We start from the raw sequence: 130826 nt of genomic DNA, 5'->3' as shown, positions 1-130826 counted from the left end.
GAGGGGAGCTGGCAGGGGGAGACAGAGAGGTACTCACACCGTGTACTTGAACGTGGACATGAAATGGGGAAGCCCCAAAAGGCAGCTGCTGGGTGGAGGTAATGTGACTGCCCAGTCCACACTGTGCCCCTATTTTACGGGACACAGGGTAGACCCCCAGCCCCACTCCAGCAGGAGGAGTGGAGATGGCAGTGGTTAGGCAGGTCAGAGCGGGAGTCTCATGGGCTAAAGATCTGAGAGTGCAGAGAAGCCGGGATGCTGCCTTTGGGATTGATGCCAACCCAGTCATGCACATGTTACCACCACCACCATCATCATCATCACCATCATCATCATCATCATCATCATCTAACTTCAATTTGTGAAGCATGAGAATGCTCTCCTTTTAAATCTTGTTAACACAGTTCATTTGTGTTTTGTAAGTCACTATTGATGTGATTTATAAATAAAAGTAATGAAAAGGAAAAGTTCCAAAACATACAAAATTGACAATAACACAAGAATTCTGTGTACCTATTAACTAATTTTAATAATGATTCAGTTTATGATCGACCTTGACTTTGGTCCCCACTGCCATACATACAGAGTAGATTATGAATTAAAAGAAATTTACCATGGCTTACCATTTATTTAGTTGTTTTTGTTTTCTCCTTAGTTTAATGCAGTGAAAAGGAAGAGGGAGGTGAGAAGAGTGACAGTTTATAGTCAGTTTATCTTTACTGTATCTAATCTTTGCCCTTGTGTGCAGGAGAGGGAATGACAGACAGGAAAACGTTAAAGCGTGACCGTGAAATGGTGACCCAGACTCCTCTGTCTGGGGACAAGGGCTCTAAAACCCTGGAGGCAGGGTCCGTGACCCAGGGCTTAGTAACGAGAACAGGCAACAGGTAAGAACATTAACAAAAACAACAACAACAACTCAGAGGAGCTTTGGTGAAATCAAGCCCAGAGACTGACAGTGAAATACGAGGTAACGGGTGGGCCTGTCTGCTCTGAGGCTTTCTGGAAGCTTCCTCCTGGCCCGGCTGGCCCACTGTCTTCTGTTTGAGCAGCGTGCCCGGTCTTCCCAGCAACAGGCTGATACTCTTACTTCCAGAGGTGCTCCTTCCGCATGGTGCCCCAGGTCCTCAGCCCCCCAGGCACGTCTTCAGGGGCGCCATAGAATCCGTTGGGGGCAGACTCGGCACCAGCACCTGATGGATGTGCTCCCTGCGGACGGGAGTGGGTTCTGAGTTGTGGCTGTTCCTCAGAAGGACACACTCTCCACTGGTGGGAAGGAAAGTACTGCTTTTGTGGTTGCTGCCGAGGATTTTGGAGCTGGCCGTTGGCCCCTGGGAGATGAAGGTGAACTGCATCCTGACCTTCTATGGAGTCCTTGCCCACCTGTCTGCGCCCCTCTGTCACCTACACCCTCAGGGGCTGCCCGCACTACAGGTCTGGTCAGGGCCAAGGTGGCCACAGACACAGAAGGGCAGGGCTGGGCAGGCCAGCTGCAGCGAATTAGGGTTTGTGAGTGATTGAGAAAACAAATGTGACCCAACATTTTCTTAAGCTTTACTGAAATAAGATTTTTATTGAGGAATAATTCATATTTTTATTGCTGGGTTGTCAACATAATGATTCAATATTCGCAAACATTGAGAAATGATCATTACAATAAGTGTAGTTGATATTCTTTACCATACATGGTTGCAATTTTTTTCTTCTTGTGACGGTAATATTAAGATCTGCTCTCTTGATGCTGTGACTTTCAAATATGCTTTTATTAACTGCTGTCACCATGCGGGGAATTGTAGCCCCGTGACTCATGTACCGAATCCCTGCCAGTCCGACCCTGGGCCCTTCCTCACCCGTCTCCCCTCCCCCACGCCCGCCTCCGGCAGCCTCCAACCTCTTCTCTGCAACTGCGACAGTTCAACTCATTTCTCAGTCTGGTTTCCGCTTTGTTTCCTCGGGTTTCACCCATAAGTGAGGTCGTTTGCTCTTTGTCTTCCTCTCCGATTCACGTTTTGTAGCATCATGTCCTCAAGGCCCATCCATGTTGTTTCAATGACAAGATTCCATTCCTTTTCATGGGCGAACATCATTCAGTGTACAGTATTTATATAGCATTATATATTGCTCATAAATAACATTTTCCTTATCCGTTCATCCACTTAAGGGTACTTTGGTGGTTTTCATATCTTAGTTACTGTAATAATGCTGCCATGAGCATGGGGGTTGCAGATATGTTTTCAAAATAGTGTTTTTATTTTCTGTAGCTAATACCCAGAGTTCGAAGAGCTGGATCATAAGGTCTTTCTTTTCTTTTTTCTTTTTTCTGTTTAGACCATGGATGTGTGAATAGAGAGAGAGGCCTGGGGAGCCACAGAAACCAGCAGGACTCTCAGGGCTTTGGGCCATGGGGAGGAGTGTGCTCTGTGGCCAGCAGGGGGTGCTGTGGGACTGCCCTGCAGTCCCCACACAGGTACTCAGTAAGGACCCTTCGGGCAAAGGGGCTGGGCGGGGGTGGTGCACGGTTATGGGGAGACCCACCCTGTGCTCACTGATGGTTACTCAGCAGCTGTGTCTTCTATGTACTGTCAGAGTCCTCTGAACAGAGACGTTTGAGTTTCCTCAGCAGGTGCTTCATCTAAGGGCTCTTTCATCCTGTGAAATCAATCTTGATTCTCTTCACTCTGGGGTGTGAGCTGAGCTCCAGCAGCAGGGCTGGGGGAGGGGCTGGGCAGCCCCTGGATGGACACACATTTGCATGGACGGCCCCTCCCCTGACAGAGGGTGGGGAGAAAAGGAGGCCTGGGTAGCCCAGCCCCACTGTGGGCTCAGGGGCTGTGTGCACCATGGCCTGGACTCCTCTCCTCCTCGTGCTTCTCTCTCACTGCACAGGTAGGGACAGACCTTAGGGACCAGGGCTCAGTTCTCAAGTATATTCCCTTTGTGATCGATCTTCTGAGAAGCTTCCCTCGTTTCTGCCCCAGCACTGACAAGAGTGTGTGTTTCTGCAGGTTCCCTCTCCCAGGCTGTGCTGACTCAGCCGCCCTCCCTGTCTGCATCTCCTGGAGCCACAGCCAGACTCACCTGCACCCTCAGCAGTGACATCAGTGTTGGCAGCGATGGTATATTCTGGTACCAGCAGAAGTCAGGGAGCCCTCCCCGGTATCTGCTGTACTACCACACAGACTCAAGCAAGTACCAGGGCTCCGGTGTCCCCAGCCGCTTCTCTGGATCCAAGGACACCTCGGCCAATGCAGGGCTCCTGACCATCTCGGGGCTGCAGCCTGAGGATGAGGCCGACTATTACTGTATGAGATGGCACAGTGGTGCTCCTCACAGTGACACACACAGAGGGGGAAGTGGGACAAAAACCTCAGCCTAACAGAGTTTTGGTTCACAGCAAGTGAACATTTAAAAACACCCCTCTATTTGCAAACTTTACTTGAAAGTGTCTCCGGGTTTACAATGGGTCTAGTCTGTATGTTTTAGTCCATGTTTCTGAAGTCTCAGGAAATCAGAACCAACACAGAATAAACTATTCATGATGTCACTGAAATGTTACCTGTTTCCCAAGTATAATATAGACCAGAGAATTTGACACTGCTCTTTCTCTCTTGAAATAAGGAGAGAGCTCTCTTTTTCCCAGAGCCCGGGGACCTTCCCAGTGAGGCACTGTCCACCACAGCAGGGACTCTGCTGTCCTGGAGGGCAGAGCACTGACCTTGTTTTTCTTCCCAGGCTCCTGAGTGCAAGGCTGGCTGTAAAGCATTGCATAGCACTGACGAGGTGCTAGGAGGTGAGATCCTTGGCACAGACTCAGGCCCAGGGGGAATTCCATGCACAGAGCTGGCCTGGAGCCTTTTCTGAGTCCCCAAGCCTTCAGCTAAATCAGGCAAGAGGGTTATCAAAGAGGCCACTAGTGACTTGTGGCCCAGAGACATCTGTTTGGGTCACAATAGGGTGAGAATGCTCCGCTAGTGCTGAGGAAATGCTGAGCCTGCTCCAGGCACGTGGTTGAAGTGGGTGCAAGGATAAAATGCTCTCACAGCTGCCACCACTCAGGATCCTGGGGACCCCTGTGAGTGCAGTTTCCTCAGCCCACAGTCACTGACCACAGTCACTGTCCCCTAGTCCCCTCATAACCCACTGGAGTGTGTCAACAGTCTAGGGTGGGGGCTGGGCTGTGGGGCAGCAGGAGAGCCTGGTCCCCACTCTGTTCCTGTGTCACACCCCCTGCCCTGTGGAGCTCTTGTTGAGTCCAGATCTGATGTGACCTTCTCCTGAACATATGTTGGCCATCCCATTGACCTTTCCCATCGCAATGGTCCCAAAATCTCAAGTCAGATCACATACTCTACTTTGGGACCTGGGCCAAAGTTCCCTGATAGTCATCTCTGTTCACCAGCTCCTACTTGGTGCTCACGGGCTCTTAGACCACATGTGAGGACCAGCCTGATGAGGAGGCTGATTAGCATAGTCACAGGCCTTCATAACCCCCGGCCACAAAGAGCTCCCATGCCACATGGACGTGAAGCAAACATCTGTCCTCCCCTCTCTGGTGACCCATCACTGTCCTGTCCCTGACTGTGACCAACAGTGGTTCAGGTTTTGGCTTCTGTTATCACTTGTGCTATAAACCCTGACACCTCACGGTCTCAACCTTGTCTGTCTTTATGGGCTCAACATAAATGCCTGATTTTCTACGTGGTTGCCTAATGTAAACAGGATCACTGTGTACCCGGTTTCGGAGTTCCTGGTGGCATGACAACACAAACAGGGTTCCCACACCTGTGACCTGGCTTCCCTGAGGCCTGGGCTCCCAGACAGGGACCCAAAGACCTGTGAGTGTTAGGAAACACTGTGTCGTCTGTCATGGCCACACTGGAGAAACGATTCACTCCTTATTGCAAATTAGATTTGAACAGCTTCTCCTTTTCATATTTCAGAATACATCACCTTAATCAAAATCACTGGACTAATTGTTCTATAAATAATGTGCAGTTCATTTTGAATCTGCAGTAATCTCGATACTGGATGTAAAGTCACAAGCGAGTGACGACACGCCCTGTGTTTCTGCTGTGATGTCTGACAGAGTGAGAGATGAGTTGTCTTTACTTTTGTGTTTGCCGTGACAGCTCTTTAAGTTCTTTATCGTTGTAGTTTCCAAGCTCAAAAACACAAATCTGGCCTCAGGTAGACTTTTTGTTAATTTTAGTAAACAAGTTAACTGGGAAATAATAATGAACACACAGTTTGAAAGAAAACAGAGAAAGAAACATTCCACAACATACTTTGCGAGACCATGTTTTCCTGTTACTCTAAACAGACAAAAAATTCTCACCCATGATTCTAGCTACACAGGGGTGAGCTGAACTTGAACTTCATCACTCAGTAAAGAGACTGAATGAAATGTCACAAGGCAAAGCTAGTTGGCTCCCTTGCGCCCCCTGATGGTGAGTGTGGGAACCATGGAGAGCACAGTATAGAACCCCACCAGCATTAACAGCACTGAATAAAGGTTACTGGATGAGATGGGGGAGAGGAGTTAGCACTGCAGCTGCCCCTCCCCTCCTTGGTGTCACTAGGGCCAAAGAGTCTAGTGGGGACTGAGCACAGAAACTCGCCTCAGCCCTGTGCTTCTCTCCGTGAAGTCAGCAGAAACCAGCAGTGGATGTTTCTGTCACCCTGCTTGAAGGGAACCAGCAGGTGACAGCCACTGCCTCACCGTCCCCAGGAAGGTGTCAGAGCACAGAGCAGTGGAATCAGGGCTCCACCGCCGCTGGGGCCAGTGGGATCAGAACACCCACCCCCTGACCTTCTGTGCTGCAGCTTCGCAGGAGGGTGGCCTGAGGGAAGACAGAGGAATTGGGACTCAGGGGCTCCTCCTGTGACCTCCCAAAGTCCAGGATCCAGTAAAACCCCACCTGATTTTTCAAGAAGCAGGAGATAAAAACTTGATGAGAAAAGAGAGTGACCTGACACAAACACTGAGATGACTCCGATGAGGAAACACAGTGACAGACATCAGTCTGGCAATGACCCTGAAATCCATCTGAAGGTCAACAGTGAGCGTTCTTGGTACAAATGGAAAAAGGAAAACTAAGAATGTAAATAGAAGTCATGAAAACAAATCAAGTGGGAATTATAGAACTGAAAACAGAATATATAAAATTAAAAAAGAAAACTCTGTGCAAGAAATCAGGAATAGGTCAACTTTTTCCGTTCATTCATTTCATTCATTCACTCAGGAAGGGCCACCATCCTTCTGCAATTCTATCCACCATGACTGTTTCTGAAAGGACGTCACCAGGGGGCGCTGTGGATCTTCTCAGAGGTGCATGGCTGAAACCCACTCAGATGGTTCTAATGGAAAAGGCTCCGTGTCCACTTTTATGGCCTGAGTTAGACCTGACGGACAGCAGGTGCTTCCCCTCAACGGACAGACTGACAGCTCTCACAACCACCGCGTTCTGCTCACAGGAAAGCTAAAAAATCTTCTGAGGACTCAGAAGTTGATGGTGTTGCGTGATGATATTTGCATAATGTCCCACCAAACACACCCCTCCCCCAGGGAGCTGAGGAGGAAATAAAGGGACACCCAGAGAGCAGTCCCAGCCTGAGGCCAGGGACTTTGGAAAGTGTCCAGGATGGCATGGACTCCTGTCCTCCTGCTCCCCCTCCTCACCCTCTGCCCAGGTCCGTGGACGCTTTAGAGACAGGCCTTTGGAGGCGGTTCCCTCTGCCTTTATTCTTCATTCCTGACATGTGTCTGTTTTCCTTTCAGGGTCCAGGTCTCAGGCTGTGGTGACTCAGGAGCCCTCCCTGACTGTGTCCCCAGGAGGGACAGTTACTCTCACCTGTGCCTCCAGCACTGGAGCTGTCACCAGCAGTAACTATCCATACTGTATGCAGCAGAAGTCTGGCCAAGTACCCGTGATACTCATTTATAATACAAACAGTAAACACTCCTGGACCCCTGCCCGTTTCTCAGGCTCCCTCCTCGGGGGCAAAGCTGCCCTGACCCTGTCAGGGGCCCAGCCTGAGGACGAGGCCGAGTACTACTGTTTTCTGTGGTACGGCGGCCATCACCACAGTGACACATGCAGGGGGGAAGTGAGACAAAAGCCCAGGGCTCAGTGCACCCTCTCCTTCTGCCATCCCCTGTCTCCTGCTCATAGAGGCCGGTCTCGCAGGTGGGGACTCAGAAGGGTTGTTGTCTACAGCCCCAGGGGGTGCAATCGGATCGACATTTCTAAGCCATGACAGGATTTAACCCACTATTTTGTGAAGACAAAATTCTCTTTAAAATAGGAGCCAATGTCACCCACAATTTCACAGGGAATGGGTAGGACAGCAAAGGAAAGGTCATTCTCATGAGGACACACACACACAGACAGTCAGGTCTGAGAGTGGCTTGGACGGCTTTTAACAACCAAGACAACTTCACAATCTGGTGAAAAGAAGCAGAGGAGGCAGAGACGCTGGGAAATGGAGCTGGAGCCCCCGTCCCAGAGGAGGCTCCTTGTTCGTCTTCCTTCTCCAGCCTCTGTGGTGCTTGAGGGCAGGAATGCCCAAACTTTGTTCTGGGTCAAAGCAACTGCCTGCTCCAGACAACTGCAAAGCTGACGGGAGAGCAGACAGCCTGACTACAGGGCTCACAATTCAAGACGTTCCTTAGAACTGGACCGACAGTGTGCAGCTAAAGAATAACTTTGCTTATTTTCATTGCAGACATTTATTTGTTGGATCATTATTCCCAATAGAAATACTTCTCTTCTATCCCTGACATTAATTCCCCCCATATCTCATGAAAACCCCTGCCTTCACCGCATAATTGGACACAATGCAGCTTTCTGCATGAAACTATGCCCCAGGCTTGCAATTATTTCTTATCCCAAATACATGCTTGTAGCCTTTCACACTGGCTTTTAGTTTTCAGGTTAACATCAGTGACATTATACAGCTGTGATTTATGAAGACAAATCTTAGAGTGAAACATAGTAGAAACATAATAAAAACATAGCCGATATCTTGAGGACATAGGATTGGAGCATATGGGCAAATGGAACTGATTTCTGCTACCCCCTGCCAGGGAGAAAGCTGGACCAGGTGCCTAGCAAAGGGGCAGGGCATCCAGAATGGGAGGTGGAAGAAGAGGACAGTGAGCATCCTTACAGCCAGAGTCCAGCTCCAGCAGCTGAGCCTGTGGTTCTTCCCAAACAGGGTATCTTGGAATCCCACCTCCCTCAGGAAAACAGGCTAAATGGTATCCCAGAGGTCATCTTACTGGCACTTACAGCAGAAGTTAGAGGGTCCAAACAGAGCCAGCAACAACACCAGTGGATGCAGGGGTGCCCTGCCGTGAGTTCTTTCAGAACTGCTCCTGCCTTGCCCAGTGGCCAAGAATCATCCCCCAGTAGGTCTAAGCTGACACTGTTTCTGGATGTGCTAGTGTCTCCCAGAACGGCAGTGCTAGGAATTGGGAGGGGGCATCGGACCAGTATTTAACCCCAAAGGGTCCAGATGTCAGTTTCAGTTTAGCCCCCAGGGTCCACGTGTGCTCGTTCACAGGCTGCAGACGGGAGACGGGAGGGAGGAGACGGGACCCAGTGCTGACCGGCACCAAAACCTTGAATGAGATACCAAAGATTTTCCCTTAATTATTGTAGAGGGTGTGTATGAGAGATGTATCATCAGAGAGGGGCCTCACCACATGTGTACATGTGAAATATAACTGGTAATTATGCAAAGAACACAGTAAAGTGAGGACAAACTCTAGCAGCAGTCAGGGGAACCTGCGTGTCCCCAGAGAGTATAGATGGGAACTTGCCTGTTGCCACCGGGAGTGGGACAGGGAGGTGTGGGGACTGCAGACATACTGTGTGCAGAGCATTGAGAATGACAGCGTCATCGGAATTTGAGAGGCATGTGTGTCTCACAGTCAGGAATGAGGCACAGGTGGGGCCTCCATTATGGAGTGAGGGACTGTGCTGTGACTATACACAGTGCATCAGAATCACAGTATGGGGGAGTCCTGTCATAGACATGGGGTACACTCAGTGACCTGCTGAGCTGCAGGGACCACCTGGGCTCCAAGGCTTTCAGGGAACTTGGAGATGTGTGCCCTGCAAACACCAGGGGGCGCTGTGGGACTTTGCTGTGGTCCCTGCACAGCTGCTCAGGGAGGAGCTTCAGGTGCCCTGAGCCTGGCCCAGGATGTGCTGATGATTCCTTGAGGTCTGACATCTGCACACAGCAGAGTGTTCTCTTTGTCCTGAGAAATCTCAGGAGCAACGATTCCTGGATTCGTTGAGGAACTTCCAGGTTCCCAGAAACAGGAGGGAGCCCTGTCCCTTTAAGGTCCTGGCTGTCAGCGTCAGAACCTTTACCAGCACCAGTTCAATAAGAAAAATCTTAATTATTTAAAGGTTTTAAAAAACATCAGTTTGTTGCCATCTAGAGCCTATGAGGCAACCCTCAGTTCCATCAAGTATGAAAAACACAAGGACATTTCCAGAAAGCTCTGGTTTTTCTTCCAGGTCAACATTGGAGGCATTTTCACACAAGTTGATTATGACTCAGTGTGGAATGAGGCCATTACATTGAAAAGGAGAAACAATATACACAAAAAAGATTCTTGTAGTAAAGGTGTAGTTCTCAATCTTTAGAATGCACATAATTTTAAGATTAGACCAAAAAAGATTAAAGGGGAAAGCATCACAAATATAAAATATAGACAAAGGAGGAAAGAATAAAGTATCAGAATAGCACTGAAGAGGACGTGACGGGCCGGAGAGGAGAGCAGGAGGACACTTTCTCTCTCACGGTGTTGAGTACGGAGACCAAGAGGGACACAGCCGGCCAGTACCTGGGCAGTGGGGATGGGAATTGAACAGCAGTGTCTCCAAAGCACACCAAGAAGACAATAAGTGTAGATCCCATAGACTTTATGTCAGTGTGAACCAGCAGAGTGCAGTGAAGGTTTTGAGCCTCAAACTTGGATTAAGATGTTTCTATATGTGAAATGGCATCACACAAGCAGAAGAAGCAAGAGGACATGTCAAGAAAACCTGAAGTATCTGGCGACATAAGCATGGTGAATGCCTCATGCATGTAGTCGCCTGGAAGTGATCGGTTATCTAGAGACAATAATGTCTTAATCCCAATCCCATGGAGAAACCCACTCATGGGTAGTGACCCCTGTTCCTGGTAGTGACATCCCAAAGGTCCCAGGGCCAAATCTGGTTGCCCTCCAGAAGTGCGGGGTGTAGTCCAGGGGCTGGTGGGCCCTGGATCACAGACCAGCTGGGGGCACTGTGGGGCTGGTCCTGCTAAGACAAGGTTAGGAAAAGGCCAAGGTAAATGGATCAAACTGAGCCTGACTAAAGCAATTAATATCCAGCACTCATTGAAATATACATGGGACCAGTGTTAATTACTTATTCAGTGTATAACGTAATGAAGATACCAGGTTGTTGGGAACCACCCTGCCTGATTTCAGAAGCAGTAATCCCGAGTGGCTAAGGCTGATTAAGGGACCTTGGGACCATAAGCTTATGTCCTATGAGTCTTTGTCTCTTTGGGACCATTAAGGAGACAAAGCTCATCTCCCTGGCAGGGGCACCACCTCTGCCCCCTTTTTCTTCACCCTGCTTGGCCCCAGGCCGATGACTGGTTAGCCAATGACGGGTCAGATTACTCAAAGGAGGGAAGACCTAAGACAGGCATGGTCAGGAAGGGGCCCTCAGGGAAGGACTTGGGGGCCTGTAAAAAAGGGGGTGATGGACCCTCACCCCTTGGCTTTGACATAGCCTGAGTCCTCATTCTGTCTGCAAGAAGTCTCCTAGTCTCTTGGCTTACTTCCCCTGCCCCACTTAAGCTGGAAGCAATGCCCGAGGTGTGTGGGGCTCTGTGTTGGAAAGCCTGGGTTTTCTGGGGAGATCAGGCCTAAGAAGGAATGCATAAAATCCTATGAAACCTACTTTGCTAATACCCACAATTTAAATAAGGGTCCAAACATAGAAGGAGTTTCCCCAAACTTTTATGGCCCTTTAGCTATCTGACCCTGACTCAAATTAAGCCCTCATATTTCTTTGAATGTTATCTATTGTTGGATTATTATTGCCTGACAATGATTGATGAGCATTACGTAGAGGTCTTGTATTTTTGTGCAAATAAACCCAATAAAAGCCCATTGAGGAACTGGCTCCAGGTCCTTCTCCTTCAGAGATCGGCCACCTTTCCTCCCCAAGAAGATCATGTCTCTGCAGACTCAGGCAAACCTCCCCCACACCAGGTCATAGGTAAAGTTTGGCCAAAATTATATGCATAAAAAATACTAATGTCTGCTGAAAAAAGGAAAGACATTGAAAAACTATTTTTTGTGCCTTGGAGAAAGAGTGATTAATTTCTAACAGGGGAGGAATCACAGTAAAAAATAAAATTGTCCTGAAATAGGGCTCATGACACTGTGGGACAGTCACTGTTCTGGGCCTGACTCCGCTCCAGGGAAGACAACCTGAGTGAAAGCAGCAGCAAGGTGCTGACCACACAGATCAGCTGACGGACGTGTGAACTGACTGTCCCTGAGGAGTCTGATCAGGACATGAAAGTGTCCTGGGGTGACTGGGAGGCCCCATAAGGGGGCATCAGGACCACCCCTAAGGGTGCAGGTGGAGGAACAGGGCTGTGGGGAGGCAGGGTCTATCTGGGATGGGCCTCAGCAACATGTTACACAGTGGTGTGGCTAGGTCTGGGTACCAGGGGGTGCTCAGAGACTGTGCCTGAAGGTCTGGGGTCATCAGAGCTGGGACCTGTGACTTGGAACTGCCTGGTGCCCTCTGCTCAGGACACACAGCTGTGACCTTGCCACGCCCTGGGCCTCACACAGGCTCACCCCTAAACCACCCTGAAATCGCCAGGCACAGGTACCTGACAGAGGGCCGAGGGAGGGATCAGAAATTGGGGGGTCTTATTTGCATGAGTGGGCCCTCCCTCTCTCAGAGTATGAAGAGGGGAAGGGAGAGGTGTGGGGGAAGCTCTGCTTCAGCTGTGGGGCCACAGAAGGCAGGACTCAGGGATGGACTCCACCATGGCCTGGTCCCCTCTCCTGCTCACCCTCCTGGCTCACTGCACAGGTGACTGCATAAGGGGACAGGGGAGGAGACCTTGGGAGGACACCTGGGCATCTTCTTCCTGCTCCTGTCTGTGGACCCAGAATCACCATCTCTGTGTGTCTCCCTCCTCCAGGGTCCTGGGCCCAGGCTGTGCTGACTCAGCCGCCCTCAGTGTTGGGGAACCCAGGACAGACCGTCACCATCTCCTGCACTGGGAGCAGCACCAACATTGGGGGTGGTTATGGTGTGGGCTGGTCCCAACAGTTCCCAGGAAAAGCCCCTAAAACCGTCATCTATGATACTAGCAGTAGACCCTCGGGGATCCCCAACCATTTCTCTGGGTCCAGGTCTGGCAGCTCAGCCACCCTGACCATCAGTGGGCTCCAGGCTGAGGACGAGGCCGACTATTACTGCCATTCCTATGACAGCAGTAGCAGTGCTCCCACAGTGCTGCAGGGCCGTGGGGAAGTGAGACAAAAACCTGCTGTCCCCTGCAGTGCAGTTCCCCGGTGCAGTCCCCACTCCTCTGAGAAGACAGCTGCTTTCTCAGTTTGGTTGGCCTGAACTCAGGTCTGAGACCCTCCACAGGGGACTGTGACAGGAACATGTGTCACATCCTTTGAACGCTGCCTCTGAGGCCCGTCTGTGGCAGCAACACATTCTGTGGTTTTCTCAATTGAGGGGAAGGTCCTGTGTGTCACGGGGGGGGGGGGGGCTTTGCTGGGAACAGAGTCCATGATGACAGGTCAGCAAGAACCAGGGACACGGAACTCGGCTATGTTCCCTGTCCACATAGTGCACATCAGCAAGGCCCAGAGTGTGGGCTATCACCAACCTGTCCCATCTCGACCTCCACCATGCCCATCACTCAGGATAGATCCACCCTGAATGGCCCACAATCCATTCCCAGGATCAGCTCTGGTAGCTCAGGGTCCCTGACCCCCACTGGCCTGAGAGCTGAGGACAAGGGTGCCTCTCACAGCCACCCTGTGACAGTGTCCTCTGTGCTCACACAGAGCTGCAGGCTTGTGGGACTTGAGACCAGTAGAAGCTTGTTCTCATCTACAGGGATGGGACGTCCCAGCCTGTCCCACTCAGGACACTTCTGGCTTCTAGTTTTGGTGCTTCCACCAAAGGCAGTTTCTTCCAGGGCAGTCCCTGGGGAATGGATGTGTCAACACAGCACCTCACACAGCCCCTTCCTGGACAACGGGTCTCAGGCAAAACAGGAAGTCAGCTCCCCATCAGCTGGGGACACAGAGTGGCTCTGCTCTGAAGAGCAGGTGCTGGAATGGGGCCACCATCTTTGGTGACTTCAGACCCAAACTCTGACTGGGCGTCCTGCGTCTCTGTCAGTGACCACTGACTTCTTTCCTGGATGTTCCAGAGCTGCCACCTTGTCATTGGCCCTCACTGTGAACCCCTGTCCCTGTAGCTCCCAGAGAGAGGCCTCTGTCCCAGCTGCACTGGCCCCATACTACTACTACTACAGGTTAATACTACCCGTGTGATGTTGAGTGACAACGTAGGTGAAATCACACCCACCTCTAGCCCTGGGGGGACCTGGGTGCAGCCAGAGCCTCAGCTTTGAGGACACAGACCTGGCATGAGACTCCTCCTTCTCAGCAGTGAGGGGACCCTAAACCAGTTATATCTTCTCGAGATGTCTTAGTTTCCCAGTCTGTGATTGAGAGCTTTCCAGCATCTCCCTCCTATTGTGTCTTGAGGCGTATGTGGCGCTATAAAAACCTGAGGTGCTTGTCACCTTGAGGGAGGATGCTCAGGACTCAAGCACAGGCTTGGCAGTGGGAGGGACACATGGAGGCTGGCAGAGCACAGAACTCAGTGCAAATAGACCGGGTCTGCTCTGGATCAAGGGGCACTCACAGATCCTCCTGCCTGCATCCCAGCCACCTGAGAAGTTTGAAAAGACCTGAAATTCCAACATCATCCCTCGGGCGGGTAACCTTCCAGGGCTCCAGTGTGGACAGACTCAGGGCCAAGTGCCTCCTGTGGCCTGTGTGCTGGGAGCCCCGAGATGGCTCCCAGTGTTCCCCCCTCGTGTTCCCCCACCCTGTGTGATCCCCTCTGCTTTGAGGTTGGATGGACTTTCTGACTGTTTTCTAACCACAGAGTAGGACAAAGTGATAAGGGGCCATTCAGTGTGGTTATGAGAAGCCTGACTTGCACAGGTCCACTCTCTCCTGGGCTCATTCCCTGTCTCACTCTGTCTGTCTCTCTCTCCTTCTGCACGTCCACCTCTGCATTCTCTGTCTGTCTTTATCTCATTGCTGTGTTAGCATCAGTAACCAGATGCTGATCAAGGAAGGGAGCCAATGGCATCAGACATTGCTGAACCTAATGGGCTGTGGAGAGGAATCAGACACTGGGCCTGCTGTGTTAGCAAGCTACAGCTCCACTCCTTTCCCAGGTGACTTCTAAATCCACAGAGTGGGCAGGAAGGATTGCTGCTGGTCATTACCCGGGGAGGAATAAAACACCTGAAGAAATTCCTCTGGTGGGCACTTGCCCAGTAGAGGGCAAGATGGCGTAGGGTGGGGGTTGCTTCCACTTTGCAGCATGTGCAGTAGGAACTAAGACAGAGGAGTGTCCAGCCTGGGAAAAGGATTGGATTGGATGTGGGACACAGAACCCTGGGTTATCCAGGAAATGGATTGGTTAAGGGGAGGGTCTGAGCCAGCCCAGGAAAGCTTGGGAAGTTGATTGGTTAGTTTGGAAAGGTGCCTGGTCCTTCCCAAGCCCAAGATAATGTATTGTATTTGCCATGTATAATGCACATTTTTTTGCCCACATTTTTGAGGAAAAAATAAGGATGGTCATTATACACAGGTATGATGGTAACATACCATGGTATAATATTGGGTATAATAACACAGTTAGTAATGGCCACAGAAACATGGGTGTGCTTTTACATGGAAAATACGGTAATCCCTATTTTAAAAAGACTCCTTCCCTCTCTCTCTCTCTCTGACTCTCTCTCCCGGTAACATGTTCTCACTCCTTTTCATAGCAGCCATGTGGCTCCAGCAGCACTTGCTTTTTCAGTATTGGCTTCATAGCAACTGGCAGACGGACCCGAATTTGGTTTGAGAAGACTGAGAGGTGGAAATCATGGGGCACGGATTTTAAGAGACAATCATGCAGTTACCTTGACAACAATTGTGGTCATCGTTTAAACAAGTGAAAAGGGAGTGAACGTCACAAATGAGATATACATTATAAATTCAAATGGAAGGGAATTTACGGAAATAAAAATGACACTCGGTGACTAAAACCCCACTAGATAGACTGAAGAACAGACTAACAGTTACATTGAATTCAGGAATTGGGGAGGAAAAGAACCAACAAGTATTCACAAAGACAGAAGACCATGAGCCTGGTGATACCTGGACAATAAAGTGGGATGTTCAAAGTTTACAACATATTTGAAAGAAATACAACATTTGCTCTGTATAATTCACACTATAGGTATTATTTTCTGAGGCTGTCACTAGGGGGTGCTGTGGGTCCACTTGAGGTGAACAAGGCCTGCAGTCAATTCAGATTTAATGACTGTGAAGGCAACCAGCTCTGGGGCTTGAGGTATATTTTACAGCAGGTGCTTCCTCCCAGGGGACCAACTCACAGCCCACAGGCAGGCCAGCCGTTGACTCCCGACAGTAGAGCTGGCCCTGGGTGAGGACACACGAAATTGAGGGTGGGGAAATAAAGAGCTGAGATTTGCATCAAGCATGACCCAAACACAAACCCTCCCTCCAGGGAGCTGAGGGAAATAAAGGAGCCGCCAGAGTGTCCAGTGTCAGCTGTGGGGCCAGAGTGTCCTGGACACATTGGCACCATGACCGGGACTCCTCTCCTGCTCCTGCTCCTCCTCACCCTCTGCCCAGGTTCGTGGACATTTCAGAGAGCAGCTTTGGAAGGGACCTTCTGCCGTCCTTCCTTATTCCTCATGTGTCTGTTTTCATTTCAGGGTCCAGCGCTCAGGCTGTGGTGACCCAGGAGCCATCACTGTCCGTGTCTCCAGGAGGGACAGTGACGCTTACCTGTGGCCTTAGCTCTGGGTCAGTCTCCAATAGTCACTACCCTAAGTGGTTCCAGCAGACCCCAGGCCAGGCTCCCCGCATGCTCATCTACAACACAAACAACCGCCCCTCTGGGGTCCCTGAGCGTTTCTCTGGATCCATCTCTGGGAACAAAGCCGTCCTCACCATCACGGGGGCCCAGCCTGAGGACGAGGCTGACTATTACTGTGCTACAGAGCATGGCAGTGGGAGCAGCTTCCATCTCTCACAGTGACTCAGATGACGAGGAAGTGAGACAGAAACCCCTGGGCCCAGAGGTTATGCTCTGAGCGTCACGGGAGCTTCTGTGGGGGCCTCTGCAGTCAGAAACGTCCATGGAAGGGGGCGGAGCAGCACACAGTCATGAGTGAGAGCACAGGGCGTCCCGGGTCACTCTCGCTGAAGGGGTGACAAAGCCTGACAGTGTTGTCCCCACAGTGTTGGAGTAAATTTTAACAAAATTAATATTTTTAAGAAAAAAAATCACAGTTTTTCTGCACTGTTGTGTCTTCTTTTGTACTCACACAAAACCCTTCACTTTTGTCACATCTGGTCACCAAATGTATCGGGGGTATTTCTTCACAACAAGCAGTTCTCCCTGCACCAGCTGGATGTCCCACCACACAACTCAGCTCCCACACGACTGGCTGGAGATGGTGTCAGAGCCGCAGTGAAGGGCTCTGTCCCATGGGACTGACCGCTCCTCAGGTGACGGTCACAAGCAGGACGTCCCCTGGTTTCACTCATGGCCTTGGCTGTAACTCCCAGGTTCCCGGGTCCCTCCCGAGGTTTCAGTTAGTTTGCTGACTCCACCTGAGCCCTTCTCCTTCCTCAAGGAAATGGGGGGCAGGTCTGAAAAGTTCAGGCTTTGCATCCTGCCTCTGTCTATGAGTGAGCAGTCCTCCCCCAGGAGCCCACCCAGAGTCACAGCATTAGAACAAAAGGAAAACTTGTCACTCAGGAAATTTCAAGGGCAGGAGGCTGAGACCAATATATATTTTCTCTTATCTCATAATACTGTGTCTGCAAGTACCTGTGATGACCCAGACAGTGACTGCCACCCACAAATTAATGCCATACATGTGAATCCTGTGGTACTTCCTCCACATCCCCACGGCCCCAGGCCCTTCAGCCTGACCCTGGACTCTGGGCCCTTGGGTGCCCTCCATGACTCGGGACCTCATGACTTTCAGTGGGTTCTCCTGAGCCCACAGGCACTGACTGTCCCCCTGTCCTCTCGCACTTCCCTGGGCTCCCCAGCCATCCAGGCTGTGGGCTGGGCTGCAGAAAATCAGGAGCAGGAAGTCCCCAGTGTGTGTCTGTCTTTCTTCCCCCATGAAGCTGCTGATGAGCCCAGACCCCAGGTGAGCTTCTCCTGCACAGGAAGCAGCAGACACATGGGGGGTGACTATGGCAATGTTCCGAAGGCCTCCCAGGTGGAGCCCCCATATTTGTGTCTTGGACGTGCTGTGAGAACCTTCCTGGGTTTGAGTCTCATTCTCCGAATTCAGTGCTGTCACCAGAACCTCTTGACCACCTTTGGGTCGCAGCCATGGGAGAGGCTGGTGATGACCGGTTCAGAGCTGAACACCAGCCGATGCCACACAGCTCTCCTGCCCCACGGGGACAAGGGGTGAACCTGCCCTCCTGGCCTCTGCCTGGCTCATCGGTGCCTTGTCCTTCCCTGTGACCAACACCAGCTCAGGAGTTTGCTTCTGCTGTCACTTGTTCTATTAACACAGAAAGGTTTCATTCCCTCAAATCTGTTCATCTTTACGGTGTCAATGAAAATATCTGTTTCAAAATTCGGTTCTCCCAAATCAAGCAGAACTGCCCTGTTTCCAGAGAGAAACATTCCCGAAGTGCTGAGCGGGGGCAGGAGAGGCCTGCGTGCAGCAGGTGTGACCCCAGGGAACCCAGTGACCCTTCCTGCTGCCGGCGGAAATCGTGTCCTTTCACGGGACCCTGAGAAAAGCACTTCTCGGACTCACTCATGGGGGACTGTGGGGTGACAAGATTTATTCAGGTAGAAGTAGAAGGCTGCTGCTGTGTCACACGTCCGTCTGTCCCACCATGGAAAATGTTCGGCTGTGGCTTCAGCAAGGCTGGAACACAGGCCAGTGTCCAGCATTTCTGTTTCGTATGGAAGGTTCATCCTTTGGATCTATGGGGCCTGCTGTGGGCCCTGACTGGCTGCTGGACCCAAATGTCACCATGGAGAGAACTTGTGCATGAACCAGGCAAGAGAGAGAGAGAGAGAGAGAGAGAGAGAACTCTTTGTGCCCTGGCATTATGTTATCTGAGGCGTAGGAAGCACCTTGCCCTTTTAATAAGGAACCAGTCATCCTCCCAAACCTCTCTGTGCTTGCTCTGGGCCAACCTTCCAGCCAGTCTGGGCTCCTCTGAGTGAATTACAACACACATACGTTCATGAGAGTAGTTGTAATCCATTGCTTTTACGTGCAAGGGTTTCAGGGCATCTGTACATGCACATAAGCAGATGCACGGTCTGACGGAGCGCTCTCGAGTGGTGTGCTCTCACAGTCAGCCGGGGTGGGCCGCAGTCACGGAGGAGGGCAGACAGGCAGGAGGGCCCTGTGGATGATGCTGAGTAGAGACAGGTGGTTTTGTGAACTATTCTTTATAAGTTTTGTAAGTTCAAAATTCTCACTTTACATATATAAAATTATATAACTATATATATATATTTAAATTCTCTCTTTTTATGCATGATGGTGTGTGTATGTCCTGTCATTAAGAAAAACTGAAAGTTGCCAAAAGTTGTGTTTTCTCTCTATGTAATCTAACATTTAAGCCCACATTTCCCCACTGACAGAGAAGAATTGGACTTGGATGGAGACCATAGGAAAAACTGGAGTCCATGGTTTTCCAGCTACAAAGATGTCAGGGAGTTTGCTGTTCAGGAGCCACAGGTGGGCTGACAGCCATGGGTGGTGGGGGACAGGCCATGGAGGCCCCTGGGCAGACCTCAGGAACTGGGGTTCTGTGCAAATAGCAGTGGGGAGCCCCTGAGGGTTTTGAGCAGGGGTGATGTTCCTGAGCTGCATGAGAAAGACACCTCGAGTGTCTTGAGGACACAGTGCCCAAGGTGAGCAAGTGACTCTGGTCAGAGTCATTGACTAGGATTCCTGTGAATCTAGACGTGTGGGACCATAGGACCGTGATCACAGGTGCAACCGAGGTGGAGCTGGGTCCGAGGGTCATGCTGGTCTCTGCCTCCAACTGCCCAGACACTCAGCACAGCTGCGAACACATCAAAAACTCACATTTAGCTTGTTACTAAAATAAGAGAATGAATAAGAAGCTGCAAGAACACTTTGTTTGAAATATAAACTAATTTTAGGGCACCTAAGACAGAATTCTGGCAAGAAACATGTGACACAGAAAAGGAGAACACTGCAAACATAAGACTATTCAGTCAATTTCTCAAATAAAGAGCAGTCTACACTCTCCACTAGTAAATATTAAGCCCACTAAATCCATTGCTTTTCACCAGTTACATGCTAAATTAAATTAGATTTGCATAAAAACTGCAAATGCATCCCATGTATTAAAATATTTCCTTAATAGTTCATTTTTGAATATGCTACTGACTGCAGTCCTGGGAAACCCTCTTATGTGTCGTTTTCCTGAGCAGCCCCTGTGAGCCCTTCAAACTGGATCAGCTGTGCATCACCTGTAATGTGGGACAGGAAGCTCCCTGTGTATGTGCTGTGCCACATCTTCAGTGGGGATGGAAACGAATTGCTTTATCATATAAGTACATGTTTGCACCTGAAAGAACCCCTGGGAGTGAGATACTGCACTATGTGAACAGTGATCAGAGTCACGATATCTGGAAACCAACCCCTGGATGTGTGAACAGAGTCAGTGACCTGCTGAGCTGCAGAAAGCAGCTGGGCTCTCAGGGCTTTGGTCCAAGGAGTCAGATGTGCCTTGTCACCAGCAGGTGGCAGTGTGGGACTGCACTGTGTTCCCTACACAGCTGCTCAGTGAGGATATTTTACTCAAGGGCGCCAGGGTCTGGGGGCTGGGCCCAGCGCTCCTGATGGGGACTTGGCAGCTATGTCTGTCTATGTCTCCCCTCGGGTCTGGCCTATTCTGTGCATTAACCATTGGCTGTCTCAGCAGATGCTTCTTCCATGGGCTCTACCAAAGGGTGAGGATAACCTCCACCCTTGTCTGTCTGGGGTATGAGCTGAGCTCTCGCTCCAGGGCTCAGGGAGGGGCTGGGCAGTCCCTGGATGGACACACATTTGCATGGACGGCCCCTCCTCTGGCAGAAGATGGGGAGAAAAGGAGGCCTGGGCAGCCCAGCCCCACTGTGGGCTCAGGGGCTATGTGCACCATGGCCTGGACCCCTTTCCTCCTCATGCTCCTCTCTCACTGCACAGGTAGGGACAGGACTTTGGGATCCTGGGCATTGGCCAATATTACTCAAAAACCCCAGATCATTTACTTGGGTTCTTGCCTCTTCATCCATTAATACTTGTGTTTGCAGGTTCCCTCTCCCAGCCTGTGCTGACTCAGCTGCCCTCCCTCTCTGCATCTCCTGGAGCCACAGCCAGACTCACCTGCACCCTCAGCAGTGGCTTCAGTGTTGGCAGCTATGCTATAGCCTGGTTGCAGCAGAAGCCAGGGAGTCCTCCCCGGTATCTCCTGGTGTTCAACTCAGACTCACAAAAGCATCAAGTCTCCGGGGTCCCCAGCCGCTTCTCTGGATCCAAAGAAACCTCTGCCAACGCAGGGCTCCTGACCATCTCTGGGCTGCAGGCTGAGGACGAGGCCGACTATTACTGTGCTACAGCTCATCAGAGTGAGAGCAGCATCAGTTACTCACAGTGGCTCAGAAGACGAGGAAGTGAGACAAAAACCCCTGGGCCTGAAGACCTTGTGTCTGAGCATCTTGTATTGAGATATTTGCATGGAGGTGCCTGCAGGGGGCGCGCCTTCGTTGGTCCTGTTCTTGAACAGGAATGAGTGACTCAGTCTGGGAGCACAGTCCAGTCCAGGGTCTCACAGTGGTGAGGTGGTGGAGCCCCGCTGTCCATGCCCACAGGGTCGGAGTGAGGTAACAAATGAACACAGTGTCTGCAACTACAAATGGTGATGAAGACAGAAGTGTTTCCCCAGCTGCTGTGGTGCAGGTGGCTGTAGTGTTGTCCCAAGAATCAAAGAGTCTGGGATTGTTTTCCCCGCAGGGCACATGCCTGGGTTGTGGGTTGGGTCCCTGTCCAGGGCAAGTGGGGAGGCAACCCGCCCATGTTTCCAACTCTCATTAATGTTTCTCTTTCTCTATCACTCCCTTCCTTTCACATTAAAATTAATAAGTATGTCCTCAGGTGAGGATGAAAAAAGGAAAAAAGAAGAAAGACAGTCGTGTTGAGCACACACATGTTATACCTTAAAGTGACAATATTGTGTTGCTAATGACACATCCACAGTGATATGTCAACACTGATCCCAGTCATAGACACCGTTCCCTCTGTCCCCGGAGCAGCCCACAAGGTGAAGGGACCTGGGTCCTGCACACGCGCACTGACCAGGCTCTGCACACCGCCCTCCCCTCCTCTGCTCCGCTGCTGCTTCCCACACCCTCTCCTCTGTCCCTCTCGCTCTGCAGGATTGAACTCCATCTCCACGTTCATTTCCAGGAAGAAGGACAAGTTCTTGCTGGAGTTTCATTCCCCAGGGCTCTGTGTCTGGGGAGGATGGTGAACCCCGTAGACCAGCTTGAGTTCCCGTCCTAAGTGTTTCCTACTCTCATCTCCCAGGTGTGTCGTCCACTCTCCACCACCCACAGCCAATCTCTGTAACATGACAATAGAATTACTGATTCTTTAAAAAGATGCAACCATCCACCTTTGAGTACTTGTGAGAGGGGACTCAGAATTTGGAATATGTTAGTTTAAGGTACATCGTTATAAAGCTAGTGAGTAATGCATATGTTAAAGCTTTTGTTTCAGAAGATACAGAGAAGGCCCATCCTGGCCCCTGGGAGAAACTGCCGACCTCCTGGGGCACTGCTGAGGACCACCCCTGGGGACAAGGGGAGGCATGCGGGCCACTGAGTTCCAGGGAGAGACAGAGGACCACCTGCCCCAGGGGACAGCTAACTGCCCAGGACAAGAATGTTTCAGTTTCTTTCACCCAATTCTCCTTGAATTTCAAAACCCCTCACCACACCTTGTTTATTCCCTGCTATAAAAACATTGGCCTGGAAAGAAAACGTGAGCAGGGTCTTTCCGGGTGGGAACCCGCCCTCTTCTCAGATCGCTGGCCATCTGAATAAAGCGCCCATAGAGATTCAATCTCTGCCTCTGGTTACTGGGTTTGGTAGTGACAGGCAGCAGGAGGTCTGCTGTCTTTTCCAGTTTCACTTGCACAGAGAAGCTGTTGGTAAATTTATTGCTCATCCTGAGACGCACCCAGTCCCTGCACAGCGTTGGTCTCCGTGTCACAGACACAGGCAGGGGGGCTGCGTAGTCAGAACATGCGAACATTCCTTCCTCCTCCTGAGAATACGTGTTTCCTAGGAACGTCAGACCTGCCGCAGTGGGTGGCTATAATGACGGAGCACAGGATCAGGGTCTGTAGGGTGTCAGAAAGTTGCTCTTACGACAAGCACTGTCAGCCTGGGACCCTGCAGCGGGCAGATTTAGGATGTTTGCTCAACAGCGAGGGTATGTGTGGGGATTCACTGAATAAAAGGTTGTCTGGTCCCAGAGCCCCTGGCCAGCCAGGGAAAGGACAGATGTCATGGGGTAGAGTGACGAGGGACTGTAAGAACATGACTACCTGTGACCGTAAGAACTGTGTTACCATTTCTCTAACACATCAGAGTTTTAACCCACACCGTGGGGTCACGTCATTCCCCTCTCTGAGTCCCATTCAGGACAGCAGCCCACTCACCCTGTGCTTCTTCCTTCTGCTGCCATCTACCCCCAGCGCCCCTGAATGTGCCCTTGCTGGTGTCTGTCCCAAGGTCTGCCCTAGGACTTCCCACAGAGCAAATCCCTAAGGTATGAGCATGACTATAATGAATGCAGCTCTGAGGACAGGTTCAAGTGGGATAAAAATGTCCCAGCACGTGGGGCAAAGTTGCAGGCGGGTCCCACAGTGGTTCCCAAGGATGCCCAGGTCCTGCCCCCTCCCCACAACCCTTATTGTTTAGTTGCTCCTTGTAGATCAGCCCCATGGGGTTGACTGGTGGGAGTGACTGGAGCGTCCTGGGGCCCCGGGCCCAGACCAGCTCCAGAGCACAGGCTGCCCAGTGCAGCCCCTCTGCCCCTCCTCCCACCCAGATCTGGTTACTCTCCAGGGCCCCCACCTCTCCTGCAGAAGGCTTCATATTCAGTGCAAAGTAGTAAGAGTGAAGCATTCATATAATCAAACTAACCCCCGCTACCTTGCTGGTCCTCTCTGGGTGCCCTTTGCACCCCAAAAATTGTGGGAGGGGGCAAGACAAGAATGCAGAGCCCATCCATCTGGGGATGAAGGGGAGCCGAGACACCTGCATCCTCGTGACCCCCAGGAGCAGAGTCTGGGCAAGCCCGTCATCTGGTCTCTTCTCATGGCCCAGGATGAGGACTGGCAGGGTACTCTGCCCACACATGTGGCAAAGGGACTCTGGGACCCCTGTCCTCACTCTTCCCTGGGTCTGTCCCAGGTTCCCAGCCTGGGGCCCGGATGAGCTGCCTTAAGCCCAGCTGACATCAGGCTCCATGAGAAGGGAACTGTCTCCTGCACTTGCAGCAAGTGCATCGGGACAGCTCTGCATCTGGGGGGTTCCTGCAGGTCCTGGAAGAGCCCCAGAGCCCTGACCTGTGCAGGGTGCCGGGTGTGAGCTGGGATGAGAAGGAGGCCAGGACAGCAGCTGCCACGTGCCAGGGGGATGCCCTGACCCATCGGTCCATGATGCAAGGGGCCTTCCTTTGAATCCTGCATTGCCTATAGGTGTAAAGATGCTGGGACCTGGGAGGGCACAGAGGTAGGAAATCCCTTGGGTTCAGGAACCTGGCAGAGGAAGGTGTGTCATGGCCACTGGGGAGGATGGTGTGGGGCACGCGGGGCCAGTGAAAGTCAGGAACAGGGGCTGAGGACAGGCTCGCAGCAGCTGGAACAAGCCGCACAGCACTGGGGGTGTCAGGGGTCTCTGGGTCTGATTGTTAAGGTCGATGGGCGCTCACAGCACGATGGCCAGGTGGGGAGAAAGCAAACGTTGCTCCTTAAAACTGGGTGGGAGGGGAGTAGCTACGCCTCCTGGATGAAGGTCTCAGGCAAGTGAGTGTGGCTGAGTCCCAAGGTGAGCACTGGGATGGAAACTGTACCCACAATGCCCTGCTCTTTCAGTGGTGACTCAGGGAGGTTTGTTTTCCAGAAGATAGCAGCAATAGCTAGTTTTTGACTTTCTCTGAGGTTTAACTGACCCCGGTAACACCATGCTGATTTCGTCCTGGGAGCGAACCCCCTGGGCATTACCAGGCATCTGGCCCCACAGCAGCCTGCCCTGTGAGGACAACGGGACCCTGCTACCAACAGACGGGACCCCTGGCCTGCACGAGATCCCTCACAGCAGCACCCTGACACCTTCACTGTGCCCAGGGAGGGGACTGTCCCACTCATCCTGGGAAGGTGAAGCCTGTCCCTGGGGTTGGAACTGGGTCTGTCACAGGCTGACACATGGCTGGCAGGCCTGGGTAGCCATCGGAGAACAAGGACAGACAGTTTCTGCAACTGGTCCCACCACATGGGTCACTCTGCCTTCCACCCTCATCATCGGTCAGTTGGGTCGGGTGTGTGGACACTGGAAACTGACCAGGGAAACGGGCAAGGTGGTTCCAGTCTCACCAATGAGCAGCTCTGACCCCCGACATTTTTAATGTCCCCAAAAGCTCAGTTCTGAGGAGAGCCACACCCCCTCCCATCTGTGAGGAACGGTCTGAAATGACTTGTTCCTGGGAAAGGGAGGAGGCGGCAGGAAGTCCGAAGTATGGCCTCTTTTCCCAGCAGGACTCACACGGGGAAAGCAGGTTGACAAGTGGCAATGGTGGCCAGGCCCACATCCCCTGGGTGCCTCTGCTTCCCCTGCCCCTCCCTCAGGTGAGGACAGTCCCAGAGGACCAGCACCTGGGCCTGGGGCCCCACAATCCATGATGCATCCCCTTCTGGTTTTCTTTCCAAAGTGCTTCCCCTGGTGACCTTGAAGTCATGTCTGAGGATCCCCACCCACAAGGTCCTGGTCACAGGTGGTACTGTCACCGTCACTGTCCCCTTCTGTGTCCAGGATGCTGGGATCAGAGAAACTAATTCAAAAATCAGATATCTTCTCTCATTCCAATATACAAGGGACCAGTGGGAATTACTTATTCAATGTCTAAAACACTGAAGTTCCCACTTACTAAGTAAAGCATGGTTAAAATTATATGCATAATACTACACTTATTGTCTGCTGAAAGAGAGAAAATACATTGAAAGACTATTTTTGTGCCTTGGAGGAACACAGATTAATTTCTAACAAGGGAGGAGTCACAGTATACAAACAAAACTGTCCTGAAATAGGGCTCATGACACTGTGGGACAGTCACTGCTCTGGGCCTGACCCCGCTCCAGGGAAGAGGACATGAGTGAAAGCAGCAGCGCCGTGCTGACCACACACCAGCCCAGGGACTCGTAGATCAACTCACCCTGAGGAGTCTGAGTAGGACATGAAAGTGTCCTGGAGTGATCGGGACCCCCCATAAGGGGGCACCGGGACCATTCCTAAGGGAGCAGTGCAGGGAATAGGGCTGTGGGGAGACAGGATCTGTGTGTGATGGGACTCAGCCAGCATGTCACACAGTGGTGTGTCTAGGTCTGGGCACCAGGGGGCGATCAGGGGCTGCTCCTGAAGGTCTGGGGTCATCAGAGCTGGGACCTGTGACTTGGCACTGTCTGCTGTCCTCTGCTCAGGGCACACAGCTGTAACCTTGCCACGTCCCGGGTCTCACACAGGCTCACCCCTAACCCCCCTGACATCCCCAGGCACAGGTACCTGACAGAGGGCCCAGGGAGGGATTAGGAATCAGTGGTAAGGTGCTGGGGGTGGCAGGGGGAAGGGGGATCTCATTTGCATGAGTGGGCCCTCCCTCTCTCAGAGTATGAAGAGGGGAAGGGAGAGATTTGGGGGAGGCTCTGCTTCAGCTGTGAGGCCACAGAAGGCAGGACTCAGGGATGGACTCCACCATGGCCTGGTCCCCTCTCCTGCTCACCCTCCTGGCTCACTGCACAGGTGACTGGATAAGGGGACAGGGGAGGAGACCTTGGGAGGACACCTGGGCATCTTCTTCCTGCTCCTGTCTGTGGACCCAGAATCACCATCTCTGTGTGTCTCTCTCCTCCAGGATCCTGGGCCCAGGCTGTGCTGACTCAGCCGCCCTCAGTGTCAGGCAGCCTAGGACAGAGGGTCACCATCTCCTGCACTGGGAGCAGCACCAACATTGGGCGTGGTGGTGGTCATGTGTACTGGCTCCAACAGGCCCCAGGAAAATCCCCTAGAATCGTCATCTATGATACTAGCAATAGACCCTCTGTGATTCCCCACCGCTTCTCTGGATCCAGGTCTGGCAGCTCAGCCACCCTGACCATCAGTGGGCTCCAGGTTGAGGACGAGGCCAACTATTACTGCACAGCATGGGACAGTAGTAGCAGTGCTCCCACAGTGCTGGTGGGCTGTGGGGAAGTGAGACAAAAACCTGCTGTCCCCTGCAGTGCAGTTCCCCGGTGCAGCCCCCACTCCTCTGAGAAGACAGCTGCTTTCTAGGTTTGTTTGGCCTGAACACAGGTCTGAGACCCTCCACAGGGGACTGTGACAGGAACATGTGTCACATCCTTTGAACGCTGCCTCTGAGGCCTGTCTGTGGCAGGAACACCTTGTGCAGTTTTCTCAAACGAGGGGAAGGTCCTGTGTGTCAAGGGAAGGCTGTTCTGGGAAGAGAGCCCACGATGGATGGGTCAGCAAGAACCAGGGAAAGGGAACCTGTCTGTGTCCACATCAGTGCACATCAGGAAGGCCCAGAGTGTGGCCTGTCACCAACGTGTCCCCAGTGAGCCTGGCCCCTACTCATCACTTATGACAGATCCACCCTGTGTGGCCCATGATGCATTCCCAACATCAGCTTTGGCAGCTCAGGGTCCCTGACTCTCACTGGCCTGAGAGCTGAGGACAAGACTGCTTCTCACAACCACCCTGTGACAGTGTCCTCTGTGCTCACACAGAGCTGCAGGCCGGTGGGACCTGAGACCAGGAGAAGCTCATTCTCATCTGCAGGAAGGGGACATCCCAGCATGCGCCACTCAGGACACCTGTGGCTTCTGCTTCTGGTTCTGCCACCCTGGGCCAGGTTCTTCCAGGGCAACCCCTGGGGAATGAATGTGCCTGCCCCACCCCCTGTCCTCACAGCACCTCATGCAGCCCCCACCTGGACAACAGGTCTCAGACAGAACAGGAAGTCAGCTCCCGTCAGCTGGGGACACAGAGGGGCTCTGCTCTGAAGCCCAGGTGCTGGAATGGGGGCACCATCTCTGGTCACTTCAGACCCAAACTCTGACTGGCCGTCCTGCGTCTCTGTCAGTGACCACTGACTTCTTTCCTGGATGTTCCAGAGCTGCCATCCTCTTGTTGGCCCTCACTGTGAACCCCTGTCCCTGTAGCTCCCAGGGAGAGGCCTCTGTCCCAGCTGGACCAGCCCCGCAGCACCTCGGGCTGTGGCCGACCTTTTGGGCTGGGGAATGACCATGTGGCTGTTCCCATCAGTGCTACGATCCAACCATGGGTTTCTTCTTGTTTAACTACATTGTTAATACTACTTGAGTGATGTTGAATGACAATGCAGGTGAAGTCACATTGCCCGATCTTTGTGGGAATGTCGTCCTCCCACCTCAGTAGCTGAGTGCTGAGTGTGGGGCTCACTTGTGTGTGTGAGGAGGGAGTGTGAGTTCCCAAATGTGCCTGCTGTTCACACTGGGTGTGTTTTTACTAGAAATATATTTCAAAATTTGATCAAAGGTTTTTCGTGAATCTACTGAGGTCATATGATTTTATTTTTGGATCTATTAGTAGGATGTATTATATTAGTGGCTTGTTGACATGGCACCTACGTTGGATATCTGGAACAAGTCAGCTGTGGCAATGCTGTATCTATTTACTGGTTTGATTTTGGAATCTTTTTGTTAGCATTTTGATTAGAACATTTGTATTAATAATTTGCGTTTTTTTTTCTGTAATTTTCCCTTTTTTGTATTTTCCCTGTCAGGTGTTGGTTTCTCCGTAATACCTGCTTGCTATAAGAATCATGAAAGCTCCCATTTGCTAAATTTTGGAAATAAATATACATATATATCAAACACATTTGAAACATCCAGTGTCTGAATGAGTTAGTGTATTTGCACAACTAACTGCTCCTGATGCTCTTTTTGTGAAGTAGTTCCATTGTAATGTGTTTTATTTTTCTAAGGAAATTGTTCATTTCATTCAGCTTCTTAAAACCATTTCTCATCTTCCTAGAAAAGTCTGCATATTATCTTTTCTAGTAATTTTTTTCATTTTCGTAGTTTCCTCACAGCATTTTTAATTTTTTACATTATTAATTTTCACTCCAAAAACCACTCTAGAAAGTGGTTGTTCTCATCTGTCATCTGAACGTGAATTCCATGTGCCAGTTACAGCTACTGTTGTGATGTCTCCTTCGGGTGTATTTGCATTTAGTGTGATGGGGAGATGCTATTTGTCATGTGTCTTTTTCATTTTCTCGTACATGGCAGAGTTCTCAATTTCTCACTCTTGATTCTTTTTCTTTTACCATATGGTAAGTACTCTACCAGTATTTTAACACATAAGTGTCAAGAGATATAAAAAACCCACAAACTAGTGCAATCTCACTGTGGCCCAAATCTGAGAGCACTTTCTTCACTCACCCGCATGTCAACCTGAAGGTCAATGGCACCTGAACAACCTCTTGTAATGAAATCTTAGGGCTCAGGGACTGCACTGGGGCCCCAAGGAGGACCCCTGCCCCCTCCAGGGCCTCTGTAGTGACAGCATCAGGGCCAGCCAGGGCAAACCACTCTGGGACATGAACTATAATACTGACATTGACCCTCAGAGATGGAAACTGAGAGGGAAACTGTGAAGAAACCGTCTCCGTGTAGACAGAAACATAAAGACTGTGTCCTCTATCAGTCCCCAGAGTCCCATAAGCTGCACAAACGGCAGTGGGTACCATGAGGTTCAGCCTCTATTCTGGTGCTCGCCCCCATGAAGGGGCTTACAGAATTCTAGGAAGAGTGGGTCTTTTGGAGATGGTACTTGATATCCTGGGCCCTAACAGAGTAACCTTGTTGTCACCACCTCCCCTGCCCCTGCTTGTCCTTTTCCTGCCTCTGAGATGCAGCTTGCAGCAGGGCCCCATCTGCCAAGTGCTGAATCCTCTACTCTGAAGGGTCTTGCCTAGATGCGGGTGGATCCTTCCTCCTGAGCTACTCCTCTTCAGTGAGAAAGCTCCATCTTGACATTTGCTTGGGGTCTGAGTATTATGTACAATATGCTCACTGCACTGCAGCCCCTGCATCACTGAAGCAGCAGAACCACCTCCTCCAGGGCCCACAGAGTAAGAAAACTGCTATTGCTGGGTAAATGCTGAGCCTGCTCCAGGCACGTGGGTGAAATGGGTCCATGGATGAGATGCTCTCACAGCTGCCACCACTCAGGGCCATGGGGACGCTGGTGAGTGGGGTTTCCTGAGCCCACAGGCACTGTGTCCCCCTGTCCTCTCGTATCCCACTGGAGTGTGTCAACAGTCTGGGATGGGGGCTGGGCCGTGGGACAGCAGGAGCGGGCGCTCCCCCTGTTCATGTGTCACACCCCCTGTGGGGCTTTTGATGAGCCCAGATTGACATGACCTTCTCCTGAACATATGTCGGCACACACATTGAGTGTTGCCATGGTATTGGGCCCAGAATCTGAGGTCAGATATGGTGAAGGACATAAACCAACATTTTTGGAGTATGGGTCTGATAGCTTATTTAGTTTACCTTATTTAGGATTGGGTGTAGTGGGTAGCATGAAGATTTTTGAATTCTTAAGTGTAGGTTCAACTCTTATAGAAATAAGGGGATTTTAGCCCCTATGATTTACGTTATCAAAGTAACTTTTTTTATCAGACATATTTGTTTGTTTGAGGGGGAGCACTGGCTATCATGATTGGTATAGTTACGTATAACAATAATATAATATCTCGGACAATGGTCCCTGAGAGTCATCCCTTTTCACCAGCTCCTACTTGGTGCTCAAGGCCTCTTTGACCACCTTTGAGAACCAGCCTGATGAGGAGGCTGATTAGCACAGTCACAGGCCTTCATAACCCCCAGCCACAAAGAGCTTCCATGCCACATGGAGGTGAAGCGAACATTTGCCCTCCCCTCTCTGGTGACTCGTCACTGTCCTGTCCCCGACTGTGACCAACACTGGTTCAGGTTTTGGCTTCTGTTATCACTTGTGCTGTCAACCCAGAGACCTCACGATCTCCCCCCTGTCTGTCTTTGTGGGCTCAACATAAATGTCCCATTTGCTACGTGGTTTCCTAATACAAACAGGATCACTGTGTATCCGGTTTCGGAGTTCTGGTGGCATGACAACAAAAACAGGGTTCCCACACCTGTGACCTGACTTTCCTGGGGCCTCGGCTCCCAAGCAGGGACCCAGAGACCTGGGAGTGTTAGGAAACACTATGTCGTCTGTCATGGCCACACTGGAGAAATGATTCACACGATAATGTAAATTAGATTTGAAAGCTTCTCCTATTTATATTTCAGAATACATCACCTTAATCAAAATCATTGGACTAATTGTTCTATAAATAATGTGCAGTCTATTTTGAATCTGCAGTCATCTCGATACTGGCTGTAGAATCACAAGTGAGTGACGACGTGCCCTGTGTTTCTGCTGTGAGTCTGACTGAGAGATGAGTTCTGTCTACTTTCCTGTCTTCTGTGACAGCTCTTTAAAGTTCTTTATCACTGTCATTTCAAAGCTCAAAAACACAAATCTGGCCTCAGGTAGACTTTTTTTTAAATTTTAGTAAACAGTTTAAGTGGGAAATAATATCGAACACACAGTTTGAAAGAAAACAGAGGAGAAAGAAACATTCCCCAACATACTTTGCGAGACCACGTTTTCCTGTTACTCTAACCAGACAAAAAATTCTCACCCATGATTCTAGCTACTCAGGGGTGAGCTGAACTTGAACTTCATCAGTCAGCCTTGAGACTGAATGAAATGGCCCAAGGAAAAGCTAGTCTGCTCCCTTGCGGCCCCTGATGGTGAGTGTGGGAACCATGGAGAGCACAGTATAGAACCCCACCAGCATTAACAGCACTGAATAAAGGTTACTGGATGAGATGGGGGAGAAGAGTTAGCACTGTAGGTGTCCCCTCCCTTCCTTGGTGTCACCAGGCCCAAAGTGTCTAGTGGGGAGTGAACACAGAAACTCGCCTCAGCCCTGTGCTTCTCTCCGTGAGGTCAGCAGGGACCAGCAGTGGGTGTGTCTGTCACCCTGCTTGAAGGGAATCAGCAGGTGACAGCCAATACCTCACTGTCCCCAGGAAGGTGTCAGAGCACAGAGCAGTGGAATCAGGGTTTCACCCCTGCTGGGGCCAGTGGGAGTGGAACACTCACCCCTGACCTTCTGTGCTGCAGCTCCCCAGGAGGGTGGCCTGAGGGAAGACAGAGGAGATTGGACTCAGGGGCTCCTCCTGTGACCTCCCAAAGTCCTGGATAAAGTACAACCCCACCTGATTTTTCAAGAAGCAGGAGATAAAAACTTGAAGGAGAAAAGAGAGTAACCTGACACAAACACTGAGATGACTGTGATGAGGAGACACAGTGACAGATATCAGTCTGGCAGTGACCCTGAAATCCATCTGAAGGGCAACAGTGAACATTCTTGGTACAAATGGAAAAGGAGAAAACTCAGAATTTAAATAGAAGTCACGAGAACAAATCAAGTGGGAATTATAGAACTGAAAGCACAAAATGTAAAATTAAAACAGAAAACTGTGCAAGAAATCAGGAATAGGTGAATTACTTTCATTTATTTGTTTGTTTGTTTATTTATCCATTCAAAAAGGGCACCATCTTTCTGCAGTTCCCACCACCCTGAATGTTCCTCAAAGAACATCACCAGGGGGCGCTGTGGGTCTTCTCAGAGGTGCATGGCTGAAACCCGCTCAAATGGGTCCAATTGAAAGGGTCCTTTGCCCACTTGCATGGCCTGAATTAGTCCTGACTGACAGCAGGAGATTCCTCTCAACGCACAGACTGACAGCTCACACAACCACTGCGTTGTGCTCACAGGAAAGCTAAAAACTCTCCTGAGGACCCAGAATTTGATGATGTTGTGTGATCATATTTGCATAATGCCCCAGCAAACACACCCCTCTCCCAGGGAGCTGAGGAGGAGATAAAGGGACACCCAGAGAGCAGCCCCAGCCTGAGGCCAGAGACTTTGGAAAGTGTCCACCATGGCCTGGACTCCTGTCCTCCTGCTCCCCCTCCTCAGCCTCTGCCCAGGTCCTGGGACGCTTTAGAGACTGGCTTTTGGAGGGGGTTCCCTCTGCCTTTATTCTTCATTCCTGATATGTGTTTGTTTTCCTTTCAGGGTCCAGGTCTCAGGCTGTGGTGACTCAGGAGCCCTCCCTGACTGTGTCCCCAGGAGGCACTCTCACCTGTGCCTCCAGCACTGGAGCTGTCACCAGCAGTAACTATCCATACTGTATGCAGCAGAAGTCTGGCCAAGTACCCGTGATACTCATTTATAATACAAACAGTAAACTCTCCTGGACCCCTGCCCAGTTCTGAGGCTCCCTCCTCGGGGGCAAAGCTGCCCTGACCCTGTCGGGGCCCCAGCCCGAGGACGAGGCCGAGTACTACTGTGTTCTCTGGTACAGTGACCATCACCACAGTGACACATGCAGGGGGGAAGTGAGACAAAAACCCAGGGTTCAGTGCACCCTCTCCTTCTGCCATCCTCTGTCTCCTGCTTATAGAGGCTGGTTTCGCAGGTGGGGACTCAGAAGGGTTGTTCTCTACGGCCCCAGGGGGTGCAATCGGATCGACATTTCTAAGCCATGACAGGATTCAACCCACCATTTTGTGAAGACAAAGTTCTCTTTAAAATAGGAGCCAATGTCACCCACAATTTCACAGGGAATGGTCAGGACTGCAAAGGAAAGCTCATTCCCACGAGGACACACACACACACACTGACAGTCAGGTGTGAGGGTGGCTTGTCCGGCTTGTAACAACCAAGACAACTTCACAATCTGGTGTAAAGAAGCAGAGGAGGCAGAGCCCCTGGGAAATGGAGCTCGAGCCCCCATCCCAGAGGAGGCTCCTTGTTCATCTTCCTTCTCCAGCCTCTGTGGTGCTTGAAGGCAGGAATGCCCAAACTTTGTTCTGGGTCAAAGCAACTGCGTGCTCCAGACAACTGTTTGCAAATCTGACGGGAGAGCAGACAGCCTGACTTCAGGGCTCACAATTCAAGACGTTCCTTGGAACTGGACCCACGGTGTGCAGCTGAAGAATAAATTTGCTTATTTTCACTGCAGAAATTTATTTGTTGGGTCATTATTACCAATAGAAATACTTGTCTTCTATCCATGACATTAATTCCTCCCATATCTCATGAAAACCACTGCCTTCACAGCATAATTGGACACAATGTGGCTTTCTGCATGAAACTATGCACCAGGCTTGCAATGATTTCTTATCCCAAATACACGCTTGTAGCCTTTCACACTTGCTTTTAGTTTTCACGTTAACATCAGTGATATTATACAGCTATGATTTATGAAGAGAAGTCTTACAGTGAAACACAGTAGCAACAATAAAAATATAGCCCACATCTTGAGAAGGACATGGGATTGGAGCATATGGGCATAGAGAACTGATGTCTGTTACCTGCTGCGAGATAAAGATCTGGACCAGGTGCTCCGTGAAGGGGTGGGGCATCCAGAAAGGGAGGTGGAAGAAGAGGACAGTGAGCATCCTTACAGCCAGAGTCCAGCTCCAGCAGCTGACCCTGTGGTTCTTCACAAGCAGGGCAACTTGCAATCCCACCTCCCTCCGGAAAACAGGCTAAATGGTATCCCAGAGGTCATCTTACTGGCACTTACCGCAGAAATTAGAGGGTCCAAACAGAGCCAGTGATGACACCGCGGATGCACAGCTGCCCTGCCACAAATTCTTTCAGAACTGCTCCTGCCTTGCCCAGTGGCCAAGAGTTATCCCCCAGTAGGTCTAAGCTGACACTGTTTCTGGATGTGCAGTAGGGTGAAGGGTTGCTAGTGTCTCCCGTAACAATAGTGCTAGGAATTGGGAGGGGGCGTCGGACCAGTATTTAACCCCAAAGGGTCCAGGTGTCAGTTTCAGTTTAGCCCCCAGGGTCCACGTGTGCTCGTTCACAGGCTGCAGACGGGAGACGGGAGGGAGGAGACGGGACCCAGTGCTGACCGGCACCAAAACCTTGAATGAGATACCAAAGATTTTCCCTTAATTATTGTAGAGAGGGTGTGTATGAGAGATGTATCATCAGAGAGGGGCCTCACCACATGTGTACATGTGAAGTATAACTGGTAATTATAAAAAGAACACAATAAAGTGAGGACAAACTCTAGCAGCAGTCAGGGGAACCTGCGTGTCCCCAGACAGTATAGATGGGAACTTGCCTGTGGCCACGGGGAGTGTGACAGGGAGGTGTGGGGACTGTGGACATACTGTGTGCAGAGCATTGAGAATGACAGCATCATTGGAATTTGAGAGGCATGTGTGTGTCTCACAGTCAGGAATGAGGCACAGGTGGGGCCTCCATTATGGAGTGAGGGACTGTGCTGTGACTACACACAGTGCATCAGAATCACAGTATGGGGGAGTCCTGTCATAGACATGGGGTACAGTCAGTGACCTGCTGAGCTGCAGGGACCACCTGGGCTCCAAGGCCTTCAGGGAACTTGGAGATGCGTGTCCTGCCAACACCAGGGGGCGCTGTGGGACTTTGCTGTGGTCCCTGCACAGCTGCTCAGGGAGGAGCTTCAGGTGCCCTGAGCCTGGCCCAGGATGTGCTGATGATTCCTTGAGGTCTGACATCTGCACACAGCAGAGTGTTCTCTTTGTCCTGAGAAATCTCAGGAGAAACGATTCCTGGATTCGTTGAGGAACTTCCAGATCCCCAGGAACAGGAGGGACCCCTGTCCATTTAAGGTCCTGGCTGTCAGGCTGAGAACCTTTACCAGCACCAGTTCAATAAGAAAAATCTTAATTATTTAAAGGTTTTAAAAAACATCAGTTTGTTGCCATCTAGAGCCTATGAGGCAACCCTCAGTTCCATCAAGTATGAAAAACACAAGGATATTTCAAGAAAGCTCTGGTTTTTCTTCTGGGTCAACACTGGAGGCATTTTCACACAAGCTGATTATGACTCAGTGTGCAATGAGGCCATTGCATTGAAAAGGAGAAACAATGTACACAAAAGAGATGCTTATAGTAAAGGTGTAGTTTTCTATCTTTAGAATGAACATAATTTCAAGACTAGACCAAAAAAGGGTAAAGGGAAAAGCATCATAAATATAAAATATAGACAAAGGAGGAAAGAATAAAGTATCAGAATAGCACTGAAGGGGACGTGACAGGCCGGAGAGGAGAGCAGGAGGACACGTCCTCTCTGACGGCGTTGAGTACGGAGACCGAGAGGGACACCGCCCACCAGTACCTGGGCAGTGGGGGTGGGGATCGAACAGAAGTTTCTCCAAAGCGCACACCAGCAACACAATGTCATCGAATAAGGATAGATCCCATAGACTCTCTGTCAGTGTGAACCAGCAGAGTGCAGTGAAGGTTTTGAGCCTCAAACTTGGATTAACATATTTCTATATGTGAAGTGGTGTTGCACAAGCAGAAGAAGCAGGAGGACATGTCAGAAAACCTGAAATATCTGGTGACACAAACACGGTGAATGCCTCATGCATGCAGTCGCCTGGAAGTGATCGGTTATCTAAAGGCAATGATGACTTAGTCCCAGCCCCATGGAGAAACCCACTCATTCTCCTGTTCCTGGTAGTGACATCCCAAAGGTCCCAGGGCCAAATCTGGTTGCCCTCCAGAAGTGCGGGGTGTAGTCCAGGTGCTAGTGGGCCCTGGATCAGAGACCAGCAGGGGGCACTGTGGGGCTGGTCCTGTCAAGACAAGGTTAGGTTATCTATTGTTTGATTAATACTGCCTGACAATGATTAATGAGCATTAGGTAGAGGTCTTGTTTTTCTTTGCAAATAAACCCAATACAAACCCATTGAGGAACTAGCTTCTGGTCCTTCTCCTTCAGAGATCGGCCTCCTTTCCTCCCCAAGCAGATAATGTCTCGTCAGATTCATTCTCATCCGCAGTAGACAGGGGCGCTCTGCAGGCAAACCTCCCACACCAGGTCATAGATAAAGTTTGGCCAAAATTATATGCATGAAAATACACTTATGTCTGCTGAAAAAAAGGAAAGACATTGAAAGACTTTTTTGTGCCTTGGAGAAACAGTGATTAATTTCTAACAAGGGAGGAGTCACAGTAAAAAATAAAACTGTCCTGAAATAGGGCTCATGCTGCCGTGGGACAGTCACTGCTCTGGGTCTGACCCCGCTCCAGGGATGACGACATGAGGGAAAGCAGCAGCGCGGTGCTGACCCCACAGACCAGTTGAGGGACAAGTGGACTGATTCACCCTGAGGAGTCTGATTAGGACATGAAAGTGTCTTGGAGTGACAGGGATCCCCCATAGGGGGCACTGGGACCACTACTAAGGGAGCAGGTCAGGGAACAGGGCTGTGGGGAGGCAGGGTCTGTCTGTAATGGGCCTCAGCCAGCATGTCACAGAGTGGTGTGTCTAGGTCTGGGCACCAGGGGGCGCTCAGGGACTGTTCCTGAAGGACTGGGTAATCAGAGCTGGGACCTGTGACGTGACACTGTTTGGTGCCGTCTGCTCAGGGTACAGCTGTGACATTGTCACGCCCTGGGATTCACATAGTCTCTCTCCCAACCCCCTTGAAATCCCCAGGCACAGGTACCTGACAGAGGGCCCAGGGAGGGATCAGAGATGGGGATGAAGGGTCTCATTTGCATGAGTGGGTCCTCCCTCTTTCAGAGTATGAAGAGGGGAAGGGAGAGGTGTGGTGGAAGCTCTGCTTCAGCTGTGGGGCCACAGAAGGCAGGACTCAGGGATGGACTCCACCATGGCCTGGTCCCCTCTCCTGCTCACCCTCCTGGCTCACTGCACAGGTGACTGGATAAGGGGACAGGGGAGGAGACCTTGGGAGGACACTTGGGGGTCTTCTTCCTGCTCCTGTCTCTGGACCCAGAATCACCATCTCTGTGTGTCTCCCTCCTCCAGGGTCCTGGGCCCAGGCTGTGTTGACTCAGCCGCCATCAGTGTCTGGGAACCTAGGACAGACCATCACCATCTCCTGCACTGGAAGCAGCTCCAACATTGGGGGTGGTAATTATGTATCCTGGTACCAACAGTTCCCAGGAAAACCCCCTAAAACCATCATCTATTATACTAGCAGCAGACCCTCAGGGATCCCCGAACGCTTCTCTGGCTCCAGGTCTGGCAGCGTCGGCACCCTGACCATCAGTGGGCTCCAGGCTGAGGACGAGGCCGACTATTACTGCCAGACCTATGAAAGTGGTTACAGTTCTCCCACAGTGCTGCAGGGCCATGGGGAAGTGTGACAAAAACCTGTTGTCCCCTGCAGTGCAGTTCCCCGGTGCAGTCCCCACATCTCTGAGAAGACAGCTGCTTTGTCGGTTTGCTTGGCCTGAACTCAGGTCTGAGACCCTCCACAGGGGACTGTGACAGGAACATGTGTCACATCCTTTGAACGCTGCCTCTGAGGCCTGTCTGTGGCAGCTACACATGGTCCAGTTTTCTCAAACGAGGGGAAGGTCCTGTGTGTCAGGGGGAGGCTGTGCTGGGAACAGAGTCTGTGACGGGTCAGCAAGAACCAGGGACACGGAAACCAGCTGTGTCCACGTCAGTGCACATCAGGAAGGCCTAGAGTGTGTGTTTTCCCCAACATGCCCCTACTCGGCCTCCACCATGCCCATCACACAGAATAGATCCACCCTGTATGGCCCATGATGCATTCCCAGGATCAGCTTTGGCAGCTCAGGGTCCCTGACCCTCACTGGCCTGAGAGCTGGGGACAAGGCTGCCTCTCACAGCCACCCTGTGACAGTGTCCTCTGTGCTCCCACAGAGCTGCAGGCCGGTGGGACCTGAGACCAGGAGGAGCTGGTTCTCATCTTCTCATCTGCCAGGAGTGGACGTCCCAGGATGTGCCATTCAGCACACCAGTGGCTTCTGCCTCTGGTGTGCTGCCACCCTGGGCCAGGTTCTTCCAGGGCTGCCCCTGGGGAGTGGGTGTGTCTGCCCCACCCCCTGTCCTCACAGCACCTCACGCAGCCCCCTCCCTGGACAACAGGTCTCAGGCAGAATAGGAAGTCAGCTCCGCATCAGCTGGGGACACAGAGGGGCTCTGCTCTGAAGCCCAGGCCCTGGAATGGGGGCACCATCTCTGGTCACTTCTGACCCAAACTCTGACTGGGCGTTCTGCATCTCTGTCAGTGACCACTGACTTCTTTCCTGGATGTTCCAGAGCTGCCATCCTCTCGTTGGCCCTCACTGTGAACCCCTGTCCCTGTAGCTCCCAGGGAGAGGCCTCTGTCCCAGCTGGACCAGCCCCGCAGCACCTCGGGCTGTGGCCGACCTTTTGGGCTGGGGAATGACCACTTGTCTGTTCCCATCAATACAAAAAACCAACCATGGATTTCTTCTTTTTTAACTGCATTGTCAATACTTACCGTGTGATGTTGAATGAATGCAGGTGAAGTCACATTGGCCAGTTACCAGTCAGTGTGGGAATGTCCTCGTCCCGCCTCAGTAGCTGAGTGCTGAGTGTGGGGCTCAGTCGTGTGTGTGAGGAGGGAGTGTGAGTTCCCGCACTGCAAATGTGCCTGGTGTTCACACTGTGTCTGTTTTTACTACATATTACTTTTATACTTTGTTCAAAGGCTTCTTCTGAAGCTATTGAGGGGTTTTGATTTTATCCTTTGCTCTAGTAATATGATGTGCTCTGTGAGAGGGTTGATCAACTGAAGTGTAAGTTGGACAATGGAGTGAATCAAATGTGATGCTGGTGCATCCACTTACTAGCCTGATGTTGGATCTGCGTTAATGCTTAAGTTAGCACATTTGGATCATGTGTCACGTTATCGTCTGTAATTGAGCCTTTTCTGCATTTTTTCTGTCTGATGCAGGTGTCAGTGCACCTGCTCTCTGTGGGAACCAGGAAAGCTTCCACTTTTTCAAGGTTTGGAAAAATGTGCATGTAGCAGACACTTTTGAAAGATCGAATTGCAAGATTTTTCTTCTTGCTTGCAAAAGTAACTTTATCTTATAATTTTTTGTGTGGAATGTTTTCATTTATAATATGTTCTTTTTTCTCTAAGGAAAGTATATTTTTTTACTCAATTTTTGAAACCTCTTTTTTTCTTCCGAGGAAAATGTATGTTGTAGCTGTTTTAATATATTTTTCATTTTCATACTATCCTCATTTCCTTTAAACTTTCTAGATTATCAATTTCTTCTCCAGCGTCCATGGTTGCTCTGATCTGCCGTGTGGACATGAACTCGATGTGCCACCTGGAGCTGTTGGTGGTGACGTCTCCTTCGTCTGCGTTTGTGTTTATTAGGATGGGGAGACGTTGTTTCTTACGTGTCTTTTTCATTTTCTCTGTACATGGGAGAACTCAATTTCTCAGTCTTGATGCTTTTTCTCCTTATCATGTGGTAAATACTCTACCAGTATTTTAACAAATAAGTATGAATAGATTTAAAAAGTCACAAACTAGTGGAATCTCACTGTAGCCCACATCTGAGCACACTTTCTTCATGTACCCACATGTCAACCTGAAGATCAGTGGCACCTGAACGACCCCCTATAATGAAGTCGTATGGCTCAGGGACTCCACTGGGCATTCAAGGAGTACCCCTGCCCCCTCCGGGGTCACAGCAGTGACAGCATGAGGGCCAGCCTGGGCAACACCACTCTGGGACATGAAATATACTACTGACATTGACCCTCAGAGATGGAAACTGAGAAGGAAAATGTGAAGAAACCATCTCCGTGTGGACAGAAACATAAAGACTTTCTCCTCCATCAGTGCCCAGAGTCCCATAAGCTGCAGAGACTGTTGCAGGTACCATGAGGTTCCACCTCTATTCTGGTGCTTGCCCCCATGAAGGGGCTGAGGGAATTCTAGGAACAGTGGGTCTTTGGGAGATGGAACTTGATATCCTGGACCTAACCTTGTGACCTTGCTCTCACCACCTCCCCTGTCCCTTCTTGTCCTTTCCCTGCCTCTGGGATGCAGCTTGCAGCAGGGCCCCATCTGCCAAGTGCTGAATCCTCTACGCTGAAGGCTCTGCCCTAGAAGCCAGTGGATCCTTCCTCCTGAGCTAATCCTCTTCAGTGAGAAAGCACCATCTTGACATCTGCCTGGGGCGTGAGTATTATCTGCAAAATGCTCACTGCACTGCAGCCCCTGCATCACTAAAGCAGGAGAACCACCTCCTCCACGGCCAACACCCTCATGAAATCTGCATGCGGTACCAGTCCGGGACAAATAAACTATGAGACCACAGACTCTGTGTCCTTGGGCATCTCCAGCACAGGACCGTCCTCGCTGAAGTGACCCAACTGCTTTGGATTCTCCTTAGAGCAGACAGTGTTTTGTTCAAGAAGCAGCCAGAGAATTCATGATCATTTTAAGCAGGGAGCGCCTGCCTGACATAATGAGAAAGATCCCTCCGGTGCTTGGAACAGGGAGGGCCATAGGGAAGGGGTTCTCCTGGTCCTAAGTAACCATTCACTGAGAGGCCTGAGGGTCTGGGAGTGTGGGGACTGGGCAGAACTGACACAGTAAAGCAGAGCTGCCCCCGGGGCACGGGGGGCAGGGGGACCCCCTGCCTCCCACTGCGCAGACACCCAGCCCATCTGCACACGCAGCACAGACTCATGTCTGCCTGTTACCAAACTGACACGGGGAGTAAGAACATACAGGACACTTTTGTTTGAAATGTAAACAACTTTTAGGACACCTTAGACAAAATTTTGACAAGAAACATGTGACACAGCTGAAGAGAATACTGCAAACTTCAGAATATTAAGTGAATTTCTAAAACCAAGAGGCATTTTGCATTCTTCACTGGGACGTGTGAAGCCCACCAAGGCCATTACCTTTTACCAGTTTCAACTAAATTAAATCAGATCTGCATAAGAACTGTACATGCATCTCATGAAATAAAATGTTTGCTGCGCTGCTCTCCTTTGAACATGTCAGGAAGAAATTTGTCTGGAAAAAGCAGACCACCATCCTCTCTACTCCAGGGGAACAGGAACTGTGGAGTTGGAACTGAGGACTGAAGTGACACTCATTTCCTCGTAAGGAAAGAACCCTCTTTTTCATATTAGTCAAGATTATGTTTTTATCGTGAATCACTTTATTGTAAATGCAATAACATGTGTTGTTTTCAGCAATGTTTCTACAAGTATAAAATGTGGGGAAGGATCCTTCTTCCTGGATGTTGGCAGTTAAATTGTGCACTAAAGGAAGTATGTGAAGATCCTAATACCTAGTACTTGACCATGTGACATTATTTACAAATGTCTGAGCAGAGATGAGGCCATATTACTGCAGGGTGGCCCTTTGAACTCACGTGACCAGCGTCCATATAAGAAAATGGCCACGTGAAGTCAGGGAGTCACAGTACAGTCATCCTGTGAAGGTGGAAACAGAGGCTGGAGTTGTGGGGGACAGGACAAGGAGCCCCAGACATTTCAGGAAAACCTCTGTTACCTCTGGAGGGGCAAGGAGGGACCCCCTGCAGGTGTCAGAGGATCAGGGCCCACCATGCACCGTGTGCACGTGCAACCTGCAGAGCTGCAGGAGGAACGGATGGTGCTGTTGGCGTGGCCTGCAGCTCTGGAGCAGCTCCAGAGGAGGACGTTCCTCTGGTTCTGGAGCGGCCCCTACATCTGCACTGGCTTCTGCCCTTGCACCTGGCACCTCATGGTGTGCAGGTGCTGAAGTTGGAGCTGGCTCTGCCTGCTGGCTGGGGCTGGAGCTGCAAGACAAGAAAAGATCACCCATGTGCCTGCCTTTCCATGTGCTCCCCAAACACCGACCACAGCCTAAGCTTCCAGAATACTGTCAGCCCAGTTCCCAGCACAGGATGTCTTCCCTGCCTGCAGTCCTCCAAGTGGGTGGTCTGAGGCCAGACTTCCCTCCTGATCCAGCGCCTGGTCCGGGTTTCCTTTCTGTGTGAGCAGACCTGGCCCCGCCCCACAGGCTCCCAGGCACGTGCACTTCCCAGGGATCTCTCACTGTCGGTCTCTGCCTCTGAAAGCTCCAGGTTCTCAAGCCGAGTCCAGGGGAGATGAGCCCAGGGATTCAGGTTGGGGCTGAAGATTCTGGACCATATGGAGACTGTGGGAGGGACTGTGGGGAATGGTGTGGGAAGCAACTGGGCTGAGGGTGTTCACCAGCCATCTGGGAATTTTTTATCGAAGACAAAGCCCCCCAGTGGCCACACTTACCCTGTGCCTCTGCAGGCCTTATTGGTGCTGTGGCCCAGCTGCATGTCACTAGGGCAGATGGAGAGGTGGCCCATGGATCATCTCTTTCCCCATTTCCTGAGGGCACCTCTGCAATGACCGTGACCAGGGGCTGATTCCGAGGCCTTGGAGGCCTCCCACCCCCTCCATGGGTTCTTCCTACGAAATTGACTCTGTGCTCCCACAGCAGCTAAGCCCTGTGTCTCCCCATAACTCTACCCCTGGGACAGGAGACACACCACCCCGGATCAGGATAAACTTTAGTCAGAGGGTACCCCACTCTCCACATCCTGCCAGCCTCATACTGGGGTGTGAAAGCGACCACCCCGCCAGGCTCTGGTCCCCGTCCGGCTGTATTTGTGGAGGGTGGGTGTGGGCCAGGCCCACGAGAACTCCTCACCTCCAAACACAGAACACAGAGGGGACAGAGGGCTGCCCTGGTGGAATCTAAGTGGTGGCTGAGCCAGAACTGGACCCCCTGAGCCTCTCTGGGTCATCTTTGGGTCCCTCAGGAAAGGATCAGAGGCGTCTTGGCTGACAACAGTTGCAAAGTGTGAGGTGGCTCTTTGCGTGATTTCCTGAGGCAAGTGCCTCCCACCCTGGGGAGAAAACAAGTGAACGTGTTGTCTCTGGAGCATCTGCAACCAAGTGAGCTGAGGAGAAGCTTCTCTAGAGTGTGGCTGCCCGGTCACCAGGGTGTCAAGTTCTGTGTTGCTCCATCACCCGGAAGTGAGATCACTGCTTCAGGTCCCCACCTGTGCTTGCTCCTAGAAGAAAAGTTCCAAGGGTCCCCCTGGGCTGCTCACTGCTCACCAGCATCCCATGCCACACCCATCTCCACCACCACTGTCCACACACTGACACAGTGACACACCCACCCCCAGCTCTGGGGGTGGCCTGGGTGCAGCCAGGGCCTCAGCTTTGAGGACACAGACCAGGCATCAGGCTCTTTCTTCTCACCAGTGAGGGGAACCTAAACCAGTTATATCTTCTGGAGATGTCTTAGTCTCCCATTCTGTGATTGGGAGCTTTCTGGCATCTGCCTCCTACTGTCTCCTCAGCTGGGTGGTGCTATAAACACCTGAGGTGCCTGCCACCTAGGGGCCGGATCCTCAGGACTCAGGTACAGACTTGGCAGTGGGAGGGACACATGGAGGCTGGTGGAGCACAGAACTCAATGCAAATAGACCGGGTCTGCTCTGGGTCGAGGGGACTCACAGCTCCTGCTGCCTACATCCCAGCCACCTGAGAAGGTTGAAAAGACCTGAAATTCCATCATCATCCCTCGGGCGGGCAACCTTCCAGGGCTCCAGTGTGGACAGACTCAGGGCCAAGTGCCTCCTGTGGCCTGTGTGCTGGGATTCCCGGGGTGACTCCCAGTGTCTCCACCTCCTGTTCTCCCACCCTGTGTGATGCCCTCTGCTTTGGTGCTGGATGGACTTTCTGACTGTTTTCTAACACCAGAGTCGGACAAAGTGATGAGGGGCCATTCAGTGTGGTTATGAGAAGCCTGACATCCACAGGTCCACTCTCTCCTGGGCTCATTCCCTGTCTCCCTCTGTCTCTGTCTCTCCTTCTGCACGTCCACCTCTGCGTTCTCTGTCTGTCTTTATCTCATTGCTGTGTTAGCATCGGTAACCAGATGCTGATCAAGGAAGGGTGCCAATGGAATCAGACATTGCTGAACCTAATGGGCTGTGGAGAGGAATCAGACACTGGGCCTGCTGTGTTAGAAAGCTACAGCTCCACTCCTTTCCCAGGTGACTTCTAAATCCACAGAGTGGGCAGGAAGGATTGCTTTTGGCAGGATTGCTGCATTACCCAGGGAGGATAAAACACCTGAAGAAATTCCTCTGTTGGACACATGCCTAGCAGAGGCCAAGATGGCATGGGGTGGGGGTTGCTTCTACTTTGCGTCATGCACAGTAGGAACTATAATGGAAGAGTGTCCAGTTTGGGAATAGGATTGGATTGGATGTTGGATACAGAACCCTGAGAGATGCAGGAAATGGATTGGTTAGAAGGAGGATCTGTGCCAGCCCAGGAAAGTTTGGGAAGTTGATTGGTTAGTTTGGAAAGGTGCCTGGTCCTTCCCAAGCCCAAGATAATGTACTGTATTTTGTCATGCATAATGTGCACTTTTTTGCCCAAATTTTTGAGGGAAAAATAAGGATGGCCATTATACACCGGTATTAGGATAACATTCCAGAGGCATAATATTGGGTGTGATAATGCTGTCAATAATGCACACAGAAACGTGAGTGCGCTTATACACGGTAAATACGGTAATCCCTGTTTAATAAAGAATCTCTCTCTCTTTGTCTCTGACTCTCTCTCCCAGTAGCATGTTCTGACTCTTTTTCATAGCATCCATGTGGCTCCAGCAGCACTTGCCTGTCGAGTATCGGCTTCATAGCAACGGACAGACGGACCTGCATTGAATTTCAAAGTGACTGAGAGGTGGCAATCATGGGACTCACATTTTAACAGACAATCATAAAATTACCTTAACGAAGATTATGGTCACTGTTTAAACAAGTGAAAAGGGAGTTAACCTCAGAAATGAAACATACATTATAAATTCAAAAGGAAGGAAATTTACCAAAATAAAAATGACACTTGATGACTAAAAATTGCCCTGGATGGGTTGAAGAACAGACCAGCAGTTACACTGAATTCGAGGAACTGGGGAGAAAGAGAACCAACAAGTATTCACAAAGATGGAAGACATGAGCCTGGTGATACCTGGACAATAAAGTGGGATGTTCAAAGATTACAACATATTGGAAAGAAATGGGACATTTGCTCTACATAATTCACACTATAGCTATTATTTTTTGAGGCTGTCACCAGGGGGTGCTGTGGATCCACTTGAGGTGAACAAGGCCTGCAGTAAATTCAGATTTAATGACCGTGAAGACAACAAGCTCACGGGCTTGAGGTATATTTTACAGCAGGTGCTTCCTCCCAGGGGACCAACTCAGAGCCCACAGGCAGGCCAGCCGTTCCTCCAATGGTAGAGGTGGCCCTGGGTGGGGACGCACGAAATTGAGGGTGGGGAAATAAAGAGCTGAGATTTGCATCAAGAATGACCCAAACACAAAACCTTCCTCCAGGGAGCTGAGGGAGATAAAGGAACCACCAGAGTGTCCAGTGTCAGCTGTGGGGCCAGAGTGTCCTGGACACATTGGCACCATGACAGGGACTCCTCTCCTGCTCCTGCTCCTCCTCACCGTCTGCCCAGGTTCATGGACATTTCAGAGACCAGCTTTGGAAGGGACCTTGTGCCTTCCTTCCTCATTCCTCATGTGTCTGTTTTCATTTCAGGGTCCAGCGCTCAGATTGTGGTGACCCAGGAGCCGTCACTGTTCCTGCCTCCAGGAGGGACAGTCACAAACACCTGTGGCCTTAGCTCTGGGTCAGTTTCTAGGAGTAACATGTGCAGAGCTTGTAACATGGCCCAGCTGGTACCAGCAGACTCCAGGCCAGCCTCCCCAAATGCTCATCTATGACACAAACAACCGCCCCTCTGGGGTCCCTGAGTGCTTCTCCGGGTTGATCTCTGGGGAGAAAGCCGCCCTCGCCATCTCGGGGGCCCAGCCTGTGGTCGAAGCCGACTATTATTGTTCTATAGATTATGGCAGTGGGAGCAGCTTCAGTGACTCACAGTGGCTCAGATGATAAGGAAGTGAGACAGAAACCCCTGGGCCCAGAGGTTATGCTCTGAGCCTCACTGAAGCTTCTGTGGAGGCCTCTGCAAGGTGGACTCCTCTGCAGTCAGAAACCTCCATGGAAGGGGGCGGAGCAGCACACAGTCATGAGTGAGAGCAGCAGGAAGTGAGACAGAAACCTCCTCTCTGCTCTCCAGTCCCGGTGCAGCCGCCCTGGCCGGTGGCTCTGACTGGCTCTAGCTCAGCGCTGACTGTGCGGTCAGATCGTCCTTCTGTGCCTGAGTTTCCGTGGACCAGTAGTTCTGACAATGTCACCTCTTTTCCTTCAGTGCAACCTTTAGAACGCATCTTGCCCATATGTTCTCACTGTGTTAACTGTTTCACAGACAGAAATTCCCTGCTGAGAAAGAACCATTTCCCATCAGAGACGTTTGAGGAGGTCAAGTCACATTGACCCCGGCCAAGGCCGGCTCAGGCTGCAGGGGTGACTGAGACAGGATTCTAGTCTGAGTGCTCAAGTCTGCATTGGGTGATGCAAACCGACACGTCGGCGTAAACCGCACCCTGTTGTACATACTAGCAGTGAGCTTTCAGAATGTAAAAAAGAACAGCAGTACTGCTACCATAGGCTGCTGCCAGTGGAAGCGAGGTCCCTGCTGGCCACTGTGAGTCATGGGCCATGTGGATGCTTCACAGAGCACAGGTGGGCCGGCTGGGACCCAGGGATGCTCATGAGACTCCAACGGGCTCCCCAGGATGCCTGGTACCTTGTCCAGCATCAGGGTGTGGGCTGAGGACTGCGGGTCTCCAGGGTCCCTGACAGTGTGTCCTGCAGCCCCCACCTCCTCCCCACTGACCCAGGTACCACAGAGAGTCAGGGACTCGGGGAGTCTCTTCCCCATTAGCAAAGATGGCAGCAAGGAGACACACTGAGCCACCAATAGCTGGTAAGATGAATGGACATGATCCAACCTACGGAATACCAGCAAGACAATAGGATAGAAGAAAAGAGCCCTCCCCTTCCTACTCCTGTAAGATCTTCCAGCTTGAGCAGGAAGGGGAGATGGGCTTGGACTCAGGGGTCCACCTGTCTCCCAGGTCCTAAGGCACCTAAACAAGCCTCGGTCTTTTGCACCAGCTTCTGTCTCACCATTTGGCTTTCCTTGGAGCAGGCACCCGAACCGGCTTATTTGGTGCCAGGACTATTCGGCATACATATGAAATACTTAAGGGTCAATCTGAAAGCAAGGATAATCGGATACAGTGAAAAGTGCAAAGCATGGCAGGAAATTTAAACTTAAGGAAATGTCCTAGTTTGTGGTTCAAAATTCTCAGTGTGCGCGAGACAACCGTTTCTCCCAAATGGAAGGACGTGCGGTTAGTTAACTGCAAGCTCTTCCACCACATGTGTTGCGGAGGGGGCTGTGGGTGTGAGGCTGGTTCCCGGGCCTAGATCAGGGCTCAGGTCGTCTTCCCCAGGTCCTGGATTCCCCTCCTCCTCACCGATCACACCCGACACAGGTGAAGCTCCCTGACTCTCTCCTTCCCTAGGGCTTCCTGCCCCAGCTCCGCCCCTGCCCTGCAGTGGGGTCCCTGCCCTGTGCACGCAGGTCCTGCACCTGTCCCTGCTAGTCCAGCCTCCTTCAGGGCCTGGGACCAGGACAGACAGTCAAGAGCTACTGTCTTGGCAGAGGCAGCAGCAGGGATACAACTGGGTGATTTTAACACATAAAGTTCCTGAAATCTCATCAACACTCTGAGCCCATTGGAACCACCACAACCTCTGGGAATGTTGGTTCTCGAGGGAGTTAAGCGGGGGACAAAGAAGCAGGGGCCCCACATCTCACTCCCTCTTTATTTGTGTCTTCCAGTTCCCGCCTGCAGGCTGTGCTGGCTCATGCACCCACCACGTGGGGTCGGGTCTCAGGAACACGGTCACCTGTTGCCGAAGCAGCAGCACCACAGACGTGGACAGTGTGGCTCGGGGACAGCAGCAGCCCTGGAGTGGGCGATCTGGGACATGTGTCTCAGAGCCTTTTGCGATGGAAAGTCCGGCTTCAGGTTTGGCAAGGAACACTTCCCACACGAGTTTTATATCCAGTCCCGAGAAGAGGCTGATGTATGGGACCTGGTAGAAAATGTTTTCCTCAGTGTGTTCCAGCGTGAGGATTGAAGATACGACCGGCCCCCCCCCCCCGCCCTGTGGTCCCACCATCTGTGGTCACTTCCCTTCATGTGACTTCACGTCAGAAGTGACTCGGTTGTGCAATCTCTGACTGTCCTTTGAGGATCTGAAGACTTTCCCAGTGTCTCTGGTGTTGAGGAGAAAGGAATCCTTTCTGGTTTCACATCCCAGTCTGTTTACTCTGCCAGGGGGATACTTTACCCAGGGACACAGGTCCCTTCTGGACAGGGAGGGGAGTGGTCAGTGGGAGGCTGATGCCAATGTCCTCAGCTCAGGAGTGAGGAACCTACCAGAATCTGACACAACGATCCAAGCAATCTGATATCAGTGTTTATCAGGACCCCACACATGTGAGGGCCTTTCCCCATCAGCACCAACCCCTGAGTGTGGGCTCTTTCTGTCCTCCTGAGGCCACAGGCTGTCCCCTCCCTGCTGGTGTCCTGGGCCTGACCCCCTGCTCTGCACACACTGCTCCCCATCAGCACCTGCCGTCAGCAGTGGAGCCCCCAGGTCCCCTGTGAGGACGGGGCTCCCTGCAGGCCCAGGAACTCAGGGGCGGCTGCTGTGAGCCTCAGGGATCAGCTGAGCTGTGAGAAGGCAGGGCCTGGACGCCTGCGGACCCTGGTCCTCAGTGCTGTGTGCGCCCTGGTCCTCCAGCTGAGCCGGGATTTCAGTGTGCGGCTCGTCACACAGAGCAGAGGAGATCTGTGACCGTTCATGTGGCTAAAGGAGCCCGTTGTCCTCACCGCGTCGTCACTCGAGGCCCTTCGTGAGGCCTGTCCGATTCTGGGACATTTTTGCAAGTGGAAGAAAAAGGCTCCACAGCAGGCGCTGGGAATGGAACTTGAGAAGTGAGTGACTGTGAAGCTTTGTCATGAACCAAAGACACACTCAAGTGGGGATCCATCGTGGGGCGAAGGGAGTATATTTGTCTCCAAGCAAAGTTTTTTTGGCTGTTTATTTTAAAATTGCAGCAGCCTTAAATAGTAGAAAAACACATGTGACATTTTCCATTAATGTTAAGTAGCTGCCACTTGCATTAAATTGCTGGTTCTGTAGAAGGAAATGCGGACGTGGGGACATGAAGAGTTCCTCCTTGTCGTACTAAGGACTGTGTGCCTTCCACCCGGGGAGTGTTGGGCCTAAAGCTCCCACAGCAGCTTTGTCGCCCTTGAGTCGTGGGCCCTCGTGCTGGCTGCTGACACATCTGCCGTGACAGGTGTGACTGCGGAAGTGTCAAATCAGTAACAGAAGCAAGAAAAATGAAAATATTCGGAGGTGAGGAGTCAATTGAAGTTTAAAGTGAGGACAACTACCATGTGTAGATAGGGGACTATGAGAGTTAATTAAAAAATACTTTTAAAAGTTTCCAATGTACAATGAATAAAAATGGTGTATAATTCTACAAGTATACAAAGTACATGCTACATACTACAAAGTATATGCTATTCTTTTCCCAATATTAAACAAAATCTTTGACAACGTCTGTAGGAAAATAAACACAATATTCAGCAATCAATAAGAAACAAATTTTAACCTGTTGTGAAATATCTTCTTACACACAAACACAGTAAACCGTCAGCACTGAGCAGGAAGGTTATACAAACACTTTTCCTTTTCACCTTATTACTGATTTCAATGCACGTCCCCTTGAGAGGGCGCTCGGGTGGGTGTCAGCAGAGGTGACAATACAAGTTCCTTGCTCCTACTGGGATCCGTGTGTCGCAAACTCCACTAACTGACAGCAAGCAGGGTCACTGTGCCTTCTCAGGTCTGGGCTCCTCCTCAGATGTGTCCCGTGGTCCCTTCCAGGGCCCTGTGGGTGGTCTGGACTCTCCCAGCTGACTGGCCACCCCCTGGTTGGAACATCAGCTCTGTTTGCCCTGGAAGGAGCCGCTGAGTCGGGCTGCACTGTGTCCAGGCACCAGCGGCTCCCACACAGGAGCCCCAAAGAGTCACACTGGTGTCCTGAACCCTCAGGGTCCCTAACTGTTCCTTTGTGTGCAGACCTGGTCACTCATTCTCCTGACACCGCTGGGCTCCTGTAGGTGGATGGAACAGGAGGGAAGGAGGGTGACGATGGCTGTTGAGACTTGCAGGGATCCCGGGCTGAGCCAGGGCACCAGCTCAATAGGAGAAGGAGATGCAAGCCTTCCATCAGAGCCCCAGCCAGGACCATAGACCCACCTTACCCCTGGGCCTGACACCAGATTCGGGGGCCTTCCCCACAGTCAGTTGTCCCTCAGAACCCAGAGTTCAGAGGCCCTTCCGTGATCCGTGACCTTTGGTGCAGTCCCATCTTCACACTGGACTGTCCTGATGACACACCAGCCTGGTCACGGCCCCACAGGCTGAGGCTCAGGTGGAAAGCGCTCGTGAGCATCGGGAGGCTGCACACGGGGCCGTCAAGGGCACTTCTGCCCCCGGACCCAGGGGGTTTGGGAGGGACGGCTTGGGTGTGGGACAAGGACCTAAGTCACACTGCCTGGTCCCCATCACAGAGACGGTCAAGTCTTTGTCATACTGCAAATAGGCCTGGGGCCAGTCACTGCTCTGGACTTGATAGTGGCCTAAGAGTTTGTGTGAGAGACAGCACCTCAGTCCTGACCACTGAACCATCAGTCACAAGGGAGCTGAGGACAGATGCAACCAGAGAACGCTGAGTAGAGCATTAAATGCCCAGAGGTGATGGGGAGGCCATAAGAGGGGACCCCTGGCCTGGACCTAAGGCAGGGTTCAGTGGACAGAGAGCCCTGGGATGCAGAGGTTTTCTCTGATGGGTTCTGGGCACCAAGTCACACAATGCTGTGCCTGACCTAGACACTAGAGGGCGCTTGGGTGTTGTTATGAGGGCCAGTGGTGTTTTGAGCTGTTACCAATATCCTGGCACTGCCTAGTGCCCTCTGTCCTAGGCTAACAGTTGTGACTTCCCCCACCCATGGGCCTCACACGGCCCCACCCTGCAAACACCCATAGCCTCCTCAAACAGAGGCACCTGCCTTAGGCCCAGAGAGGAATCATACAGCTGTGGGTGGGGAGTGTCTCATTTGCATGAGTGGACCCTCCCTCTGTCACAGTATGAAGAGGGGAAGGGAGAGGTTTGGGGGAATCCCTGCTTCAGCTGTGGCGCCACAGAAGGCAGGACTCAGGGATGGACTCCACCATGGCCTGGTCCCCTCTTCTGCTCACCCTCCTGGCTCACTGCACAGGTGACCTAATATGGGGACAGGGGATGGGGCCCTGGGCAAAACTCATGCTGTACTTTCTTCTTTGTCTCCAGACCCATAATCATCATCTCTGTGTGTCTTTGTTTTGCAGGATCCTGGGCCCAGTCTGTGCTGACTCAGCCGCCCTCAGTGTCAGGGAACCCAGGACAGATGGTCACCATCTCCTGCACTGGAAGCAGCTCCAACATCGGGGGTAATTATGTGTCCTGGTACCAACAGCTCCCAGGAATGGCCCCCAAAACCCTCATCAATTATGATGAAGATCGCTCCCCTGGGGTCCCTGATCGATTCTCTGGCTCCAAGTCTGGCAGCTGAGCCACCCTGACCATCACTGGGCTGCAGGCTGAGGACGAGGCCGACTATTATTGCTCAGCATGGGACGATAGTCTCAGTGGTCCCACAGTGCTGCAGGCCTGTGGGGAAGTGAGACAAGAACCCCTGTGTCATCTGGGAACTGGGTGAACACTTCAGCCAATGCTGCTCAGGCTCCACCTGTGCCCTGTGCCTTCTGCTCATTCTCTGGCTGCTGTCCTGGGCCCAGGTTCACCCAGGGATCCTGTCTGGCATTGAAGGAATCTCTTCTGTGTTCTGCCCTAAGTCTCTCACAGCAGCACTTTCCCAGACTAAGGGTCCAAACAAAACTGAAAGTCTGTCTCCCTTCCAGCTGGGGACAGTTTATTTTCAGACTAAGTTGTATTCATTATTTTTTGTAATGGTAACAAAATACAACATTTTGTTGGGCTCCTGAATCTATCCCGGGGCCTGAGCACTGTGTGTGCTGTGCGTGAAGGATGAGTCAGCTGTTTGCCTCTCATCTTATAATGTCTTCCAGTGTATTCACCGGTGACCTGCTGTTCTGTCTTCTGATTTTTAGTACAAAATATGGCCCCTTACAAGTATCAAATTATAAGAGATTGGTAGTTTTGTCTAGGTGGGTAAAGGGAATTAAAGGGGACCAACTCCCAGTTGTGAAATGAATGGTTTGGGGGACGTCGTGGACAGCCCGGAGACCAAGGCACAGATGCTGTGGCCGTGCGTGTGTGAACGCAGCTGAAGGAGCGGATCTCAAACTTTCTCAGCAGAAGAAATATCACAGATTGTGACCATGTGTAGTGACAGATGTCAGGTAGACTTAACCTAGTGATGATTTTGTAATATATATCGATATAGAATGATGAGGTTGTGTAGCCGAACTAACATAATATTGTGTATCATTTATACCTCAATTAAAAAGATACAGTAAATAAAACAAAATTATATTTATATAAAATAAATAGAATTTCTGTCCACAGAAACACCTGCATGTGAAAATTTAAAGTATCTTTATTAACAGTCTCCCCAACTGTTAATAAAGTGTATGGGTGTGTATTACAGCTGCGTGTGGACTCACCCCAAGCTGGGAGAAGCCGTGATATTCTCCAATAAGTGGCTCATTTTTAAAAGCAGTTGTGATTCACAGTGTGATGTTATTGATGTCCCATTCTGGGAGAGACCAACTGTAGGGAGAGCATGAACACCTCTGGCACACATGGTTTAGAAGGAGAAGAGGTCACTATGTGAACACAAGCTATTTGTTGAGTAGTGATAAAATTATTCTATGTGATAATGTAATGGCACCTAAGTGGCACTATGACCTTGTGAAATGCATTGAAAACTGTGAAGCACAGTGACAGACCTTAACGTGAGCACATGACATGCAGTTTAGGGGCTGAGGGTCCCGTGGTGGAATGCGGAAGGTGCCAGGCAGCCATCAGTCTGCACTGTGCAGGCCTGAGCCACTGCCCTGCGGGGCGGAGAGGGGAGGAGAGTTACTGACTGAAGTACCTGTGACAGTGAGGGACAGGTACACTGTCGTTACATAATCACGTGAGTGGGTGGGCACAGTGGGAGTCAGACTGCTCACTTCAGGAATGGAAATCGACCTTTGTCACCAGGGGGAGGAGGCGTGATGCTCCCGGCAGTGACGTGTCAGAGTTGCCGATAGCAGTGTGAACTCAGCCGTGGTTTCATGGAGACAGACGACTGCACATAGAAACATTTGCAAACGTGCATGTCCCTGCACTGGCTCACTCGCATGCGTTCCACTGCCCTGTCTGCTGGCGGGGTGTGCAGGGATGCCACCCCACAGTCCTGAGTCTGCCCTTTGCCAGATACCGGCTCCTGCACCATTCTCAAAAATGACTTATAAACTGTTTTAATCTATCTCTACCAAAGTGATTTGAAAGCTCACTTCATTCTTTCTAGAATTAACTGAACATTTGCTATCTTTGATATTACGAACAAGCAATAGACAAGATCACATTGCGAGGCCCCTGAGGACGGATGGCGGTGACCTGGGCACAGAGTCTCACAGGGAACCATGCTCTCGGTGTGGGGCTCACTCGTTCCAGGTGGAGATCCCGACAGACAGTGACGTGCACTCACTGGGCATCGATAGGGGCTTCCTTTCTCTACCTCCCGATCTCTGGACAGAAGGGCCCCCATCTTCTCAGGGCTGTGGGGGGAACCACAGACAAGAGAGCTGTGGCTTCAAGGGAGGGGACAATATAAGGAAAAAACATGTGTCCAATACAGAAGGGGACCTGCCTTTATGGGGGTGATCAGTGCTCTGGACTTGCTCCTGATCTCAGAGAAGTTTGTGTAAGACACAAGACCTCTGTCCTGACCATAGAACAGCCGAGGGGGACATGGACAGACTCATCTTGAGGTGTCTGTGTAGAACATAAATTTTGCGCTCAGGTGATGAGAAAGCTACCTTGGGATACACCTGGCTTGGCTTTAAGGCAGGAGAATGCTGGGCAGAGCAGGGGGCAGAAGCTGTCTCTGATGGCTCTGGTCACCAGGTGGCACCATCGTCTGAATCTGTCTGAACACCAGGGGGCGCTCCTGGCCTGTTCCTGAGGGTTCTGGGGTGATAGAGCTGGTTGCAGTCACCTAGCTCTACCTGTGCCCTCTGCTCAGGGCTCACAACTGTGACCTTTCTACGCCTTGGGTCCCACACACCCCTAATCCTGCCACCCCCTCCCCATGCAACCACAGAGGGGCCTGTCTGAGGGACCAATAAGGAATCAGAAAGCTGAGGGGCCTCATTTGCATGAGTGGGCCCTCCCAGTCTCAGAGTATGAGGAGAGGAAGGGAGAGGTTTGGGAGAAGCTCTGCTTCAGCTGTGGGGCCACAGAAGGCAGGACTCAGGGATGGACTCCATGATGGTCTGGTCCCCTCTCCTGCTCACCCTCCTGGCTCACTGCACAGGTGACTGGATAAGGGGAGGACACTTGGGGGTCTTCTTCCTGCTCCTGTCTCTGGACCCGGAATCACCATCTCTGTGCGTCTTTGTTTTGCAGGATCCTGGGCTCAGTCTGTGCTGACTCAGCCACCCTCAGTGTCAGGGAACCCAGGACAGAGGGTCACCATCCCCTGTGCTGGAAGTAGCTCCAACATTGGGGGATATTATGTACAATGGTACCAACAGCTTCCAAGAATGGCTCCCAAACTCCTCATCTATGGTAATCGCAATAGGTCTTCAGAGGTTCCTGATCGATTCTCTGGCTCCAAGTCTGGGACCTCAGCCTCCCTGACCATCACAGGGCTCCAGGCTGAGGACGAGGCTGATTACTACTGCTCAGCATGGGACAAGAGTCTCAATGGTCTCACAGTGCTGCAGGCCTGTGGGAAGTGAGACAAGAACCCCTGTGTCATCTGGGAGCTGGGTGAACCCTGCAGCTGCTGTTGCTCAGGCTCGGCCTGTGCCCTGTGCCTTCTGCTCATTCTCTCCTGCTGTCCTGGGCCCAGGTTCTCCCAGGGACGTTGTGGGAGGAAGGATTCTCCTCTCCTTCCATCTCTAATGTCACTCACAGCAGCACCTTCCTTGACCAAGGGACCAAGTAAAACTGAAAGTCCATCTCCCCTCCTGCTGGGGACAGTTGACTTTCAGACTCATTTGTATTAATATTTTCTTGTGATGTTCACATAAAGGAAACATTGCGTTGGGCCCAGAGCCTATCGTGGGGCTTGAGCACCATGTGTGCTGTGCGTGAAGGATGAGTCAGCGCTGCTGGCGTCTCGTGTTGTAATATCCTTCAGTGTAATCACTGCTGACTGCTTTGTTTTGTCTTCAGATTTTAGTGCAAAATGTAGTCTTATAAAAGTATAAAATTAGAACAATTTGGTGGTGTCCAGACATGGAAAGGGTTGGTCCACGTGGGTAAAAGAGTCAGAGGATGCAACATTCTGGTTTTGAATTAATTGCTTCTGTGGATGTTGTGGACAGCACGGGGACTAGGGCCGAGATGCAGTGGCCATGCACGTGTGAACACAGGTAAAGGAGCAGACCTCAAACTTTCTCAGGACTAGAGATAATAATAATTGTAACTATGTTTGAGGAGAGTTGTCAGCTAGACTGACTCTGGTGTTGATTTTGCAATATATTCATATGGAATGATAATGTTGTACCCTTGAAACTAATATAGGATTGTATGTCATTTATAATTCAATAAAAAGTTACAGTACATAAAATGAAATGGTGAAAATAAATCCAAATTTCTGTCCACAGAAACACCTGCCCGTGAAAGTTTAAAGTGTCTTTATTAACAGTCTCCCCAACGTGAAAGTGTATGGGTGTGTATTACAGCTGCGTGTGGACTCACCCCAAGCTGGGAGCAGTGGAGATGTTCTCCAAGAACTGGCTCATTTTTAGGAGGGGGTGTGATTCACAGTGTGATGCTAATGATGTCCCGTTTTGGAAAACACAACTGTAGGGAGAGCATGAACACCTGTGGTCCACGTGGCTTTAGAAGGAGAAGCCGTCACTGTGTGAACACAAGGTATTTCTTGAGGAGTAATAAAATTATTCTACGTGACAATGTAGTGGCACTTAAACACACCACGACCTTGTCAAATTCACTGAAAACTGTGAAGCACAATGACAGACCTGAACATGTGCCCATGACATGCAGTTTAGGAGGTGGAGGGTCCCGTGGTGGAATGTGGAAGGCGACAGGCAGCCATCAGTCTGCACTGGGAAGGCATGAGCCCCGCCCTGGGGGGATGGGGAAGAAAGTTACTGACCGAAGTTCCTGTGACAGTGAGGGTGCCTGTCACACCAACAGCAAAGGAAACTGCACATAAAACTGTGCTCCAGGTGATAAAGTGAGTTCCCAGGAAGTGCAGGTAACAATGCAGGTGTGGCTGTGCTGTGCACTGTGGTTACATAATCACGTGAGTGGGTGGGCACGGGTGGGAGCCAGACTGCTCACTCTAGTAATGGAAATTGACACTTGTCACCAGGGGAGGAGCCTGACTGATTTAAGCTGTGACCTGTTAGAGCTGCAGATAGCAGAGGGAACTCCTGTTCCGTGTCATGGAGGGAGAAGATTGTACAAGGGAATGTTTATAAACGTGCGTGTTCCTGCATCACTGTGCTCCTCTGTGTTTCATTGTTCTGTCCTTTCACAGAGTTGAAAGAGATGGCTCGCCATGGTGATGAGTCTGCCCTTTGCCAGAGATTGGCTCCTATACCATTCTCAACAAATGTGCACATGCAGTTTTCATCATCCCCTGTAAAAGAGTTTGAGTGTTAAAGTCATTTTGTTCCGGAACCTAGTGCACATTTGCTGTGTTTGATCACATGGAAAAGGAGCAGACAAGGTCAGGTTGGGAGGCCCCTGAGGACGGATGGCGGTGACCTGGGCACAGAGTCTCACAGGGAACCACGCTCTCGGTGAGGGGCTCACTTGTTCCAGGTGGAGATCCCGGCAGACAGTGAGGGGTCCACAGCACCGCCCACTAGGCATCCACAGGGGCTTCCTTTCTCCCCCTCCTGATCCCTGGACAGAAGGACCCCCATCTTCTCAGGCTCTGGGGTATCCACAGGGAAGAGAGCTCTGGCCGCAAAGGAGGGGTCAATATAAGAAAAAACATGTGTCCAGCACAGAAGGGGACCTGTCTTTATGGGGGTGATCAGTGCTCTGGACTTGTTCCTGATCTCAGAGAAGTTTGTACAAGACACCAGACTTCTGCCCTGACCACAGAACAGCCAAGGAGGACACGGACAGACTCACCCCGGGGTGTCTGTGTAGAGCAAAATGTCTGCCCTGAGATTATGACGAAGCTGCCTGAGGGCACACCTGGCTTGGTTCTAAGGCAGGAAGGAGGACAGGGGCAGAGGAGTGGGGCAGTAGAAGCTTTCTCTGCTCACCCTATGGCACTCTGGTGTGTCTCTGTCTCAACACCAGGGGGCGCTCGGAGACTGCTTCTGAGAGGTCTGGTTGTCATGAAAGCTGTCATGACAGCTGTCCATTCTCCTGGCGTCTATTTCTAGGGAGGAAACTTAACAGAAGTGAGATCAGCATAAAATTTCTTTCAACATTATTCCTATTTACAACTTATATTGTTCTCTTTCACTGCCTACTGCACTCAATGTCTTAAATATGACAACACAATTATAGTTTATACCAAAAAATGAAGTTTTCACCCAAAGTTTGAGTATTTACAGAAATAAGCTCTGGGTGCATGTGTCATTCCTCAGTCAGACACGCTGAGACTCTGCACAAGGTGTCTTACACCATAAGCAAAGGGGGGATTGGATATCATATTTCAGCAAATGCCACCGTTTTCTTCTTCCTAAGAACATTGGTTTTCTCAGTCCCCTGGAACTCACTCCACCACATGCATGTTTTCTCAGATTGCTGAAGTGCCAAGCGTCAGCCCTTTTCCAAGATGAAAGTCAACCATCTACTCTTAGCCATCCCAGGGAGTCTCTGGGGGCCACATGCCACTGTGGGCCTGGCTGTGAGGTCAGGGCAGAGGGAAGGGGCTGACTGCTCACCCCTGTCCTGTGCTCCCTGAGACCTGAAGACCCCATGGCCAGGGTCTGGTCCTGCAGACAGAGTACTGTCAGATTTCACTGCCCCCACGGGACGTGGCCTTGGGATTAATCTCAGTTGTTACCAGAGCGAATCTGCACGAACTTTCTCCTTCTTGCCTTTATTTTGCCAGGGAAAGTGGTCTTCCTCAGTCCAGGCTCCAGGACCATGGAGGTCTCAGTGAACTGGCCCCAGGGTTGGATTTGCTCTGTCAACCAACCTCAGGGGACAGAAAAAAAAAGAACAGAATGCCCCTTGTCCTCATGCTTCATCTCTGAGGAAATGGCTCCCTGAGGGCGCACTGGACATACACCTCTCTCCGTCTCTCACTCTGGAGCGTGATTCTAGCACTGTTTGCATGAGGATGATATAACATGCACAGATCAGGGCGCAATCACACACAAAAACACACTCTCACACACACTCAGCTCTCCCCTCTCCCTGAGGGTACATTATCCTGGATTCTGCTGGTCTCAGGTTCTCTGTCCCTGCAGAAGTCAGGGTTCAGCCGGCGCAGACCCAGCATCCTCAGGGTCAGAGTCCTTAGGAGGAAGAATCTCCCTCAGCAGGAAACACCAGAGACAGGGGTATCACTGGGTCCTGTTACCAGGTCCTCCAGGAAGTGCCCGGGACCCCTGCTCCACTGGGATGAGTCTGATGCTCAGCATCCCTGGTGAGTCTCTGACCTTGTCAGCAGCTCAGCCCTCCTCCCCACTGTCTCTGGGCTGCAGGCAGTGCAGGAGGCTGCTGATTGCATTGGCGGTGCTCCCAGTGTGTGGGGACGTGAGACACGACCTCCCTGTGCTCTCAGGGCTGGGCTGTCCCTCACTCAGTCACCACCTGGGACACCTCTAGCCAGGCTCAACACCTTCCTTCTCAACCCTTCTTTCTCAAAAGCGCCTGTGACATGAGGTATATTGCCAGTTATGTCTGCACTTTTTCGTGACTCAGACAAGGGATCATTGTCAGAAATTTCTGGGAGCAGTTGGATTTGTGTGGCTGTCAATGGGATGCTGAGTAAACAACTTTTTTAAAACATTTTATTTATTAATTTCTAGAGAGTGGGGAAGGAAGGGAAAGAGGGGGAGAAATATCAACACATGGTTGCCTCTTGGTGCTCTCCACTGGGAACCTGGCCCAAAACCCAGGCATGTGGCCTGACTCAGAATCGAATGGGTGACGCTTTGGTTCACAGCCCCATGCTCAACCCTCTGAGGAACACCGGCCAGGGCAATTTCTTTATTCTGAGAATTCTGGACACAAGTGACAGGGACTGGAGGGGTGCCCTCCCCAGAGACAAGCCTGAAACCAACACCCTCTCTCCTGGAGGCTGTGTCTGCGGTGGCTTTTCTGTTACTGGGAAGGGTCTGAAATGAAGAGAAAGAAATGCAGCCCTTCACGGGGATTGGCTGGTCACCAACTGGAGCTTTTTTATCTGCAGCTCAGACCACAGTGCACAGCTCACAGCTGTAAAATGGAAGGATTGTAGAAAATGTTGTGCACTCCTCTTCAACCAAGAACAGAAGGGATTGCATTCCCCGTGCTTCTCTATCAAGTTTCACCACAATTGCTATAAATAGTTATCATGGTTGTATTTTTAACTCAAATCTTACTCAGGTGACATTTATGCATTATAACATACATGCATTTTAATTTGGGTAAGTGGTCACTAATTATAAACTGTTTTAATAAAATTCTATCATAGCAATTAAATTTTTTTCCTGGAACTTTCTGCATGTTTGTCCTCTTTACTCGTAGAGACGTGACACGCACAATGCCGTAGGGCAAGGTCCCGGGCAACCTTAGACTGTGACCTGGAGGGCAGGCTCCCAGGAGGGATAGCTGCTCACCGTGTGTGGGGACCGAGGGTCCCCTGCAGGTGGGATGATGACAAAGGTGCACTCAACATCACACACTAGGGAGGAGCAGGGAGGCTTTCTCCCCATAACCTCCCCATCCCTAGAGAGAAGGGGCCCTTTCTCCTCAGTTCTGCTGGGGACCCACAGGGAAGGAGACCTCTTACACGAGAGAGCAACGAACCCGTGTCCTGCACAGAAGGGGACATGCCTGCCTGGGGCTGGTCACTGCTCTGGACTTGGTACTGGCCTAAGGGTTTAAGTAAGAGACAGCACGTTATTCCTGAGCATGGAAATCCCAGGGAGGTGAGGAGAGGCTGATCCTGAGGTCTCTGAGGACACCACTAATGTGCCCTGGGGTGATGGGGAAGGCACAAGATGGGACACTTGGCCTGGCCCTAAGGCAGTTTTCAGTGGACAGAATGTGGAAGTCAGAGGCTGTCTCTTTTGGGTTCTTGTCACCACACACGATGGAGTATGGGCCTGGGCAGTAGAGGGCGCTCGAGTGTTGCTATTGAGGAAACTGGGGTGATTTGAGCTGACACCAGCCAGTTGAGGCTCAGAGATGTGACTTCCCCAGTGCACAGATCTCACAAAGCCCCACCTCACAGTCAGGCACAGGGTCCTGGGGGAGGGGTAGGTGGTTTTGGCTCAGGGAGGAATGAAATAGTTGAGGAGGCGTGGCTGGGGAATCATTTGCATAAATGGGTCCTCCTCTCTCAGAGTACAAAGGGAAGGGAGAGGTTTTGGGAAACCCTGCTTCAGCTGTGGGGCCACAGAAGGCAGGACTCAGGGATGGTCTCCACCATGGCCTGGTCCCCTCTCCTGCTCACCCTCCTGGCTCACTGCACAGGTGACTGCATGTGGGGAAAGGGGGTGGCAACCTCGTCAAACTCATACTGTACTTTCTTGTTTGTCTCTAGACTCATAATCACCATCTCTGTGTGTCTCTGTCCCCCAGGGTCCTGGGCCCAGTCTGTGGTGACTCAGCCACTCTCAGTGTCGGGGAACACAGGACAGAGGGTCACCATCTCCTGCACTGGAAGCAGCTCCAACATTGGGGGTAATAATGTGCACTGGTACCAACAGCTCCCAGGAAAGGCCCCCAAAACCCTCATCTATGCTAATAGCAATCGACCCTCAGGGGTTCCTGACCGATTCTCTGGCTCCAAGTCTGGCAGCTCAGCCACCCTGACCATCACTGGGCTCCAGGCTGAGGATGAGGCTGATTATTACTGCCAGACCTATGATGACAATCTCAGCGGTCGCACAGTGCTGCAGGCCTGTGGGGAAGTGAGACAAGAACCCCTGTGTCATCTGGGAGCTGGGTGAACACTGCAGCTGCTGCTGCTTAGGCTCAGCCTGTGCCCTGTGACTTCTGCTCATTCTCTGGTTGATGTTTTTGGCCCAGGTTCCCCCAAGGACACTGTCTGTGATTGCAGGATGCTTCTCTCCCTTCTGTCCTCACAGTCACTCACAACAGCACTCTCCCAGACTGAGTGTCCTAAATGAAACTGAAAGTCCATTTTCCCACACGATGGAGACAGTTTACTTCAAGGCTGATTTGCATTCAGTTTTTCTTGTGATGTTCAAATAAATAAAACATTTTGTTGGGTCCTTAAACCTACCACGGGGCCTGAGCACTGTGTGTGCTCTGCATGAAGGATGAGTCAGCTGTTTGCATCTCACTTTATAATGTCCTTCAGTGTAATCACTGCTGAGTGCTTTGTTGTGTCTTCTGATTTTCAATAAATTTTCTGTAAAATATGCCCATGTAAAAGCATAAAATAAGAACAGATTGGTAGTTTCCAGAGGTCTGGGATGAAGGAGGTGGCCTTGTGGGTAAAGGCAGTGAGAGAGAACCAACTCCCAGGTGTGAAATGAATGGTCCGGGGGACGTCGTGGACAGCACGGGGACTGGGGCAGAGATGCTGTGGCCGTGCGTGTGTGAACGCAGCTGAAGGAGTGGATCCCCAACATTCATAGCACAAGAAAAAATAAACATTGTTACCATGTGTAGTGATGGAAGTTAAGCAGACTCATTTTGCTGATGAATTTGCAATATTTATCAACATAGAATGATGTGCATTTGAAACTAATATAATATTGTATATCAATTATATCGCAAGTAAAAAGTTACAGTAAATAAAATGACATTATAAAAATAAATCGGAATTTCTGTTCAGAGAAACACCTGCATGTGAAAGTTTAAAGTGTCTTTATCAACAGTCTCCCCACCCTGAGAGCAACCACCAGGCCGTGCGTGGGTGTGTATTACAGCTGTGTGTGGGCTCACCCCAAGCCGGGAGCAGCCGTAAGGTCCTCCAAGAAGGGGCTTCCTTTTAAAAGGTGATGTCATTTTTAACATGATTCTAATGATGTCACATTTTGGAAGAGGCAAAACTGTAGGGAGAGTATGAACATCTGTTGTAAATTTGACTGTGTGAAAACAAAGAAGGAGCAAGTGAATTATTCTGTATGACAATGTAATGTCACCTAAATGGCACTATGATGCTGTGAAATGCGTGAAAACTGTGAAACACAATGACAGACCTGAACGTGTGCACTTGACATGCAGGTTAGGAGGTTGAGGGTCCCGTGGTGGAATGTGGAAGGTGACAGGAGCCCATCAGTTTGCATTGAGAAGGCATGAGCCCCTGCCCTGAGGGGAGGGGTGGGGAGAAAAGTTACTGAGTAAAGTACCTGTCACAGTGGGGGCTGCTGTCACACTACCAGCACAGGAAACTGCACATAAAACTGTGCTCCAAGGGACAAAGTGGATTCCCAGGGGGTATAGGTAACAGTGCAGGTGTGGCTGTGCTGTGCACTGTCATTGCATAATCACGTGAGTGGGTGGGTGCGGGTGGGAGCCAGGCTGCTCACCCCAGTAGTGGAGGTTGACACGTATCACCAGGGGGAGGACGTGTGATTCTCCCGGCAGTGACGTGTTAGAGTTGCAGATGTGAGTATGAACTCAGGGTTCATTCATGGGCACGTGCGACCGCAGTTGGAAATATTTACAAATGTGCCTGTTCCTGAACTATTTCACTCATAAATATTTTATTGTCCTGTCCATTGAGTGGAATTGCACATGGTGTTGCCCAATGTGATGAGTCTGTTTTTTCCCATATATTGGCTTGTATAACATTCTAAAAACAATAATGATGGCTTCTTTGGGGAAATGCGTTTAGAGAGAGAGGCAAGAAGGGGGTGGAAGAGAGACAGGGAGAAAGAGAAAGAGAGAGACAGTGAGAGACACACACACACACAGATGTGGATGTTGTTGTTCCACTTGTTGCACATTCATTGGTTGCTTCCTGTATGTGTCCTGAGCATGGCGAACCCACAGCCTTGCCTCATCACAACACATTCTAAGCAACTGAGCTACTTGGCCAGGGCCTGATTTATGCTATAACTGCAAATTTGTACCTTTGAACTTATTCACTCATTTGTGTCACACCCTACCTCAGCCTCTGGCAACCACCAATTTGTTCTCTGTATCTTTTGTTTATTAGTTTTTTTTTGTTGATCAGATTACACATATAAGTGAGATCAGGGTGTCTGTCCTGCTGTTTGACTTATTTACGTGGCATAATGTCCCTAAGAGTTATTCATGTTGTGTCAGATGACAAGATTCCATTTCTCTCAAAGGCTCATTTGTACATTGATTTAACATTATATATTATGAATGACATGATCTTTAGCCATTCACACATCAGCAGATACTTAGGCAATTTCCATATGTTGGCTGTTGTACAACAATGCCATCTTGGACCTGGGGTTGCACATGTCTTTTAGAGATGTTTTAGTTTTCTTCAGACAAATACCCACAAGTGGAATTCTGGATCATAAAGTCGCTCTGGTTTTAGGAATGAAGCCCAAGGAACCATGTGCAACCTGCTGAGCTGCAGAGACCAGCAGGGCTCTTGGGGCTTCAGGCCATGGTGAGGAGTGTGCACTGTGACCAGCAGGGGGCGCTGTGGGACTGTCCAGGGCTCCTTACACAGATGCTCAGCTAGGACCCTTTACTCAATGGAGCGTGGGGCTGGGGGAGGGGCCGGAACTGACTGACTGTTACTCTGCAGATGGGTCCTCTGTGGCCTGGCAGATCTTCTGAGCAAAGACCTTGGCATTGTCTCAGCAGGTGCTGCCTCCCCAGGCTTTTTCTTTCTTTGATCATATTTTTCCATTACCATTCAGTCCCCCTTTAATCACCCCTCCCCCCATAATCACCCTACGCTTGTCCTTGTCCATGAGTCCTGTTTCCTTTTTGCTCAGTCTCTCCACCCTCTGACCTGCCTCTCTTAGCTGTCACCCTGGTCTCTATCTAAGAGTGTGTCTTTATTTTGCTTATTAGTTCAGTTTTTTCATTGCATTCCACATGTGAGTGAAATCATGATATTTGTCTTTCTCTGACTGGCTTATTTCACACAGCATAAAATTTTCCATGTCCATCCATACTATTGTAAAGGGTAAAACTTTCTTTATTTTTATAGCCAAGCAGTATTTCACTGTGTAAATGTCCCATAATTACTGTATCCACTCATCCACTGATGGACACTTAGGCTGTTTTCATATCTTGGCAACTGCAAGTAATGGGGCAATGAACATAGGGGTGTTTATGTTCCTTCAAATTAGTGTTTGAGGTTCATTCATACACTCTGTAAGGCCATGCTACCCTGAATGCACCTGATCTTGTCTGATCCCCGTTATGTTTAAAGGGGTGAAGCCAACCTACATCACTCTCTGTCTGGGGTGTGAGCCGAGCTCCAGCACCAGGGCTCAGGGAGGGGCTGGGCAGCTCCTGGATGGACACACATTTGCATGGACAGCCCCTCCCCCGGCAGAGGGTGGGGAGAAAAGGAGGCCTGAGTAGCTCAGCCCCACTGTGGGCTCAGGGGCTGTGTGCACCATGGCCTGGACTCCTCTCCTCCTCGTGCTCCTCTCTCACTGCACAGGTAGGGACAGGCCTCAGGGACCAGGGCTCGGTTCCCAAGTTCATTCCCTTCCTGCTCCATCTCCTGAGAAGGTTCCACTGGTTCTGCCCCATCACTGACAAGTGTCTGTGTGTCTGCAGGTTCCCTCTCCCAGCCTGTGCTGACTCAGCCGCCCTCCCTGTCTGCATCTCCGGGAGCCCCAGCCAGACTCACCTGCACCCTGAGCAGTGGCTTCAGTGTTGGCAGCTATGCTATATTCTGGTACCAGCAGAAGCCAGGAGGTCCTCCCCGGTATCTGCTGTCCTACCACACAGACTCAAACAAGCATCAGGGCTCCGGGATCTCCAGTCGCTTCTCTGGATCCAAAGACTCCTCAGCCAATGCAGGGCTCCTGACCATCTCTGGGCTGCAGGCTGAGGACGAGGCCGACTATTACTGTGGTATAGGTCATGGCAGTGGGAGCAGCTACAGTTACTCACAGTGGCTCAGATGACGAGGAAGTGAGACAGAAACCCCTGGACCCATAGAAATTGGCTTTGAACTTCCCTTTCAGTGATGGCCCCTGCAGGGGAGGCTTCTCTGTAGCAACACTTGTCCTTGAGGAGGAAAGCGTAACCCACAGCTTAAGGCTGTCACCTAAGGCAGCACATGTCATCCCAGGAACACCCATGGGAGATCACAGAGCCTGAGATCACAGGCCAACAGGATTTGGAGTAAATGAAGAAGAAGAAATATTTTTTTAACTAAAAGAACTTCACTTTGTCCTCCATTTTTACCTTCTTTACTACTCACGTTGAAAGCTTCATTTCTGACACTTGTGGCCACGAAATGTGAGGGAATTTTTCATCACAGCAAGAGATTCTGTCAGACACCAGCTGTCTTCCCTGCAATTTACCTCAGTGCTAACACTATCTGCCTGGAGCCCATGTGAGATGCATAGGTCAGTTCTCCATCCCACAGGACTGTCCCCACTCAGATGCCAATCATGAACAGGACGTCTGCAGACTGCCCCCAGTTTCTGTGGGATTTGGCTGCATCAGGAGGTTCCATGATCCTGCCTTTGGGTGTGATTAGTTTGCTAGAGCATCTCGTGGAACTCAGGGGAACACTTACTCTACCAGATTGTTAGAGAGTGGGGTAAAGGATAGAGTGGAAGAGGCAGATGAAGTGGTGCAGGGGTGATGAGGTCTGGGAAGCTCCTGAGCATAAAAGTGACCGTCCCTGTGATGCTGGCATGTGTCACCCTGCTGCTGTGGATTCGTTGGTCAAACCAGAAGCTCCACAGTCTCATACATTGAGGAATTGTATGGGGTTTTCACATCACAGACATGGTTAATTATGAACTCTATCTCAGCCCTCCTCTGTTGTTAAGAGAGTGGGATTGGAGCTGAAAATTCCAACCTTCTGATTAGGGTTGGTCTCTATGGTGACCAAGCCCCACCAAGGAACCCGCCCAGAGTCACCATGTCAGGGAAAGGGACACTTGTGCCACCCAGGGCATTACAAATGTTTCAGGATTTCTGCTTCGGGAATTAGGGCAGGAACACACACACACACATTGCATTATGATATAATATAATTGCACAAAATATGGAAATGACAACTCCTCTGAATTTCTAAGAGGAGGGTTAGGCACGTCTCCACATTCAGGTCTGCACTGTTCCATTGGAGCGGTGCAGTTAGTGTTAGAACACAACAGACCCATTTAGACTTTCATGCAATACCTCACATGAAGTGAAATGAGGGCAATCTTAAAATTTTTGAGGAAAGTTCTCTTGCTAATGCTTAATGCCGTTTTCTATGGGCACCTTTGAATTACATTGTACCAGGTGGTTAAGCTATAACATGGTGGTCACTGAGAATTATGGACTTCAGCTTCTACTTGCCCCCCCAAAAAGGGGTGAACTCACAATCACTTTCATAATAACCAAAAATTCCCTTCACTACAAAAGCCTCAATTTTGTTTCTTCTAAGTTTTGTGTAACCAGCTGCTTCCAGGCAACAAGACAATGCTAACAGTGGGTTTGACTATTACAGTTACACTATTATTTTATTAATTCAACTACATCACAAGAAGATGCAAATGTGGCCTTTAATAGGGATGTTATACCTGAACTCGACACCAAGCTCACCCATTTGAGGTTTGACGCGTATCCCAAGGAGTCTCCAAACGCGCATTATAAACGACAGCGTGAGAACATTTTTGCACAGCAACTCCCAGCTCAGCTCTGCGACTTACCTCCCAGGGGCGGGGTGTGGGTATCTTGCAGAGTCTCAGTTCCCAATGAAGAGTGTTACAAAGGGCTTTGTATTCATATGGAGCAATCACATGAGAAAGTTTTTTTTGTTGGTTTATTTCGGTTTGTTTGCCTGTTCTAATATTAAGGCAACTTTTGTTCAAAAGATGTCTCAGTTATGGCCACGGCTCCCTCAGAGCTGCTAGTCTTGCAGATCTTCCTTAAAGTAAAAATCTTCAGAATCAGTCCTTTTTGTATGCTGTGCACAGGAGATGGTCAGCCAGGACTCAGGGGGTTGATGGGGAATTGGTGCTTTGCTGCCCCCTAGAGTCAGGTATGCGAGGTCCATGCACTGAACAGGCCTGGAGCCCTTCCAACCCTAACCTTCCAGGAGGGAAGCTCCTCCTGCTCCTCCTCAAGGTCCCTGGGAACCAGACAGACCTGCCACCTTGCTCCCAGCGCAGCCCTTCCTGCCCCTGTCTGTCTGTGTCTGTGACTCTGCTGTCACTCCCATCCCCCCTCCCTGAGTCGGAGAGGGTCTTTCCTGGATCCGAGGGTCTAAGGAAGCCCCCTAACATGCTTACAGTCAGGTAAACTATCACAGGTATCATCACCTGCTGACAGCAGAGAACTGTCCAGAAGATGCGGAGGGAGAAGGAAGCTGCCTGAGGTGGGCAGAGGCCCAGAGGTGATGTGACTTAGGGAGTCCGTGCGTCCAGGCCGCAGCCCAGCGTGGGAGCTCATTCTGGACAGGCCCTGCCCCCTCGGACCATCTCCTCAGAATTCTTCTCTTCTCACCCGGTGAGCTAACACCCAGGGGGCCCTGCGGATGTGGAGTCTGGGGGAGCCCCACGGTCCTGGAGCTGGTGCTGAGGTGTGAGCAGCTGTGCCTGCCCCCAGGGGCCCCAGAGCCCCTGTTCACGTGCCCGGGGTGGAACCCAGCAGCTGTGGCCTCTGTGACATAAAATCCGTGAGGGTTTCTTTCTTCTCACTGGCTCCTTTGACTTCTTCATCTGTGGATCAGGAGAGACATGTTTTAAACCCCACCTTGTGTGCTAAGAGAGGAGTAAAGGAGGGGAACACATTATCAGTGTAAATGAGTAAAACTCCCTGTATGCTAGAAATAGAACTGCTAACATTTAGAGATGAAAACACAGTTTCACCAGGAAATGTGTACAAAATCTCAAGATGGAAAAACGTTCTGAGCTGGAACACCGAAGAAAAAACAGAGACGAATCAACTGTGCTTTACCAGGTTGTAAATATTGTGCTCTTTGACAGACAAAGTGTATATCTAATCTAAACAAAAAACTTTAGTGTAGGTCACTTAATGCTGAAAAGGTTATTTCAAAAGAAGCTCCACCGAGTATAACATGATAATGTTAAATAAGCACGGGGAGAAATGCTCAGCCTCAGAAGGCGTCAGTGACGTTGGATGAAGCCACAGGAGACAGCACCACACTCCTGAGAGCGTCTGAAGGTCCCGTGAGTGACTGTGCATAGTGGGACGCCATACAGGACCCGCTCTCAGGCCCCACTGGTGGGAGCGAAAGTCATGGAATCGCTTCACAAGACGGTCTGGTACTTCCTCAAACGTTACAGACCTGCCTCCTGGCACGTCCCGCTGCCGTGTACCAGAGAGCAAGGCGCACACACTGCACGTGCTTACCCTGGGGCCTCACAAACACTCAGAGCAGCTTTCCTTCCAATCTCCACAAACCGGAAATGACCCCCATCTCTCCGTGGGCGGGTGTTGGAAGGCCCTGTGCATCATCCACAGACTGGGCACTGTTAGCAACGAAAAGACATGGATGTATGATGTAGCGTGGGTTCAGTTTCAAAATGCCAGATGAAATATAAAGACAGGGCATAGTATATTATTTCAAATTTATGCAATGCTAAAATACGAAATTGAATGTTTGTGGGGAAAATGCAGATCAATGCCTGCTTGGGAACTGGGGAGAGAGGTTGAAAAATAAAGGAATTTCACAGAATAAGGATCCGCTTGTGACAAGTGCAGTCATTCTCTTGATATTAGTGGTGATTTCCCAGGTTTACATAAATGCCAAGTTTATGAAATGGTGCGCACTATATGTGTAGTTGGTTGCCTGTCAAATACACCTCCCTAAGTGGTCATGCATGTTTGATGATTACTCATTAGGACAGAGAAGGTTCTTAGCAACCTGGATCCCCTGTGCTCCCTCGTCCAGTCAGTGCATTGCCCTCTGACACCACGATGCTCAGTCTGCAGGCTCTGCCTCAGTGCCTCACATTCTCACGCATCTGAGTATTTGCTAAGCCGGGTACACCATCTCACAAACCTGCCCATCTTCTCGAAATGCTTTGTTCTCCAGGATGACCCCACTGTGCAGTCTAAGCCACAATCCCCAGTGCCCTCTGAGGGGCTCCAGTTGAAATAGTAGCCCAGGGGTGGCTCTGAGAGCCCTCTGCTCCCTCCCTCCCTCCTACAGCTTTGGCCACATGGGATTGTGGTCCTGATTTCCCTGTCTCCTTCCCCTTGAACTCCAAGAGACCCATCTCAGGAAAGGTGGTTTTGTTTATATCAGAGGCCTGGTGGGCAGCACGTAGTGTGTCTAGAGATGTCTGTGGACTGACAGTGACCAGGGGTTTCCATCCACAGATGAATTCTGAGCAGTGAGAGCAGGGGTGCTGTGGGTCCACCAGAGCCAGATAGTGGGTGCCTCCCGCTGTGGCTTGGGGCCTGTGGTTACTGATGGGACCCTGCAGCTGCATCCCCACTGGGCTGGGCAGAGCCTCCTGCTCACTGGTCTGTGTAAGGTCCCAGCAGCTGCTTCTGCCTCGGACCCTCCCAGGGGGCAAACCCAGTCTCACCTATCAGCTCCTCTGTCCAATCAGCTAGGCTCACATTTGGCTACTTCTCAGGGTGGAACAGGTTCATCATCATTGGGGAAAACAAATAAGAGTGAACAGCTCCTCCTCTTCTCAGCCAATGGGGGAGATAAAAGAGGCCCAGCCCACCTCAGACCTCATCTGGGGACAGAGGAAGCTGCTTGCACCATGGCCTGGACCCCTCTCGTGCTCGTGCTTCTCTCCCACTGCACAGGTACGGCGAGTCTTCAGATGCCCAGGGTCACCCACCAATCCTCTGCCAGCTCCCAAGGCTTAGGTCCCTAAGTGGCTTAAACTATGTTCTGACCCAAGTAGCCATGTGTGTCTGTACATCTGCAGGTTCCCTCTCCGAGGTTGTGCTGACTCAGCCGCCCTCCCTCTCTGCATCTCCTGGATCCACAACTAGACTCACCTGCACCCTGAGAAGTGACGTCAGCGTTGGTGGATACAGGATACGCTGGTTCCAGCAGAAGCCAGGGTCCTCTCTCCAGTATCTGCTGAACTACCACACAGACTCAGACAAGGGTCTGGGCTCTGGGGTCCCCAGCCGCTTCTCTGGATCCAAAGACGCCTCGGCCAATGCAGGGCTCCTGACCATCTCTGGGCTGCAGCCTGAGGACGAGGCCGCCTATCACTGTGCGATCAGTCACAATAGTGCTCCTCACAGTGACACACACAGAGGGGGAAGCGGGACAAAAACCTTGGCCTGCCCAGGGTGAGTGTGGGTGGAGGTGAAAGAGGGTATCGAGGGACAAATGAAAATTGAGAAAACACAATAAGAAATGAACTATTTTTTTTAAAAAAACTCAACTTTTCACAGTCTTGATCAAGATGATTGAATCCTTTAAAGGCAAACTGCATGCACACAAACTTTCCTTGGAAGCGTTGCTGATGCACAGTGTGTCTACTAGACTGTCCCCCACAGCACAGATCCTGGTCTTCAGGGATTGGAGCAGAGACGTTCCTGTCCCTCCGAGACTCCTGAACTCAGGTGGGCCCAGGAGGTGGGGGAGGATGCAGGCCGGGTAGGTCAGGAAAGGATAGAACCTCACAGTAGATGGGAAGTCATAAAGAGAACCCAGATGAAAATATGGAACTGAAAATGCAATAGATGTAATTTAAAAAGAAATCTGTCTGGAGGGAGCAAGAACATGGAATGCTTATTTGTTATTTTATGTATTTTTCTGTTATGTGTTGATAGATTAGTGGTGGAAATCACTCACATCATCATAAATATTCTGAAGACAATGTCAGCAGGGGGCGCTGTGGATCTTCTCAGGGCTACAATGGCTGAATCAAACTCTAATGGTTCTGATTAAATGGAGTTTGAGCTGATGCTCATGGCCCAAGTTAGAGGTGCTTCCCAAGTCAGAGGAAGCAGGTGCTTCCTCCAAGCGTCGGAGCTCAGAATGACCCCAGCCTCCTCCTGAAGGTGAAGCTACAAACTGGGCCCAGGACCCAGAATGGGATGGCGCTGTGAGTTCATTTTGTGTATGGCAGCACCGAAAACACCCTTCATCAGGGGAGCTGAGGAGGAGATAAAGGGACACCCAGAGAGCAGCCCCAGCCTGAGGCTAGGGGATTTGGAGAGTGTCCACCATGGCCTGGACTCCTCTCCTCCCGCTCCTGCTCTTCACCCTCTGCCCAGGTCCATGGACATTTCAGAGACCAGCCTGTGGAGCAGTGCCTCTGCCTTTATGCTTCATTCTTGACACGTGATACTACTTATTTCAGGGTCTAATTGTCAGGCTATGAGTCTCAGGAGCCCTCTCAGACTGTGTCCCCAGGAGGGACAGTCACTCTCACCTGTGGCTCTAGCACTGGAGCACTTACCAGCAGTCACTATTCACACCGGTGCCAGCAGAAGACTGGCCAAGCGCCCAGGACGTTCATTGATTTATGACACAAACAAGAAGCAATTCTGGACACCCAGACCCCCACCTATGACCTCAGGGAAACCTCCTGGGCAAGAGAGCGACTCTGACCCTCTTGGGGGCATACCTGGGGGACAAGGTTGGAGAAATGCTGCCTATGACTCTGTAGTAGTGGCTGACACAGTTACAGTGTGAGAAGAGGTCCCAAGGCACCATCTGCCCTTTGAACAGCCTGGGCACAAACATGGTCACGGGATATGAAATCACAGTCCCGGCATCTGAACTCGCAGGGCAGCCAGGGTGCCGAGTGTCCACAGACGGCAGGGGGTTACTGACACAGCCTCCAGTTCTCTTTGAAAGAAGAACAAATGTCACCAAGAATTTTACAGGTAAGGGGCAGGACAGCAAAGGAAAGGTTATTCCCACAAGGACACACGCACACACGGACAGTCAGGTCTGAGGGTGGCTTGTCCGACATTTAACAATGAAGACAACTTCGTAATCGGGTGTAAAGAAGCAGAGGAGGCAGAGATGCTAGGAAATGGAGTTGGATCGCCGTCCCAGAGGAGGTTCCTTGTTCATCTTCCTTCTCCAGCCTCTGTGGTGCTTGAGGGCAGGAATGCCTATACTTTGTTTTGTGTCAAAGCAACTGCCTGCTCCACACAAGTGTTTGCAAAGCTGACTGGAGAGCAGACAGCCTGACTACAGGGCTCACAATTCAAGACGTTCCTTAGAACTGGACCCACGGTGTGCAGCTAAAGAATAAATTTGCTTATTTTCACTGCAGAAATTTCTTTGTTGGCTCATTAAAGATACTTCCACAGAAATATATCCCTTCTTTTCTTGTAACTATTTCCTCCCCTTTGGCAGAAAAACCACTTCCTTTACCCCATAATTGGATACATTGTGGCTTACTGCATGAATCTCTGCCCCAGATTTGTAATTATTTTTTATCCCAAATAAATGGTTGTAGCCTCTCACATTGGCTTTTAGTTTTCAGGTTAACATCAGTGATATTATACAGTTGTGATTTATAAAGAGAAATGCTAGAGTGAAACATAGTAGAAACATAATAAAAAGTAGCCCATATCTTGAGAAAGTCATGGATTTTGAGCATACGTACTTATGGAACTGATGTCTGCTCCCCCCTGCCAGGGAGAAATCTGGACCAGGTGCTCAGTGAAGGGGCGGGGCATCGAGAAAGGGAGGTGGAAGAAGAGGACAGTGAGCATCCTTACAGCCAGAGTCCAGCTCCAGCAGCTGAGCCTGTGGTTCTTCCCAAACAGGGCATCTTGGAATCCCACCTCCCTCAGGAAAACAGGCTAAACGGTTTCCCATAGGGTGTCTTACTGGCACTTACATCAGAAGTTAGAGGGTCCAAACAGAGCCAGCGATGACACCAGTGGGTGCGGGGCTGCCCTGCCGTGAGCTCTTTCAGAACTGTTCCTGCCTTGCTGGGCAGATGAGAGTCATCCCCCAGTAGGTCTAAGCTGACACTGTTTCTGGATATGCAGTAGGGTGAAGGGTTGTCGTGTCTCCTGTAAGGACAGTGTTAGGAATTTGGGGGTTCTGACCAGCATGTAACCCGACAGGGTCCATGTGTAAGTTACAGTTGAGACACCAGGGTCTACGTGTGCTCGTTACAGCACACAGATGGGAGATGGGAGGGAGGAGACAAGTCCCAATGCTGATCGGCACCGAAACTCTGGAATGAGATGCAAAAGATTTTCTCTTACTTATTGTAGAGAGGGTATGTATAAGATTTATCATCTGAGAGGGGCCTCACATGATGTATACGTGTGAAATATAACTGGTAATTATGCAAAGAATGCAATAAAGTGAAGATAAATAACAGACTGCAGAGGGGGAACCTGCGTGGTCCCAGCTAGTGTAGATATATGATCTAGTCATCTGTAGCCACCGGCAGTGGGACTGGGAGGTGAGAGGACTGTGGAGATACTGTGTGCAGGACTTTGAGAAAGACAGCGTCATGGGAATTTGAGAGGCATGTGTGCCTCAGCAGTCAGGAATGAGGCACTGGCGGGGCCTCCACGGTGAAGTGAGGGACTGTGCTGTGATTATACACAGTGGATCAGAATCATTGTATTGGGGAGTCCCATCATAGACATGGGGTACAGTCAGTGACCTGCTGAGCTGCAGGAACCACCTGGGCTCCAAGGCCTTCAGGGAACTTGGAGATGTTTGTCCTTGCCAACACAAGGGGGCACTGTGGGACTTTGCTGTGGTCCCTGAACAGCTGCTCAGGGAAGACTGTTCACTCAGTGGGGCCCGGGTTTGCAGACTGGACCCTGTGCTCACTGCTGGGGACTCTGCATTTGTGTTCTCTGTGGCCTGGTGGAGTCCCCTGAGGAGGAACCTTTGTGTGGTCTCAGCAGATGCTTCCTCTCAAGGCTCACCCAAGGAATGAAGCCACCCTCCACACCCCTCAGTCTTTGGTGTGAGCTGAGCTCTGGGCTCACAGGAGGGCTCAGGGAGGGGTTGGGCAGCCCCTGGGTGGACACACATTTGCCTGGATGGCTGATCCTGTGGCAGAAGGTGGGAAGGACAGGAGGCCTGGGGCAGCATAACAAGTTGGTCTGAAGTTAAGAAGTCGAATCAAGGGGTCACAGCGGAGCCGTCCTATCTTTTCCAGGGACCTGAGGCACCCTGTGTCCCTGAGACAAAGCACTTCAGGTGCTGTGTGAGGACGCAGGTCTAGGAGGAATCCAGGCACAGAGCTGGGATAGCATTTTCGCACGTACCTGGGTTGTGATGTCAGGGAAAAGGACGTCAGGCAAGAATCGGTGCACCGATTGAGGGCCTGAAGACATGAAACCCCCGTGTGGGACGTGAGAGGATGAAGGCGAGGCCCCAGCGTTCCTGGGAGAACCGTGAGCCTGCTCTGGAGAAGGTGGGTGAGGTGGGTCCCTGGATGTGACTTGGCTACAGCTCATATCTCCCAGAATCCATAAGAATTTACATGAGGGGTGTTTTCTGAGTCCACGAGACCTGGAGAGTCCTTCCCTCTCCTCGTGTCCCCTTTTAGCTTTTAACCAACACTAGTTCACAGGGGCACTTTGCAGTATCAGGAAGCACAGTCTCCCCGGGGTGTGCACAAGAAGACTCCACCCAGGAAGGTTCTGAGGAAGCTCTCACCAGGGGAGAAGCAGAGGCACTATGGGCGTGTCTGACACTGGTCCAGACCCCCAGGCAGAGCCCCTAAGTGTGTGACCTTGGAGGCATTGCGGACCCCCTTGAGTTCCACCCCGGGTCTCCAGAGTCAGGCCAGGGCACACACCCTCTGTGATCACACAGGGCTGCAGCCTGAGGGAGAACGAGGCTGGTGGTCACGGTCAAAGGAGCTGAGTACAACCCAGTGACCCAGGAACATGCAGTCCATGGGAAGTGCTAGAACATCTCCCCTCCATTCCCCCCATTACAAACCCCACACATCTGTCCCTGCCTGTGGACAGCACCAGCTCACGTTTGGATTCTCTGTCCCTGTGCTAGTGAAGCTGCAGGGACTGATGCTTCTGAGTCACTCCACGTTTAGGAATGCCACAAAAATCACTCCTGTTCTTCCTGCTCGTGCAATGAAAAGAACATTTCTTTGTCCGCAGAAGCTACGATATCTCCACCCTCATGTTGACTGGGAATGACAGAGAGAATCCCCTCTTGTGAGAGCCAGGAGCTTCAGGTGCCCTGCAGCCCAGTCCCCTATCTGTCCCCTGAGCCTGGCCCAGGATGTGCTGATCATTCCTTGAGTCTGATATGTGCACACAGTAGCATGTCCAATTTCTCCTGAGGTCGCATCCTTGAGGAACTTCCAGGTTCCCAGGCACAGGAGGGAGCCCTGTCCCTTTAAGGCCCTGGCTCTCAGGGTCATAACTTATACACAGTACCCAGTTTAATAACACAAATCCTAATTACTTAAAGATTTCTAAATACATTTGAGTTCATTGAAGTCTAGAGCCTATGACACAACACTCAATACCACCAGTTATGAAAATTACATGAAAATATCAAGAAAACTCTGTTTTCTGTTCAAGTTCAAATTTGGAGCAATTTTCAAAAAAGTTCATTAGGACTCAATGTGGAATGGGTTGAAAAAGGGAAAACAATATACACACAAAAAAGTTGTTTATAGTAGTGCCTAATTTTTCAATCTTTAGACTGAAAATAATTTTAAGATTAGACTAAGAGGGGGAAAGGCAAAAGAATCATAAATATATAATATATTGAAAAAAGCAAGGAATAAATCATCAGAATTGTGCTGAAGGGGACATGGCAGGCCCGAGTGGGAAGAAGGAAGACAGGACACGTCCTCTCCGACAGTGTGGATTGTGGCGACCGAGAGGGACACAACCCGCAGGTACCTGGGCAGTGGGGGTGGGGGTCGAACAGCAGCGTCTCCAGCACGCACCGACGACACGACGTCCCGTCATTCACAGAGACATTGTGTCAGTACAAACTGGCATAGTGCAGTGAAGGTTTCGAGCCTTGAACTGGGATTAAGAAGTTCTTCCATGTGAAATGGCACCACGCAAGCAGAAGAAGCACGAGCACATGTCAAGAAAACCTGAAATCTCTGGCAACATAAACACAGTGAGTGTGTCCTGCATGGAGCGGCCTGGAAGTCACTGGCTGTCAAGAGACAATAATGTCTTAGTTCCCAGCTCCACGGAGAAGCCTATTCATTCTCATGCTGCGGGCAGTGACATCCAAAAGGCTCGAGGGCCAAATCAGGATGCCCTGCAGGAGTGCGGGCTGTGGTCCGGGGGCTGGTGGGCCCTGGATCAGAGACCAGCAGGGGGCACTGTGGGGCAGACCCTGCCAGGACCAGCTTAGGGAAAGGCCAACATGGGACATGCTCTCCTGCCTTTTGCACACTGGGACAAAGACTTTCCCCACCACCGTGTGGTTTTTACAGATCCCTCATTGTTTATTTATTTCAACGGAATCTAGTGTTTCACACTCATATCAGGGAGCACAGTCTAGAACCAGTAGCCCATTGTCTCAATGAACGCCTCCAAACTCTGTGTTAGAAAGCAACATGTCATCTGATGGTCTGTCACCCAGCAGATAGTTCCTGATGCCAGAGGCAGGCTGCCCAGGAGAATCTGTGAGTGGTCAGGACGGCACCAGGGACACACACAGAGCTCAGCTGTGTCTGACTCCAGATGGCTGAGTGTTCCTGGGCCCATATAAGTTCACCACAAGGTGGATACCTGGTATGTTCTGGACTGAGATAGAGGTGAGGAGCACTAGAGGATGTGACTGGGAAGAGAAAGAATCCGATTAAGTGTCCAAGTTCCAGCCTCTGCACAGCGTAGGATGGGAGGGGATGAGAGTCAGGTCCGTGAGCAGGAGGAGGCGGGGGTTTGGTGAGAGATGAGCCTGCTGCTGGTCTGAGACAGAGCAGGGGAGCAGGAGAAGGACAGTCTGGTTTTCAGGTTTCAGAGGGAGGAAGTGAAGGATGGGATGAGGGAGAGGGTGGTCCTTGAAACTGGGTGGGAGGGGAGTAGCTACTCCTCCTGGGGAAGGTCACAGGCAAGTGAGTGTGGCTGAGTCCCAAGGTGAGCCCTGGGATGGAAACTTTACCCACAATGCCCTGCTCTTTCAGTGGTGACTCAGGGAGGTTTGTTTTCCAGAAGATAGCAGCAATAGCTAGTTTTTTATTTTCTCTGAGGTTTAACTGACCCCGGTGTCACCAGGCTGATTTCGTCCTGGGAGCGAACCCCCTGGGTATTACCAGGCATGTGACCCCACAGCAGCCTGCCCCGAGAGGACAACGGGACCCTGCTACCAACAGACGGGACCCCTGGCCTGCACGAGATCCCTCACAGCAGCACCCTGACACCTTCACTGTGCCCAGGGAGGGGACTGTCTCACTCATCCTGGGAAGGTAAAGCCTGTCCCTGGGATTGGAACTGGGTCTGTCACAGGCTGACACACAGCTGGCAGGCCTTGGTAGCCATCAGAGAGCAAAGACAAACAGTTTCTCCAACTGGTGCCACCACATGGGTCACTCTGCCTTCCACCCTCATCATTGGTCAGTTGGGTCGGGTGTGTGGACACTGGAAACTGACCAGGGAAACGGGCAAGGTGGTTCCAGTCTCACCAATAGCAGCTCTGACCCCCGAGATTTTTAATGTTCCCCAAAATGTCAGTTCTGAGGAGAGCCACACCCCCTCCCATCTGTGAGGAACGGTCTGCAATGATGTGTTCCTGGGAAAGGGAGGAGGCAGCAGAAAGTCCGAAGTACGGCCTCCTTTCCCAGCAGGACTAGCACGGGGAAAGCAGGTTGACAAGTGGCAATGGTGGCCAGGCCCACATCCCCTGGGCGCCTCTGCTTCCCCTGCCCCTCCCTCAGGTGAGGACAGTCCCAGAGGACCTGCACCTGGGCCTGGGGCCCCACAATCCGTGATGCGGCTCCTTCCGGTTTTCTTTCCAAAGTGCTTCCCCCGGTGACCTTGAAGTCATGTCTGAGGATCCCCACTCACAAGGTCCTGGTGACAGGTGGTACTGTCACCGTCACTGTCCCCTTCTGTGTCCAGGAAGCTGGGATCAGAGAACCTGACTCAAAAAGTCAGATATCTGCTCTCATTACAATATACACGGGACCATGGGAATTACTTATTCAGTGTGTGAAACAATGAAGTTCCCACCTACTAGGTAAAGCATGGTTAAACTTATATGCATTAAAACATACTTATTGTCTGCTGAAAGAGAGAAAATACATTGAAAGACTATTTTTGTGCCTTGGAGAAATACAGATTAATTTCTAACAAGGGAGGAATCACAGTAAAAAATAAAAGTGTCCTGAAAACAGGGCTCACACTGCCTTGGGGCAGTCACTGCTCTGGGCCTGGTCCTGCTCCAGGGGAGACGACCTGAGTGAAGGCAGCAGTGCTGCCTTGGACTGTGCTGAGAGACATGTGGAGCAACTCACCCTGAAGAGTCTGTAGGACATGAAAGTGTCCTGGAGTGACAGGGACCTCCCATTTGAAGGCAGGTCAGGGACAGGGCTGTGGGGATGCAGCACCTGTCTGTGTTGGGACTCAGCCAGCATGTCACACAGTGGTATGTCTAAGTCTGGGCACCAGGGGGCGCTCAGGGACTGTTCCTGAAGGTCTGGGGTCATCAGAGCTGGGACCTGTGACTTGGCACTGCCTGGTGTCCTCTGCTTAGGGCACACAGCTGTGACCTTGCCACGCCCCGGGTCTCACACAGGCTCATCCCTAACCCCCCGAAGTCCCCAGGCACAGGTACCTGACAGAGGGCCCAGGGAGGGATCAGAAATTGGGGGGTTTCATTTGCATGAGTGGGCCCTCCCTCTGTCAGAGTATGAAGAGGGGAAGGGAGAGGTGTGGGGGAAGCTCTGCTTCAGCTGTGGGGCCACAGAAGGCAGGACTCAGGGATGGACTCCACCATGGCCTGGTCCCCTCTCCTGCTCACCCTCCTGGCTCACTGCACAGGTGACTGGATAAGGGGACAGGGGAGGAGACCTTGGGAGGACACTTGGGCATCTTCTTCCTGCTCCTGTCTCTGGACCCAGAATCACCATCTCTGTGTGTCTCTCTCCTCCAGGGTCCTGGGCCCAGGCTGTGCTGACTCAGCCGCCCTCAGTGTCTGGGAACCCAGGACAGAAGGTCACCATCTCCTGCACTGGAAGCAGCACCAACATTGGGGATGGTTACTATGTGGGCTGGTACCAACAGTTCCCAGGAAAACCCCCTAAAACCATCATCTATAGTACTAGCAGCCGACCCTCGGGGATCCCCGACCGCTTCTCTGGATCCAGGTCTGGCAGCGTTGGCACCCTGACCATCAGTGGGCTCCAGGCTGATGACGAGGCTGACTATTACTGCCATTCCTATGACAGCAGTAGCAGTGCTCCCACAGTGCTGCAGGGCCGTGGGGAAGTGAGACAAAAACCTGCTGTCCCCTGCAGTGCAGTTCCCCGGTGCAGTCCCCACTCTCCTGAGAAGACAGCTGCTTTCTCGGTTTGCTTGGCCTGAACTCAGGTCTGAGACCCACCACAGGGGACTGGGACAGGAACATGTGTCACATTCTTTGTACGTTGCCTCTGAGGCCTGTCTGGGGCAGCAACACATTGTGCAGTTTTCTGAAATGAGGGAAGGTCCTGTGTGTCAGGGGGAGGCTGTGCTGGGAACAGAGCCCATGATGGATGGGTCAGCAAGAACCAGGGACAGGGAACCCGTCTGTGTCCATGTCACTGCACATCAGGAAGGCCCAGTGTGTGCTGTCACCAACATGTACCCTCTCGACCTCCACCCTGCCCATCACTCATGACAGATCCACCCTGTGTGGCTCACGATCCATTCCCAGGATCAGCTCTAGCAGCTCAGGGTCCCTGACCCTCACTGGGCTCAGAGCTGGGGACAAGGCTCCCCTTCACAGCCACCCTGTGACAGTGTCCTCTGTGCTCACACAGAGCTTCAGGCCTGTGGGACCTGAGACCAGGAGAAGCTCGTTCTCATCTGCAGGGAGGGGACGTCCCAGCCTGTACCACTCAGGAAACCTCTGGCTTCTGGTTTTGGTGCTGCCACCAAAGGCAGGTTCTTCCAGAGCAGCCCCTGGGGAGTGGGTGTGCCTCTCCCCCCACCCCTGCCACTGTCCTCACAGCACCTCACACAGCCCCTTCCTGGACAACAGGTCTCAGAAAGAACAGGAAGTCAGCTCCCCAACAGCTGGGGACACAGAGTGGCTCTGCTCTGAAGCCCAGGTGCTGGAATGGGGGCACCATCCCGAGATGGCTCCCAGTGTTCCCCCCTCCTGTTCCCCCACCCTGTGTGATCCCCCCAGCTTTGGGGCTGGATGGACTTTCTGACTGTTCTCTGACACCAGAGTAGGACAAAGTGATGAGGGAACATTCAGTGTGGTTATGAGAAGCCTGACTTGTACAGGTCCACTCTCTCCTGGGCTCATTCCCTGTCTCCTTCTGTCTCTGTCTCTCCTTATCTATGTCTCTCTTTGCATTTCCCTGTCTGTGTTTATCTCGTTGCTTCCTTCTATCTTTCTTCGTGTCTCCCCTCGCTCCTGTCTCTCTCTCTCTCTCTCTCTCTCTCTCTCTCTCTCTCTCTCTCTCTCTCTCTCAGACTCTCTCCCAATGTAGTGGAGAAGCAACATCAGATACAATGACCTCTCCTACCGGGACCCAGTGCAGAGAACCCACAGAGGGTCCAGGCCCACAGACAGAAAGGACCTGAAACCCTCGGTCTCAGCTGAGTCCTGCCAATAACCATGGTTGATCCAGAGGCAGACCCCACCCTGGCAGAGTCTCAGCTGAAACCTCAGCCCAGCTTCCCAGGAGATCTTGAGCCGAGTCTCCCAGCTGAGCTGAGAAGGGCTGGGGCACAGAGACTGTGAGACACTCTGTGTCTTGTCAGTGCGAAGTTAGGGCGATGCTGTCACACAGCAGAGACAGCTCACACCCCTTTAGGCCTGGCCTGGCCTTGACCTCCTGTTCCTCCCACCCTAGGCCCAGCTCTGTGTCCAGCCACTGGATGAATTCTCTTCTGCCTCTGAGACTCTGAATTCAGTTACCTGGGGCACACTGTTTCCAGCTGTGTGCAGGGCTGGCTCCTGCTGTCCTTCAGCTCACAGCACAAGTGCCCCCAAGCAGGCCTTGTGGACGCCACCTGGGGTCCTGCCCTCCCTCCAGCACTTGCTTTGTTTCACTAGGGCCCTTGTTCTTCTTTCCTACATAGTCTCACTTTCCTGTCATTCCCCCCCACAGGCCATGAGCTTCTGGAAACAGAGGACCCTGGGTATCTTGGTGGCACCGTCCCCAGTCCCAGCAGGGCCTCCTTCAAGGTGAATTTTTTAGGCAAAGGAGCTGGATCAAGAATGAAAGAGTGTCAAAGCCACTCTTGCCTCTGAGCTTCTCACTTTGGGGATATGGGGGCTCATAGTAACTGTGCATGTTATTTGGGAGTGGGAGGTTGCCCAGCCTGTCCCTTCCCTGTCCTATTTCTTTGAGCAAGCAGGGCAGAGCCTGCCCCTGGTGGTCAGCCCCAGCACTGCAGCCCCAGGCAGGAAACCACAAACCAAACACACAACCATTTCCTGGATTTGAGCCTGCAGACCCTGACTGTTTCCTTTAGCGTTGAAATGGGAGCCCTGCTGAAAGCTTGCTGAGCTCCCACAGCGGCCCCACTGACTCAGAGACGTGTGCTGGTGCGAGAGTCTGTGCTTTCAGCAGGTCCATGGGGGATTTTTATCCATATTAAGGTTTGAGAAGTGTCTATACTTCCATGATTATGACATTATTCCTGAGAGTTCCTCTTATATAGTCAATCAAGTTAACATTCCAGGACACAGGCTCTCCCAAACTGCCATTCACAAATACAGGAAAAGTCAGAAGCAGATTTACAATCTCAGGTCATTACTGAAAACTGTGATTTGACCTCCAACTGCAGCCAGAGGTTGGAAGAAATTTCCACACACATGTGTTTTCTGAGGATACATTTTGGACCTCGCAGGAATATATACATTTCTACACAGCTTTCTGTATACTTTTGATTTGCTACCTATTTACAAAGTACTACACTCATCTGTTCTCCCAGTTTCTGAATTCCACTGAGGAGGGCGGTCACTTGGTGTTTGTCATCTCTGTCAGACTGATGTCACTCAGTTTATTTGCACAAAGATGTATATAATTTTAGAAATGGATAATTTTCGTACACATGTACTTATCCATTGATGAACATGTACAACGTTTCCATGTCTTGGCTGTTAAGAATAATGCTGCCATGGCTATGGGGTGCACACATCTTTTTGACTCTGTTTTCTTCCACTTCAGAGCGATACCCAGAATGGAATGGCTGCATAGTACACACGTTCAACTTCAGGAATCAGTCCATGGATGTGTGACTACAAAGAGTGGCCTGAGAGGTGCAGTAACCAGCTGGCTTCCAAGTGCTTCAGGCCCTGGGAAGGCATGTGCCCTATGACAAGAGGGGGCGCTGTAGGACTGTCCTGAGTTACCTACACAGGCTCACTGAGGCCCATTCCCTTAGTGGAGCCTGGGTCTAAGGGCGGGGCTTGTGTTCCCCAATGAGAAACAACAGCTGTTTTACTCAAACATTGTAGAGTCCCCGGAGTGCATCTGTGTGTGGTCTGTGGGTGCTTCCCCCAAGGACTCTCCCAGGGGAAGCAAAACTCCATCCTTTTCATTGTGGGGAGTGAGGTGAGCTCCAGCACCAGGGCTCAGGGAGGGGCTGGGCAGCCCCTGGATGGACACACATTTGCATGGACTGCCCCTCCCCTGGCAGAGGGTGGGGAGAAAAGGAGGCCTGGGCAGCCCAGCCCCACTGTGGGCTCAGGGGCTGTGTGCACCATGGCCTGGACCCCTCTCCTCCTCGTGCTCCTCTCTCACTGCACAGGTAGGGACAGGCCTCGGGGACCCTGGTCATCCTCAGTATTTCTCCCCTCTTGCTCAGAATTCTAGAATGGTACAGTTTCTTGAGCAAGTATCCAGTATGTTTGTGTTTGCAGGTTCCCTCTCCCAGCTTGTGCTGACTCAGCCGCCCTCCCTCTCTGCATCTCCTGGAGCATCAGCCAGACTCACCTGCACCCTCAGCAGTGGCTTCAGTGTTGGCGGCTACTACATATACTGGTTGCAGCAGAAGCCAGGGAGCCCTCCGAAGTTCCTCCTGTGGTATAAATCAGACTCAGAGAAGTACCAGGGATCCGGGGTCCCCAGCCGCTTCTCTGGATCCAAAGACGCCTCGGCCAACGCAGGGCTCCTGACCATCTGTGGGCTGCAGCCTGAGGACGAGGCTGACTATTACTGTGCTACACATGAAGGTAGTGGGAGCAGCTTCAGCTATTCACAGTGACTCACATGATGGGGAAGTGAGACAAAAACCTCAGGGTCTGCAGACCTAGTCTCTGAGCAACTTTCATTGAGAAACTTCTGTGAAGATGCCTGCAGGGGGTGCTTCTTGGTAGGCCCTATTATTGCACAGGAATGATGGACTCAGCCCCACTGCCCATGCCCACAGGGCAGGAGTAAGGTAGCTAATTAACCCCTTGGGTGCAAGTACAAATGATGATGAAGAAGTTTTCCCAGCTGCTCGGTGCAGTTGGTTGGAGTGTCGTCCCATAAATCAAAAGGTCGGGGTTTGTTTTCCCCTCAAGGCACATGCCTGGGTTGAGGGTTCAGTCCCTGGCCAGGGCAGGTGCAGGAGAAAACCTTCCCATGTTTTTCCATCTGGCACTGATGTTTCTAGTTCTCTCTGCCTCCCTTCCCTTCTCATTAAAATCAATAAGCATGTCTTCATGCAAGGAAAAAAAATGGACAAAAAGAAGACAGTCATGTTCACCTGCAAACCTTACACTGTAACGTGTCAATATTGTGTTGCTAATGACACGTCCGCAGTGATATGCCCACACTGACCCGGGTCATAGACACAGTTCCCTCTGTCCCCGGAGCAGCCCACACAGGTAAAGGGACCCGGGTCTTGCAGACGCGCACTGACTGGGCCCCGCACACCGCTCCTCCCCTCCTCTGCTCCGCTGCTGCTTCCCGCACCCTCTCCTCTCTCCCCAGGGCTCTCACCGAGAGCCAATCTCTGTAATATGACAATAGAATTACCGTTTTTTTCTTCAAAAGGTGTGTCTATCTGCCTTTGAGTGTTTGTGCAGAGATGCTGTTGATGTGTTTATTGCTCAGCCTGAGACGCACCGAGTCCCTGCACAGCGTTGGTCTCCATGTCACAGACACAGGCAGGGGGGCTGCATAGTCAGAACATGCGGACGTTCCTTCCTCCTCCTGAGAACAGGTGTCTCCTGAGCACATCAGAACTAGCTCAGACACACATACGTTTTGTGCACATTAATGAAATCCCAGGCATTGCCAGTTATACAAAATAGAAGTTATTATTCTCTCCTCGTCACCCCCAGGGAGGCGCCAGGGGCCACAGGGCACTGTGGGGCCAGGTGGTGGTGTCAGGGCAGAAAGAAAGAAGGGGCTGTGTGAACCCCGGACCTGTTTTCCCTGAGACCTGAAGACCCCACGGCTGAGGACGCTGCCCCCACAAGACCTGGGCTCCTGTGAGGGGCAATGGTTACCAGAGCTGATCTGCACCATATGCCTCCTTTCCCCTCAGATTCATCCTGGTTCCAGGGAAGCGCCCTCCACACACTGGTTTTCTTTAGCACCAGGTGCCAGGTCCTGAAGGCTCTGGGAGAACCTGCCCCAGGGGAGGGTTTGCCTGGAGAACCCCCTCAGGGGTGGGGAGGATGTCAGAGGGACAGGAGGCCCCTTGTCCTCGTGCCTGGACCTGAGGGAGAGGCTCCCTGAGGGTGTCCTGAAGGTGCACTCATCTCCAAACACACTCCCTGTCCCCTCCCTGAGGGTGTCTTGTTCTGGGCTCCGCAGGTCTCAGGCTTCTCTGTCACTGCAGAAGTCAGGGTCTCCCTCTGCTGACCCAGCATCCTCAGGGTCAGTGTCTCCAGGAGGTGGAATCTTCATCATCAGGAAACAGCAGTGACATGAGTGTCCCTGGGTCCTGTTATCAGGGCACCTGGGAAACGCCCTGAACCTCGATCCACCAGCTGCCTGTTTGCTGTGTGTCTGTGACCTGAGTGGTCGTTGCCCAGCATTACCCAGGGCATCCTGACTGCCGTACAGCTGCCATCCTGAGACCAGGCCCCTCACAGCCAGAAATCAAAGAGAGATCCTTTCTCATGTGCAGGGACAACTGACGTTCCCACTGGCTGGGCAAGGCCCCGGGTTTCTCCGTTGCAGTTGTTTGCAGGACGGGTTTTGGGGTGGGTGGGGGCCAACCAGACAGGCGGGAACAGGCTCCACTGCTCCTGAGCTTCGGCCCACACGCCCGCGTGCCAGTGTGTCTCTCTGCCCCTGTCACCCTGTGCCCCGATGGCCCGGCCTGGCCCTTCTCCATGCTGCTTTTGACTCTGCTCATTTCCTCCTATTTTGTACGGACATCTTCGTGCTCATGACTGTGTCCTAGGCAGCAGGAGTGACAGGCTGATGGACCTGCTTTCGGGTACAAGACAACTGAGAGGTAAAAATTATATGACATAGATTTTAAGAGACAATCACATAATCACCTTCATAAAAAGTTATGGTCCTGTGGAAAGATGTGAAAAAGGGAGAAAATCTCAGATATTTATGCATTATAAAATCAAACAGAAGGAAAATTACTGAAATAAAAATGACACTCGATGACTAAAACCCCAGTAGATGGGCTGAAGAACAGACTAACAGGTACATTGAATTCCAGGAACTGGCGAGAAAAAGAACCAACAATATTCACAAAGACAGAAGAGCAATCATCCTGGTGATATCTGGACAGTAAAGTGGGATGTTCAAAAATTACACCAGTTTGGAAAGAAATGGGACATTTGCTCTACGTAATTCACATTATAGCTATTATTTTTGATACTGTCACCTTGGGGCGCTGTAGATCCACTTAAGGTGAACAAGGCCGACAGTAAATTCAGATTTAATGACCGTGAAGGCAACAAGCTCAGTGGCTTGAGGTCCATGTTACAGCAGGTGCTCCCTCCCAGGGGACCAACTCAGAGCCCACAGGAAGGCCAGCCGTTGACTCCCGACAGTACAGCAGGCCCTGGGTGAGGACGCACAAAATTGAGGGTGGGGAAATAAAGAGCTGAGATTTGCATCAAGCATGACCCATACACAAACCCTCCCTCCGGGAAGCTGAGGGAGATAAAGGTGCCACCAGAGTGTCCAGTGTCAGCTGTGGGGCCAGAGTGTCCTGGACACATTTGCACCATGACTGGGACTCCTCTCCTGCTCCTGCTCCTCCTCACCGTCTGCCCAGGTTCATGGACATTTCAGAGAGCAGCTTTGGAAGGGACCTTGTGCCTTCCTTCCTCATTCCTCATGTGTCTGTTTTCATTTCAGGGTCCAGCGCTCAGATTGTGGTGACTCAGGAGCCATCACTGTGTGTCTCTGGGAGATACAGTCACACTCAGCTGTGGCCTTAGCTCTGGGTTAGTCTCTAGTAGTAACTACCCTAACTGGTGCCAGCAGACCCCAGGCCAGGCTCCCCGCACGCTCATCTATGACACAGACAGCCGGCCCTCTGGGGTCCCTGAGCGCTTCTCGGGATCCATCTCTGGGGACAAAGCCACCCTCACCATCACGGGGGCCCAGCCTGAGGACGAGGCCGACTATTACTGTGCTACAGAGCATGGCAGTGGGAGCAGCTTCCATCGCTCACAGTGGCTCAGATGATGAGGAAGTGAGACAGAAACCCCTGGGCCCAGAGGTTATGCTCTGAGCCTCACTGAAGCTTCTGTGGAGGCCTCTGCAAGGTGGGCTCCTCTGCAGTCAGAAATGTCCATGGAAGTGGGGGAGCAGCACACAGTCATGAGTGAGAGCACAGGGCGTCCCCGGTCACTCTCGCTGAAGGACTGACAAAGCCGGACTGATTGTCCCCACAGTGTTGGAGTAAATTTTAACAAAATTAATATTTTTAGGAAAAAAATCACAGTTTTTCTGCACTGTTGTGTCTTCTTTTGTACTCACACAAAACCCTTCACTTCTGTCACATCTGCTCACCAAATATGTGGGGGCATTTTGTTTACAAATAGCAGTTCTCTGTGACACCAGCTGGATGTCCCACCACACAACTCAGCTCCCACGCAACTGCCTGGAGACGGTGTCTGGGCCGCAGTGAAGGGCTCCGTCCCACGGGCCTGCCCGCTCTTCAGGTGACGGTCACACGCAGGACGTCCCCTGGTTTCACTCATGGCCTTGGCTGTAACTCCAAGGCTCCCCAGACCCTCCCGTGGTTTCAATTAGTTTGCTGACTCCACCTGAGCCCTCTCCCTCCTCAAGGAAACGGGGGGCAGGGTTGTAAATTCCGGCTTTGCATCCTGCCTCTGTCTATGAGTGAGCAGTCCTCCCCCAGGAGCCCACCCAGAGCCACCTCTTTAGAACAAAAGGAAAACCTGTCACCCAGGAAATTTCAAGGTCAGGAGACTGAGACCAATATATATTTTCTCTTATCTCACAATCCTGTGTCTGCAAGCACCAGTGATGACCCAGACAGTCACTGTTACCCACAAATTGATGCCATACATTTGAATCCTGTGGTACTTCCTCCACATCCCCACGGCCCCAGGCCCTTCAGCCTGACCCTGGACTCTGGGCCCTTGGGCACCCTCCATGACTGGTGACCTCATGACTGTCAGTGGTTCTGCTGAGCCCACAGGCACTGACTGTCCCCCTGTCCTCTCGCACTTCCCTGGGCTCCCCAGCCATCCAGGCTGTGGGCTGGGCTGTGTGGTATCAGGAGCAGGAAGTCCCCAGTGTGTGCCCGTGTTTCCTCCCCCATGAAGCTGCTGATGAGCCCAGACCCCAGGTGAGCTTCTCCTGCACAGGAAGCAGAAGACACATTGGTGACCATGGCAATGTTCCCTATGGTTCCCAGGTAGAGCCCCCATATTTGTGACCTAGAACAGCTGTGAGGGACCTTCCTCGGTTTGAGTCTCATTCTCTGAACTCAGTGCTGTCACCAGAACCTCTTGAGCACCTTTGGGTTCCAGCCCCTGGGAGAGGCTGGTGATCATCGGTTCAGAGCTGAACACAAGCCGATGCCACACAGCTCTCCTGCCCCACGGGGACAAGGGGTGAACCTGCCCTCCCGGCCCCTGCCTGGCTCATCGGTGCCCTGTCCTTCCCTGTGACCAACACCAGCTCAGGAGTTTGCTTCTGCTGTCACTTGTTCTATTAACACAAAAGGGTTTCATTTTCTCAAGTCTGTTTAACTTTATGATGTCAATGAAAATATCTTTTTGAAAATACAGTTCTCCCAAATGAAACAGAACTGCCCTGTTTCCAGAGAGAAACATTCCGGCAGTGCTGAGCGGGGGCCGGAGAGGCCTGCGTGCAGCAGGTGTGACCCCAGGGAACCCGGTGACCCTTGATGCTGCCGGCGGAAATCGTGTCCTTTCACGGGACCCTGAGAAGAGCACTTCTCGGACTCACTCATGGGAGACTGTGGGGTGACAGGATTTATTCGGGTGGAAGTAGAAGGCCGCTGCTGTGTCACACGTCCGTCTGTCCCGCCATGGAGAACGTTCAGCTGTGGCTTCAGCAAGGCTGGAACACAGGCCAGTGTCCAGCGTTTCTGTTTCGTCCTTTGGATCCCACGGGGCCTGCTGTGGGCCCTGACTGGCTGCTGGACCCAAATATCACCATGGAGAGAAGACATGAATGAACCAGGCAAAAGAGAGAGAGCAAGAGAGAGATTGAGAGAGAAGATTCTCTGTGCCCTGGCGTTATGTTATATCAGGCTTAGGAAGGACTGTGCCCTTTTACAAAGAGCCAATGAACTTCCCACGCATTCATGGGCTTGCTCTGGGCCAGCCTTCTAGCCAGTCCTGTCTACTTTGTGGGGATTACAGCACCCACATGTTTATGTGAGAGTCGTGGCTTCCGTCGCTTTTACATGCAAGGGTTGGAGGGCACCTGAAACAGGCACATGAGCCGACGCACATGCTGACCGAGCGCTCTCGAGTGGGTGTGCTCTCACAGTCAGCCGGGGGTGGGCTGCAGTCACGCAGGAGGGCAGACAGGCAGGAGGGGTCCTGTGGATGATGTGCCGGGGAGTGTGGAGACAGGGGGTTTTATGAAGTATTCTCTACAACTTGTGAAACTTTAAAATTCTCTCCATCACATATATTTTTCACTTCTCTGTCTCTCTGTGATGATGCATTTAGGCCCTATCATTAAGAGAGACTCAAAATGAGCAAAAGCTGTTTTCACTATAATCTCAAATTTAAGCCCATTTCCCCCTACAAACAGAGAAGATTTTGATGTGGATGGAGACCGCAGGAAAAAGTTGTCCGTGGTTCTACCGTCTCAAATATATCAGGGAAGCCTGGTTGGTGTCTGAGAGCAAGAGGAGGGGCTGCGAGCCGGGCGTGGAGGGGGCCGGTCATGAAGCCCCCTGAGCAGAGCCGAGGAGCTGGAGTTCTGTGCAACCAGCAGTGGGGAGCCCCTGAGGGTTTTAAATAGGGGGTGATCTGCCTGAGCTGAGGAGGAAGGTCCTCGAGGCCTGGGGACACAGTACCCGAGGTGAGCACGTGATCCTGGTCAGGGTCATTGACTAGGAGTCCGCGTGAGCCTAGGTGTGTGGGGACCATGGGACCGTGGGTACAGGTGCAGCAGAGGTGGATCCGGGCACAGAGGGATGTGCTGGTCTCTGCCTCCAACTGCCCAGACACTCAGCTGGTCTGCAAATGCATCACACCCGGTATTATCTTGTTACTAAAGTGAGACAATGAGTAAGACAATCAGGCAGGGAAAGCCTTATTTAAAATAGGAATAAAGTGAGGACACCTGGGACAAAATTCCAACGAGGAACATGTGGCACAGAGAAGGAGACCCTGCAGACCTGAGACTGTGCGTCAGTTTCTGAAACGAAGACACAGTCTGCCTTCTCCACTGGTGCTTGTGAAGCCCAGCAAAGCCACTATTATCATTATATTTTTTTACCAATTAATACTAAATTAAATCAGATCTCCATGAAAACTGAAAATGCCCTGGCTGGTATAGCTCAGGGGATTGAGCGCAGGCTGTGAAGCAAAGGGTCACTGGTTCGACTCCCAGTCAGGGCACATGCATGGCGTGCAGGCCAGGTCCCCAGTGGGGTCCACGAGAGAGGCAACCCCACAGTGATGTTTCTCTCTCTCCCTTCCTGTCTCTCTAAATAAATAAATAAAATCTTTAAAAAATTATTTGAAAAAAACTGTAAATGCATTCCATGAATTAAAATGATTACTGCATTGCTCTCCTTTGAATATGCCTCTGAGCCTTTCCCTGGAAAACCCCCTTTCTAGGTCATTCCAGAGCAGCCCCTGTGAGCCCTCCAAACCGGATCAGCTTTTCGTCATCTGCCATATGGGACAGAAAGCTCCCTGTGCATGTGCTGTGCCGCATCTTCACTGGAGGTGAAGCCAAAGTAACTTGTCATATAAGTACATCTTTTCCCCTCCCAAGATGAGACCCCTGGGAGTGAGATGCACCAGGAACCAGTACAGTGTAACAGAGCCACGGTATCTGGGAACCAGACCCTAGATGTGTAAATAGAGTCAGTGACCTGCTGAGCTGCAGAAACCAGCTGGTTTCTCAGGGTTTTGGTCTAGGACACAAGTGAGCCCTGTGACCAGTAGGAGGCGGAGTGGGACTGCACTGTGGTCCCTAAACAGCTAGATTCTCAGCGAGGACACATCACTCAAAGGAGCCTGAGCCTAGAGGCTGGGCCCTGTGCTACATAACGAGGTCTCAGCAGCTATGTCTCCTTTTGGGACTGGCATATTCTCCTGAGTGTTAACCTTTGTGTGGTCTCAGCAGGCACTTCCTGCCAAGGGCTCTCCCAAGAGGTGAAGCCAACCTCCACCCCCCTCTGTCTGGTGTGTGAGCTGAGCTCCAGCACCAAGGCTCAGGAAGGGGCTGGGCATCCCCTGGGGTGGACACATTTGCATGGATGGTTCCTCCCCTGGGAGAGGGTGGGGAGAAAAGGAGGTCTGGGCAGCCCAGCCCCACTGTGGGCTCAGGGGCTGTGGGCACCATGGCCTGGACCCCTCTCCTCCTTGTGCTCCTCTCTCACTGCACAGGTAGGGACAGGCCTTGGGGACCAGGGCTCAGTTCTGTTTTATTCCTTTCATGCTCCATCTCCTGAGAAACTTCCCCTGCTTCTGGCCCATCACTGACACGTGTCTGTGTTTGCAGGTTCCCTCTCCCAGCCTGTGCTGACTCAGCCGCCCTCCCTCTCTGCATCTCCTGGAGCCACAGCCAGACTCACCTGCATCCTCAGTAGTGGCTTTTTTGTTGAGGGCTACCATATAAGCTGGTACCAGCAGAAGCCAGGGAGCCCTCCCAGTTTCTACTGAGATTTAAATCAGGTTCAGATAAGTACCAGGGCTCGGGGGTCCCCAGCTGCTTCTCTGGATCCAAGGATGCCTCGGCCAATGCAGGGCTCCTGACCATCTCTGGGCTGCAGCCTGAGGACGAGGCCGACTATTACTGTGCTACATGGCACAGCAACAGTAATACTTCCACGGTGCCCCAGAGTCACGGGGAAGTGAGATTGAAACCTCCCTGTGCTCTTTCTGCCTGTGGCTGTCACCCCTGAGGTACCTGGGACCAAGTCTAACTCAAGGTGGCATTTGTTGTCACTTCTTCAGTGGACAACTCTTTTTCTAGGACACATAGATGTGTGCTTTTTCCCTTATTGTCTGTAGGTAAAAATTTTGTTATCCAGTGTTACTATCTTTTCAACCTGTTCAAAAACTAAATGTTTTGCAGAGATCACATAAGGTGTATCCTAGAGAAAGCCTAACAGTCTCTACTCTTGTCTGGGTGGACCAAAATTCCAGGACCAGTAACCAGTGAGATCTAGAGTGATTAGTAACATCATCCAAAATCATGAACATTGTATTGCATTCCTCAGGCGGATCACAGGACCTGGAGGGATAGTGAGGTGGACCCTGCAGGGGGCGCTGTGGGGCTGTCTTTAGGGCAGAGGAGTTTGAATTCATGCTGGGGTATACACTTGGATGCTTCAGGGATGAGATAAAACTGAATTTTTATCTGAAGGACTTATAAATCTGTTCTTAATTACCACTGAAACCAAAACTATGCCCGCTGTGTATTTTCAGCTCTCTATCTGCTTCCTCTCAGCCCCTGAAGCTGTGCTGTGAGGGAAAGTGTAAAGGGTGGAAGAAAGCACCTACATGGGAGACGCTTATGTGGGTGGGTTTGGGCCTGAGGGTGGGCGGGGAGATGGGCCAACCAGGCCTAATCAATACACTGGTCTTCAGTTTGGAATTGGCAGAATAAGTAAGAGTGGCGTGGATGTATGGGGTGGGGCCCGGAATGTTCTAATAACAAGTAAGAATGCAAAGGAAAAGATATGGATCATTCAGATAAATGAGGGAAGTTGCTGTGGGCCAGGCAGTTGGTAAGTGAAGCAGAAAGGGCACCAGGAAAGTGGAGGTGTCATGCTCACTCTCCACCTGCAGTGAGAATAAAATGAGGGGGACAGAAGGTCAGCCTCTCCTGCCCTGGAGACAGCGACAGTGTTGGGATCCTCGGTGCAGGCTGGTACCAACGGGTTCCTGGTGCCGCCCCCAAAGTGTGATGCTGAGAAGTTCTCTGCCCTCAGGGATCCTAACTCAGTTCTCTGGCTCCAGGTCCAGCAGCATGGCCTCTCTGACCATCACCAGCCTGCAGTCCGAGGATGCGGCTGAATGTGACCATTGAACTGCAGATGGTAGCAACACGGCTGTCAAAGAAGCACTGAAGTTCAGGGAGAGTGATCAGTATGATGACCCTGACGTCCCTGGGGCCCTGCCGGAGCCTCCCTCACTGTCCACAGTGGCTCTGTGTTCACTCAACACACCTGCTCCTGACCCCACTGTGTGTCAGACTCGTATTCCACTCATGTGCAGAGTGTTAGCACAATTATGTCCTTAGTGCCTTAATCTACTACATTCCTGTGGTTGTGTGTGTGTGTGTGTGTGTGTACACATACTTACTTTTTTATCCAGTCCCACTCCACTCTCACCGACTCCTTGAGTGCATATTGTACTCCTGTGACGGCCTGACGCCTCCTCTGAATAAGGCACAGGGCACATCAGCTCACTGTGTTGCAGAGGAGTCACCTGTCCGTGGCTGTGGGGACCTGGCTGCATCCTGTGGGGGGAAGTGCTGTGACCATCTCATGAGAATGCTGTCAGTGGGGTGAGCAACAAGAAAGCAGATCTCAGTTCTGAATGATTTTGGACTCTTCCTGGAGATGTCCCCTGTGAATGGTTATAAGTGGACACAGGTCTTATTGCAGGTGACAACGGGACAATTGATGAAGTTTATGGCACTGGGATGACACAGTAGGAAGTAAAGTGTGAGGAGAGACAGAGGAGCCGGTCACCCCAGGCACTGAAATAGAGGGTGTGCAGGGGTCTCCATGCCCTCAGCCCCTCCATTCTCTGAGTGGAGGACACGTTCAGTTGAAGGCTCAGGCACCCCTATGGTCCCAACAATGTAATTATCTAAGTGGTAGGAGGAGCAGGAGGAAGTCCGCATGCAGGAGAGGTCACCCCTTAGAGGAAGGAGTGAGGTGTGGGGACACCTGCGGGACAGGGGGGAGCCTGGGGGACGAGGAGCCCCTGCCCAGTGTGGGTGGGCGGGGTGCCGGGCAGGACTGAAGTCCAAGCCTCACTCTCTCTCTGCTAAGCTCCTCTGAGTGGCATCTACCCAAATCCTGAATCCAGGGTAAATACATGGCTTGTCATGTTAAAAAAATTAACTTGAATGGGAAAGAGAATCTACTCATGCTGACACTGAGCTCACTCAGGTGAGGAAATGTTGTGACTGGTATTTTTTGAGAACAATCCCAACACCCATTTGATGAGCAATCATAAGCCTGCTTGTTTCAAATGGGCAAAAAGAAAAACTCAGAGTTGAAATAATATCATGAAAACAAACCCAATGGAAATGGGAGAACTGAAAAACACAATAGTTGACATAAAAAATACTTCAATCTCACATTTATCTTGCTACAGAAAGAACACAATCAGTAAGAGAACATAGGTAGGTAGAGATTTGTTTATGACAGAAACAAATGTTAGGTTACCCATGACAAGACCCTAACAAGAAACACGTGACACAGGTACACAGAACTCCACCAATTAAGGTCAAAAGGCCACTTCTGAAAGGGATAAGCATGCCACATTTCTGCTGGTAAGTGTGAAGCCTTCAACAGCCATTATTGTTGCCCATCACTTAATCACATCAGAGCTGTGAAAACTGTGTGTGCATCAGGTGACTTGAGATGTGTGCTGAATAGGCCTCCTCTGCATGTCACGTGCCCCTGCATGTGCTCCTGGCAAATTTTCTGAGCAGCCATTATGACCCTTCCAACCAGAAGAGCGGCCCCCTCATCTGTGACATTGGACATGAAAGTCTGTGTGCATTTCCTTTTGCAGTATCATCACTGGGTGTAAATCCAAATTAATTTTTCTTTTAGGTAGAAGTTTGCATCTCCCACCGTTGAGGATTCCTGGGAGTGAGATGCACCAGGAACCTGTACAGTGTATGAGAGTCACAGTATCTGGGAACCAGACCCTGGATGTGGGAATGAATAGAGCCAGTGACCTGCTGAGCTGCAGGAACCAGCTGGGCTCTCAGGGTTTGGCTTCAGAGAGACATGTGTGCTGTCTGACCATCAGGGGGCGCTGTCGGGCTGCCCTGTTCATCTTCCCCAGGAGCTCATTAAGGACCATTTATTAACAGGAGCCTTGGCCTGGGGGCTGGGCCCAGTGTTTAGTGATGGGGACTCTGCAGCTGTGTCCTCTCAGGACTTACATGGTCCTCAGAGTTGGGAACTTATGTTGTTTCACAAGTGCTTCCCCAGCAGGATTCACTCAAGTGATAAAGCCAACTTTCATCCCCTCATTCTGGGGTGTGAGCTGAGCTTTGGCACCAGGGCTCAGGGAGGGGCTGGGCAGTCCCTGGATGGACACACATTTGCATGGACGGCCTCTCCCCTGGTAGAGGGTGGGGAGAAAAGGAGGCCTCTGCAGACTTGCTCCACTGTGGGCTCAGGGGCTGTGAGCACCATGGCCTGGACTCCTCTCCTCCTCGTGCTCCTCTCTCACTGCACAGGTATGGTCAGGACTCAGGGATCAGGGCTCAGTTCCCAAGTTTATTCCTTTCCTGTTCTATCTCCTGGGGAGCTGCCAGTGGTTCTGCCCCATCACTGACGCATGTCTATGTTTGCAGGATCCCTCCCCCAGCCTGTGCTGACTCAGCCGCCCTCAGTGTCTGGGAACCCAGGACAGAGGGTCACCATCTCCTGCACTGGAAGCAGCTCCAACATCGGGGGTTATGATGTGCAATGGTTCCAACAGCTCCCAGGAACGGCCCCCAAAACCCTCATCTCTGCTAATAGCAATCGATACTCAGGGGTCCCTGACCGATTCTCTGGCTCCGCGTCTGGCAGCTCAGCCACCCTGACCATCAATGGGCTCCAGGCTGAGGATGAGGCCGATTATTACTGCCAGACCTATGATGACAATCTCAATGCTCGCACAGTGCTGCAGGCCTGTGGGGAAGTGAGACAAGAACCCCTGTGTCATCTGGGAGCTGGGTGAACCCTGCAGCTGCTGCTGCTCAGGCTCCGCCTGTGCCCTGTGCCTTCTGCTCATTCTCTGGCTGCTCAGGTTCACCCAGGGACCCTGTCTCACATTGAAGGAATCTCTTCTGTCTTCTGTCCTAAGTCACTCATAGCAGCACTTTCCCAGACTAAGGATCCAAACAAAACTTAAAGTCCATCTCCCTTCCAGCTGGGGACAGTTGACTTTCAGACTGGTTTGTATTCATTATTTTTGGGCAACAAAAATGTGACATTGTGTTGGACTCCTGATCCTACCACGGGGCCTGAGCACTGTGTCTGCTGTGCGTGAAGGATGAGTCAGCTGTCTGCATCTCATCTTATAATGTCCTTCAGTGTAGTCGCTGCTGACCTGCTGTTGTGTCTTCTGATAGTTAATACAAAAAATATGGCCCCTTACAAGTATAAAATTATAAGAGATTGGTAGATTTGTCTAGGTGGGTTAAGGGAGTTATATGGGACCAACTCCTAGTTGTGAAATGAGTGGTTCTGGGGACGTGCTATCATCGTGGACAGCACGGGGACCAAGGTGCAGATGCTGTGGCTGTGCATGTGTGAACGCAGCTGAACGAGTGGACCCCCAACATTTTCAGCACAAGAAATAATACAAATTGCTACCATGTGTAGTGATGGATGTCAGGTAGACTTACCCAGTGGTGATTCTGTAATATGTTTCCATATGGAACGATCGTGTTGTACAACTGAAACTAATCAGTGTTGTATATGAATTAACCTGAGTTAAAAAGATACAATAAAAATTATCGTAAAAATAAATTCAAACATCTGTTCATAGAGAAACCTGCATTGGAAACTTTACGGTTCTTTACTCGTAGTCCCCCGACTCACAGAGCAGCCACACCCCTGTGCCTGGGCGTCCGTCACAGCCGCCCACCGACTTGCCCCGCCTGGGAGCCTTGATGACGTCCTCCGACCAGGGGACTCTTTGTGGAAGGGAATTTTTATTCCGAGTGCGATTGTAACTATGTCACGTTTTGGAAGCAGCACGACTCCAGAGCAGTGTGGACGTGTGTTGTGCACCGGTGTTTGCGGAAGAAGATGGACTGTGTGAGCACAACGTATTTCTTGGGGAGCAATGGAATTGTTCTGCATGACAATGTAACGGCACCCGCATGACACCATGGCTCTGTCATACTCATTGAAAACTTTAAGCACAGTGACAGAACCTTAATGTAGGCACGTGAGATCTAATGTAGAGAGTTGAGGATCCCATGGTGGAATTTTTAGCTGAATCTTATTGAGCGGACTCTTAAATAAATAACATACATGCATTTTAAGTTGGATAAGTGGTGACTGATTATATATATAGGCTTTTAATAAAAAGTTTTCCAAGTAATTGAAATTTTTTCTAGATCTTTCTGCATGTTGGCCCTTTTTACTCTTAGAGAAATGCCACAAACAATGTGATTTGACAAGGTCCTGGCCAACTTTTGACTGTGAACTGGAGGACAGATTCCCAGGAGGAATTGCTGCTCACAGTGTGTGGGGACCGACGGTCCCCTGCAGTAGGGATGATGACAAAGGTTCACACAACATCACACACTAAGGAGGAGGGGGCTTTCCCCCCATAACCGCCCCATCCCTAGAGAGAAAGACCACTTTCTCCTTGGTTTTGCTGGGGACCCACAGGGAAGGAGACCTCTAACACCAGGGGGCAACGAACCCGTGTCCTGCACAGAAGGGGACATGCCTGCCTGGGGTTGGTCACTGCTCTGGACTTGGTACTGGCCTAAGGGTTTAAGTAAGAGACACCACGTTATTCCTGAGCATGGAAATCCCAGGGAGGTGTGGAGAAGCTGATCCTGAGGTCTCTGAGGACATCACTAACGTGCCCTGCGGTGATGGGGGAGCCACCCGAGGGGACAGTTGGCTTGGCCCTTGGGCAGTTTTCAGTGGACAGAAAGTGGAAGTCAGAGGCTGTCTCTTCTTGGGTTCTGGTCACCACACACAATGGTGAGTCTGGGCCTGGGCACTAGAGGGCGCTCAAGTGTTGCTATTGAGGGAACTGGGGTGATTTGAGCTGAGATGGGAGAGTTGTGGCTCAGAGATGTGACTTCCCTAATGCACAGGTCTCACAAAGCCCCACCTCACAGTCATGCACAGTGTCCTCAGGCAGGCGTAGGTGGTTTGGACTCAGGGAGGAATCAAATAGTTGAGGAGGTGGGGCGGGGAATCATTTGCATAAATGGGTCCTCCTCTCTCAGAGTACAAAGGGAAGGGAAAGATTTTGGGAAACCCTGCTTCAGCTGTGGGGCCACAGAAGGCAGGACTCAGGGATGGTCTCCACCATGGCCTGGTCCCCTCTCTTGCTCACCCTCCTGGCTCACTGCACAGGTGACTGCTTATGGGGACAGGGGGTGGCACCCTGGGCAAACTCATGCTGTAGTTTCTTGTTTGTCTCTACACCCATAATCACCATCTCTGTGTGTCTCTCTCCCCCAGGGTCCTGGGCCCAGTCTGTGCTGACTCAGCCACCCTCAGTGTCTGGGAACCTAGGACAGAGGGTCACCATCTCCTGCACTGGAAGCAGCTCCAACATTGGGAGTAACAGTGTGCAATGGTTCCAACAGCTCCCAGGAAAGGCTCCCACAACCCTCATCTATGGTAATAGCAATCGATACCCAGGGGTCCCTGACCGATTCTCTGGCTCCAAGTCCGGCAGCTCCGCCACCCTGACCATCACTGGGCTCCAGGCTGAGGATGAGGCCGATTATTACTGCCAGACCTCTGATGACAATCTCAGCAGTCGCACAGTGCTGCAGGCCTGTGGGGAAGTGAGACAAGAACCCCTGTGTCATCTGGCAGCCGGGTGAACCCTGCAGCTGCTTCTGCTCAGGCTCCGCCTGTGCCCTGTGCCTTCTGCTCATTCTCTGGCTATTGTCCTGGGCCCAGCTTCCCCCAAAGACACTCTCTGGAATGGAAGGATGTCTCCCTTGCGTCCTCACAGAAACTCACAGCAGCACTTTCCGAGACTGAGTGTCCTAAATGAAACTGAAAGTCCATTTTACCACACAATGGAGAAAGTTTGCTTCCAGACTCATTTGTATTCAGTTTTTCTTTGATGTTCCAACAAATAGAATATTGTGTTGGGCCCCTGAACCTACCACGGGGCCTGAGCACCCTGTGTGCTGTGTGTGAAGGACGAGTCAGCCTGTTCTCGTCTCACATTAGAATGTACTTCAGTGTACTCACTGCTGAGTGCTTTGTCTTCTGATTTTCAATAAATTTTCTGTAAAATATGTCTGTGTAAAAGCATAAAATTAGAACAGATTGGTGGCTTCCAGAGTTGTGGGGTGAAGGGGGTGGCCATGTGGGTAAAAGGGGTGGAAGGGGACCAACTCCCAGTTGTGAAATGAAAGCTCCTGGGGAAGTCATGGACAGCATGGGGACTGGGGCGGAGATGCTGGATCGTGCGTGTGTGGACACAGCTAAACCAGCAGAACCCAAACATTCGCAGCACAAGAAATAATAAACATTGTTACCATGCGCAGTGATGGAATTTAAGTAGACTTATTTTGCTGATGAATTTGCAATATTTATCAACATAGAATGATGATGTTGTGCAGCTGATACTAGTATAATATTGTATATCAATTATACCTCACTTAAGAAGTTACAATAAATAAAATGAAATTATAAAAATAAATCGGAATTTCTGTTCACAGAATCTCTTGCATGTGAAAGTTTAAAGTGTCTTTATTAACAGTCTCCCCACCCTGAGAGCAACCGACAGGCCGTGCGTGGGTGTGCATTACAGCTGTGTGTGGGCTCACCCCAAGCCGGGAGCAGCAGTGAGGTCCTTCCTCCAAGAAGGGGCTTCTTTTTAAAAGGCCATGTCATTAATAATGTGATTCTAATGATGTGACATTTTGGAAGAGGCAAAACTCTAGGGAGAGTGGGAATATCTGTTGTAAATTTTTCTATGTGAAAACAAAGAAGGAGCAACTGAATTATTCGACATGACAATGTAATGGCACCTAAGTGGCACTATGACCATGTGAAATGCATTGAAAACTGTGAAGCACAGTGACAGACCTTAACGTGTGCACATGACATGCAGGTTAGGAGGTTGAGGATCCCGTGGTGGAATGCGGAAGGTGGCAGGAGCCCATCAGTTTGCATTGAGAAGGCATGAGGACTGCACTGGGTGGGGGAAGGGGAGGAAAGTTACTGACCAAAATACCTGTGACAGTGGGGGCGTCTGTCATAGTAACAGCAAAGGAAACCTCACCTAACACTGTGCTCCAGGTGATAAACTGGGTTCCCGAGGGAATACAGGTAACAGGGCAGGTGTGGCTGTGCTGTGCACTGTCGTTACATAATCCCGTGAGTGGGTGGGCACAGGTGGGAGGCAGACTGCTCACCCCAGTGATGGAATTGACACTTATCCCCAGGGGGTGGAGGCGTGATGCTCCCGGCAGTGACCTGTTAGAGTTGCAGACACAAGAATGAACTCAGGTTTGGTTCATGGGCAGGTACAATTGCAGTGGGAAATATTTACAAATGTGCTTGTTCCTGCACTAGGTTACTCATGAATATTTTATTGTCCTGTCCATTGATTGGAATTGCATATTATGGTGCCAGGGTGATAAGTCTGCCTTTCCCCAGATATGCTTTTATAACATTCTAAAGCAAATAATGATGGCTTCTTTGGAGAAACAACTTTAGACAGAAAGGGAGGAAGGGGGTGGAAGAGAGACAGGGGAGAAAGAGAAGGAGAGAGACAGTGAGAGAGACACACACACACACAGATGTGGATGTTGTTGTTCCACTTGTTTGCACATTCATTGGTTGCTTTCTGTATGTGTCCTGACCAAACCTCGAACTCACAACCTTGCTGCATTGAGACATGTTCTAACCCACTGAGCGAGCCACTTGGCCAGGGCCTGATTTATGTTATAACTGAAATTTGTACCTTTGAACTTCTCTCATTTCTGTGTCACCCTACCTCAGCCTCTGGCAACCACCATTTTGTTCTCTGAATCTTGTGTTTATTAGTTTTGTTTTGTTGATCAGATTACACATATAAGTGAGATCATGATATCTGTCTTGCTCTCTGACTTACTTTATAAAGCATAATGTCCCCAAGTTTTATTCATGTTGCGTCAGATGACAAGATTCCATTTCTCTCAAAGGCTCATTTATACACTGATTTAACATCATATATTATGTACGACATGATCTTTAGTCATTCACTCATCAACAGATACTTAGGGGATTTTCATATGTTGGCTGTTGTATAATGATGCTGTCCCGAACCTGAGGTTGCACATGTCTTTTAGAGATGTTTTAGTTTCCTTAAAATACCCACAAGTGGAATTCTGGATCATAAAGTCGTTCTGGTTTTAGGAGTGAAGCCCAAGGAACCATGTGCAACCTGCTGAGCTGAAGAGACCAGCAGGGCTCTTGGGGCTTCAGGCCATGGTGAGGAGTGTGCACTGTGACCAGCAGGGGGTGCTGTGGACTGTCCTGTGCTCCCTACATAGCTGATCAGCTGGGACCCTTTACTCAGTGGATCCTGGGGCTGGGGGATGGGCTAGAACTCACTGATTGTTACTCTGCAGATGGGTCCTCTGTGGCCTGGCAGATCCTCTGAGCAAAGACTTTGGCATTGCCTCAGCAGGTGCTTCCTTCCAGGCTTTTTCTTTCTTTGTTCATATTTTTTCATTACCATTCAGTCCCCCTTAATCACCCCTGCCCCCACAATCACCCTACTGTGGTCTGTGTCCATGAGTCCTGCTTCCATTTTGCTCAGTCCCTCCACCCTCTGACCCTCCCCCCTTACCTGTTACCCTGGTCTCTATCTAAGAGTGTGTTTCTGTTTTCCTTGTGAGTTCAGGGTGTTCATTGGATTCCACATGTGAGTGAAATCATATGGTACTTGTCTTTCTCTGACTGGCTTATTTCACACAGCATAATATTCTCCAGGTCCATCCATATTGTCGTAAGGGGTAAAATTTCCTTTATTTTTACAGCTGAACAGTATTCCATTGTGTAAATGTTCCATAGTTGTTTTATCCACTCATCTACTGATGGACACTTAGGCTGATTCTATATCTTGGTGATTGTAAACAATACGGCAATGAACACAGGGGTGCTTATGTTCTTTCAAATTAGTGATTGAGGTTCATTCAGATACTCTGTAAGGCCCTGCTACCCTGAAAGTACCTGATCTTGTTTGATGCCTGATTTTTCAAGGGGTGAAGCCAACCTCCATCCCCCTCTGTCTGGGGTGTGAGCTGAGCGCCAGCACCAGGGCTCAGGAAGGGGCTGGGCAGCTCGTGGGTGGCCACACATTTGCCTGGACGGCCCCTCCCCTGGCAGAGGGTGGGGAGAAAAGGAGGCTTGGGCAGCCCAGCCCCACTGTGGGCTCAGGGGCTGTGTGCACCATGGCCTGGACTCCTCTCCTCCTCGTGCTCCTCTCTCACTGCACAGGTACGGACAGGCCTTGGGGACCAGGGCTCAGTTCCCAAGTTTATTCCCTTTGTGCTCCATCTCCTGAGAAGCTTCCCTTAGTTCTGCTCCAGCACTGACAAGTCTGTATTTCTGCAGGTTCCCCCTCCCTGGCTGTACTGACTCAGCTGCCCTTCACTCTGCATCACCGTCAGCAATAGCCAGACTCACCTGCACCCTCAGAAGCGTTGGCAGCTATGGAATATATTGGTACCAGCAGAAGTCAGGGAGCCTTCCCCGGTATCTGCTGTATTACTACTCAGACTGAAACAAGGGCCAGGGCCCCGGGGTCCCCAGCCGCTTCTCTGGATCCACAGACACCTCGGCCAACGCAGGGCTCCTGACCATCTCTGGGCTGCAGCCTGAGGATGAGGCGGACTATTACGGTGCGATCTGGTACAATAATGCTCCTCACAGTGACACACGCAGATGGGGAAGTTGGACAAAACCTCAGCCTAACAGAGTTTTGGTTCACAACAATTGAACATTTAAAAACAACTCCTCTGTTTGCAAACTTTACTTGAAAGTGTCTCCGGGTTTACAGTGGGTCTAGTCTGTATTTTTTAGTCCATGTTTCTGAAGTGTCAGGAAAACAGAACCAACACAGAATAAACTATTCATGATTTCACTGAAATGATACCTGTTTCCCAAGTGTAGTATAACCAGAGCATTTGACACTGCTGTTTCTCTCCTGAAATAAGGAGGGAGCTCTTTTTTTCCCAGAGCCTGGGGACCCTCCCAGTGGGTTATTGTCCACCACAGCAGGGACTCTGCTGTCCTGGAGGACACAGCAGTGACCTTGTCCTTCCTCCCAGGCTCCTGAGCACAAGGCTGGTTAAAAAGCATTGTGTATCACTGACGAGGTGCTAGGAGGTGAGATCCTTGGCACAGACTCAGGCCCAGGAGGAACTCCATGCACAGAGCTGGCCTGGAGCCTTTTCTGAGTCCCTAAGCCTTCAGCTAAATCATGTGAAAGGATTATTAAAGGGGCCATTTGTGACCTGTATCCCAGAGATATCTTTTTGGGTCACTATCATGTGGGGATACCGTGCTATTGCTGGGGAAATGCTGAGCCTGCTCCAGACACGTGGGTGAAGTGGGTCCATGGATGAGATGTTCTCACAGCTGCCACCACTCAGGACCATGGGGACCCCTGTGAGTGGGGTTTCCTAAACCCACAGGCACTTTGTCCCCTTGTCCTCTCTTAACCCACTAGAGCATGTTAACAGTACTGGCTGTGGACTGGGCTATGGGGCAGCCGGAGCGGGTGCTCCCCCTGTTCCTGTGTCATATTCCCCTCCCCCCCATGGGGGTCTTGATGAGCCCAGATCCGACATGACCTTCTCCTGAACATATGTCGGCAAACACATTGAACATTGCCATGGTAATGGTCCAAAAATCTGAAGTGACATCACTTACACACTCCACTTTTGTACCTGGGACAAAGGTCCCTGAGAGTCATCCCTGTTCACCAGCTCCTACTTGGTGCTCACAGCCTCTTTGACCACCTGTGAGGACCAGCCTGTTGAGGAGGCTGATTAGCACAGTCACAGGACTTCATAACCACCGGCCACAAAGAGCTCCCATGCCACATGGACGTGAAGTGTACATGTGCCCTCCCCTCTGTGGTGACCCATCACTGTCCTGTCCCCGACTGTGACCAACACTGGTTCAGGTTTTGGCTTCTGTTATCACTTGTGCTGTCAACCCAGAGACCTAACGTTCCCACCCCTGGCTGTCTTTATGGTTCAACATAAATGTCCCATTTGCTACCTGGTTTCCTAATGCAAACAGAATCACTGTGGACCTGGTTTTGGAGTTCCTGGTGGCATGACAACAAAAACAGGGTTCCCACCCCTTGACCTGGCTGCCCTGGGGCCTCGGCTCCCAGGCAGGGACCCAGAGACCTGGGAGTGTTAGGAAACACTACGTCGTCTGTCATGGCCACACTCAAAAAAGATTCGCACGTTATTGCAAATTAGATGTGAACAGCTTCCCCTATTTATATTTCAGAATACATCACCTTAATCAAAATCACTGGACTAATTGTTCTATAAATAATGTGCAGTTCATCTTGAATCTGCAGTAATCTCGATACTGGATGCAGAATCACAAGCGAGTGATGACGCGCCCTGTGTTTCTGCTGTGATGTCTGACAGAATGACAGATGAGTTCTGTTTACTTTCCTGTGTGCCGTGACAGCTCTTTAAGTTGTTTATCGTTGTCATTTCAAAGCTCAAAAACACAAATCTGGCCTCAGGTGGACTTCTTAAATTTATTTTAGTAAACAGTGTAAGTGGGAAATAATAGCGAACACACAGTTTGAAAGAAAACAGAGGAGAAAGAAACATTCCCCAACATACTTGGTGAGACTATGTTTTTCTCCTTACTCTAACCAGACAAAAATGCTCACCCATGATTCCAGCCACTCAGGGGTGGGCTGAACTTGAACTTCATCACTCAGTAAAGAGACTGAATGAAGTGGCACAAGACAGAGCTAGTCTGCTCTCCTGCGCCCCCTGATGGTGAGTGTGGGGACCATGGAAAGCACAGGCTTGGCCCCCACCTGCGTTAACAGCACTGAATAAGGGGGTACAGGGCGAGGTGAGGGGAGAGGAGTCAGCAGTACAGGTGTCCTCTCTCCTCCCTGGTGTTACTAGGACCAAAGAGTCTAGTGGGGAGTGAGTGCCCACCCACTGAACACAGATACTCCCCTCAGCTCTGTGCTTCTCTCCCTGAGGTCAGCAGGGACCAGCAGTGGGTTGGTCTCTCACCCTGCTTGAAGGGAACCAGCAGGTGACAGTCATTGGCTCACTGTCCCCAGGAAGGCATCAGAGCACAGACCAGTGGAATCAGGGCTCCCCCCTGCTGGGGCCAGTGGGAGCGGAACACCCACCCCCTGACCTTCTGTGCTGCAGCTCCGCAGGAGGGTGGCCTGAGGGAAGACAGAGGAGATGGGACTCAGGGGCTCCTCCTGTGACCCCCCAAAGTCCAGGATCCAGTAAAACCCCACCTGATTTTTCAAGAAGCAAGAAATTAAAACTTGGTGAGAAAAGAGAGTGACCTGACCCAAACACTGAGATGACTCCGATGAGGAAACACAGTGACAGATATCAGTCTGGCAATGACCCTGAAATCCACCTGAAGGGCAACAATGAGTGTTCCTGGTACAAATGGAAAAAGGAAAACTCAGAATGTAAATAGAAGTCATGAAAACAAAGCAAATGGGAATTATAGAACTGAAAACAGAATATGTAAAATTAAAAAAGAAAACTCTGTGCAAGAAATCAGGAATAGGTCAACTTTTTACTTTCATTCATTCATTCACTCAGGAAGGGCCACCATCCTTCTGCAGTTCCATCCACCATGACTGTTTCTGAGAGGACGTCACCAGGGGGCGCTGTGGATCTTCTCAGAGGTGCATGGCTGATATCAACCAACTCAAATGGTACTAATGGAAAAGGCCCTGTGCCCACATTCACGGCCTGAGTTAGACCTGACAGACAGCAGGTGCTTCCCCTCAAGGGACAGACTGAAAGCTCACACAACCAATGCGTTCTGCTCACAAGAAAGCTAAGAACCGTCCTGAGGACCCAGAATTTGATGATGTTGTGTGATCATATTTGCATAATGCCCCACCAAACACACCCCTCACCCAGGGAGCTGAGGAGGAGTTAAAGGGACACCCAGAGAGCAGCCCGAGCCTGAGGCCAGGGGATTTGGAAAGTGTCCACTATGGCCTGGACACCTCTGCCCTGGCTCCTCCTCCTCACCCTCTGCCCAGGTCCAGGGACACTTCCGGCACCAGCCTTTCAGGGGGGTCCCTCTGCCTTTATTCTTCATTCCTGACATGTGTCTGTTTTCATTTCAGGGTCCAGGTCTCAGCCTGTGGTGACTCAGGAGCCCTCACTGACTGTGTCCCCAGGAGGGACCGTCACTCTCACCTGTGCCTCCAGCACTGGAGCCGTCACCAGCAATCACTCTCCAGACTGGATCCAGAAGAAGTCTGGCCAAGTCCCCGTGTCACTGATCTATTGTACAAACAGTAAATACTCCTGGACCCCTGCCCGGTTCTCAGGCTCCCTCCTCGGGGGCAAAGCTGCCCTGACCCTGTCGGGGGCCCAGCCCGAGGACGAGGCCGAGTACTACTGTTTTCTGTGGTACAGCAACCATCACCACAGTGACACATGCAGGGGGGAAGTGAAACAAAAACCCAGGGCTCAGTGCACCCTGTGCTTCTACCACCCCGTGTCCTGTTCACAGAAGTTGGTCTAGGGAGTGGGGACTCAGAAGGGTTGTTCTCTACGGCCCCAGGGGGTGCAATCAGATCCACATTTCTAAGCCATGACAGGATTTAACCCACCATTTCATGAAGACAAAGTCCTCTTTAAAATAGGAGCCAATGTCACCCACAATTTCACAGGTAATGGACAGGACAGCAAAGGAAAGGTCGTTCCCATGAGGACACATGCACACACAGTCAGGTCTGAGGGTGGCTTGGCCGGCTTTTAAAAACCAAGACAACTTCATAATTGGGCGTAAAGAAGCAGAGGAGGCAGAGCCGCTGGGAAATGGAGCTGGAGCCCCCATCCTAGAGGATGTTCCTTGTTCGTCTTCCTTCTCCAGCCTCTGTGGTGCTTGAGGGCAGGAATGCATAAACTTTGTTTTGGGTCAAAGCAACTGCCTGCTCTAGACAACTGTTTGCAAAGCTGAAGGGAGAGCAGACAGCCTGACTACAGGGTTCACCATTCAAGGTGTTCCTTAGTACTGGACCCACAATGTGCAGCTAAAGAATAACTTTGCTTACTTTCACTGCAGAAATTTCTTTGTTGGGTAATTATTACCAATAGAAATACTTCTCTTCTATCCATGACATTAATCCCTGCCCTATCTCATGAAAACCATTGCTTTCACCCCATTATTGGACACAATGTGGCTTTCTGCAGGAAACTATGCCCCAGGCTTGCAACTATTTTTTATCCCAAACAAATGCTTGTAGCCTCTCACATTGGCTTTTTATTTTCAGGTTAACATCAGTGACATTATACAGCTATGCTTTATGAAGAGGAATGTTAGAGTGAAACATAGTAGAAACATAATGGAAACAGCCCACATCTTGAGAAGGACATGGGATTGGAGCATATGGGCATACGGAACTGATGTCTGCTCCCCCTGCCAGATAAAGATCTGGACCAGGTGCTCAGTGAAGGGGCGGGGCATCCAGAACGGAAGGTGGAAGAAGAGGACAGTGAGCATCCTTACAGCCAGAGTCCAGCTCCAGTCGCTGAGCCTGTGGTTCTTCCCAAGCAGGCCATCTTGAAATCCCACCTCCCTCAGGAAAGCAGGCTAAATGGTTTCCCTGAGGACGACTTATTTGGACTATGGCAGAAGTTAGAGATTCCAAACAGAGCAAGTGATGACACTAGTGGATGCAGGGATGCCCTGCTGTGAGCTCTTTCAGGACTGCTCCTGCCTTGCCCAGTGGCCAAGAGTCATCCCCCAGTAGGTCTAAGCTGACACTGTTTCTGGATGTGCAGTAGGGTGAAGAGTTGCTAGTGTCTCTCCTAACAACAATGCTAGGAAATGGGAGGGGGCGTTGGACCAGTATTTAACCCCAAAGGGTCCAGGTGTCAGCTTCAGTTTAGCCCCCAGGGTCCACGTGTGCTCGTTCACAGGCTGCTGACGGGAGACGGGAGGGAGGAGACGGGACCCAATGCTGACCGGCACCAAAACCCTAGAATGAGATACCAAAGATTTTCCCTTAATTATTGTAGAGAGGGTGTGTATGAGAGATGTATCATCAGAGAGGGGCCTCACCACATGTGTACATGTGAAGTATAACTGGTAATTATGCAAAGAACACAGTAAAGTGAGGACAAACTCTAGCAGCAGTCAGAGGAACTTGTGTGGCTGTGGAGAGTATAGATGGGAACTTGCCTGTTGCCACCGAGAGTGGGACAGGGAGGTGTGGGGACTGTGGGCATACTGTGTGCAGAGCATTGAGAACAACAGCATCATTGGAATTTGAGAGGCATGTGTGTCTCACAGTCAGGAATGAGGCACAGGTGGGGCCTCCATCGTGGAGTGGGGGACTGTGTTGTGACCATACACAGTGCATCAGAATCACAGTATGGGGGAGTCCTGTCATCGACATGGGGATGCAGTCAGTGACCTGCTGAGCTGCAGGGACCAGCTGGGCTCCAAGGCCTTCAGGGAACTTGGAGATGTGTGCCCTGCCAACACCAGGGGGCGCTGTGGGACTTTGCTGTGGTCCCTGCACAGCTGCTCAGGGAGGAGCTTCAGGTGCCCTGAGCCTGGCCCAGGATGTGCTGATGATTCCTTGAGGTCTGACATCTGCACACAGCAGAGTGTTCTCTTTCTCCTGAGAAATCTCAGGAGATACAATTCCTGGATTCACTGAGGAGCTTCCAGATTCCCAGGAACAAGAGGGAGCCCTGTCCCTTTAAGGCCCTAGCTGTCAGACTCATAACCTTTACCAGCACCAGTTCAATAACAAAAATCTTAATTATTTAAAGGCTTTAAAAAAACATCAGTTTCTTGGCATCTAGAGCCTATGAGGCAACCCTCAGGTCCATCAAGTATGAAAAACACAAGGACATTTCCAGAAAGGTCTGGTTTTTCTTCCAGGTTAACACTGGAGGCATTTTCACACAAGTTGATTATGACTCAGTGTGGAATGAGGCCATTACATTGAAAAGGAGAAACAATATACACAAAAGAGATGCTTATTATAAAGCTGTTGATTTCAGTCTTTAGAATGCACATAATTTTAAGATTAGACTGAAAGAGATTAGAGGGGAAAGCATCATAAATATAAAATATAGACTAAGGAGGAAAGAATAAAGTATCACAATAGCACTGAAGGGGACATGACAGGCCGGAGAGGAGAGCAGGAGGACACTTTCTCTCTGACGGCGTTGAGTATGGAGACCGAGAGGAACTCAGCCTGCCAATACCTGGGCAGTGGGGGTGGGAATCGAACAGCAGTGTCTCCAAAGCACACCAAGAAGACAATGTCATGGAATAAGTGTAGATCCCATAGACTCTCTGTCAGTGTGAACCAGCAGAGTGCAGTGAAGGTTTTGAGCCTCAAACTTGGATTAAGATGTTTCTATATGTGAAGTGGCATCGCACAAGCAGAAGAAGCAAGAGGACATGTCAAGAAAACCTGAAGTATCTGGCGACATAAAAACAGTGAATGCCTCATGCATGCAGTCGCCTGGAAGTGATCAGTTATCTAGAGACAATAATGTCTTAGTCCCAGCCCCACGGAGACACCCACTCATTCCCTGTTCCTGGTAGTGACATCCCAAAGGTCCCAGGGCCAAATCTGGTTGCCCTCCAGAAATGCGGGGTGTAGTCGAGGTGCTAGTGGGCCCTGGATCAGAGACCAGCAGGGGGCACTGTGGGGCTGGTCCAGTCAAGACAAGGTTAGGTTATCTATTGTTTGATTAATACTGCCTGACAATGATTGATGAGCATTAGGTAGAGGTCTTGTTTTTCTTTGCAAATAAACCCAATACAAACCCATTGAGGAACTGGCTTCTGGTCCTTCTCCTTCAGAGATCGGCCTCCTTTCCTCCCCAAGCAGATCATGTCTCGTCAGATTCATTCTCATCCGCGGTGGACCGGGGCAGTCTGCAGGCAAACCTCCCACACCAGGTCATAGATAAAGTTTGGCCAAAATTATATGCATGAAAATACACTTATGTCTGCTGAAAAAAAGGAAAAACATTGAAATACTTTTTTGTGCCTTGGACAAACAGTAGTTAATGTGTAACAACGGAGAAGTCACAGTAAACAATAAAACTGTCCTGAAATAGAGCTCATTACACTGTGGGACAGTCACTGCTCTGGGCCTGACCCCGCTCCAGGGAAGACGACCTGAGTGAAAGCAGCAGCGCAGTGCTGACCACACAGACCAGCCGAGGACGTGTGGACTGACTCACCCTGAGGAGTCTAAGTAGGACATGAAAGTGTTCTGGAGTGACTGGAACCCCCATAAGGGGGCATCGGGAATGCCCCTAAGAGTGCAGGTCGGGGAACAGGGCTGTGGGGAGGCAGGGTCTGTCTGTGATGGGCCTCAGCAACATGATACACAGTGGAGTGTCTAGGTCTGGGCACCAGGGGGCGCTCAGGGACTGCTCCTGTAGAACCGGGGTAATCAGAGCTGGGACCTGTGAGTTGGCACTGCCTGGTCTCCACTGCTCAGGGCACACAGCAGTGACCTTACATGCCCCGGGTCTCACACAGGCTCACCCCTAACCCCCCTGAAATCCCCAGGCACAGGTACCTGACAGAGGGCCCAGGGAGGGATCAGAAATTGGGAGGTCTCATTTGCATGAGTGGGTCCTCCCTCTCTCAGAGTATGAAGAGGGGAAGGGAGAGGTGTGGTGGAAGCTCTGCTTCAGCTGTGGGGCCACAGAAGGCAGGACTCAGGGATGGACTCCACCATGGCCTGGTCCCCTCTCCTGCTCACCCTCCTGGCTCACTGCACAGGTGATTGGATAAGGGGACAGGGGAGGAGACCTTGGGAGGACACTTGGGTATCTTCTTCCTGCTCCTGTCTCTGGACCCAGAATCACCATCTCTGTGTGTCTCGCTCCTCCAGGGTCCTGGGCCCAGGCTGTGCTGACGCAGCCGCCCTCAGTGTCAGGGAACCTAGGACAGACCGTCACCATCTCCTGCACTGGAAGCAGCACCAACATCGGGGGTGGTCAATATGTGAGCTGGTACCAACAGTTCCCAGGAAAACCCCCTAAAACCGTCATCTATAGAACTAGCAATAGACCCTCGGGGATCCCCGACCGATTCTCTGGCTCCAGGTCTGGCAGTGTCGGCACCCTCACCATCAGTGGGCTCCAGGCTGAGGACGAGGCCAACTATTACTGCTCAGCATGGGACAGCAGTAGCAGTGGTCCCACAGTGCTACAGGGCTTGGGGAAGTGAGACAAAAACCTGCTGTCCCCTGCAGTGCAGTTCTCCCGTGCAGTCCCCACTCCTCTGGGAAGACAGCTGATTTCTCGGTTTGGTTGGCCTGAACTCAGGTCTGAGACCCTCCACAGGGGACTGTGACAGGAACATGTGTCACATCCTTTGAACGCTGCCTCAGGCCTGTCTGTGGCAGCAACACATTGTGCAGTTTTCTTAAAGGAGAGGAAGGTCCTGTCTTTCAGGGGGAGGCTGTGCTGGGAACAGAGTCCCTGATGGGTTAGCAAGAACCAGGGACACGATACACGGCTATGTCCAAGTCAGTGCACATCAGGAAGGCCCAGAGTGTGTGTTGTCACCAACATGTACTCTCTCGGCCTCCACCCTGCCCATCTCTCATGACAGATCCACCCTGTATGGAACCTCGATCCATTCCCAGGATCAGCTCTGGCAGCTCAGGGTTCCTGACCCTCACTGGGCTGAGAGCTGAGGACAAAGGTGCCTCTCACAGCCACCCTGTGCCATTGTCCTCTGTGCTCACACAGAGCTGCAGGCCTGTGGGACCTGAGACCAGGAGAACCTGGTCCTCATCTGCAGGGCGAGGGACGTCCCAGCATGTGCCACTCAGGACACCTGCAGTTTCTGCTTCTGCTGCCGCCACCCTGGGCCAGGTTCTTCCAGGGCAGCCCCTGGGGAATGGGTGTGCCTCCCCCACCCCCTGTCGTCACAGCACCTCACGCAGCCCCCTCCCTGGACAACAGGTCTCAGACAGAACAGGAAGTCAGCCCCCCGTCAGCTGGGGACACAGAGTGGCTCTGCTCTGAAGCCCAGGTGCTGGAATGGGGGCACCATCTCTGGTCACTTCAGACCCAAACTGGCTGGGCATCCTGCGTCTCTGTCAGTGACCACTGACTTCTTTCCTGGATGTTCCAGAGCTGCCACCGTCTCGTTGGCCCTCCCTGTGAAGCCCTGTCCCTGTAGCTCCCAGAGAGAGGACTGTGTCCCAGCTGCACTGGCCCCATAGCTCCTTGGGTAGTGGCCGACCTTTGGGGCTGGGGAATGACCAGGTGTGTGTTCCCATCAGTGCAAAGATCCAACCATGGATTTCTTCTTGTTTGATTTCATTGTTAGTACTACCTGTGTGATGTTGAATGACAACGCAGGTGAAGTCACATTGGCCAGTTCCCAGTCAGTGTGGGAATGTGGTCCTCCCACCTCAGTAGCTGAGAGCTGAGTGTGGGGCTCAGTCATGTGTGTGAGGAGGGAGTGCGAGTTCCTGCACTGCAAATGTGCCTGCTGTTCACACTTTGAGCATCTTTATCAGAAATGTATTTCAAAATTTGATCAGAGGCTTTTCCTGAATCTACTGAGGTCATAGGATTTTATCCTTCCATCTATTACTATGATGTGTTTTATTAATGGCTTGTCGATATGGCACCTACGTTGGATATCTGGAAGAAATCAGCTGTGGCAATGCTGTATCTATTTACTGGTTTGATTTTGGAGTCTCTCTGTTAGCATTTTGATTAAAACATTTGCTTTAATAATTTGCATTATTTTCTGTAATTTTCCCTTTTTTGTATTTTCCCTGTCAGGTGTTGGTTTCTCCGTAATACCTGCTTGCTATAGGAATCAGGAACGCTTCCATTTCTTCAATGTTTGGAAATAAATATACATATATATCAAACACATTGGAAACATCCAGTGTCTGAAGGAGTTAGTGTTTTTGCATAAGTTACTGCATCTGATGTTCTTTTTGTGAAATAGTTCCATTGTAAAGTGTTTTATTTTTTCTAAGGAAATTGTTCATTTTACTCAACTTCCTGAAACCTTTACTTATCTTCCTAGAAAAATCTGCATTTTAACTATTTTTAATAACTTTTTTCATTTTCATAGTTTCCTCATAGCATTTTAATTTTTTATATTATTAATTTTCACTCCAAATCTAGAAATTGGTCCTTCTCATCTGTCATTTGAACGTGAATTCCACGTGCCAGTTACAGCTACTGCTGTGAAGTCTCCTTCGGGTGTATTTGCATTGAGTGTGACGGGGAGATGCTGTTTCTCATGTGTCTTTTTCATTTTCTTGTACACTGCAGAGTTCTCAATTTCTCACTGTTGATTCTTTTTCTTTTTAACTTATGGTAAATTCTCTACCAGTATTTTAACAAATAAGTGTCAAGAGATTTAAAAAATCCACAAACTAGGGGAATCTCACTGTAGCCCAAATCTGAGAGTACTTTTTTCACTCACCCGCATGTCAACCTGAAGGTCAATGGCACTTGGATGACCCCCTATAATGAAATCTTAGGGCTCAGGGACTCCACTGGGGCCCCAAGGAAGACCCCTGCCCCCTCCAGGGCCTCTGTAGTGATAGCATCAGGGCCAGCCTGGGACACCACTCTGGGATATGAACTATAATACTGACATTGACCATCAGAGATGGAAACTGAGAGGAAAAATATGAAGAAACCATCTCTGTGTGGACAGAAATGTAAAAACTTTGGCATCCATCAGTGCCCAGAGTCCCATAAGCTGCAGAGACTGCAGTGGGTACCATGAGGTTCAGCCTCTATTCTGGTGCTCACCCGCATGAACGGGTTACAGAATTCGAGGAAGAGCCAGTGACTGGGAGATGGGACTTGGATGTCCTGGACGCTAGTAGAATAGCCTTGCTGTCACCACCTCTCCCGTCCCCCACCTGTCCTTTCCTCCCTCTAGGATGCAGCTTACAGCAGAGCCCCATCTCCCAAGTGGTGAATCTTCTATTCTGAAGGCCCTTCTCTAGAAGCAAAAGGGTCCTTCCTCCTGAGCTACTCCTCTTCAATGAGCAAGGCCCATCTTGCCATCTGCTTGGGGTCTGAGTATTATCTACAAAATGCTCACTCTACTGCAGCCCCTGCCTCACTGAAGCAACAAAATTACATCCTCCAGGGCCAACACCCATCATGGAACCTGCACATGGTCCCTGCTCAGCTGCCCAGATAAAGGGCCTCCGGGACCATAGGCTCTGTCTCCCTGTGCACCTCCAACATGAAATCACCTGCCCAGAAGCACCAAGGCCAAACCGCATTGCATTCTTGCTCAGGGCTCTTTCATAAATGATGACTTAGTTTGCAGGTGGGTGGGTGTTCATTCCCTTATTTAGATCACCTGTTCTATTTTGAGGGCAGTTTCTGTCCAAATGTTGTCTCAGTTGTTGCCATGGCCATCTTTAGAGCTGCCAGTCTTGCGTGGGTAGCTCTTTCTCTAAAAGTATAATCTGCAAAATCACCTCTTGAAGTTTGGCATTGAGAAGCACAGCCGGGACTCAGTGGTGTGATGGGTGAAATGGAGCTTTGTTTCCCCCGGTATCACACCTGCGAGGTGGATGCAGTAAGGGGCAGGGAGCGCTTCCAGTCCCAGCCTTCTAGTCAGGAAGCTCCTGCTCCTGCTGTAGGTCCATATGAAGCAGACAGACCTGCCACCCTGCCCCCAGCCCAGACCCCATATTTCCTCTCTGGCCTCTGCCAGTGACTTTTCTGTCACTTCTGCCCCAGTCCCTGAGTGCTGGAAGCCCTTTCTGGATTCTGAGGGTCTAAAGAAGTCCCAGACGATGCTTCAAGCCAGGTCACCCCTCAGGGGTAGCATCGCCTGCTCGCAGCAGAGAGCCCTCCAGGAGAAGGTGTGCAGGGAGCAGGAAGCTGCCCGAGGTCGGCAGAGGCCCAGAGGTGAGTGACTTAGCGAGCACGAGGGTCCAGGCCTCAGAGCAGCCTGGGAGCTGGTCCTGGCCAGTCTCCCACCATCTTCCCAGATAAACTTCGTTCTCTTCTTACTTCTCCTCTTTCAACATTCCTTAAAGAGATTATTGTTTTCAGCCTGGAAGTGATCAAACACAGAGCGAATATAATCTAAACACAAAACAGATATGATCACGAATATAATCGTATACATTCTGATGGCTGATAGGACACCTCCCATTCTTCAGCAGTGGGTGTGGGTTTTGCAACATTACTCTACAGAAAACACACGTACTGAGGAGGCATCACAGGGTGTGTTCAACGGGGCGGCTCCTCCACACACAGAGCAGTGGGGAGCCTTGGGGCCCCTCAGAGCCCCGGGAAACTATGTAAGTCCGTGTGGACTCAGGGCCAGGCAGCCCCCAGGTTCCTGCAGATACTGAGGTCATGGTTCAGCCAGTGACATTCCTGGGTCCAAAGGAGACACAGGTTCCTGTTGCATCACCAGCTTAGGAAGAGGGTGGGGTTAGCACGGCTGAGATCTCAGGAGGAGGGCAGGTCATCTGTCCTCACCCCAAAGTCAGGAGCACTCCCTGCAGGCTGGAAGGACAGGGACGTGGGATGCTAGGATGGAGGCTGGCCCTCCCTAGGAAGAGGGACATTCCTGGATGCAGAACAAAAAAGAACCTCAAGGGTTTGTCCAGAATTTTCTTAGGATGGCAGTACAAAGGAAGTAAAATAGGAGAGTCTTATTGAAGGGAGTTGATGTGAGATGATGACAGCAGATGCTTCATTGAAAAGTTATGCAGTTTCGGTAATTTCAAATTTGCCCACAGTGTTTTCCTTAACTCAGTATCCCTACCTATGATGATATTACTTGACCTGTTATCAGAGACACCCACATTTGCCAAGTCTTCCACCCAGGGCTCTCCCAAAGGGTGAAACCAAACTCCATCCCCGCCTGTCTGGGGTGTAAGCTGAGCCCCAGCACCAGGGCTCAGGGAGGGGCTGGACAGCCCCTGGATGGACACACATTTGCATGGACGGCCCCTCCCCTGGCAGAGGGTGGGGAGAAAAGGAGGCCTGGGCAGCCCAGCCCCACTGTGGGCTCAGGGGCTGTGTGCACCATGGCCTGGACCCCTCTCCTCCTTGTGCTCCTCTCTCACTGCACAGGTAGGGACAGGCCTTGGGGACAAGGGTTGAGTTCCCAAGTTTATTCCCTTCTTGCGCCATCTTCTGAGAAACGTTCCCTGCTCCCAGCCCCATCACTGACAAGTAAGTATCTGTTTCTGCAGGTTCCCTCTCCCAGCCTGAGCTGACTCAGCCGCCCTCCTTCTCTGCATCTCCTGGAGCCACAGCCAGACTCACCTGCACCCTCAGCAGTGGCTCCAGTGTTGGCAGCTATAGGATATACTGGTACCAGCAGAAGCCAGGGAGCTCTCCCCGGTATCTGCTGAGCTACCACACAGACTCAATCAAGCACCAGGGCTCCGGGGTCCCCAGCCGCTTCTCTGGATCCAAAGACGCCTCTGCCAACGCAGGGCTCCTGACCATCTCTGGGCTGCAGCCTGAGGATGAGGCTGACTATTACTGTGCTACAGCTCATGGCAGTGGGAGCAGCAGCAGTTACTCACAATGGCTCAGATGATGAGGAAGTGAGACAAAAACCCCTGGGCCGGAAGACCTTTTGTCTGAGCAGCTTGTATTGAGATATTTGCATGTAGGTGCCTGCAGGGGGCGCTCCTTCGTTGGTCCTGTTCTTGAACAGGAATGAATGAGTCAGTCCGGGAGCACAGGCCGGTCCAGGGTCCGACAGTGGTGAGGTGATGGAGCCCCGCTGTCCATGCCCACAGGGTCGGAGTGAGGTAACAAATGAACACAGTGTGTGCAACTACACACGGTGATGAAGACAGAAGTGTTTCCCCAGCTGCTGTGGTGCAGGTGGCTGTAGTGTGGTCCCAAGAATCAAAGAGTTCGGGATTGTTTTCCCCGCAGGGCACATGCCTGGGTTGTGGGTTGGGTCCCTGGCCGGGGCAAGTGGGGGAGGCAACCTGCCCATGTTTGCAACTCACATCGATGTTTCTCTTTCTCTATCGCTCCCTTCCTTTCTCTTTAAACCCAATAAGCATGACTTTAGGCGAGAATGAAAAAAGGACAAAAGAAGAAAGACAGTCATGTTTAGCCCACATATCTTACACCTTAAAGTGACAATATTGTGTTGCTAATGACACGTCCACAGTGATATGTCCACACTGACTCGGGTCATAGACACGGTTCCCTCTGTCTCCGGAGCAGCCCACAAGGTGAAGGGACGCGGGTCCTGCAGACGCGCACTGACCGGGCCCCGCACACCGCCCCTCCCCTCCTCTGCTCCACTGCTGCTTCCGCACCCCCTCCTCTCTCGCCGGGGCTCTCAACGAGAGCCAATCTCTGTAATATGACAATAGAATTACTGTTTTTTTCTTCAAAAGGTGTGTCTATCTGCCTTTGAGTATTTGCACAGAGATACTGTTGGTGTGTTTATTGCTCATCCTGAGACACACCGAGTCCCTGAACAGGGTTGGTCTCCACCTCACAGACACAGGCAGGGGGGCTGCATAGTCAGAACATGCGGACGTTCCTTCCTCCTCCTGAGAACAGTTGTCTCCTGAGCACATCAGAACTAGCTCAGACACACACACGTTTTGTGCACATTAATGAAATCCCAGGCATTGCCATTTATAGAAAAGAGAAGTTATTCTTTTCTGGTCACCCCCAGGGAGGCGCCAGGGACCACAGGGCACTGTGGGGCCAGGTGGTGGTGTCAGGGCAGGAAGAAAGAAGGGGCTGTGTGCACCCCGGACCTGTTCTCCCTGAGACCTGAAGACCCCACAGCTGAGGACGCTGTGCCTGTGGGTGGGAAGTACAAAGATTTCCTGCTCACACAGGACCTGGGCTCCTGTGAGGGGCAATGGTTACCAGAGCTGATCTGCACCATATGCCTCCTTTCCCCTCAGATTCATCCTGGTTCCAGGGAGGCACCCTCCACACACTGGTTTTCTTTAGCACCAGGTGCCAGGTCCTGAAGGGTCTGGGAGAACCTGCCCCAGGGGAGGGTTTGCCTGGAGAACCCCCTCAGGGGTGGAGAGGATGTCAGAGGGACAGGAGGCCCCTTGTCCTCATGCCTGGACCTGAGGGAGAGGCTCCCTGAGGGTGTCCTGCAGGTGCACTCATCTCCAAACACACACCCTGTCCTCTCCCTGAGGGTGTCTTGTTCTGGGCTCCGCAGGTCTCAGGCTTCTCTGTCACTGCAGAAGTCATGGACTCCCTCTGCTGACCCAGCATCTTCAGGGTCAGTGTCTCCAGGATGCAGAATCTTCATCATCAGGAAACAGCAGTGACATGAGTGTCCCTGGGTCCTGTTGTCAGGGCAGCTGGGAAATGCCCTGATCCGCGATCCATGGGCTGCCTGTTTGCTGGTTTGTGACCCGAGTGTGTCGTTGCCCAGCATTACCCAGGGCGTCCTGACTGCCATACAGCTGCCATCCTGAGACCAGGGCCCTCAAGCCAGAAATCAAAGAGATCCTTTCTCATGTGCAGGGACAACTGATGTTCCTGCTGGCTGGGCAAGGCCCCGGGTTTCTCCGTAGCAGTTGTTTGCAGGACGGGTTCTGGGGGGATGGGGCCAACCAGACAGGCGGGAACAGGCTCCACCGCTCCTGAGCTTCGGCCCACACGCCCGCGTGCCAGTGTGTCTCTCTGCCCCTGTCACCCTGTGCTCCGATGGCCCGGCCTGGCCCTTCTCCATGCTGCTTTTGACTCTGCTCATTTCCTCCTATTTTCTATAGAAGTCTTCTTACTCACATCTGTGTCCTGGGCAGCAGCAGTGACAGGCTGATGGACCTGCTTTCGGGTACAAGATGACTGAGAGGTGGAAATTATGTGACACGGATTTTAAGAGACAATCACATAATCATCTTCACAAAAAAAAATTATGGACACTGTAGAATGATGTGAAAAAGGGAGAAAGTCTCAGACATTTATGAATTATAAATTCAAATGAAAGGAAAATTACAAAAATAAAAATGACACTCAATGACTAAAACCCCACTAGATGGGCTGAAGAACAGACTAACAGGTACATTGAATTCCAGGAACTGGGGAGAATAAGAACCAAAAATATTCACAAAGACAGAAGAGCAATCAGCATGGTGATACCTGGACAATAAAATGGGATGATCAAAGATTACAACATATTGGAAACAAATGGGACATTTGCTCTACATCATTCCCACTGTAGCTATTATTTTTTTAGGCTGTCACCAGGGGGCGCTGTGGGTCCACTTGAGGTGAAGAAGGCCTGCAGTCAATTCAGATTTAATGACCGTGAAGACAACAAGCTCAGGGGCTTGAGGTCCATTTTACAGCAGGTGCTTCCTCCCAGGGGACCAACTCAGAGCCCACAGGCAGGCCAGCCGTTGGCTCCCGACCGTAGAGCTGGCCCTGGGTGAGGACACACAAATTTGAGGGTGGGGAAATAAAGAGCTGAGATTTGCATCAAGCATGACCCAGACACAAACCCTCCCTCCAGGGAGCTGAGGGAGATAAAGGAGCCGCCAGAGTGTCCAGTGCCAGCTGTGGGGCCAGAGTGTCCTGGGCACGTTTGCACCATGACAGGGACTCCTCTCCTGCTCCTGCTCCTCCTCACCCTCTGCCCAGGTTCATGGACATTTCAGAGAGCAGCCTTGGAAGGGACCTTGTGCCTTCCTTCCTCATTCCTCATGTGTCTGTTTTCATTTCAGGGTCCAGCGCTCAGATTGTGGTGACCCAGGAGCCATCACTGTTCCTGCCTCCAGGAGGGACAGTCACAAACACCTGTGGCCTTAGCTCTGGGTCAGTTTCTAGGAGTAACTACCCTGGCTGGTACCAGCAGGCCCCAGGCCAGGGTCCCCGCACGCTCATCTATCACACAAACAACCACCCCTCTGGGGTCCCTGAGCGCTTCTCTGGGTCCATCTCTGGGGAGAAAGCCGCCCTCACCATCACGGGGGCCCAGCCTGAGGACGAGGCAGACTATTACTGTGCTGCAGAGCATGACAGTGGGAGCAGCTTCCATCACTCACAGTGGCTCAGATGACGAGGAAGTGAGACAGAAGGCCCTGGGCCCAGAGGTTATGCTCTGAGCCTCACTGAAGCTTCTGTGGGGGCCTCTGCAAGGTGGGCTCCTCTGCAGTCAGAAATGTCCATGGAAGGGGGCGGAGCAGCACACAGTCATGAGTGAGAGCAGCAGGAAGTGAGACAAAACCCTCCTCTCTGCTCTCCAGTCCCGGTGCAGCCGCCCCGGCCGGTGGCTCTGACCGGCTCTAGCTCAGCGCTGACTGTGCGGTCAGATCGTCCTTCTGTGCCTGAGTTTCCTTGGACCAGTAGTTCTGACAATGTCACGTCTTTTCCTTCAGTGCAATGTTTAGAACGGGTCTTGCCCATTTGTTCTCACTGTGTTAACTGTTTCACAGGTAGAAATTCCTTGCTGAGAGAACAGTTTCCCATTGGAGAGATTTGAGGAGGTCAAGTTACATTGATCCAGGCCAAGGCCAGCTCAGGCTGGAGGGGCGACTGATTCTAGTCTGAGTGCTCAAGTCTGAATTGGGTGATGCAAACTGACTCATTCAGCATAAACCGTACCCTGTTGAATATACTAGCAGTGAGCTTTCAGAATGTAAAAATAATAGCAGCACTGCTACCATAGGCTGCAGTCATTCCAAGCGAGGTCCCAGCTGGCCACTGTGAGTCATGGGCCATGTGGATGCTTCACAGAGCACAGGTGGGCCGGCTGGGACCCAGGGATGCTCATGAGACTCCAATGGGCTCCCCAGGCTGCCTGGCACCTTGTCCAGCATCAGGATGTGGGCTGAGGACTGCGGGTCTCCAGGGTCCCTGACAGTGTGTCCTGCAGCCCCACCTCCTCCCCACTGACCCAGGTACCACAGAGAGTCAGGGAGCTCAGGGTGACTCTTCCCCATTGGCAAAGATGGCAGCAAGGGAGATACTTACACTGAGCCACCAATAGCTGGTAAGAAGAATGGACATCACCCAACCTATGGAATGCTAGCAAGACAATAGGATAGGAGAGAAAAGCCCCCCTTCCTACTCCTGTAAGAAATTCGGGCTTGAGCAGGAAGGGGACATGGGCTTTGAGGCAGGAGTCCACCCATCTCCCAGGTCCCAAGGCACCTAAACAAACCTCGGTCTTTTGCACCAGCTCCTGTCTCACCATTTGGCTTTCCTTGGAGCAGGCACCAGAACCGGCTTGTTCGGTGCCAGGACTATTAGTAACAACATACACATGAAATACTTAAGGGTCCATCTGAAAGAAAGGATACTCTGATACAGTGAAAAGAACAAAACATGACAAGAAATTTAAACTTAAGGAAATATCCTAGTTTGTTTTTCCAAATTCTCAGTGTGCCTGAGACAGCAGTTTCTCCTAAATGGAAGGACGTGCGGTTAGTTAACTGCAAGGTCTTCCAGCACATGTGCTGCGGAGGGGCCTGTGGTGTGAGGCTGGTTCCCAGGCCTAGAGCAGGGCTCAGGTCGTCTCCTCCACGTCCTGGATTCCCTCCTCCTCACGGATCACAGCCGACACAGGTGAAGCTCCCTGAGGCTCACGCTCCCTCGGGCTTCCCGCCCCAGCTCCGCCCCCGCCCTGCAGTGGGGTCCCTGCCCTGTGCACACAGGTCCTGCACCTGTCCCTGCTCGTCCAGCCTCCTTCAGGGCCTGGGACCAGGACAGACAGTCAAGAGCTACTGTCCTGGCAGAGGCAGCAGCTGGGATAGAACTGGGTGATTTTGACACATAAAGTTCCTGAAGTCTCATCAACACTCTGAGCCCATTGAACCATCACAACCTCTGGGATGTTGGTTGTCAAGGGAATTAATCTGGGGACAAAGAAGCAGGGCCCCCACATCTCACTCCCTCTTTATTTGTGTCTTCCAGTTCCCGCCTGCAGGCTGTGCTGGCTCATGCACCCACCACATGGGGCCGGGTCTCAGGAACACGGTCACCTGTTGCTGAAGCAGCAGCACCACAGACGTGGACAGTGTGGCTCGGGGACAGCAGCAGCCCTGGAGTGAGTGACCTGGGACATGTGTCTCAGAGCCTTTTGCGATGGAAAGTCTGGCTTCGTGTTTGGCAAGGAACACTTCCCACACGTGCTTTACATCCAGTCCCGAGAAGAGGCTGATGTGTAGGACCTGGTAGAAAATGTTTTCCTCAGTGTGTTCCAGCGTGAGGATTGAAGATACGACGCGCCCCCCTCCCCACCCCCCCACCCCCCCACCCCCCGTGGTCCCACCATCTGTGGTCACTTCCCTTCATGTAACTTCACGTCAGAAGTGACTCGATTGGTCAATCTCTGACTGTCCTTTGACGATCTGAAGACTTTCCCAGTGTCTTTGGTGTTGAGGAGAAAGGAATCCTTTCTGGTTTCACATCCCCAGTCTGTTTACTCTGCCAGGCAGATACTTTACCCAGGGACACAGGTCCCTTCTGGACAAGGAGGGGAGGGGTCAGTGGGAGGCTGATGCCAATGTCCTCAGCTCAGGAGTGAGGAACCTACCAGAATCTGACACAAGGGATCCAAGCAATCTGATATCAGTCTTTATCAGGACCCCACACATGTGAGGGCCTTTCCCCATCAGCACCAACCCCTGAGTGTGGGCTCTTTCTGTCCTCCTGAGGCCACAGGCAGTCCCCTCCCCCCGGCGTCCTGGGCCTGACCCCCTGCTCTGCACACACTGCTCCCCATCAGCACCTGCCCTCAGCCCCCAGACCCCCTGTGAGGGCGGGGCTCCCTGGAGGCCCAGGAACTCAGGGGCAGCTGCTGTGAGCCTCAGGGATCAGCTCAGCTGGGGGAAGGCAGGGCCTGGACGCCTGCGGACCCTGGTCCTCAGTGCTGTGTGCGCCCTGGTCCTCCAGGTGAGCCGGGATTTCAGTGTGCGGCTCATCAGACAGAGCAGCAGAAATCTGTGACTGTTCATGTGGCTAAAGGAGCCCGTTGTCCTCAACAGGTCGTCACTTGAGGCCCTTCGTGAGGCCTGTCCGATTCTGGGATGTTTCTGCAAGTGGAAGAAAAAGGCTCCACAGCAGGTGCTGGGAGTGGAACTTGAGAAGTGAGTGACTGTGAAGCTTTGTCATGAACCAAAGACACACTCAAGTGGGGATCCATCGTGGGGCGAAGGGAGTATATTTGTCTCCAAGCAAAGTTTTTTTGGCTGTTTATTTTAAAACTGCAGCAGCCTTAAGTAGTAGAAAAACACATGTGACATTTTCCATTAATGTTAAGTAGCTGCCACTTGCATTAAATTGCTGGTTCTGTAAAAGGAAATGCGGACGTGGGGACATGAAGAGTTCCTCCTTGTCGTACTAAGGACTCTGTGCCTTCCATCTGGGGGGTGTTGGTCCTAAATCTCCCACAGCAGCTTTGTCGCCCGTGAGTCGTGGGCCCTCGTGCTGGCTGCTGACACACCCACTGTGACAGGTGTGACCGCAGAAGTGTCAAATCAGTAACAGAAGCAAGAAAAATGAAAATATTTGGAGGTGAGGAGTCAATTGAAGTTTAAAATGGTGGAAACTACCATCTGTAGATAGGGGACTGTGAGAGTTTATTAAAAAATACTTTTAAAAGTTTCCAATGTACAATGAATAAAAATGGTGTATAATTCTACAAGTAGTTCAAAGTATATGCTATTCTTTTCCCAATATTAAACAAAATCTTTGACAACGTCTGTAGGAAAATAAACACATTATTCAGCAATCAATAAGAAACAAATTTTAACCTGTTGTGAAATATCTTCTTACACACAAACACAGTAAACCATCAGCACTGAGCAGGAAGGTTATACAAACACTTTTCCTTTTCACGTTATTGCTGATTTCAATGCACGTCCCCTTGAGAGGGCGCTCGGGTGGGTGTCAGCAGAGGTGACAATACAAGTTCCTTGCTGTTACTGGGATCCGTGTGTCGCAAACTCCACTGACAGCAGGCAGGGTCACTGTGCCTTCTCAGGTCTGGGCTCTTCCTCAGATGTGCCCCGTGGTCCCTTCCAGGGCCCTGTGGGTGGTCTGGACTCTCCCAGCTGACTGGCCACCCCCTGGTTGGAACGTCAGCTCCGTTTGCCCTGGAAGGAGCCTCTGACTCGGGCTGCACTGTGTCCAGGCACCAGCGGATCCCACACAGGAGCCCCAAAGAGTCACACTGGTGTCCTGAACCCTCAGGGTCCCTAACTGTTCCTTTGTGTGCAGACCTGGTCACTCATTCTCCTGACACCGCTGGGCTCCTGTAGGTGGATGGAACAGGAGGAAAGGAGGGTGACGATGGCTGTTGAGACTTGCAGGGATCCCGGGCTGAGCCAGGGCACCAGCTCAAGAGGAGAAGGAGATGCAAGCCTTCCATCAGAGCCCCAGCCAGGCCCATAGACCCACCTCAACCCTGGGCCCAACACCAGACTTGGGGGTCTTCCCCACAGTCAGTTGTCCCTCAGGACCCAGAGTTCAGAGGCCCTTCCATGATCCGTGGCCTTTGGTGCAGTCCCACCTTCACACTGGTCTGTCCTGGTGACACCCCAGCCTGGTCACGGCCCCACAGGCCGAAGCTCAGGTGGAAAGTGCTCATGAGCATCGGGAGGCTGCACACGGGGCTGTCGAGGGTGCTTCTGCCCACAGACCCAGGGGGTTTGGGAAGGACTGCTTCGGTCTGGGACGAGGACCTAAGTCACATTGCCTGGTCCCTATCACAGAAACAGTCAAGTCTTTGTCACACGTCAAATAGGCCTGGGGCCAGTCACTGCTCTGGACTTGATACTGGCCTAAGAGTTTGTGTGAGAGACAGAACCTCAGTCCTGACCACTGAACAAGGAAGCTGAGGACAGACACTACCAGAGAATGCTGAGTAGAGCATTAAATTCCTTGAGGTGATGGGGAGGCCATAAGAGGGGACCCCTGGCCTGGACCTAAGGCAGGGTTCAGTGGACAGAGAGCCCTGGGATGCAGGGGTTGTCTCTGATAGGTTCCGGGCACCATGTCACACAATGCTATGCCTGACCTGGACACTAGAGGGCGCTTGGGTGTTGTTATGAGGGACCAGGGGTGTTTTGAGCTGTTACCCACCTCCTGGCACCGCCTAGTGCCCTCATCCTGGGCTAACAGTTGTGACTTCCCCCACCCATGAGCCTCACAGGGCCCCTCCCTGCAAACACCCATGGCCTCCTCAGTCAGAGGCACCTGCTTTGGGCCCACAGAGAAATCATACAGCTGGGGGTGGGGAGTGTCTCATTTGCATGAGTGGGCCCTCCCTCTGTCACAGTATGAAGAGGGGAAGGGAGAGGTTTGGGGGAAGCTCTGCTTCAGCTGTGGGGCCACAGAAGACAGGACTCAGGGATGGTCTCCACCATGGCCTGGTCCCCTCTCCTGCTCAGCCTGCTGGCTCACTGCACAGGTGACTGCATATGGGGACAGGGGATGGACCCTGAGAAAACTCATGCTGTAGTTTCTTCTTTGTCTCTAGACTCATAATCACCATCTCTGTGTGTCTCCTTCTTCCAGGGTCCTGGGCCCAGTCTGTGGTGACTCAGCCACCCTCAGTGTCAGGGAACCCCGGACAGACCGTGACCATCTCCTGCACTGGAAGCAGCTCCAACATCGGGAGTGGTTACAGTGTGCACTGGTACCAGCAGCTCCCAGGAAAGGCCCCCAAACTCTTCATATATGATGATAGCAATCTTGAGTCTGGAGTCCCTGACCGATTCTCTGGCTCCAAGTCTGGCAGCTCAGCCACCCTGACCATCACTGGGCTCCAGGCTGAGGATGAGGCTGATTATCACTGCCAGACCTCTGATGACAATCTCGATGGTCCCACAGTGCTGCAGGCCTGTGGGGAAGTGAGACAAGAACCCCTGTGTCATCTGGGAGCTGGGTCAACCCTGCAGCTGCTGCTGCTCAGGCTCGGCCTGTGCCCTGTGACTTCTGCTCATTCTCTGGCTGCTGACCTGGACCCAGGTTACCCAGGGACACTGGGAGGGAAAGTTGCTTCTCTCCCTTCTGTCTTTAATGTCACCCACAGCAGCACTTTCCCAGACTAAGGGTCCAAACAAAATTGAAAGGCCAACTCCCTCCAGCTGGGGACAGTTGACTTTCAGACTGGTTTGTATTTATTATTTTGTGTAATGAGAACAAAAATGTGACATTGTGTTGGACTCCTGAACCTACCTTGGAGCCTGAGCACTGTGTGTGCTGTGTGTGAAGGATGAGTCAGCTGTCTGCATCTCATCTTATAATGTCCTTCAGTGTAATCAGTGCTGACCTGCAGTTTTGTCTTGTGATTTCAGTACAAAATATGACCACTGACAAGTGTAAAATTATGACAGACGGTGGTTTCCAGAGGTCTGGGATGAAGGGGGTTGCCCACGTGGGTAAAGACAGTGAAATGGATCAACTCCCAGTTGTGAAATGAATGGTCTGGGGACATCGTGGACAGCACGGGGACTGGGGCGGAGATGCTGTGATCGTGGATGTGTGAACCCAGCTAAACCAGCGGATCCAAAACATTCACAGCAGAAGAAATAATAAAGATTGTTACCATGTGTAGTGAAGGGACTTAGGTAGGCTCACTTTGTTGATGAATTTGCAATATTTATCAACATAGAGTGATGATGTTGTGCAGCTGAAACTAATATAAGATTGTATATCAATTATGCCTCAATTAAAAAGTTACAGTAAATAGAATGGAATATTAAAAATACATCGGCATTTCTGTTCACAGCAACACCTGCATGTGAAAGTTTAAAGTGTCTTTATCAACAGTCTCCACAACCTGAGAGCAACCTACAGGCTGTGCGTGGGTGTGCATTACAGCTGTGTGTGGGCTCACCCCAAGCCGGGAGCAGCAGTGGGGTCCTCCAACAAGGGGCTTCCTTTTAAAAGGCGATGTCATTTATAATGTGATTCTAATGATGTCACATTTTGGAAGAGGGATAACTGTAGGGAGAGTGGGAACATCTGTTGTAAATTTGACTGTGTGAAAACAAAGAAGGAGCAACGGAATTATCCTACATGACAATGTAATGGCACCTAAGTGGCACTATGACCTTGTGAAATGCATTGAAAACTGTGAAGCACCATGACAGACCATAACACGTGTACATGACATGCATTTTAGGAGGCTGAGGGTCCTGTGGTGGAATGCGGAAGGTGGCAAGACCTTATCAGTTTGCACTGCGAAGGCATGAGCCCCTGCCCTCAGGGGAAAGGTGGGGAGAAAAGTTACTGACTAAAGTACCTGTCACAGTGGGGGTGTCTGTCACACTACCAGCAAAGGAAACTGCACATAAAACTGTGCTCCGAGTGACAAAGTGGATTCCCAGGGGGATACAGGTAACAGTGCAGGTGTGGCTGTGCTGTGCACTGTTGTTACATAATCCCGTCAGTGGGTGGGCATGGGTGGGAGCCAGGCTGCTCACCCCAGTAGTGGGGATTGACAAGTATCACCAGGGGGAGGAGGCATGATGCTCCCGGCAGTGATGTGTCAGAGTTGCAGATACGAGTATGAACTCAGGTTTGGTTCATGGGCACGTATGATTGCAGTTGGCAATACTTACAAATGTGCCTGTAACTGCATTAGTTCACTCATGAATATTTTATTGTCCTGTCCATTGAGTGGAATTGCACATGGTGTTGCCCAGTGTGATGAGTCTGCCTTTTCCCACATATTCGCTTTTATACCATTCTAAAACAAATAACGATGGCTTCTTAGGAGAAATGACTTTAGAGAGAGAGGCAGGAAGTGGGTGGGAGAGAGACAGGGAGAAAGAGAAGGAGAGAGACAGTGAGAGACACACACACAGATGTGGATGTTGTTCCACTTGTTTGCACATTCATTGGTTGCTTCCTGTATGTGCCCTGACCACAGGTCGAACCCACAGCCCTGCTCCATCACGACACAACTAACTGACTGAACTAGCTGGCCAGGCCCTGATTTATGTTATAACTGCAAATTTGTAATTTTGAACTTCTTCACTCATTTCTGTCACACACTACCTACCCAAGCCTCTGGCAACCACCTATTTGTTCTCTGTATCTTTGGTTTATTAAGGGTTTTTTTGTTGATCAGATTACACACAAAAGTGAGATGATGGTATCTGTCTTGCTGTTTGACTTACTTTCTGAAGCATAATGTCCCCAAGTTTTATTCATGTTGCGTCAGATCAAGATTCAAGATCACAAGATTCCATTTCTCTCAAAGGCTCATTTGTACACTGATTTAACATTACATATTATGAATGACATGATCTTTAGCCATTCACCCATCAATGGATACTTAGGTGATTTCCATATGTCGTCTGTTGTATAACAATGCTGTGCTGGGTCTGGGATTGCACATGTCTCTTAGAGATGTTTTATTTTTCTTCAGATAAATACCCACAAGTGGAATTCTGGATCATAAAGTCATTCTGGTTTTAGGAGTGAAGCCCAAGGAACCATGTGCAACCTGCTGAGCTGCAGAGACCAGCAGGGCTCTTGGGACTTCAGGCCATGGTGAGGAGTACGGACTGCAACCAGCAGGGGGCGCTGTAGGACTGTCCTGGAGCCCCTACACAGCTTCTCAGCTAGGACCCTCTACTCAGAGGAGCCTGGGGCTGGGGGAGGGGCTGGAACTCACTGATTGTTACTCTGGTGAGAGGTCCTCTGTGGCCTGGTGGACCCTCTGAGCAAAGACCTTGGCATTGTCTCAGCAGGTGCTGCCTCCCCAGGCTTTTTCTTTCTTCAATGATATTTTTCCATTACCATTTAGACTCCCTTAATCACCCCTTCCTCCACAATCACATTACTCTTGTGCACATCCATGAGTCCTTTTTCTTTTTTGCTCAGTCCCTCCACCCTTTGACCCTCCCCCCTTAGCTGTCACCCTGGTCCCTATCTAAGAGTGTGTCTCTGTTTTCCTTGTGAGTTCAGGGTGTTCATTGGATTCCACATGTGAGTGAATTCATATGGCATTTGTCTTTCTCTGACTGGCTTATTTACACAGCGTAATATTTGCCAGGTCCATCCATACTGTTGTAAAAGGTAGAATTTTCTTTTTTAACTGCCGAGTAGAATTCCATTGTGCAAATGTCCCACAGTTGTTTTATCCACTCATCTACTGATGGGACACTTAGGCTGCTTCCATATCTTGGTGAGTGTAAGTAATGGCGCAATGGACATAGGGGTGCTTATGTTCTTTCAAATTAGTGTTTGAGGTTCATTCAGATGCTCTGCAAGGACATGCTACCCTGACTGCACCTGATCTTGTCTGATCCCTGTGATTCTTCAGGGGTGAAGCCAACCTATAGCTCCCTCTGTCTGGGGTATGAGCTGTGCTCCAGCACTAGGGCTCAGGGAGGGGCTGGACAGCCCTTGGATGGACACACATTTGCATGGATGGCCCCTCCCCTGGCAGAGGGTGTGGAGAAACGGAGGCCTGGGCAGCCCAGCCCCACTGTGGGCTCAGGGGCTTTGTGCACCATGGCCTGGACCCCTCTCCTCCTCATGCTCCTCTCTCACTGCACAGGTAGGGACTGTCCTTGAAGAGTCCGCTAACCGAGATTTTTCTTCTCTTGTTCAAAATAACCTTATGCTGGCCCATGCCGCATTCCTGCTGGGTTTCTGTGTTTCTCCAGGTTCCCTCTTCCAGCCTGTGCTGACTCAGCCACCCACCCTCTCTGTAATTCCAGGAGCAACAGCCAGACTCACCTGTACTGTGAGCAGTGGCTTCAGTGTTGGCA

At 51.1% G+C, this 130826-nt stretch overlaps 17 gene segments (V, D, J or C); all 17 read left to right on the top strand.

Annotated features, from left to right (window-relative positions):
• The first annotated feature begins 2829 nt into the window (after nucleotides 1-2829).
• On the top strand, nucleotides 2830-3376 carry LOC123810871. The segment is given in 2 exon segments: nucleotides 2830-2886; nucleotides 3006-3376. Coding segments are annotated over 2 exon segments (417 nt in total).
• An 8637-nt stretch (nucleotides 3377-12013) lies between these two features.
• On the top strand, nucleotides 12014-13545 carry LOC123810870. The segment is given in 3 exon segments: nucleotides 12014-12131; nucleotides 12244-12578; nucleotides 13498-13545. Coding segments are annotated over 3 exon segments (441 nt in total).
• Nucleotides 13546-15920: 2375 nt separating this feature from the next.
• LOC123810944 lies at nucleotides 15921-16604 on the top strand. The segment is given in 2 exon segments: nucleotides 15921-16018; nucleotides 16102-16604. Coding segments are annotated over 2 exon segments (375 nt in total).
• Nucleotides 16605-20561: 3957 nt separating this feature from the next.
• Nucleotides 20562-21931, top strand: LOC123810869. The segment is given in 3 exon segments: nucleotides 20562-20607; nucleotides 20715-21074; nucleotides 21837-21931. Coding segments are annotated over 3 exon segments (501 nt in total).
• Nucleotides 21932-26384: 4453 nt separating this feature from the next.
• LOC123810868 lies at nucleotides 26385-27014 on the top strand. The segment is given in 2 exon segments: nucleotides 26385-26483; nucleotides 26596-27014. Coding segments are annotated over 2 exon segments (477 nt in total).
• A 10433-nt stretch (nucleotides 27015-37447) lies between these two features.
• Nucleotides 37448-38018, top strand: LOC123810867. The segment is given in 2 exon segments: nucleotides 37448-37565; nucleotides 37678-38018. Coding segments are annotated over 2 exon segments (399 nt in total).
• Nucleotides 38019-51917: 13899 nt separating this feature from the next.
• LOC123810935 lies at nucleotides 51918-52559 on the top strand. The segment is given in 2 exon segments: nucleotides 51918-52028; nucleotides 52138-52559. Coding segments are annotated over 2 exon segments (282 nt in total).
• Nucleotides 52560-55193: 2634 nt separating this feature from the next.
• LOC123810927 lies at nucleotides 55194-55810 on the top strand. The segment is given in 2 exon segments: nucleotides 55194-55298; nucleotides 55391-55810. Coding segments are annotated over 2 exon segments (393 nt in total).
• A 5697-nt stretch (nucleotides 55811-61507) lies between these two features.
• LOC123810794 lies at nucleotides 61508-62906 on the top strand. The segment is given in 2 exon segments: nucleotides 61508-61618; nucleotides 61727-62906. Coding segments are annotated over 2 exon segments (429 nt in total).
• A 2760-nt stretch (nucleotides 62907-65666) lies between these two features.
• On the top strand, nucleotides 65667-66210 carry LOC123810962. The segment is given in 2 exon segments: nucleotides 65667-65723; nucleotides 65843-66210. Coding segments are annotated over 2 exon segments (399 nt in total).
• Nucleotides 66211-80021: 13811 nt separating this feature from the next.
• LOC123810866 lies at nucleotides 80022-80704 on the top strand. The segment is given in 2 exon segments: nucleotides 80022-80161; nucleotides 80274-80704. Coding segments are annotated over 2 exon segments (489 nt in total).
• A 3344-nt stretch (nucleotides 80705-84048) lies between these two features.
• LOC123810865 lies at nucleotides 84049-87942 on the top strand. The segment is given in 3 exon segments: nucleotides 84049-84094; nucleotides 84207-84518; nucleotides 87704-87942. Coding segments are annotated over 3 exon segments (597 nt in total).
• Nucleotides 87943-96329: 8387 nt separating this feature from the next.
• On the top strand, nucleotides 96330-96872 carry LOC123810864. The segment is given in 2 exon segments: nucleotides 96330-96384; nucleotides 96502-96872. Coding segments are annotated over 2 exon segments (417 nt in total).
• A 2281-nt stretch (nucleotides 96873-99153) lies between these two features.
• Nucleotides 99154-99759, top strand: LOC123810984. The segment is given in 2 exon segments: nucleotides 99154-99244; nucleotides 99353-99759. Coding segments are annotated over 2 exon segments (429 nt in total).
• Nucleotides 99760-111765: 12006 nt separating this feature from the next.
• On the top strand, nucleotides 111766-112333 carry LOC123810863. The segment is given in 2 exon segments: nucleotides 111766-111883; nucleotides 111996-112333. Coding segments are annotated over 2 exon segments (396 nt in total).
• Nucleotides 112334-117161: 4828 nt separating this feature from the next.
• On the top strand, nucleotides 117162-117682 carry LOC123810862. The segment is given in 2 exon segments: nucleotides 117162-117207; nucleotides 117330-117682. Coding segments are annotated over 2 exon segments (399 nt in total).
• Nucleotides 117683-126398: 8716 nt separating this feature from the next.
• LOC123811007 lies at nucleotides 126399-127742 on the top strand. The segment is given in 2 exon segments: nucleotides 126399-126505; nucleotides 126613-127742. Coding segments are annotated over 2 exon segments (594 nt in total).
• The last annotated feature ends 3084 nt before the right edge of the window (nucleotides 127743-130826 follow it).

The sequence above is a fragment of the Phyllostomus hastatus genome, unplaced genomic scaffold (genome assembly GCF_019186645.2).
Source record: "Phyllostomus hastatus isolate PE091 unplaced genomic scaffold, TTU_PhHast_1.1 phas_scaffold_760, whole genome shotgun sequence".
Taxonomy (NCBI): Eukaryota; Metazoa; Chordata; class Mammalia; order Chiroptera; family Phyllostomidae; genus Phyllostomus; species Phyllostomus hastatus.
Note: the sequence above shows the minus strand (reverse complement) of the source record. Positions and strands in the feature narration are given on the sequence as shown.